This window comes from Colius striatus, chromosome 23 (assembly GCF_028858725.1).
Source record: "Colius striatus isolate bColStr4 chromosome 23, bColStr4.1.hap1, whole genome shotgun sequence".
NCBI lineage: Eukaryota > Metazoa > Chordata > Aves > Coliiformes > Coliidae > Colius > Colius striatus.
The window spans coordinates 3628073-3749968 of record NC_084781.1 but is presented as its reverse complement, the minus strand read 5'-3'; the positions used below and the strand labels follow the sequence as shown (position 1 = coordinate 3749968).

Genomic DNA, 121896 nt, shown 5'->3' with positions numbered 1-121896 from the left:
TCTGACTTTCAGGGATCTTAGGCAGGCAAACAGAACATCATATAAACAGGCAAGACAAAATGTGCACACTCAAATTTCCTCTACTCTATTGTACATTGCCACAACAGCTGGAAATCCTAAGGGGAGTCCAGTGCTGGAAAGACTCTGAAGGAAACTCTTTGCTTCTAGCAAGATGAATAATACACCTGTTCCTTAGCTGTGAGCAAACACTACAAAGGAATAATTAGAAACTATCTGACCTGAAACCCACATGCCCATTACTGTGGTATTTTTCCACCTACTACGGGTGAAACAGAAGATGGGCTGGACCTGGAAGGGGAGGGGTGAAGTGGCAGCACAAGATGCTGATTTATAAAGCACTAGCAAACAGTGCTCCTTCTCCACAGGCTTGGGACAACGAACTTGTCCTGCCTGAAGGATGCTGAGGTGCAAGCAGGATTCCAGCTAACATCTGCTTGCCAGCTGAGGGGGAACTAACAACCTCCTATTGGCACTCCAATAGCCAAAACTGCTGTGAGCAACTTCATTCTGCACTTGGGCTTTTGTTTTTCATCCAGAGACTTTAGCTTGGCTGTTTCACTCCATCAGGAAAGGAATAAACTCAGCAAGATGGTAAAGGTGAGTACACTGTTCACAGAACTGCTGCTACTGCATATGTTTTGCTCCTTAATCCAAGTTTCAATCTGCATGTGTATGTTATGAGCTAAGTGAAAAGTAGAACTAAGACTAGATGCTGCTGGGCATCAGTGTAATGATGAACATTTTCCCTGTAGATGGATATACACCTCTAATGCTAAAAGACAAAGAGATCAGATTGGATGGGAAGAGTTTATAAACACTCTCATGACCACTGTCCCTGTTGCAAATGCCAAAAGATGAGATTTTAATGGAAGTCTGAAGGTTAATTGTTAAACAGAGCATGCACAGAAGAGATAATAGATTTGACTAACTTGTTACTTGATGATTCGCCTCTATCTGCCAAGCTCTCACAGTAAATAGCTGTTTTCTTTCTCTCCTGGTCTCTCTACTTTATAGGGATTTGAAAAGTTGAACAGAGTTTTGGGTGGGATAGTTAAAAAGAGGAGGAGGAGAAGGAGGAAGGGAAAATCCCAGTAGATAAATCAGATTGTGAATCTCCAGGAAGGTACAAAAAAGCAAACTTCTTGTCACAGACTCATTATTACCTGGGATTTGTATCACCAAGCAAACTCAAGTGCTTTAGGAAAAGGATTTCAGACTTTTAACTCATGGGCTCTGAAGTTCTCCCTTTGTCAAGACACAACATTAGACTTCAACATCCCTCTAATGAAAAGGCATCTGATGACAAGATGTCACTTCTGAGTTCAGAAGAGTACTAAGGTGTCCAAATCCTCTTTTTAAACTTCTTGCTTGCATTACTCAAGCTCTCTGGCTTAGTCCACATGAGATTAAGATGTCTACTCTCGACTCATTTGAAATATTACCTCTGCTGGAGCCCAAGCACTGATGCATGCCCTGCAGAGTACGTATGTCCTCATTAGGCAGACAGCAGCGGCAGCCTACGCGCTCAGCTGTCCCACTAGCAAAGCACACCAGCAGATAAGATCCAGGATGACTCTCATGAAGCTCTGACGGTTAATCTGTAAGGAAATGGGGTCAGCCAATAGTTCTTCCAAAGCATGGCATGTAGTTTACAAGACAAGGAGGATCTGGAACGTTATGATTATAGATGCTGGCAAATTAGCAAGACAGGAAGTTTGCCCTTCAGACTCCAGTATTAACTTCAAGTTAGGAAACAGCTCTGTCCCCAAATTATTAATGGAAGCAAAACACTGTCTGAGGTTTAGCAGCTTCCCCAGGTTAACAGTTTTCTGTACCTGATACTAGATTGGCAAAAATGAGTGAAGAGTTTGCTAACTCCCTGTCACTTCTGAGCTCTATGTGAAAAGAACCAGCCTTGCTTCTCCTTGGCTACCAGCATGGTGTCTGCCTCCATTTCTCACCATGTGATCGAGTGTAAACGTGTAAATATAAATGTTTTAGTGTTCATTTTAATTATAAAAAGCAAACCTTGAAATCATGTCTCTAAAAAGCTCCAGGAACAGCCAAATTCTCTATTAATATTTTTTCCTTCCTCTTTCCTTTTAAAAATCTTTTGCTTTTACACTGATGTCTCCTTGGGAGCTGATGAATGACTTCATGGTTTTCAGTAGCCATGGTGAGATCCTGGGCTGTATTTCTACACTTTGTGCTAGACCATAAACTACAAAAAGTGTTGCACATCCCTAAAGTAATCCCTGTAATTTACTGTAACACAGGCTGGAGACATCTCAGCATAAAACAAGAACTAGCCAGGTGAAAGAGTCAGTAGCAAAGTGTAGCTTGTCTAAAAGAAATAGAATGATCAGAGTTTTACTTGTTTGTGGTAGTTTTCACCAGTTCCTCAAGTCCCAGCAGATGTTCACAACAATGCCAAAACCTATTTCTTTTACAGAAAAGGTCTGATGTTTACTCAATTGAGATCTATGGGACAAAAGATCTAGAAAAAACAGAGCCTGGAGATGAAGAGAAGTATAAAGACTTAAAAGGCAACATGAAAAAAAAGAAGAGAGAAGAACTTAAGAAAGAACTGGACTTGGTGAGTGTTGCTAAGCTCCCCTTACACCTTGCAGGACAGCCTCTACTCACCATCTGAACGAAGTCTGGTGAAGGGGAGGGAAGTGCTGACACAGTGCTGCTTTAACAGAAGACATGCTGCACTGAAAATCCTGACACAGGGAAGGATTTGCTTCCTCATGCTCCTGAAGTGTGCCAGAAAAAAAGTTGTGCAGGATGAATACCTCCACTGAAAGAATGATTCTGGCTTAATCAAGCCACCAATGATTCAGAACGTTATCTCCCAAAGAGGAGTTATTCCTCAGATGGAATAACTGTAATCAGTGTTTCCTGTGAACTGACCCTTGGACAAGTTGCTTCCTCTGTGCCTTTCAGTTTCCCAATCTGAAAAATGGAGTTAATTATCCTGACCCCTTTTCTGAAGTGCTTTGAGAGCAACTCAAAGGAGAGGCTATTTATGGGCTAGATGGTATTTAAAGGTAAGGAAACACCAAAACAGGCCATCAGTTTACCCATCAGGTCTCCAAGATCTACCCAGCTAAATAAATCTCAGTCTACCTTTTCTTTGCCAGCAGGGGATGTAACATCCCTCTCAGGTTTCTAAAGAGGAACCAATGCAGACATGCATCCAAGTACCAGTGAATCATTCTGGGAGAACAATTGTGAGATCTCTCAAGTTCTTGGCTTCTAAATCTTATCTCAGCACAAGATATAATTAGGTTAATGATACCACAGAGGTGTCACTGCAGGGAAAGGAGAACTTTGAGATCTCATTCTCCCACACCCTTTTTAATTCTGGTTAGAACCTGCTGCTTCTTTCTACAACACTACAGTGAATAACCTCACATACCCTACCATGTCAATCAGGTCACATATATCCTGACACTACACCCTTTCCTTCTATCAGTACATTGCCTTGAGTCCTGTAGCATGTAAAGAGAAACTATTTCTTCGCAGTCATTTGTGGCAGGCAACATGAACATGAAATCACCGTGCTGTTCCTGTGACAGATTTGCTGGAGGAGGAAGCTATTTACAAAAGTACTCTCAAACTCCAAAGCAAATGCCATCTTCCAGTGGAAGACATTTTGCTTATCAATATGCAAACTGCACATTGTCTATTCATGTGGGATGTTGTAAGTGGCAAGTGGATCTGTGGTCCCAGATCCAGGCAGTCTGAACCTTCTCTAGATCCTGAAATAACAATTTCAACACTCTGACATTCCACTCACTATCGTTTTATCTTTCTTTTGGCATCCAGGATGACCACAAACTCAGCACTTCAGAACTGGAGGAAAAGTATGGCACATGCATCAACAAAGTAAGTCCATAGGGCATCATTATGAAACTGTTTGTATCACTCAGTTGCTTTGCTTTGCCTCTGGCTTACCCCAAAGCTCCCTAGAAGCAGTGGGAAAGCATTTAAATCAACAGTACGTGTGGATGCATGCACAAGTAGGATGTATTAACTCCCAGTAAAGCCTAAACCAGTAAGTCAACGTGCCACACTGACCTGGATTTAAACCTCTCTCAAGTCTGAAGAAGTCTGATCTACTGCTTTGAAATGAAAACCCCTGCACAAAAGGTGACCTCAAAGGTTGTACCAGGACCTCAGCTTTTCTACAGGTTTTATGTGGTATTTCCATTTCCCTGTGATTCCCTGTCAGTGTCTGTAACAATTCCTAGCATGAGAATGTACTAGAGATGATTTTATCTTGAAGGAAAAAACAGATCTGAGAAACAACCCACCTGAGTCCCTTAGACATCTAACATTCCAGTATCAAAGTACTGCAGCGTGGCCAGAGTACAGACAAGAATTTCCAGAAACCCATGAACTACAAACACCCTGGTGGGAATGCAGAAACAGCAGCAAAAGGACAAAGTTTCCCTCAGCTTTCTGAATGCTTAGTACAAGTGTACTTGAGAGATAACCAATGGGATGAAAGCTCCTAATGGGCACAGCCCCAAAGTCAATGCTCCAGTAAAAAAACATCTGTTTCTTCAGCCACTCTGAAATCAGAAGGTTTGGAAATCAAAAAGGCAGGTTACTGCAGCTGACCTGTGACACAAACAGCACTTCAGGAGTAAAAACAGCACATGAATTTTGTTCTGAGTTAAGAGTCTGTTTTCCTGTGACTTCATTTTAAACATGTCAATTCCCTTTTGCAGGGTCTCTCTAGAGAAAGAGCAGCAGAGATTTTGGCTCGGGATGGTCCCAACTCCCTCACTCCTCCCAAAGCCACTCCTGAAATTGTTAAGTTCCTCAAGCAGATGGTGGGAGGTTTTTCCATCCTCTTATGGATAGGAGCTGTGTTCTCCTGGATTTCATTTGGCATTCAGTTTGCCCAAGGAGCTGAATCACCCTTTGACAATGTAAGTAGCTGAACAGCCACAAAGTATTTGACCCTTTGACAATCTAAGCAATTTAAATACTACTTCACAGTTATTCAGTAACTACAAGGAGGCCTTTTATTTTTGCAGGACTCTCCCTCTACTACTGAACATTTCTGATAAATGCACAAATACCTGAAATAACCCTTCTGAGAGAGCCTATCCAAAGCTTTTATAACCACTACCCATAATCATAACACCTAGGTACTCAGAAGAGCAATGCTAAAGTCCACAAAGGATTCTAGAGTCTCTGACTGATTTCCTTATGAGTTACACTCTGTCAGGAATATAATTTGGTCAGGTTTGTGTCAGGTATCATTTGGATGAGGCTTTTAGACAGATGGGAAACTTGTTATTAAAGTCCCTTTCACATGCAAAAAACTTTATTGCTCATTAACAGGGCAAAACCTGAATGTTCTTTTCTTAAGATGTCTTTTAGCCATACCTATATCTCATTTTAAGAGTCTCCTGAAACAATACAGAATTATGATTTATTCTAGCAAAGGAATCACCTCGAATTAACCACATTATGTCTTTTATGAAATAGCTCTACCTTGGAGTAGTCCTGGCCCTGGTTGTCATTTTCACTGGTATCTTCGCTTACTACCAAGAAGCTAAAAGCACAAACATCATGGCCAGCTTCAGTAAAATGATCCCACAGGTGAGAATAAGCAATGCCTTTCATTTGAGATAAGAGTTCATTCTAACAATGCAGCTTGAAATCACAGAAGTGTAATAAGCTCAACTTGAATGTATCTCCTGGTAGGGGTTTCATGCTAATGGAATCATGCTAATTTTTGGCACATTTATGTCTTTCAGCAAGCTCTTGTCATTAGAGATGCAGAAAAGAAGGAACTGCCAGCAGACCAGCTGGTGGTTGGAGACATTGTGGAAATAAAGGGTGGAGATAGGATCCCAGCGGACATTCGTCTGATCTTTACTCAGGGTTGTAAGGTAAACAGTACTTTAAAGAGCATAGGGAAAGAGCAGAAACCAGGCTTAGAGACTTTTATTACATGTAAAGAATTTCTGCACACCCAGTGAGTTATTAGAGCTTTAATTAGACATAATCTAATTAAATCATAGAGTGCAGAAGCTGTACTACGATGCTCAGCTCATCTAGTGCTAACATCTCTGCTCCCTGAACATCAAAAGAAGCCATGAGATCCATACCATGTTTTAGCAATGCTCCTTGCCAGGACAGAGGTAGAAATACCAACTCAGATTAAGAGTTTCCACAGACCTGGAGGCAGGTCTTCAATCCATGTTTTCTTTCAGCCTGCTACTGAAAATCCCACCAACAAACACACAACATATACTGAAGCAAAATCCCACCGAAACAGGTTCTCTCAGGGACAACAGCAACTCTTTCACAGAGAAAAAACACTGGGAGATGATGGTCCTGTCACTGATGATTGTGTGTGCTGCTGCCTTGCCTTCTGGGCTAGACAAATTGCACATTATGAACTCTAATATGGCCATATCTCATTTTCATTACAGGTGGACAATTCTTCACTCACAGGGGAATCAGAACCACAGTCTCGTTCCTGTGACTTCACCCACGAGAACCCCTTGGAGACCAGGAACATTGCGTTCTACTCCACCACCTGTGTGGAAGGTGTGTATGGGCAGAGAGAAAGGCCTCCAGAAGTGGCACTTGTGCTGGGTGCTGCATCACACTGCTAACAATTCTGCTTCAAAGCTTTCCAGAAAAAGTTTAGTTGCTCACAAGAAACTATTGCCCCAAGCATAGCAAAGTCAGCATTAAGCCCTCGACCCCTTCTCAGTATCAACCAGTGAGACATCAGTTTAAGATTTCTAATGGGAAGAATACAATTCTGAGATGAAGTCTCAGTCACATTCAGCTCAGAAGGCTCTTTGTCAGCCAGTATGGGATATAACAGATGGGATTAGTCTCTCCTGGAGCTGACAGTCTTGTATTTCTTTGCAGGCACTGCTACTGGCATTGTGATCAACACTGGGGACCGCACTGTCATCGGGCGGATTGCCTCCCTCGCATCAGGAGTAGGCAACGAGAAAACACCCATTGCTATTGAGATAGAACATTTTGTCTACCTGGTGGCAGGAGTGGCCATTTCCGTCGGTGTTCTCTTCTTCATCATATCCGTTTCTATGAGATACAAGATTCTGGACTCCATCATCTTTCTCATTGGCATCATCGTGGCGAATGTGCCAGAGGGACTGCTCGCCACAGTGACGGTAAGGCTGTGGTTGAATCCGCTGCTTGTCACTGTAGTTCTTCAGCCATTACCCATAAGTTCATTAGTGAGAGTAAAGAACAGATTATCTAGTAAATGACTTGTCTGGGTTGAGTTTGAAAAAGGGATATTGTACCTTAAAAGTGGCATGACAGTTCCACTTGCTAACACATATCAGGCATCACTAAAAGCCCTGGCTGAGAAGCAGCACACCTGCTAAGCACCATTAGCTCTAAAGTGCACCAACAGCCAGCAGCACTGCAATAACAAAAAGAATCGTTTCAGGATTCATTAAGTTGGTGATTAGAGTAGGTTCTTCCCTCTAAAGCTGCCTCCTAACTGATATGACATTCTTATTTCTATCAGCATGCAAGCAGGTGCCTCTCAGAAGCAAAGGCACTTGTGCTAGTTCCAGCCAAACCTCTGCTTTGAATAATGCTACTAAAAGAGATTAAAAAAGGGGGACAAAAGCACTGCAGTCAACCAAAAGATGGCTTTTTAGAAATCTTCTCTTCCTAAAAAAACATAACCACAAAAAACCTAGCAGAAGTGTGTAACCTCATGGATTATTCTGTAACTGTACCTAACAGTGAGCTGAACCTCTTTACTTCTGCCAGGTGAGTCTGTCTCTGACGGCCAAGCGGATGGCGAAGAAGAACTGTTTGGTAAAGAACTTGGAAGCTGTAGAAACACTTGGTTCTACCTCCATCATCTGTTCTGACAAGACAGGGACCCTCACACAAAACAGGATGACTGTTGCTCACCTTTGGTTTGACAATCAGATCTACTCAGCTGACACCAGTGAAGATCAAACAAGTAAATATGGCAATGAGGGATCTGGGAAGGGGCAGCTACTTGGATCAAACCAGCTCATGTCAATGGGAATGTCTGCTGATAGCTAAACTAAACACCTCTTCCTTCCACATAGCAGTGTGCAATAGCAAAGTCCCTTCTTAGCCATCTAGAGATGTGAAAAATAGGATTAATATTTGAACTCCACTCACAGAGAGTAAGAGTGGAGAAGATTCTGATCCACATCCTTATGCCAACAGTAAATTTAGTAGAGAAATAAGCAACTTTGCCAGAATTGCCAACTGTGAAGGTTTGCATCAAATTGTTTTTCCTTAACAGTACCTCTCAAAAGAACAAATAATTCAGTCCTGTTGTTTGAAAGTTAAGCTTCTGTCACCCAACATGCTAAAGGATATGATGTGTATTTTGCTTCCTCTCAGCCCAGCCTTTTGATCAAAGTTCTCCATCGTGGACAGCGTTATCAAAGATTGTAACTCTCTGCAACCGGGCGGAATTCAGACCAGGACAGGAGAATCTCCCAATAATGAAGGTGCTGTCTACTTCACATCAGCTTATTTCTCTTCCTCTCAGAACAGTAGACATGACTTGTTCTATTTGGCTTCACTGATCTCTGTTTTACCATGCCAATCTTCTAAGTTACTCTTGACAGTCGTATTACTGCTAGACACTTGCGAAACGTTGAAGACAGGGCAAAACCTCCCCATAGCCAAGAACATCTGCCTTTAAGTAGCAAGAATTTTGACACTAGTAATTACTACAGTACTAATTGAATATAGCAAAAGAGCTAACAGCCAATTTAATACAGCAAAACACCACACAAACCTGACAGGGATCACAAGTCCTGTGCTTCCACGGAATTGAACTCTTGTTTCACCTCTTGGCTGCAGCTTAGTTCCAGCAGCAAGCACAAAACAGGTATCCCAGATCTTTGTCGTGATGATTTTCCATGCCAACTTGAACAGAGCAAGGCAGGTTCATTCCTGCTTAAGCACACAATTATATATAGAAGCATGCAAGCTCCCCTGATGGAAGGGCACCAGTTGTATGTGCTGTAAATGGTTCTTCTTTTGTGCACACAGAGAGTGGTGGTGGGTGATGCCTCCGAAACGGCTCTGCTGAAATTTGCAGAAGTCATTTTGGGTGATGTCATGAATATCAGAGCACGGAACAAGAAAGTGGCTGAAATTCCTTTCAACTCTACCAACAAGTTTCAGGTGTGTTTCATTTTTGGAAGTTATGTCAGATTGTTTCCAAATTAAACTGTTTCTGTCACGGGGTCTAACGCAACTATCTGTGACCTGCAAGTCTTAACAGGGTAATCTGATGACAGAGGCAACTTAAGCTACAACAGATACAGTTCATTCCACTTGATGGAATGCATGATATCCTCATGGAAAAAGAGAAACATTACTTCTCTGCAAAGTGACCAAAGCTAGAAACAAATGAAGATAACACATGCTCTTTCAAACCACTTCTTATTTGTGGCACACAGCTTTCCATCCACGAGACCGACGATCCCAACGACAAACGCTTTCTGCTGGTGATGAAAGGTGCCCCAGAGAGGATTTTAGAGAGATGTAGCACCATTATGATCAATGGCAAAGAAGAGCCCTTGGACAGTGAAAAGGCAGAAGCTTTCCAAACAGCATACATGGAGCTGGGTGGCATGGGAGAGAGAGTGCTGGGTGAGTCCAACCAGAGGGACTATCAGAGAACTGTGCTGTAAAATGGGGTTTTAAACCTTGGTACAAACTCCTAAGCTGTGTTAAAACCACACTGATATGCTATAAGGTCTCTGTGGCAGGGATGCCCTTCCTGCTCTATACTGCTGTTGATCTGTCACACTGAGCAGCCAAAATAAGCAACACACAATGCAAAACACTCTTTGCTGCTGGCACTAACACTAGTTTTGAAATGTGAAACATTGACTCTCTAGGAACTGTGATGTGAGGGTTACAATGACAGGTTAAAAACCCCTCCATCTAAAGCTCAAGGCTAAATATACTGGAGTTCCACAGCAAAGGCAAAATCTGATGCTATATTGCAAGCCCTCCTCTTTCTCCCACTATTTCATGTACATCCCATCAACCTAAGTTTCTTTTCAGGTTTCTGTCATTTGTACCTGCCTGAAAATGAGTTTCCAGACACCTACCCATTTGACACCGACTCCATGAACTTCCCAACCTCCAACCTGTGCTTTGTTGGGCTCTTGTCTATGATTGACCCACCTCGCTCCACAGTGCCAGATGCTGTCTCCAAGTGTCGCAGTGCTGGGATCAAGGTAGGGGTTTCACAGTGAAAAATACTCTGATTCTATAGAAACACTCATGATAATGTAACGTCCCAGATCTTCTGCCACATTAAGTGTCTTTCTAGCAATGACTACCAAAAATCTAAATGTTTGTTGATACTATTCCAAAATTTTAACTTAAAGAAACTACTTGAGGGTCCAGAGAGGCCAAACACTTTAGCTTAAGTGGGAGTCAGACTATGGGAAGCAGACAGAACCCCAAAACTAGAAATCCAAACTTGGAAAAGCTCAGATGCTGTCTCACCAAATTGGTTTCTAGAATATACAAACACCACCATCTGGAATTACTTGCTTGCAGACAGAGGAAGATAACAGAAGCTAATGAGGTTACACCTGTTATGAAGTTTTACACACAGGAATCACTGATCTCAAACCCATTCAAGTTGAACTTGAGTCAGTAACCTTCCTAATTTCACTCCCAGGGGACCACAAGTAAACTTTCAGCTCTAGGCAGAGGCAATCTAGCTAAGGAAAGGAAAAAGCAGTATTTGGGATTACTGATCTCAGATGAGATGAATCCCAAGTCCCAGCCCTGATGAAATTTTCTGTAGAAAGACAGATCTGGCAACTTTTCTTCAAGAAAACCAAGAAGAGATTGTCTTATCTGTCAGGACACCCCAGCCACAAGGATCTATTTTAAGATGTAGTATTCTAACGAAGTATCACCTTTGAGTAGACCTAATGTAAAGGCTTCTTTATTCTGTATCACTCTAACCTTGCTGCCTGTGGCAAGTTCTTCCTTTACAGTCCTGATAAAACAGGCAACAACAAAAGGTAGAGAGCACATATCAATACAGAGACAAGTAATTACCAGTAATAATCTGTTATATACATAGCACAGCTTTCCAAGTTCATGTTCTAAACTGCTTCAGGATCTACAACAATACTTCCTCTTATCTCCCCTGAGCCACTGCAGAGATATTTATCACTGACTTTATCCCTTTCCCCAGGTTATCATGGTCACTGGAGATCACCCAATCACAGCCAAGGCCATTGCCAAGAGTGTAGGCATCATTTCAGCCACCAGCGAGACGGTGGAAGACATTGCCAAGCGCCTCAACATTCCTGTTGAACAAGTCAACAGACGGTAAGAGCAAACAACAGCAGAGGGGATATCTGCTCTGTGGGTTCCTTTTCTGAAAGCTATACCTTCTCCCTCCACAATGCTTTTGGAGGCTGTTTCTACATCACTGCTTTTTGCTTTTCTGGTTCTCGACATATTCCCAGCCACTGTGTCATCCCCACCTAAATAACATGTCGAGGTCAGTGGCTCTTCTCTTTACTGGCCCTTGAAAAACACCTAGTGAATTACACTTTGCAGATCATGTTGGACCTTGCTGTCACTGCTTGTTAGACAAAACACACACATACAAAAAGCAAAAATGAGAAGCACACAACCAACAGTCCAAGTTCCTCTTTCAGTCATAAAAGGTGGGGGGGAAAATAACATTGTAAGAGAAAGGTGAAAGCTCTTTAGAGGAAAGATGTCTTCCTCCTCCACTGTTCCACCCTTTCACTGAGAGTCCTCTTTAAAATGTGTTTTCTGCTGTTAGGGCTGCTCTGGAGGAAGCTTCAATAGGTCCCCTCTGTATCCAGGTTACTGAATTCACTCTGCATTTCCAGAGTGGCTTTCATTCAGCACTTGCTGATTAAGGACTAAAGCTTCTGAAATTAACTCAGTTTGCTGCTTTCCTTACTACCAAGCCAGGTACACTCAGTGAGGACACTATTTTTATCTAAGCCTTTTGATTTGGAAATTTACCCAGCTCTCCTATGGCTCTTTCAGAGAAGCTACAGCAGCAGTAGTTAATGGGATGGAGTTGAAGGACATGAGCTTGGAGCAGCTGGATGAAATCCTGTGTAACCACTCAGAGATAGTCTTTGCTCGGACATCGCCCCAACAGAAACTGATCATAGTTGAAGGCTGCCAGAGGCAGGTAAGAGATGTAAAGGCTTATAAACAGATACAGCTATAGAGTATTCATGAGGCAGTAGCTTTCCACAGGTATCATCCCTGAGGTGAGAGGATGGAAGCTCATTTCCAATGCTCTCTAAAGCTCTGTTTATACTCTTTTCACCATGCAAGAACGTTATCTAACAGATTGCCACAAACACCATCTGGACAGAATCCAAGCTATTCAAATCCCTGTCTCAGACTCTGAACTCCTATTGACAAAATGAGCTCTTCTAAGTTTGAGCACTTTGGAGCTGTACTGAGGGTCTATTCTTTTGCATATAATTCTGAGAAGCTGCCATAAAGCCTCCTAAGCACAGACTGTACACGGTTTGGGAAGGAACCTTCCCTCAGGAATTCTTTAAACTCAGATAAAAACAACATGTTACCACATCCTCTCATCTAATCTCTTGTGGCAACTTAGACCTATGCATTTCCTGCCCACAGGAATGCTTAGAAGCAAAATAAGGTATGAATCCTGCAAAATGTCATAGCATGATTTATGTAAGACCAAGCCTTATCTATTTTACTTTCAAAGACTGTAAAACAACCCACAGAAAGCAGGATTTATAGAGAGCTTGTCCCATCCAAGGGCAGTATTATGTAAAGGAGCATGGAGTGCAGCCAACACAAGAGGCAGAAGGGGGTAAAAAATGACATGCACAGAGCTTTGAAAGAGATGTAAACTGTCATCCAAAGACTCTCCTCTCACACATGACATCTTCCAAGTAGATGCTGCAAACTGAAAGCCACACTGCTGCTGAGCCTGAACTTTGCAGAGAAGGAGATGTGGCACAAGACATGATTTTGTTTTTGTAATCACACCAGGGCCAAGCTTTCCCATCAGCACTGTCAGGTCTTTGGGTTTAAGCTTGAACTGCTTTCAGGAGAGGGGAAAAAAACCCCAAAACATAAAAGCATTTCTATTTCACTTCTTTTTTATGGTCTTTTTGAGTGGCCTTATGGCAGACACAGAGCAAATGTGTTCTGCACTGCTTAGACATCCACACTCCTAGTAGATCTGGCTCTTTAAAGGATGAAAAGGAACACCCTCCCTGCCTCAACTCAAGCCAGCCAGTCTACATGCTATGTTTAGTACTTAGAGCTTATAAGCCCTTCTGTACATGGCATTATTTATAGGGAGCGACACTGTGCTAAATCCCCACAGGGACAGGACATTCAGTATTTGTATTAATCACTTTGTCAGGCTTTTTCCCCCTACCCTGGCACACTCTGTATTGCTATTGAGCCATCAACTTGTGCATCGACTACAACAGGAGCTTTAGCTGCAGTAGATGCTTTCATTGGAAGATAATAAAGCAGCTGATTTGAAGAAGCACAGTTTTCCTTCTTTTGGCCTACTACTGCAGTTCTGCATCGAGTGACAATGGCCAGTTGTTGGGACAGGATGAGAGTGGTCTCTAGCTGAATACTTACATAATTTATAATTAAGATGAAAACTGATTGATTCTATAAGTCAAAACAAAAAACCCAGCCAAGGATAGAACATGTTGTGTCAACCAAAGCTCCTGCAGACGCCAGAGACGAGCCAGGGCCTGCTCAGACACAGACAGACCATAAGTATATATAGCTATGTATACATTTTTAAGCCCCTTTTTAAGCACAGAAAGAAACAATCAGATTAGTTGCCTTTTAAGTGTATCTATTTTAGATGACTGCTCTTTAGGATGTAGTAAATCACTTCCCTGAATGTCCCATTTCTCTCTACCACAAAGGCAGTCTAGATGGCAAACTCAGGTACAGACATCTAACACACAAACATCTGAGGTTGCTGTATTAATCCAGCTTAGTGTCTTTCTGATCACTGGCTATGTTTCATGTGACTATGAAGAGGATTCAGAACTCCATATCAGTATCATTTCTTCTAGAGATTTAAAGACTGTCCTTAGGCACCATCTCCTCAAAAACCCCACATCTGGATCCTTTTGTGTGTTGCAGGGAGCAGTTGTTGCCGTGACTGGAGATGGAGTCAATGACTCCCCTGCTCTTAAAAAAGCAGACATTGGAATTGCTATGGGTATTGCTGGCTCTGATGCAGCTAAAAATGCAGCTGATATGGTACTGCTGGATGATAACTTTGCTTCTATCGTCACAGGAGTGGAGGAAGGTAAAAACAATCTTACTGTCCACTTCACTAGCAGGTCCTCCTGATCCTTGCCTCCTGCACTCACCTACCAAAATGCACGAGGAAATGTGTAAGGAAAATAAACATGCACACAGGGAGTGTTTTCACTTCATTTAGTTACAAATGGAACTTTTTCATGCAAAACACCATAACAACTAGTTTTTACACAAGTGTTTCCTCTTCCTCCAGGCCGCCTGATCTTTGACAACCTAAAGAAAACAATTGCCTACACCCTGACTAAGAATATTGCTGAGCTCTGTCCCTTCCTCATCTACATTATTGCCAGCATTCCAATGCCCATTGGCACCATCACCATCCTATTCATTGACCTGGGCACAGACATTGTAAGTTGAGTCTTTCATTTTCTGCTGAAATATCCCGACAAGCGAGAGGGGCTGGGTGCAGAGGGACATGCAGAACACTGGAAGATTGCAGCTGAATAACAAGCTAGTGAAAGAGTGGAGGAGTAGATTAAAAGCAGCCAGGCATCCAGCAAGAAGAAAAAAATCTGCCCAGGGAGAGCAGAAAGAGAAGAGTTCTGATCTGTGCTGACAAGCAAAAGGGCAGCGTGCAAAATAAGTGTGAGATCACGCAAATGGCTGCAGTTACTCCAGAATGTGGAGTAATTACTGCAATTACTCCAGAAAACTCTGAATATCTGACATTTCATCAGAGCCCAGTCCAAAGGAGCTGAAAGAACCTTTAAGGTTTTCAGTATCCTCCAGCCCTTTGTATTCTCATATCAGACCTATGAAACGGTTTCAGGCTTCCCTCAAATCCTTTATACGCATCAAGAGAATGTACACACAGATCCTTTCATCTGCTCTGTGTGTACTCAAAAGGCAGGGTATGTCAACAGAACCACTGGAGAAATCAGACTTTTCTGAGGAGCATCTGAGAAGCAGATAGCTGTTGCCACCAAGACTCTGATGGTCTATTTCTGTTGCAGATCCCCTCAGTTGCATTAGCCTATGAAAAAGCTGAAAGCGATATTATGAACAGGAGACCTCGCAACAAAAAGAAAGACAGGCTGGTGAATGAGCAGCTGGCTGTCTACTCCTACCTGCAGATTGGTAGGTTGGCCTGTTCTCTGAAACACTTCTGTCTTCTACCAGCAAATCAAAACAGAGTCAAGTTGATTCAGAGGGGGAGAGAGGGGCTGAAACTCAACTCCTTCCTTGTCAAACTTACCGACTCCTTTCTATTTCTGTATTCAACAACACAACAGGTTTTTATCAACAGAGGTCAAGACCCTTAGAGCATCCAGAGCTCTAACACTACTTTTAGACCCCTGGCAAGTTTCATGCCATAGGAGACAAACCAACACTGATATCCAGCTCTCAAATGTTGCCTCTCCCTCATTTTTACCTCTTTAATTTTGCAGGTATCATGCAGTCAGTGGGAGCCTTTGTAACCTATTTTACTGTGTATGCTGAACAAGGTTTCCTCCCTTCCACGCTGCTTGGTGTGAGAGTCGACTGGGAAAACAATGCCATTAATGACTTTGAGGACTCATATGGACAGCAATGGGTAAAGGAGGGCTAAAACATCCTTGCACTGTCTCTTGCTAAACAGTTTTATTAAGGATTCTATACTCACCTCCAAAATAAAGGATTAGGGAAAGAGAGAGAGAGACTTAAATGTAAAAATGATTAGTTTTCACTTTAAATGGTCCCTGAGGATAAACTCTTTAAAGCTTCCAGTCACTTGGCTCTGTCATTTGACTCCATTCTTTCATTCATTCTTCTACAACTTGCCACCTTCTGACTCAGAGCCTCTGGAGATGCACTTTCTCTGGATTTTATGTTCAGACCCACTGTAATACCTGAGCCCTGCTTCTGAACAGCACTACTGTACTTTGCAGACTCTCCTTCCCCCTTTCCCTCTTCACTCCCCCTCACTCATTCTGCAGAAATCACAAGGCACAGACACCATTAATAAATCAATATGAATCCCTCCTTATACCAAGCTCGTGCCTGAGCCTCATGACTCAGCCACAGTAACTAGTGGACTAGAACAACTGGCCAAAATCTGATCACTGTGTATCTAAATCTGGAATAAGTCTGCATTTACACCACTGAAATCCTACTATCAAGGTTTGCAGCCACAAGATATGAGCCTCTGCTATAATGCTATTTGATGTTTCCTTTGCTTTGCAGACTAAATACCAGAGGATGTACCTACAGTGGACTGGCTATACTGCCTTTTTTGTCAGCATCACAATTCAGCAAGTTGCTGATTTGATCATCAGGAAAACACGAAGAAATTCCATTTTCCAGCAGGGTCTTTTCAGGTAAGTTCTGCAGATTCTTTATCCAACACAGGAGAGGACAAGTTTGCTGACCACTGATTATAGCAGAAGGTTAGCTCAGTGATAGAGCCCACTTCACATTCAGGCTTTGAACAAAGCCTATATCTGTCCTCAAGCAATTGCAAATCTCAGGCAAACATTTTATTACACCTCCTCCCATCTCCTTTCTTACTTCATGATAGGGGTTTTCCTTCAAGAATTTGCACTGGTTAATCTGACAATGAATCAGCTTGAAATTAACTCTCCTTCATTAAAATGTTCACTACAAAAAAGGGAGTTCCCTCTCCAGATTAGTTTCTTAAATTCTTTATGTAGTTATCAACAGACAACTGATTTGGACTGCTCTGAGATAACTTCAGCCTCTGAGGAGATACCAGCTAGTCAAACTCTCTAAGATAGTGCTGGCTGCCCAGGAGTTAGAATTATCTACTGGGACAAAGGCCACATGTAAAAAGCTGGCATTTAGTCAGAGTATTTCTGATAGGAAAGCAAATTGTTTTCCTTTCTTTATCTGCAGGTACAGAGCCTACACCTATGTGCATTTCCTTCTTAGGTTTACATTTGAGCCACAATAAGCACATTCCCAGTGCAATTAGAAGACATGACTAATGCAGGCTGCATGTCTACCTAAAGCTTGCTTTAACCTAGGTATGTCAGGAATGCTACCAGGAAAGCCAGGGGCATATGCAATGTCAGATACTGGTACAGAGTCTACCACTTGTCTCACACTACGGTGCTTGCAGTGCTCATCATCAGAGCACAACCCCAGCTTTGACAGTGGCACAGCCTTTGCTGTGCAAGCAGGTTTTTTATGCAGGGACAGAGGTGTGTAACCCCTCCTCTCTGGTTTTCTTGTAGGAACAAAGTCATCTGGGTGGGTATATTTTCCCAGATTGGAATTGCTCTGATTCTCACCTATGGTCTTGGACACGTTACAGCCCTGAACTTCACACCACTGAGGTAAGTTTTGATGATTACTTCCCTTGCCCTCCTGTATCAACAACCACGGAGCTGCCATTCTGCCAGAAACATATTCCAGTAGGATGCCCATGCAGCACAACCCATGCACAAATACTGAAGCATTTTCATAGTGAAGTATAGAGTAGAGAATTTCTTGATCAGAAAGGCATTATCATAGTTTCCACAAAAACCCAAAAGCATTACTTGTTCTATTAGATCTGCTGAGGATCCGAAACGCTCCTGGTGTAGAACAAACACTTTAACATTTTTGTCCAGGACTGTCAATATTTTGGTGATAAGGTATCATATCACTTAATTCTATGTGAGAGACTTTTATTTTAAATACATCACTGTCAGAAACATTCCATTTCTCTACTGTCTCTAGAGACCATCAGGTCTGAATAGCATCTGGAGTACTATTTCAGCAGCTAAAGATGGGGAGGTTTACCTGCACATCAGCTTATTTCTAACTGTTTGGCTGCTTCAAGTAAGGAAACAAAAAAAACCCCTAAAAGCTCAGATTCTGTTTTAGTGACATCAAATAGCACAGAGACCCCAGAAATTCAGCTGAGTGGTTAGATGCTTCTGAATGAGCACCTCTTCTCCCACTGCCAGGTTTCAGTATTGGTTTGTGGCTGTACCGTTTGCCATCTTGATATGGGTTTACGATGAGGTCCGCAAGCTGCTTATCAGGAGGTACCCAGCAAGTAAGTAGTTATTTTTAGTTTAGTACCTTAATACATGATGCCCTTTCCTACCCTTTCACTCATGCCTCAGCTGCTGCTGACAGGCAGACTGCTTATAAACACACCATTTGGGCCCAACGATTACTTCTCCTTTCTGAGGAATAAATAACTGATTGTTTCCTCCTCTTCCTTCTCCTGCTGCAGGCTGGTGGGACAAGAACATGTATTATTGACACAACCCTTACCACTGGTTGTCTTCCTGCTGGTGGAGAGCTTCTTGCCCACCTGACACAGCCTCTGCTGCTCTAATGTCCTGTCTGTGCAATACCAAGCATGGGTTCGCCCTGTGAAGGGGTGAAGGAATTTCATAAATTTCATGAAGAAATAAGGACTTTGGAGGTTGTTAAATTACCTCCAACTGTACTGTAAAGCTGACAGTTGTCTAGAAATTGAAATGCTACCTTATTTTTATAACAAGCACAAGTTTCCCTCATTCAAACGTGAACTTGGAGAGCACTCGGAGAGGAAAACACATAAAGGAGATCCAAAAGAAAAGAAAAAAAGACAGAAAATCCATATAATCTAAGGCATTAATTTGCACTAAAGGTGGGGTTTGCTGATTTTCTTCTTTTGGTGGAACTGAATGGGAAGGGAGTGCATACCTAGATCTGTGTTACCTTACCAGGGATAAAAATGCTGTATAGGAAAAATTTGATAATAAAACTTTTTCCAGAAAACATTTCTCCATCTTATTTTCTTATAAAGACTTAAGAAAAATTGAGTGTGACAGGAAAGGATCACATCATGTTCAGACAGAGGCTTTACCAATTTTGAAGCAAACAATAAACAATGGATGTTCACACAAGCCTGGGTGGGACTTAGAGAAGAAATGGGGGCAGAGAACTCCTGTTGCAGCAAATGGCAGGAGGGATTACCAATGAGAAGGAAACACACAGAAGAACTGAGGGAGGGGAACAAGAAGAATGTTTTCCATCCTAAGCCAGCCTGTTCCCAAAAGTACACACCCTTAATACCAGAAGCTACTCTGCATTCTGTGACCCTCCCTCCTCAAAACTTCTCTCCTTAATACCTGAGGATTATACTGTGTATCACTATACTGGAGTTTGTCACATCCAGACGTGGAGAAGAGGAATTACAAAGAAGGAAGGAAGAGCAACAAAAAATAGGCATGTAAACAAGGGGTGAGTTTGAATTCCAGCTATTTGTGCTGCTTATCACTTGGCAATGCAATCCTGTAACACAACAAGAAGTCTGTGGGGCGCCAAGCTGACTCTTTTCAGCACTTCATCATTTGTCAGCAGTCAGGACTCATTTGTTTCCTCTTCTGCTTAAAAGACAGGAAAAAATATGAGAAGCTATATGGGTGAGCAACATAACCTGCTTTCCAGCATCTACAGACTTGCAGTCCTTAGCCAAAAAGGCATGTTCCAATATAGACAGGAAGAGGGAAGAGGGAGGAGTGGAGGTGGTGCAGTTTCTGTACAGAGCCAGGAGAGAATGTAGCTGTGCTTGTTTTACTTCAAAAATGAAACACATTTTCTTGAAAAAGAAACTTGTGGGAAAGGCAACTGGACAGGTTGCCCACTCAAAGAACAGGGAAGGCTCTAAAAGCACTGAGAAATACAGTGGTTACTCTCCAAAACCATCTAAAGAGTGAAGAGTCTGTTTTCTCTTACTGGTTGAAGACCTAACCTACAACAAACTCTTACAAAGAGACCTTTGTGCTCTGACTCCTGACAGTTACCACCTCATAAACCCATCACTCCAGAAGAAAGCAGTACTATCTCTAAACACTGCCACAGCCTGGCTGCAGCTATGTTTCTGGCCTCTCTTAGTTACTTGGACTAATTCAGTACCTCTGACTACATTCACAGTCAACATATCATTTTGCTGCTAAGGCAAAACAAAAACATCCTCATGAAACTGTATACACAGAATCTCATAATCTTGCACTGAGCAAAGGAGAATAACAAAATCACAGAGCTACAGAAGAGGAATTTTCAAGCATTTCATGGCCAAGTGACAGTGTTACAACTTTCAAATTGGAAGCTAATCTGGCTTCTTCCTGATTTTTATAGGAACGTTCTTTTGCAGTAGCACAAACCATTCAGTACTGCAGCATCACATTTCCCCCACATAGAATCATTTTAGGGAAAAAAAAGCCACCTAGAAGAGTGGCAACAGGGGAAAAAACCTCAAAACCAGTAATGATCCAGAAATAATCTGCTTTACTGCCCTAACCCACTGTAGGGTCAGTTTTGCTTTTAACAAGATTTGCCAACAAATGCTCCTTTGCATTTCAGATGTTGCTTTAGTTCAAAGCCCTCTTCAGAGGCTAAGAGTAGTATGCAACCTAACAGCTCTGTAGTTTGGCTGCCTGTGACTCCATCACAACAACATTTTCTTTGAGAGGACAGGATGTACTCTGCAATATGTTTTATTATATCAGTGCCTGAGCAGAACGTGCAAAGCAGAGGTTTGCAAAGCAACTGAAAAGGCAAGTTAAGAAATCAGAAGATGAACATAATTTTCAAGAAGAGCAAAGCCCATGAACACCCAAAGACAGGCTCCCTTTTTCTAAATCTAAGAGTCTTTCCAGTATTACAAAAGATCTCCAAACCATTAAGGCAAAATGGACAAAGAGGCCATAAGCATGGGAAGAATGAATCCTACATTCACTCACTGGCCTACACAATGTTTACTGCCTGGGAATTACTGCAAGGGACAAGACAGGCCATTGCATAACAGCACATGAAGGAAAGGGCAGGTAGGACCTCCAGATCCAGTATAACCATCCTCTCTTCCCATCTAACTAAAGCATGAGGTTGTGCTATCTGATGCAAAGCGAATGTGGAACTAAACACAGCCCTCTGTGAAGAACATTGCTGTACCCCTCAAAGTTAAGGCTGTTGACAAGGAAGGTGCTACAATCCAATTGAAAACTGAAGCAACTCAAATACACACAGAGGCATCCTCCCTTATGCTCAGAATGGGTTTTAAGCAGCAGTAACACACATCAGTTCTTACACTTACTTCATATACTCTTGCCTTCTAAATCAAAACCATTACAGACATTCAGTTTAATTTCACATCTGGGCAGAATACACACATACTGTAAGCCAGAAGCTGACAAACTGAGCTGGCAGGCTGGGAAGAAGATTTACTTTCCTATGTACTGCTTTTTCATTTAGTCTTGCATGGCCTTAAACTTAAGGAGATTTCAACCTTGTCTCAGTTTTCTTAATAATAATGGCATGCATGTAGTAGTATCATCATTTGAAAAGAGAGGAAACATGTGGGAACCAAGCCATGGGGCATGAGAAACACTCCTGTGCTAAATACTAAAACAAGAAAAGGCAATGCCTGCACTCAGTTCTTGCTTGAAAATTCCCTCAGTCGTTTCTGCAGCCTCAACAGGAATAAGCATTGCTCTCCCTCAGTCAGGTAAGCAGCAATAACACCAAGGAGAGTTTGAACTGGGAGTTAATGTAACTTCCACCAGGCTGTTCCTTTTCTGCCTCCAACTATGTTGCAAGCATGACACGAGTTCATTCACTAGCTCGTAAAATGAGAAACCTGTCCTTAACACAACTCTACTTTCTTGCTCCAGCCTCAGCCAGACTAGACAGGCCAGATGCCCCTACTGATTACACCAAACTTCACAGCTTTCCTTTACCCCCTTTTGCTTCTTTGAACAACAGTTAAAAGCAGCACAGTTTTCTCTAGTTTAAACTAGCTCTCACCATCTCCCCCTCCCACCTCCAAAAAACCCAAACACCTTTCCCCTTTCACCTGCAATGTCGCCAGCTAATTCCTGCATTCTGGTTTAAGGCAAGCAAGATGAAAAGAGAGAGCAGCCTTAAGGCAAAGCACAGCAGAGGAGAAAGGCAGAATGTAAGGGTGGCAAAAAAACTGCTGTGCAATGCAGCACGTGCAAAGCTGTGCAGGCAGGCAAACGGTGCCAGTTTCTCTCTCGTGAGGTCTGTCTCTTGGCCCTGTTAGGATGTCGACCAAAAATTGATTCACAGTAAAATGTCATGCTAAAGTTAGCCAGTGGGATTTTATATTGCACTTCCTAACACACAGATTTTAAACAAGGCAGAGTTATGAGCAATTGGCAGTAGCAGAAGAGACAATGTGCAGTATCTAAGTGCAGTTAAGTAGCCTTTGCAGTGATGACTATATGTAGAGCACATTCCCTTCCCTGTAAACCAGTTTTGCAGACCTCAGGTGGGATACTCATCCCTTCTCAAAATGACTAACAACCAGGCATTCTCTGTGTTTCATTTTTAACCACACCATGCAAGGCAGGAGCTGAGGAATTATTTGAGAGAGTTGGTGATGAGATATCAGTCATACAATGAAGACTTGTCTTCCTGAGAGGTGAAGAGTGCTGTCATGGCTGTGGCCTGGGAGTTAATACTTACAGGCAGGGTTCACATTATGAAATAGAAACTTTAGACAAATTATACTGTAAAAATTATTCTCATTACCCTTTTCTGGTGGCATTTTCTCTAGAGTAAGGACAGACATTGTTAGCCCATGTGGAACTCCAACTAGAAGAAGGAAAAGACAGAAATCCATCTCCTGCACACATCTGCAGGTAACTGCTGCCAGCACTTGCTGAAGATAGAAATAACTGTAACAATGCTAGAAAGACACATCCAACCCCTAGTCTGTTTATTCTTGTAATTACAGAGATTACTGCTGATGCATCACCACACAAAGAACTTTGGGTTGCATACTCAAGAGGGTAACAAAGTCTCAAGGGCCTTACTGCAGACCACTGATGCAGCAAAGCAAGTTCATGTAAAGAGGTATGGAAGCTGTAAGGAGAGAGATGACATTACATTCACAGAGTATCATTATGGGGCCACTCTTGGGTCTTGACACGGTCTCAGACATTTCTTTAGCATGACACAATCTAGGGCACTCTGATTTAGAGGCTCCAATGTATTGGGGTCCAGCCCCATCCTCTGACAAAGTCTCTCACACATTGTGAAGCTGGCTGCATGAATTCCTTCTGGTACCAGAGATTTTCACAGAGGAAAACCACCCAAGTCATGGCTTATTACACCTGCTTATCGGGACAGTTCATGAACTTTTTCCAAAACATTATTTTGTAATGAGTGGAAAACTAGTCCAAACCCACCACTGTGAAAGGCTCCCCAGGAGCAGATATTTTCTGGCAGCATTGCACACCCCATAATCATGCAATCCATCTAATTTCAGGTAACTGCACCAGTAACTGCATTCGTAATGAAACTCCCCTTCTTGCTCAAACTGTAATTGAGTTTCCTTCAACTCCACATTGTGAAGTTTATTTTTAAGCTGGAAGAAGAGTTTTAATTTGAGGCCATAAATGAAAAACAAACACTAGAAATACTAGATGCACAGGTATTTACCCCCAGCACTTGTCTATCTAGCAGATTCTCAGGACTAACCGTAATCAGCTGTGAGATGCTATCTTCAAAGCTCATTTAACATCATTTATATGCTCACATTACTACCAGTGCTATTTAGGAAACAAAGCTCAACTGGAAACAACTTCAGCTGGTTTGCTGCTGCTAAACCCTTGTGCTTTGCTCAGATTTTCAAGCAGAATGCCCAGTCAGAGCAACACAGTATGCTTCTAAAAAACCCAGGCTGAGACAGAACTTTCTGGAAGGAGGGAGCAGTACACTGAAGCCCAATCAGCAGTAAGAAGGCAGCAAGATGTGCAAATGCCACAGAGATGGGTAATAAGCAAATGCAGCCTGTAATTCTGCAGAGGCTGTGTTGAACTCTCAGCTCTGCTGAAGCTGCCTGCAAGCACAAACCCAGAGAACGTGCACCTGCAAGACTCAGAGCCATAAAGCAGAAGCTTTTCTGTGTTCCCAAGAGCTTCTAAGATAAATGTGATAAATATTCTTCAGGAGAAGATACATGTACTTAGGTGTGAAATAGAAAAGATCCAAACCAGTAAAAATGGTAACAGATTTCTCTGCTGAATGAAGTGAGTTTGACAACTATGAAATCTCTCCCCTGCAAGTCAACAAACCCGTGTGCTGTCACAATACCTGAGGTCTGCTCAACTTCACCAATCCCTTTTTAAACTCCAAGGAAAATGGTGATTTTGTAACAACTGTGACAGAAATACCACTGTCTTGAAGCTTCACACACAACTCAGCTATCACCAAACCTCTGTTCCTCCAAATCTTATCCAAAGAAAGAGTCTGTAACTGGCCCTTGTGTACACTGTAGTGGAACCCCACTGTTAGATTAACAACCCCACCATGGGCCCAATCTCATTCCAATCTCAATGGGAAAAGCAAAGGGTACTTTATTTATTGCCACCAGGCAAGAAATGCCCCAACCTGAAACTATCTCATCAATAAAAACATTGAAAGCCATTGCATTATTGATTCTTCCAACCTATGGATTCTTCAGTCATTCAGCACTTAGGTTCTGTCTCACTGTTCCAACCCTACATAGTCTCCATTCTTCTCCAGCCACCACTCTCATAAAACTGGAAAACAGACAACTGAGAAACAACAAGAAAAACCACATTGTTCTGTACAAGCCCAGCCTCTTAAGCAGGAATTCCTATGCTGTCAGTTTGACAGGTCTGAAGCCCTGGAAGACTGCTTCACCATCCTAGACCAGGCTTTCCAATGGAGCAACTGCTTCCCATACTGCTGTAATAATCTCAGCTCCTGGCCTTATTTAGACCAGCACATCAGACTGATTTACACACTCAGAAACTACTGCAATTCTCTTTCAAAGGTAGCAGCAATGCTTTCAGGGTCACAGACCTCTGGAATCTGTGCTCAGCCTTGCATGAAGCATTGCTGTATGCTATTCTGTGAATTCAAGAAGATGCCTGAAGATACCTGAAATCTGTCAAGATCTGCCATGGATCTGCAGTTGGGTGGCAGAAAACCTGCACAGCAGAGTTCTGAAAATCTTGCCTGAGCACATACAATACCTACTTGTCTGTATTGAACAAAGGACTAACAGGAACAGGCTGCTTGAATTGAGGTGATTGAAGAGGAAGAAAAATACACCTCATCTATCTTTGTGAAAAGATCTGAACATCTAATATAGTCCCTGGCTGAAAGGCAAATAGACCTCCAAACAAGAATTAATTTTCTAGATAAGAACCTTGTCTCTTTTCCTCAATAATCTCTCACTTAGCTCCACTTTTCCCCAGATACATTGGCCTTCTCTTAAGTCTGCATTATGTGAGGCAGGCTGGTTTCAATAATACGCTGCTGAACTTCATACTGAAAGACCTGGCTGTAACTGTCACTTCTGGTCATCCTACATCAAGGACAGAAAGGAGACAGAGCTCAGAGCCATGCCTTTGAAAAGGCTCCCACTAATAGGTGTCCCTTGGTTCTAAGAGTTGCTGTGACCTGTATTTTAACTATGTAGAAAACCAGATTATCCTGTGTGAACAAAAAATATGCTGAGAGCAGCCTTGAGTTAAGGAGAAGCTACTGGTACCAGCAGGGGAGGAGGAGAGGCTGCCTGCACAGATAATCACTCAGTTTCTTTTTGGTACACAAGTAAGGTGCCTGTGATCTGAAAGGGCTCAAAACCAAGAAATATTAACTGGATGTGCTGGTGGGGAGACTGATAACTTACAGCACTCTCTGCACTAAGCCTTCCATCTAAAGAGATTCATCTGCTTTTTAGAATAGGAGGCCTGAATTCTTCCAAGATCTGGAGAAGCAACCTGATGTCATGCTGTCACCTAGCTCCACCTACCTAAAAACCAGCTGTGGGGAACGGAGAGCATAAGCCTATGCCAACAACCTCAGCTCCAGTTTTCCCCCAAGGTTCAAAACACTCCTAAAGCACAAACATTAACAGATTCACCCCAAATCATCTACCAGCTGTTGGAAAATAAGGGAAGATGGGTGAGGAGAACTGCAAACACATTCAAGTGATTTGCTGCTGGGGTGTAGCAAAACCTAGATCATACTACCAGTTGTTTAGTCTGGGTGCTTGACAAGTAGATCATCTACACTGAGATAACATAGGCCTGTGATAGAGGTCAGAGGCACCCTATCAAACATGATTGAGATTCATGGCCTGCTGAGGGAAAGATCAAAGCAAAATGCTAAACTACATTTGTGTGAATCCCTGAAATACAGGTAAAAAGCAGCAGGTTTGGTGATTGTCTAGCAAAGACCACGCTGTATGGTGCCTGCATCCTCCCCTGCCTCTGCCCTGCTGCTCTGGGGATCCCTATTTGGTGAGGTAACAAAAATAAATGAACTATTTGCATTTCATTTGTGGTTTTGTGGTTGTTCCTGCATCCTGCCTGTGTCAACTCACACACCAGCACAACTGGAGAGAGCAGCTATTTGTAATAACTTCCCTATTTACACATGTAAGTCCTGATGTGAGCTCAGAAGCATGATGCTGTTGTATGGCCATTTTATTCCAGGCATCCAGGTCGGTCATTCTGGGAAAGGTGTGGGGATTTCTCTGCCTTAACTCTCTCCACTCCTTTGCCATGCTGGGAGTAGCATAACCCTGGCTAGAACCAGTCACTTCTCCTCATGGTGGCTGAAACTCATTTCCTTTAAATTGCCAGAGGGCTCAAGTTAGCTCTGTTAGATGAGGCTTGAATTACCCTGTATTTCTGTCTGGAACAGGCAAGTATGAGCTACTTTGGAGGCAAGTCCATTATACCCTCAGGAAGCAGAATGTTTCCCAGACCAATCTCCTCCCAGTTCCCAGCTGGCCAGCTGTGACTGAGCTTTCTTTACAAGGGGCACACCAGGGCAGGTCAACTGAGGTGCAGAAGAACTATCCCTCACTCCCCCAGAGCACCACCCATTTCAGTAGGAATAGTACTGAAGGGGAAGTAGCTGCTTGGCTTTGCAGTCTCCTGTTAGATGGCAGCTGGATCCAGCTTGCTTGTGGCTGAGTAAACTCTTCCACGGGGTGAGCTTCTCCTTGGGTCCAGGATTTACACAACCCAGTCTCAAATCTCCTCCCAGTCCAAGTGAACGTGGTGGAAGAAATAAAAACCCACAAAAGAATAAGTCCCAAGGGGAGTGATTCTGCTGTGTGAAAACTCCCTTCCTGAGCCTAGCTAAGAGTTTTGGAACTGCTGTTTGCTAGAGAGAGTGGAGACTCCAAGCTAAGTAAAGGATTTATAACGCTACAAAGTCTTCATCGTTCTTAGTTACTGCAGATCTACAAAGCACAGGAAATACATTGCAGGAAAAGTCTTTAAGGGTGGTAAGTCACTGATGGGAGACATTTGCTGGTGGATCTTTGACTTACTATGGATCAAATAATGTTTATATCTTAAATTGAAAATTAGTTCTCCTGAAGAGAGTTTAAGGACTGATCACCTGGGGTACAAAGTTTTCCTACAGAGAAAAAACGAACTATGGCTTCTCTGACAAGACCAAAACCACCCTGCAGGTCTTGACCTCATTTATAGCAAAATATATCAAAACTTCATGTAAGTGGAGTACATCCAACTTCACAGCAGCACGTAATAAGAGAGGGCCATGTCTTTTTATAGTTCCAATTTCTAACTTCTGCAGCAGCATTGTAATGTAAATCCCAACCATGAATACGCACTTTTTCATCTGATCTCTCCCCTGGTATCTGTTGTCAGCATGTTCATTATCTGGCCCTTCTCCAAAAAGCTGATAGCCCAGCATCTACACTAGCACTGTACATCTTTCCTGCCTTCTAAGGTTGCAGTATGGCTCAGGCTGTGGAGCCTGAAACAGTTTTAGGCAAGCTGCTCTTGAAAACACTGTTTCTTACGTCTGCCAAAGAGCGAATGACCTCAACAATCAGTCTGACAAGAGGCCTTTGACCTATACAACATGTTGACTTCCTTGGTGATCACAATCCAGTTATCAGCTGGTACCTCCCCTGGCACCATTTACAAAGGCCAACCTGTCAGACCTAAGCACACTGGCTCTCCAGTAGAATTCAGTAAGAGCTGGGCAGCTGGAAACCCCCAGCTTCTTTATGTCATGTTCCTCACTTTATCTATGTTTGACTTGGCAAATTTACCTAAGAAACAGGGTTATTAGCCTCTCTGCTGCCAGTAAGAATACCACAGGTGAACACTTAGTATGGCTTTGGAACCACAAAATACAGAGCTGTTTGCTTCATCGCTCGAAGGTGTGGGAGTGATGGGCTGCAGCACAATTCTCATGGGGAATGGTGCATATTTTGTGCTATTTTGGGCTTTGGTTTGTCAGAACTTAGACTGGCTGACAGATGGGCGAGGGGGAGATTGGGAATCAATGCCTGTTGCTTGTGGTAGATAGAAGTGGATTTTCCAGGTCTCTCTATTTCAGCAAAAGGTAACAAGGAAAACCAAGGCTAACCAACTTTAGAATTCTCTGTTGATTCATTCGAGATCAATGTACCACTGGGTGTTGTAGAGAGAAAAGTTATCTTCTCACTGATTAGGTTTTACAGCCTTTTTTCTTTTTGTTTAATAGGAGCCTTGGGAAAGAAAGGCTCATCTATAGCTTTTGCAAGACAATGGAAATCTTTATCAACAGTTTTAATACGTTTCTCATACAAGCACCTCGCATGGCAAATCAGCAGGACTGCTGATGCAGCAGGTATGTGAAAGATGGACCCTTTCCACAGAGATATGATCCATCTGAGGACTTATAAAGTTTTTTATAGAAGCTGGCCAGGTAAAAGTTGAGATAAAAGTACCATGGACTTGTTAATGGAATACTTCAATAATTCCAGAAGAAAAACTACGGAGTTAAAGATGAACCAACCTGGGGCTGCAGCTTGTCCTGCCAGTTTCTGTAATTCCTGCTTAGGGTCTGCAAGTATCAAGGCTTCATTTGACAAAGTTATGAAGCATGTACCCGGCCTCAAACTCATTCACTGATGAACCAGCTCAGTGAGATTATTCTTTCCTCACAGAAATGAGGCATTTACTATTTCAGGCCTCTGAGAGCAACCAAATGAATTCTTTCATCAAGGAATAAACCAACAAGCATAAAGATGACCTTCAAAAACCAGTACCAAGCAATTCCTTTGATTTGCTATTGTTAGTTTCCCATTCTCATTAGAAGGGGAATGCAGTTTTACTCTTGTTGCCCTTTGTGACTCCTTTTACCTGCTGTACAAACATGACACGTTCATGGATAGGTGCTGGGGACCCAAAGAAAGCTTTAGGGGCTCACCTTGTGTGGATGAAACTTCCAAAAGCAAGATTGCTTGTTTGCCATACTGTCTGGATTTCACTCTGGTAGGTGACACGAATCTTCCCATGTCCCCAGTTTGGCTGCAGAGAAAAAGAAACCAGTAAGAGAAGACTCAGATGTAACTCTTGTACTTCCACGGTACACGCCACGTTCCGTACTGCTCCAGCACCCACACACAATGGAAAGATACTAACAAGCAATTTTAATTCAGTTAGTTTTAGTTTTTTTAGGCTTTTATGCCTCCCCTAAGAGCACAACTAATACAATACTCCCTCCTCTCATGCTTGAGAAGATTACAGAAACATCAACTTCAGGCTACCTACCCAGATACTTTGGCATGACAATGCTGTGGTCTTCCAGCAGTGGTGCCAAAACAGCTTCTTGGAAACCTTCATGACCTGTGTGGAATAAAAGCATGGTATTAAAACCAAAATCTTTCAAAATACCATTTCCAGAAGGTATAACTTGGTCTACCAGGAAATCTGCTCACACAGAGGCAATCTCAACTTCCACTCATCCCTTTCCAAAAGCAGCCTTCGTTTCAGTGTCAGATTTCTGCTGGTTTAGCCCTGTCTTCAGTAAGTGTTCAATATCATTAGGTCTCACTGTCTCAGTAAGTCCTGAGCTCAGAATCCAGAATAAAAACCCTCTTTAACGCCACCTTTCACCTCTGTGTGTGTATTTCTTTAGCGACAACGGAAAACCAAAAGCATCTCCTATACAGAGAGCTGCAAGTTTACACACATGTGACTGAGTAGTAGACAAAACTTTCTCACTCAGGAGCTGCTATACAAAGGTAATTCACATCTCAAAAACAGCCCTAAGTCTGGGTGCACTTTAGTTGAGTCCTACCAGTCAGGAATATCTCAAAATAATGATCTGCCTCTCATTCTCTTGGTCAGTCAGTCAGCCCAGTTACACCAACATGTATGAGTGTACATCAATGCTGTAAAGCCAAGGCAAAGCCTAAGCTTCACAACTGTGCAAATCCCTTTTGCTGTGGGATAAGCTGGATCATTATACACTGCACTTGCCATGCTCTAAGAGAACTCAATGGACAGCCACTAAGGTTATCTGCATCAGTGGCACCTCGATAGGCTTAGTTAACATGACCACATTCAAGGTCTGAGTGTGAAAACCACAAAGACCTGACCAGTAGGTCTGAGCTCTTTGTGTTAACATAGCAATGAAATCCTCATTACTATTTTCTTCAGGTGAACATTTCCATTGGTATCTTTCTTCTAATAGTATTTAAAAGCACTCTATCTAGCTGTGTATGTATAAGAGGCAAGGATTTACCAGATACTAAGGGCAGGCAGGGGCAGCCTCAGTTACTGCAACACAGTCAGGAAGGTTATCTGGCTTTGTTAACACACTGGGAGGCCTGACAGCAGTTTCACACTGGGAAATAGAATCAGCAGAAACCACCCAGTTCATTTCAGAGCTCAGAGTCACGCACAGCCATAAACCAAGAGTTTCCTCAGCCATATCTTCCTTCTCACATCCACAGCAGCGTTTGAGCCTCTCCAAGAGAAGGTAAACTTCACACTGAATGTTGAAAACAGCCTTTTCATTTTCTGTTAAAAGACAGGCACAGGTCAAAGTGACCCAAGAGAAAAACAACAGCCCTGAGACCCCTCTCCAAATTCCCAGTGAAGTGACCCTGTACTTGATCACTCTTACCAGCAATGTGGGGGAAATGGCACCCTTCCAAAGGTGAGGGGAGTTCACAGCCACTCCAGACAGCACCAGACTTCCACATGATTTCACAGACCACTAGAAAAAGAGCTATCAACAGTAAACACTTCAGAAGTAGAACAAAAACAACAGTTGAACCACTCCTCTTCTTATTTGTTCTTCCTTTTCCAAGGAACAGGGCATGAAAGGAAACACTGTGTGAAAGTCTGGTCTTTTCATTGATCTTCTTTGGGTTTGTGGAGAAAAATAAAAGACCCAAAACGTTTGGAAACTCATAAATGTTTACTTATAACTGAAGTGTACTTCTAAAGAAAACCATAGCTGGGGAAGAAGAAAACTTGTAGCGACATTTCATACACATATCTTGGGTTCCATCTAAAACAAAAAGAATATTTCCATTGGACAACTGTTACAATGAAAAATCTGACCAACTTTCTTTGCCACTGCCTTCCACCCTGCCTTTTACAAACATAACCTGGAGCTACAAGTCAGAGATAACATTATCACCTGCCTGGGTACCTTTCACTGTGGATATCACAGAGATAGCAATCACTGAAGCGTTTATCTCCATGTAGTGCTGTTATAAATGTATCTGCTGATAACCTAAAGAAGAAAGCAATGAGGAAACCCAGCTTTTTTCACTATTGTGTTCTAGGAACAGGCAATCACAGACTGTGACCTACAGGTAGTGTTTGACTGTAGGTATGTTTTGCTTTGTCAAAAAGTACCTAAATTCTCCAAACTGACACTGCAAAGGGACCAAACCAAACCTTTTGGTTTTAGAAGCAAGCTCTGAAATCACAGAACCACCCAAATGAGCAGATGGCAAAAGATCTTATAGTTTCTAGCAAAACTGAGGGCTTCTGTCTTGGCTCCTGGGCACTGACTTCTCACCCTCTTGATACTCACTATGGTTATGCAAAGGCAGGAATAAACAGTTTTGTGCCTAAGAACCAGGAAGGAGTGGGTTCACAAACCTCTTCACATTGCAATGAGAAGTAAATACTGCAATGAGAAGAGAATAGGCTTTGCTGTTGCAAACTGAGGGTTACAGAAGTACTGTGCTGGCTCACAGTCAAGAACTTTCTCATGGCTGCACTTCACCTGGAGCTAAAGAATATGACATAGAAAAAGATGGAGTGGGTGTTCTGTTCCACAGAAGCAAAGCCCCTTACACACCTCAGCTCTCTTGGCCTCGAGTCAATGCCAAAAGAACAGGAATGGTAGGAGGGGTGTTTTCAGTTTCAAGATGAGGCTCCCAGAGTACTGGATGCTGGCAGCTACACTGATGGCTGCAGTCACAGCTACAGGGAATAGTTTGAAGTGTACTTTTTGCTCAAAAAATAAAAAAATCACATCTCCAGAGACTGTGAAGGTCTGTGCTGGCAGATCTTAATGAGATCAACATGAGTTACTGCAAACATGCACAGGCAAAATGGAGATGCTGGGCAAGGCTTAGACATATTGCTCTGAACTACACTTGAAAAACCCTCATAAATATTCTTTGTACCAGAGAGCACAGAGGCCATGCAGAATGCATCATAAACAGGGGCTCTTAAGGCCACCCCTGGCCTCACCTTTTCTTCTTTACCGACTTCACAATGAAAACTATATCATTAGTAAACAATGTCAAGAATCTCATCTTCCTTCTCAAGCCTACAAATTACTGATAATCCAAGGCAAGTGTGAAAGTAGTTTGACCAAGTTAAGCAAGAGGAACACGTGTTATTAATAACATATCAAGTACATCTCTAACTACATATATATCTATTCTGATGCTTCAGGTACTGCAGCTCTGTCCACAGACATACAGTCACCCATAATGCACCTTTAGCCATTGCCAAGGATAAGCCAGATTCCTCAAGGAAACGAGGTGGTGGCTATTTTACTTTGCAGAAGATAGAATCCTTCTGCTTCTGTCTTCCTCCCTTCCTTCCTTCTTCCTTTTTATATCCAGCAGCAGAGCTTCATCCCTCTTTGTGGCCCAAGAATGCAACAGCTCAGAAGGCGTCTGAGCTCCCCACACTTGTTGGATGTTTGCTATCTGTAGCAGAAATTCAAAACAAAAGCAGAGTGCAAAATCAGTGACCAGCATCAAGGGACTGCTGTGTCACCACTTCAGCAGCCTAAGTCCAGTGCAGGATCTACTGCCAGCACTATACACTGATTCTAGAGTCTGTGGCAAGCTCTGTGGTGTGCATGGATAGGATATACTCAGGGCTCTGTAAAGCTCATTGAATCTGAACTCAGAGGGCCCTTGCCAGGTTGGAGCAATGGGCTGAGGCCAGTTGTATGAGGTTTAACAAGGCCAAGTGCTGGGTCCTGCACTTGGGCCACAACAAGTTCTTCTGGAGCTGAACAGTAGACAATTGAGTGTTTTACCGAGGCATCAACTTCTCTTCCCCTCATTTTGTAATCCTATATTCTATTTACTGTAGGGAAACAGGGAAGTGCAATACAAACTAAGATTTGTTACCTGGATTAACAAGGTCTGAAGGTTGCTGCAGGTTCACCAAAGCTTGCTTGATCTCACACAGAGTCTTGGCAAGGGGGGAAGCTGCTCTCACACCCTCCACCTCCAGTTCAGTCAGATAATCCAACTGGAGACCTAAACATGAAGAAAACAGGGCACTTTCAGGTCTAAAGGAAGATGAGGCTCTTCATGGCTGGATGACTGCAACATACACATTGCCACAAGGAAATATTTACTGTATTTAGCAGAAAGAATGTCTACCCAGAGGCTGTATCACAGAACTGATGCTCAAGAATTTTCCTGACCTCCTATTGTTAGTTGAATGACACCTAATCTCTTCTCTACAGACAGTTGCTTAATAGCACAAATAGGGAAAAGCAAATATATGTTTGGTCTGTTAGCAAACACCCTCTCACTCAATCAGCCTTCTGCTGGGATCTCTGGAAAGCACCCATTGCCTCCACAACTAAGTCACTGCCTTTACCATGTTCTTCATGTCCAGGGAAGCTGAATAAAGTATCTTTCCCACTGAAGAGCTCACATTGCTGAAGCAGGTCCTGATCCTGTGGGATAAAAAGGGCCCAAGAGCTTAAGAAATGGGCAAGATGAAAAACTATCTGAAAGGTAAGAGAAAGCACAACAACATACATATGCAACTCACCTGCCCTCCCACTAATTTGGGTTTACTTTCACTGGCCAGGCTGTCCAGGGAGGCTACAACTGGTACTGCATCCTGTCCTTGGGCCTTCTGCTCCATCTCTTGTTTCACAGCTATGTTCTTGTACAGAGCATTCCCAAGGAGCATTTCCAGAGATTTCATTAACTCTGCTGCCTCTTGCCATGGGGAACCTAATGAACACAACAAGCAACTTCAACAGACTCCTCCAGAACCACAGGAAGAACTGCAGTCATCTGCAAAAACCAAGGGCAGGAACCTTTCTTTGCAAGTTCCCCCAACATGGCTCCCAGATGCCTCATGTTATATCATTCCCAAAGAACTCTGTGTTTATCCATTCCTAAGGTGACAGACCAAGCTTCCCACTGAAGACAGGCTGTCAGCTCTCACAGAACTACAAGACCAGAAGACACGATCTCGTGGGATCTCTTCTCATGGGTATGAGCCATGCCTTTCTTGAACTGCTTAACTGACACTGGTTCTCTCACCTGCTTGGAAGTTGCTGCCATAGTACTCATCACCCACTGCTGCCCAGCTACTGTCTGCATGTTTATGTCCACAATTCCTTTTGCTGGCAAAGATATTCAGATCTTTGGAGTCCAGTGCTTGCAACATGTCCTGTTTACAGAAAGAAGCAGTATTATACTCTACATTCTGCCTCTCATATCAAAACAGAGATGAGAGTAACTATTTTATGCCAAAATAAGGTACTGAAATGAGTAACAACCATGCCTTGGTAAACTGCTACATCAGGGGAACCGTTTATGTCACAAATTTCACAGTTCCCAGGCTCCTTTCCCTCAGCTGTTTCTTGACACTGACCATGAGACTCTGAATCTGCTGTCTGACTCCATTGTAAAACACCAACACATCTGCTCTGTGCTTGGCCAGCTGAGATGCCAGGTGCAAATTCTGATCTTCCAGCTTATCGTACAGCGTGCGAACACTGAAATCCTCCAGAACTCTCGGTGCTAAGCACTCCCCTAAAACACAAGGTGAGGCTCACAATTAACCACTGGCCACAAGCCTGTTCTCATTTATTTCTGGACTTGCTGTACCCTGTGAAAATCCTGAAATGCCCAAGATGAGGCCATCCTCAGAAGGCAAACAAAGCCCAAGAATCTTGTGCCTTCAGAGAACAGAATGGAAGTGTGTGTGTGATGTGTGTGTGTGTTTATGTGTGAGTGTGTAAAAGAGTCAAACTTGACAGTCAAGTTCATAGCAGCCTGTGTGACCTCACTGGATGCAGATTTCTGGGTGAGTAGGTATCAAAATATCATACTGAAGAGTTAACAGCAGACAATGGAATGGGGACTAAGTGGGAAAAAGCCAACAGGAGAACATCTGGGGTTGGCACAGCACCTCACCTGCATTATGCACAGCACCTTTCTCTCCAAAGCCAGCATCTTCTCCAGAACCATGAGGACCAACTGTCTGATAGAACTGAAGGCTACAGGGAATGACAGAAGAGGGTGAAGTGTATCTCATTCTTCTCAGTAAAATCCAATACTGAAGCATCACCAGTTCAAGTAGAAGGATAAGCTTCTTATCTAGATTTTGAAGTCAAAACACGCCAAGGAAGCCTAAGGCAGGTAATTTGGGCAAGAATGCTCTGTGCAGAACATGTAACAGAGCTGTGCACTGGAAGAGAGCTGGAATATTGCTGGGCAAGTCCTGGGTGTCACCAAGAAACATCCTGTGCAGCTAGAAACTCAGTGTACTGAAAGCTGGCAAGAAGTCCAGCATCAGAGAGTCATTGCAACAGGACATGCTTTTGTATTATCAAGGGCTGAACTATTGATGCCTAATATGCAAAGGCAGTTTACCTGTCTTTAAGGAGGATGTACTCTGGAGGGATGTGTGGCTCACCCAGGCTCCTCCATCGTGGCTTCCAGCTCTTCATGGGGCTAATGATGGGGACAGTAGGCTGGAGCACTATAGCCAGGGTTGTCAGCAGCACAGTGAGGAAGCCCAGAACGAAGAGGGCCACTGGGGAAGCCAAGAGGAGAGGCAAGAGGTGAGGAAAAATAGGAAGCAGTGTACATCAGCAGCACAACCTCCATTTTACATTTTACTAGATGATCTCCCTCCCACACAAACCCAACATTCAGCAACTTTCATATTCATTATATGGGCTTGTGCTGCTCCTCTTGCTGATCTGGCACAGGCAGAGAAGGAGGCAAAGCGTTTTCAGCACTGGCAGCTTGAAGGTGGCAGAACCAAGGATCGTGCCTGCAAGCTATGAATCTATTACTTTACTGCCCTCTCACAGATGGATGAAGTGCAATGTCCATAGCACTTGGAGTATGGCTGTGAGGAAAGACCTTAACTGCCCTGGTGTTTAGCCTTCGGTGAACTTTTTAATTATGCATTTAATTTCAGGTTAGCTTATCACAGAACACACTGGCACTTCCTGCTTTTGAGACAAGGAAAACAAAGCCCTCAATTACTTGAATTCTTCAAGCAGGGTGTGGGGGAGAAACACAACTGCTCCTCCCATCTTTCCCCTCTTCAGCTCCTACACAGGCATGTTCTTGGCTAGAGAGCAGTGAACTTCGGGAAGAGAAGCTCCATCGGACAAAAGGATTAAAAGATGACAAAGCCACTGGTTTGATGGTATTTAAGAAAACCAAACAAGCCAGCTTGTTTAAACACACCTGAAGAGGTACAAGAAAGGTCATGGCTAAGTGTCAAGGCTCAAGGTAACTATCCCAGTGTTTTGGCTGTACCTGTGATTGCAGCCCAGTTAGGGGCCAAGTTGAGATCCTGTTGCTTCGAAACTCCATATCTGGCCAGTTGGAACACAGAAGAGGGCTGGAAGGACACATCTCTGGGGTCACAGCCCACATTTGCATCATTCACAGTCACAATCAGGAAATGTTCTTGAATGGTTCTGTCTCTGAAGACATATGTCCCAGACTCAAGGAAAACATGGGCAAACCTGAAAGGAAAAAGTAAGGAAGGCACTAGTTCATCCAAGTTCCCTCTAGGCTCCAGCTGTGATGATGGTTAAATACATGGACTTGAACACACTAGACTTGAGCATTTTCACACAGGGCTCCTTGCCAAGAACCTACTGATTCTGTGAGGGACTCACTCTCAAGGTCTGCCCAATACACATGCACTATGAATCCCACCAGATATTACCAGGAGATGTTGAGGTGAGTCTCCTGGATGAGGTGGTCTAGCCTTCGGAAGGGTCCAAAATCCCAGCTTGGGTTGCTGTTATATAGATGCTGCTTCTGATAAACAGGGTAATGGCTGGATGCACGATCTGGGAACAGTTCAGCACAGTGTCAGTAACTCTGACCCATTTCAGATGGGATAGCTGACACTGGTCTGGCAAAGAGCTATGTCACTGCATTTCTTTTATAGAGCCAAGCAGTGTCAACTCATTTAATTGAGGTATGCATTACTGCCCAACAAAGACTAATGCATTCTCTGTTCTATAGAAACAGTTAGAAAGTGAAAAATGCTGAGTAGGTCACTGGCAGAGCATAGGCTACAGTTCTGGGATCCCCTGAAGGCAAGAGACACAGTGAAGTGAAGGAATGTGCTCATACGTGCAGGACTACCAAATGTGGAGTCACTGCTCTAAAGGAGGCTGGACACATACACCTCCAAAGAGCACACAGACCCAACAACACTCACTGTGGGAATCGATGCTAAGCTGGAAAAGGATCGTGTCTCCTGCTTCCAAACACACCAGTGGGTTAGGAACGAGGGGTAAGGCGTGGCTGTCTTTGAAGGAAGTCCTCTGGTCTCGATGACCTTTCTGCAGCAACTGATCTGATGCAAAACCTCCTGCCACAGTGCATAGAACAAACCAGAATGAATTCTGTAAAATGAGCAGCATGTGAAAACACTTAAACCCTTGGCAATAAAGAACTATTTACTTTGTGTCTGTGGGCAATTACAGCTCACAAGGACAAGTTCTGCTCTCAGTCACACTGCCACTAATGAGGAGCAGCAGGAATCAGGAACCAGCACACACTTGTCAATAGATATGCCTCCAAATGGAGTTTCCTTCTAGTTCCTTGGAAGGACAAAAGTCATCCTACAATCTGTATTTAGCCAACCTTGCAGTCAGTGCAGGATAGAACAAGATCTCTCCCTACTTTGTAAACAGTTTGGAGAATAGATTCCCTCTGTGACAACTTACTACTTGCTGTACCAACTTGAAATGAATGGCTTAGTCTGGCTACAACTTAGGTTCAACTTCAGAGGTCCTCAAGCCTTACCTGTGAGAAATGCATCCAGAACATCTGTGCTGGAGACAATGAAACCCAACACTCCACTGGGACTAAATAGAACCAAATGCACCCGTTGGCTTTTCTGCACATGTTCATCTGGGCCCAAAACATTTGTCACTTCCTATTAAAAGCAGAGGGGAACACTGATCAGACACAACCAATCCTGGACTCAGACCCTGTTTTTACCTTCAGCTGTACAAGATTACTCTAGTGAGGTTTTCTTCCCACTACTCAGGAAGCGTCATGTCTCAGTAATGGACCAACACAGTGCCTGATCAGTACTCTAGGTAATGAGACATACAGGGTTTCTCCTCTTTACTTACAGCTTTGTACCCTTCTGTGACCTCACCCCTCAGGAGGCTCTTGACATAACTGTAATCTATAAGGGCTCTTTCCAGACTTGCATACTCAGAAATCATTCCTCCACTCTTGTCTTACCCTCACTTCTCCTTCATTCACCCTCAGAAGCAGCTCTCTACTGATACTGAATCCCAAAGATATCCGTGGGGCTCTCAGCAAACACAGCTGGTCACAGAGCTCCTCAGCAGAAACATACTGCTTGCAGTGACATCTAGAAAGAGGACACAAGGTTGTGATCACTTGTGATCCCTGAGCAAACAGCTACAACACACTGATGGTCAGGCCAGCCCCAGTATCTTACAATCAACACGATGATTGAGACGATGTGTATGAAAACCAGAACAGAGCAAACACAGTGAGCTCTGTCTGCTCTCACTTTGTCACTCAGAGTTCATTCTGATGCTTCCACCCAAGCACACAATCTCACTGGGTAATGTCAAAAACACAGACATATTCTCCAGGTCGAGGAATGAGGCTCATGAATGTGGAAGTCCTGCAGTGGGAAGCTTCTCAAAAGCACCTCCCACAGCCCTGTTCTGGAATGATCTCGTGGGATCACTAACTCAGCCAGTCAGAACTGTGAAGTGCTTTTTACTGAGAGGCTGGGTTGAGACTTACATGCCCAGCTCTGCATTAATCTCTCCACCTGCAGGCCCACAAGAAGGAGAGCAGTCGTATCGCTCGGGAAAAACACATTGGCGCGTGGCTGCTAAACGGACCTCTCCGGGAGCACAGAGCTCATCCACCTGGAAGAACAACACCCACCCGGTGTGTGTGAAACCAGACAAGCCCCAGGAACTTCAACCAACATACAGCATCCCTGAAATTCCCCTCCTTGACCACCCACACCGCTGCCATTCAACACAAAGGTCATCCAACAAGGGCGGTTAAAAGACAACTTGGAAAGCGCTGCAGAAAGATCACAATTTCCCTTCCCATCCAGATGCCTCAGAAGGGCTGATGGAGAACTCCATGGCAAACATATGGAGGCTTAAACTCCTGCATCTATGACCTGAGCCACTGTGCTGCTCCCCATTGCCCTAGCATGGAAGTACCCTTGGACTCCATTTGCTATGAGTTTAGCCTCATAAGATTCTGGTAAAGAAGACAAATGCCATTAGCCTACAGAGAAGGCTCAAAAGTCTCAAACTAAACAGCTAAAGCACTCACTTGTGTTTGCAGCAGCCCAGAAAACTGAACTCAGCTTGCACCCAACACACACTCCCTAAGTCAGAGCCTGAAGCACTGAATGAATCTCCCTCTCCTGCAGGTCACACCACAGCTTGGTTTTGAAGGTGAATTTTACCTGAGGTCGACAGTCCTGATCGCTGTTGCCGTCGGGGTCTTTCTTGCCTCTCTCATCATAGTAAATGTAACCTGCCTGGCAGATACAGGAGGCATCTGACTGCTGGAAAGCCCGGTTCAGCCCATGGCAGGTACAGCTGGTGGCACCTTAGAGAAGTGCTTGCATTTAGAGTGGTAAGCAGAGTGGGAAATACACTTCCTAAAAAGAGTAAGAAGCAGTTCCTGTGTTGACTACTCCTTGACCAAATCACTGAGGCTGACAGGAATGCCAGCTGGAGCCAACCTGCCTTTTGCTCCACCAGCACAACCACTAGACCATTTCCTGAAGAGTCCATTCAACAGGAGATGCAGAAAGGCCCAGCTGGTCAGCTGCAGCAGCAGTATTTTGGCAAGTGCTCTGTTAATTTACACATGAAGCCACTGGACAGGGCTCCTCTCTTTTGCCTCAGCAGTCTCAAATCCATTGGATTTGGTACAGTACTGCACAGACAGTAACACATACACACACTCTACTGTGCTTAGCCACCTGCCTTCCAGTTTTCCAACCTTTTCCCACTTGACCATGGCCCAAGATGGACATGGGTCAGGGCCCAATTTTGGCTCAAAAGCACACTTACACTTAATGCAAGCTCCCCAATCCAGGGCAAAAGTACTCTTGGTGAAACTCCACTGCTTTCAAAGCAATGACAGAGCAAGAATTAGTAGGGCTGCTCATCTCTTCCTTCCTTTGAAGGAGATCAAATCCCCTTTGCTAAGAAAGTGTAAGTGACAGCTTTGAAAATGGAATCCATCTGTGTGGGAGAGAGGATGAGCAGTCAGGCATCAGTAGCACACAGCATCATGAGGATCCAGGGCCTGTGGTCCACCATGAAATCACATGGGGGAATCACATTTCTAAGTCATTTCCTTTTTTGTCTTTCTCTTAACAGAGGTGAAAGTTTCACTCACACACAACAACCCACCAGGCTGAGAGGAAGAAGAGCTGCCACAGGGGAAACAGGCAGGCTGAGCAGGAAGGTGATTGAAGGAACCAGCAGGACAGGCCTGGCAATCTTCTACATGCTTTGCAAAGCTGCTGCTGCCATAGGTTCCTGGTGGACAGGGCAGAGGGGCAGATGCCAGGGGAGGGCAGTAGTAGCCACTGGGGCAAGGCTTCTTGTGGTAACTCTCACTACCTAGAGAACAACAAATGCAGTGACAAGAGTGGGTAGGCATGATCTCCTCCACGTTATACCTCAGGAGCTAACATGTCCATGGGCTTAGCACTCAGCCAACAGAGACTTTCAAATGCTTGTAAACCTCTTCCTCCTGCATCCTAGTCCAAGCAGCACTGGGCTGTCACACACCAAACTTTGAACCTCTAGGTTCACTCTTCTACTTCTAGTAACACATTAACTCCAGATCTCTCAGCTAAGCCACAAAATTAGAGACAACAGGGCTTACAGAGGCCTGAGAGGTCATCCCCTGAGAGACAGCACAGCAATATCCAAACCACACTTGCCCCATTTCTCTAAACTCTCATAAAAACCTACACAACAAATGCTCCACACGCTCATGTGACAGCCCACGCCAAGGATTTGTGACTGGGGAGGATTCAGAACTTTGCCCACACACAACTTAAAATTTTCTGGTTACAATTTAAGGTGCATTTCTTGCCCCACTCCTCCACAGCAGCTCCCTTTACCTTGTGGGCAGATGAAGCCTGCTGGGCAGGGCTGACAGGGTGCTGTGATCAGAGAGTCACCACGATAGGTGCCTGCATCACAGATCCTGCAGAACTTCTCAAATGAATCCCTTGGACCAGGCAAGCTGAGGGCCATGTACCCTCCTTCACATGGCAGAGGATGGGCACTGCCTAGGGGACAGTAGTAGGGAAATGCACACCTGCAAGGCAAAACAAAGCAGGAAGAGAGAAGAAAGTGTCTTGATTTCTGGATTCAATGACCAGTGCAAGCTGAGGGCAAAATTTAAGAGTTCTCAGTTGGTTCCAGGCTCAAGATAACAGAAGAAATCATAAATCCCTTTCTTCAGTCTTGGTAGCCACCAAATCCTTAACTGTAATTGCAAAGATTCCTTTGCTTTTGCACAGTGCATAAAGGCTGTGGCTGAAGCACTAACTCAGGTTTGTCACAGGCACATTTCACAATATTCAGAGTTTTTAGAAACTAAAAGCTGGCTGCACCAATACTCACAGCTGCTCAGGGCTGGTGTATGTTGAGGATCCTTCAGGACAGTAATACCCAGCAGGGCACACGGAAGGCACAGCTGTGTGAGCATCACAGTAGAAGCCAGGCCTGCAAGGCTTTGGGTTTACTGACCCTGATGGAGAGAAGTGAAAACAGTGATGAATTATGTGATATTCCCAGAACAGGAGGGTATGTGTTAGGGAGACAGACAGTGTGCCATAAACATTGCCCTTTTCCAAAAGCTCACAGATCTGTTGGGAATCAGTTTGCTATTTAGAATGAAATGTTAACACCTGAATGCCTATCCCTGGATGATGAAAGATATCTATGCCCCTTTTCTAGACCCAGACCAGGTCCTTTGGGAACCTCAGCTCAATGAGAACAGGAAGGCAGGACTGAGAAACAGGAGATGGGAATTCAAAGGCTGACAGCTAGGAAAAGGCTTCAGGGTTAATAAATATACCTCTAAAGACATTTAATCAGTGGCTACATTCACATTCAAGCAACAGTGCCTCCAAGTCAATGCTAAATGCTATGGCTCTGCCTACTGTACACTCTTCAGCCATCTGGACTCAGAAATGGCTGGACAAATAAAAGACAAAGAACTCTGGTCAAGTCATACCTGCTGGGCATTCATAGCCAGGTTCACAAGGCACTCCTTGGGTGTTAGGCAGCCCTGTCTGTGCTGGATCTGGGCAATAGTATCCAGGTGAGCAGGGATTACATTCTTCCAATGATTTTGCACCAGGTTGGATCCTGGAAGTGCCAGGTGGACAAAGGAAAATGTCCCCTTTACCAGGGCACCAGTATCCAGGGGGACATGGATAATCCTCAAACTTGGTCAGACCTGTCAGGAAAAGAACAAAGAAAGGGAGGCTGAATGGCCAGCAGTGGTTTTAGAGAAGGGCTCTTAGCTCACTGTGAACATGAATGACCTCTCCCTTCCCCTATCTCATCTTTGGGAGTTTTGTAATCAGCTCTAGAGGTGAGAAAGGGCTGGCTTTCACCTGGCACTTACCTGATAAAGGGCAGAGATAGCCTGGAGGACAGGGCTGGCAATCTGTCAGGCTCTGAGCTCCTGGGCGCTTGCGGTAAGTTTGGGGAGGACACTTCTGAGGTGCCAGGAGACTGGTGTGGTCACTGCCATTGCTTCCGAAGCAGTAGTGTCCTGATGGACATGGATAGGCCTCTGAATCCCCTGACAAGCAGAAAGCAAGGCTTTAAGGAGTCATCTTTACACTGCAATTAGAACACTTTTCTTCTGTGTCCTCCTTGGGTCCTTCCTAAGCTACTGCACATATATGTCTACAATCCACCTCTCCAGTCCAAGCCTCTCCTCTGACAGATGGATAATTTGGAGACTGGTTGTGACCTCAGGCTCTCCTACATTCCCAATGTCTGCTGGAACAGCACATTATATTGTTAAATGTCTGTGTTTCTCTGCAGACACTACAACTCATCACTAGAAACAGTGTGTCCTACTGCAAGGGCTGTCCCCCAGTGCAGCATCTGGCATCAAAGCAAACCTCACCAGATTCAGGGGTACATACAACTCTCCTCAAAAGCAACTCCAATTCTCTCCCCTCACTGTTTACCCCTGAGTTCCAACCTGCTTTGCACCAGTGGCCTGGTGGACAGGGCAGGCAGTCTTCTCTCTTCACAGCCCCTGGAACATCTCTGATGGTATTGGCAGGACACGGTACAGGCACCTCAGTTCCCTCCAGGCAGTAGAAACCTAGAGAAAGGGATGGAAAAAGAGAGGTAAGTAAAATATGAAAGTCCTCCAATGGTAAAAATAACTCAACAAGAGCCTCCTACTGCTGTAGAATGAACATCTACACAGCTGTTGGGATGTTGCTGTGCATATAGAGAGCCAAACCAACAGCCTTTAAACTAGGCAAGCAGTCTAGCACCATAAAGTCATGGTGGCCTTTTTGGTCAGGCACAGCTCTTTGTTCAAACACAAGACACTATTGAGCAATGCCAACTTTAAAGAAGGAATCACGGTATATTATGCAAGGTAACAGATACTCTTTAGTTTATTGGAAGGAAGCTTATATTCTACACCTCAAATGCTGTTGAGATTCTCACTCACCTGCAGGACACAGCCCTGCACACACCTGACCCCAGCGGCACCCAGGTAGGAAACGCCAGGAGAAGCTGGGGCCCTGGGGAGCAGGCTGAGAGCTCCCAGCGAGGCAGAAATAGCCAGCAGCACACTTCCCCTCCAGACGTCCATGCCTGCAGCACAGAGGACAGTAAGCATTGATATACAACCTACTGCTAATGATTTGGTGCAGAAGCAGAGCAAGAACTGATGCAACAAACTCTGCAATAAAACACAACTCCTTAGACTGGTGACTGCTTTGAGATGCCTCCTGAAATTCAGAGATACAACACCTCTGTACTCAAGAGCTGTACCTAAGCCTGTGTTTCTTCTCTTAGAGAAACAGAAGCTGGGAGGAATTCAGCATTGACTTAACAGCACAAAACAAGAAGGTCAAACTGCTTGAGACTGAGTAATAAAAACAGCAGAATGAAATGAAGCATAACCTGCAGTAGTGACCAGGTAAGCAAGGCAAGCATTCTGTCTCATCCCAGAGGCCAGACATATTTGCAGGAGTGAAGGTGCCTTCAGGACATGTGAGGGGATCCCGTGTGCCTGAAAGGGAGACCACAGGGACAAAAAAATCCCTGAGAAGATTGCTTTGATGGGCATGATGTCCTGTGGTATGGAGCAGCCTCTTGGCTACCTGGAGTCAGCTGTCCTGGCCACATTCTCTTCCAGCTCCGTGTGCACACGCTGGTCCCTCTCCCACCTCCAGCCCACTCACTGATGGGGCAGGGTGAAAAGCAGAAACATCTCTGATACTGTGCAAGCACTGCTCTGCAATAACCAACACATCCCTGTGCTATCGATATTCCCTTCACTGTAAACCCAAAATACAGCCCTGTAGCAGCTACTAGGAAGAAAATTAACTCTATCCCAGCCAAAACCAAGACACACTTCCCACCACCTTGACTACAGGAAGACACCCATTAGGTTTGTCCAACCCTAGGATCAAAACGAGGCACACAACATAGCTGGTATCCAAGTTTCAGTGACCTGTAGGACAGTAAGAATGTGGTGGGCAGCGCTTGGGGTCTCCAGTCACCAGCTCCTGGCAGTAGAATCCTCTCTGGCATGGCAGGCAGGATGCAGAGCCCCTGGCTGGCTGGTATTCCCCAGCAGGACACGGCATTGGGTGGGTTGCCCCTGACTGGCAGAAGTGGCCCTGGCAATGACAGAGAAGGAAGAGGATGGTGGCAAACTTAGGGTCTGTGTGAAGAGTAAATCCCAAAATTACCAAATCCCAGGGCAACATTCCACATGGAAGTAATTAACAAATCCCTCCTGGCCAGAGCTGAGACCCATCTCTTTCACTGCCCCACTGTCACTAGGCAGTACCTTAGGGCAGAGGAATGCTGTGGGGCTGATGGAGCTGAAGTTTGCTGGGCAGTAAAACCCCTCTGTGCAAGGTCCTGTTGGAGAACTTAAACCAGTGCTAGCACAGAAAGACCCAGGATAGCATGGCACACAGCTCTCTGGGGAGGCACCACCTGAGGAGGACACCAAAGTCAAGGCCAAGGGTAGAGGGAGATGAAAGTACATCCAATGCAGTCACAGGTCTGAACTGATAACATAGTGCCACTATCAGTCCTGGCTGAATGTACCAGTACCCTGCAGTGACCAAGGGCCACCTCCTCACCATAGCTGCCAGCAATCAAGTCCCACATCACCTTAGACTCCAGGAGAAGCCTGTGGGTGAAGTCACACTCACCTGTGGCATTGTTCAGGGTCCCAACTGGGCAGGCAACAGGGAAATGAGTACCCTCTGGACAATAGTGCCCAAAAGGACAGGGCCCACTGAGTGGGAACACGGGTGTCCCGTGGGGAACAGCATCAGTGGCTCCTCCTTCACAGTAATACCCAGCTGAGCAGAGACCTGCCATGAGGGAGCAGAGAGGGTGGCAATCATCAGCCCATGGCACCATGGCTAGTGAACAGGCACCTCCTCAAACCTCAGAAGTAGCAGGTAACTCAGAGAAGAGAAACTGAAGAGCACCCTTGTCCTACCATTGCTGATATCACGAGCCATTCACCTTTTGTTTGTCTTCCCTCCTTCCCATCAATCTTTGGCCTCTATCTCCTCTCCTTGCTTGCACTGATCTCATCTAGCATTTGCTTACCTCACCACTTTTCTAACTGTTTCCCTATATTTTGTTTTCTGTGGAAAGAGTTCTCTGCCTGTCTCATTTGCATAGATCCAACTTCTGGCCCAGTGGCAATTACTCTGTGCATAAATGGGAGGGGAAGGGATTTAGGCAGACAGAAAGAAAGGCAATAAAAGAGTTAAAAGTAGAGAAAGAGAAAGCAGGAAAAAAACAAGACAAGTAATGCGGTAACACAAAAGTAACATCCAAAACCAAATGCTCAGTTAAAAGAATGAACCAGAGAAAAGAAATTACTGATACAGGGTTGAAGGGTGCCCTCAACTACTGCTGTTCACCCAGATGTTTTCTACTTCCCTGAATCCTCCAGCCCTGAACCCCTCTGCTCTGAGTGATCTGTTGTTAACCAAACTCACCATCAGGTTCCCAGTTAGCATCTCCTCTGCAGTACCTTCCCACTGGGCACAGCTTGCAGGCACTGGGGGCCAGTGCCCCCTCCAAGGTGTTCAGTGTGCCCTCAGGGCACGGCAGGGGGACAGCAGTCTGAAATGGACAGTAGTAACCTGGGCATGGAGAGAGATGAATAAGACACTGATCAAAAACAGAAAGGAGAAAGAGGTGGGAATGCTGAGCTTGTTCTAATGGCAAATACCCCACCTCCTGGAGTGAACCACAGCCAGAACAAGTTATGCAAGTATCCCTCATACCTCCTCCCATTTTTTGCTGCACATGTACTGCTCACCTCTGGGGCAGCTGAGTGGTTCCACAGTGGCAGCACTGCTGCAGGCCATACCCGCTGGGCAAGGGAGGCAGACACTTGCTCCAGGCACAGGGCTGAATGTGCCAGGCTCACAGGGCAGCTCTAGCCCAGTGCCTGCAGGACAGTAGAAGCCCCTGGGACATCTGTATCCATGAATCCCATCAGAAGGGCAGGGAGCAGAGTTTCCTTCCAGGCATACATACCTGTAGAGAAAGAATCTAGACCTGAAACAAGCAGCCCTGTTCACAGGCAACAGATGGGGGAGGCACTAATCAAGATCCAAGGGTCGACAGCTAAGAAACAACCCTTGCAAATGCAGTTTATTATAGCTTTGCTGACATTTTCTCCTCCTCATCTCTAAATCAGTGCCCACCTAAAAATCCTGGTTAAAAAACCCAAAGGTTTTTGCACTAAGTTGACTGGAGAGCATTCTCATTTTTGTAAGGAAAAGCCTTTGAAAACTAAAGGTTTTTTACTTCAAAGCATAGGGCCCAACCATGCAGTTCATCCTGGTTCAACCAGCTCATCCTGGTTTTGCTTAGCCTCCTTTTATCCCCAGTCTCCTCACAGGCTTCTGCTTTAATGCCATCTAGTTCCACGCTGATGCTTCCCTTTATCACTTCCCTCCCAAGATGAGGAAATACAAAAACTATTCAGGTAAAGCAAGCAACAATGAAATGAGAGCCAGGATCCCATCATACTGCAGACAAGGATTCAGAGGATATTGCTCCTGAAGAAGAAACAATTCATTGTCCTTAGGGCAAACAGTGTTGAACAACAAGTCAGCAATGCCTGGAAGCAAAACCTCTTTAGACTGAACAGCACCTATGAGAAGTGATGGATGTTACATGGCAGAGGTTGAAAAGCAGCCCAGGAAAAGCACAAATTGTACCCTGTTGGAGGGCAAGAACTGCACAGATTCTAGATCTTTGGGTCATTTGTAATCATGTAATACTCATTATCACTTTGCCCAGAAAACCTTGGCCAACACTGGTGGAGGCAGGCTGTAACATCTTTCTACAGTTAAAGACATTTTTGGAGAGGTTTAAAATCTAACTGAGATACAGCAAATCCTTCTTATTCCCAGGAAGTCTGTTTCCATGGCTGCTTATTTTTAGGCATTCCAAAAGCAGCCTGTACTTGTATTCTGAGCTTAACTTCCATTTGTGCCCAAATCTCATTGTGATTTTCCCCACAAGACTTAAGAGCTGTCTGCTATCAGAAACCTTTCCCCTAAAAATCGTGTTATGCTTAAATGTCACTTCTAAGGCTCCCTTTTCACATACTCATGAGATAGATAATTATTGCTGACAGCACTTTCTGCTTGCACCATCCTACCTTGTCCCTGCTTATTGCACCATCGTGTGGGAGAAGAAATAAATCACAGAAGGCAAAAAGGATGGCCGGGTCAAATTCTCAGCAAGTGTGATTGTGAGGCTAAATAAGGGATTTGTCATATACTAAAGCAAACTGAAAAAACATGTATAGGGCTCAGGCAGAATGTTAGGCAAATGTAAAGTGGAAAGAAATGCCTCTGAAACATCTACTGAGATCATCAGTCACATAATAATGGGGGTTGGAAGGGACCTCTAGACATCACCCAGTCTAACCCACTGCTGGAGAGTTCTTTCCAACAGTCCTTACTCAGACACACAACACCAGGCTCACTGTCTCACTCACCCTTGAGGACAGGGCAGGCAGCTGCTTTGCCTTTGTGAAGGGTTATAGGACCCTGCTGGACAAGCAATTGGAAGAGCTGTGCCCTTGGGGCAGAAATACCCTGGAAAAGAAAGAACACATCACAGTCAGTAGTCTTTGAAAACTGAAAGCAACCTAGGCATTTCAATGGGACCTAACTCACCCTGGGGACATGGCTGTGGCTCCTCACCAGGGACACAGTAGTCACCCTCTGGGCAAGTATGGCACCTCTCACCACTGACATGTGGCATGTAGGAGCCAGGGGGGCATGGCCCTGGACTGCTGGATCCAAGAGGACAAAAGTGACCAACTGGACACGGAGCTCCTGAAAGGCCATCGGTGGGGGTTGGAGTCTGGGCCCCTGTGATGCAGTAGTACCTGTGAACACAGCAACACACTCTTATTTCAAAGGGGAAAGAACACCTCTCCTTACACAGAGCACATCAATGCACTTGCTTTTCCACTTACCCTGCGCTGCAGTGTCCAGATGGGGCCCTCAGCCCAGAGCTGTTGCAATAAAACCCTCCAGGACAAGGCTGGCATTCCTGCAAACTCCCACTGCCTTCATTGCCAGACCACGTGCCAGGAGGGCACTGTAGTGGACGTGGTGCACCTGGCAAAATCCATTGCACCAGAGTGAGAAAAAGGCACTTTGTGCTTGCTACAACTGAAGAAAAGTTTGGCAAAGCATCCTACCTTCAGGACAGTAATGACCAGGAGGACAAGGAACTCCCGATTCTCCATCTTGGGGGTTTCTTACTCGGGCACCACTTTTACACCAAAATCCCTCAGCACAGTCTCCTAGAAAACAGAATGACATATAAAAACCCATCAATGCATTCAAACAATAGGCACATAAAAGCCCATTTCAGGATGCAGACAGAAATACAGCCATTTGCTCTGTCATTGTGCAGAGTCACTGTCAGTCTACAAATTAGTGGGGTAATTGTCAACAAGCAGAGGAGTTGCTTGTAGCTGCAAGGAGTGCACAGTTGGTGGCAGATGCCAGACTAAAGTGCTTCTGTCACTTAGCTCAGACTAAGCAAGACCTCCATATCTGGGCAAACACACTTTTTTCTTTAGGTGCATATTCAAGCACATTCCTAGTGAAGCTGGAAACATTAAAGACTTGAATATAAAAGTGCTTTGCTGAATGAGGGTTTTTATGTACAGAGGGTAAAGAGCAATGAAAACTCACCAGTGCCACTGTGAAAAAACAGTCTTGGGGAAGAAATGCAGAGATCTCACCCTCTCCTTCTCTGCTAAGCCTAATCACATGTGCATCAGCCACATGAAAGGATCAGTTCTTTGGGAATGAGGCTGAAAAAAAGAATTCTCAAAAGAATGCCAGGCAGGTCTGACAGTGGAAAACTCCACACTGGATTTTTTTGTGAGGTGTAATCCATAGGATTCTGGTTTCTTGCAGCTCCCCTCTCTCTTCTGGCTTAGAAACAAGAATCTTCCTCAGAAAGTTTGTGACAAGTAAAATGGGAGAGTTCACCTTAGCTGAGGTCAGAACCCTGGAGCCCTAACTCCAAGCCCTGGCACCAGCCACCAGCCATTGCCAGGATTCTCCCACAGCAGTGACTATGCTCAGAAGAACTGCAACATACCTGTTGGGGCAGCAAGCCCAGAGACTTCACAGTATTTTCCTGGTGGGCATCTTTGACATTCCTTGATAGTTTTCAGTTTTTGCCTTGGTCCAAAGGTTCCTGCAGGGCAGCTGTACTGAGTGCTCCTGTTTGTCCCTGGTAGGCAATAAAAACCTTGTGGGCACGGGTAAAGGGTAAAATCAATAACTGGCCCGTGCTGGCTGTCACAGTAATAGCCTGCAGCAAAGACAGAGGAAAGAAAGCTAAATTAGTCACTGAGAGATACTAGCCATTGAAGCACTGCTCATTAGAAGAGAACAGGTTCTCCTGTGCATACAAAACAACTCACTGGCCACACAAAAACATAAATTTGCTGCTGACCTTAAATTACTATTGATTTGAATCACACTGGGACAAATACACAGCAAAGCTTTCCACTTGCTGCACTCCTTAGAAGGAAATTTACCCCCCAGTGGTCCCCAGAACACAGGTAAAAACTTGCAAAGCACATGAAAACACTTAGACAGCATTGATCTCTCTGTTCCCTTTCAGTAACTGAGACCCTTCAAATGAAGTTTTCCCACTGAACATTAGTTTTCCTTGCCAATATTTTGTTCAGAGTACACAGACATTACCATATTTGCATTCACATCTGAATTGCTTTAACCTCTAATGGTCTCTTCATATACAGCCAGAAATTGTTCTTCCTCAGTCAGGAGAATGAAATGACCAAGGCAGACAGGAAGACTCAGGAGTCAGTAAGGAGGAGGCATTTCTTCCCTAAGGGATGCACTGAATAATATTTGATACTGTGAAAAACATAACTCCTATTTTCTGGATGCCTGTACAGACTACAGCACCTCTCTGAATCCTGACACATCTCCCAGAAGGGGAATGGCTTTTCCACTCTAAACACAGAGACTTTGCCAAGCTGCTGTGCAGTTTACTCTCAACTCACCTTCCCAGCACTCTCCAGTTGGGGCACTGAGGCCAGGGACCTCACAATAGAAGCCAGAGGGGCAAGGCTGGCACTCAGAAAGCATTCTCCTCCCTAAGAGGCTGGAAAAGCTACCAGCTGGGCAGAGCTTGGGTGCTGCTGATGCTGCAGCTGTGAGAACAGAAAGGACAGACATCATTAGCCTCATTATACCAAAGGAAGCCAAGGTGAAGCTAATTACATTCTAAAGACAGGCTAGTTTAGGCATTGAGACAAATACATCACCACTTTTAAAGAACAGGCCAAGGGAAGAACTAGGGGCAGAATGTGGGACTTTAAGCACCATGGTCAGACCCTAGCCAGTTGGCCACCAAGCTTCCAAAATCAGTCATCAGTGTTTGAGATACTCTGTGACAAGAAACTGTCAGTATTTCAGATATTGTGTGAAATTCTCAGTGCAGCTCGATGCTGGACACTCACGGCAGTAAGTCCCCTCTGGGCAGATGTTCCCAGTCACACCATCTGTTGGTTCAGGGACAGCTGCTCCACCTTTACAGTAAAACCCAGCAGCACATTCCCCACTGGGGACAGGGAGACCTGGAAGACAGAGAGTATAATGAAACTCAAAGCACTAAGATGAAGGGAGAAAAAGAAGCAAACCAACCACTCACAGCCTCCCTCTGGGAGATAAAGGCACCTTGCAGGTACCAGTATACCTCTACTGAAATATTGGGCTAAAACTAGCTCCTGTTCCCAACACTGAAAGAACACTGAAAGGACAAAAGAGAGTAGGAGAAAATGAAGCAGCACTCATTATCCCAGCATCTGCAGGCTCTGCACATGCAGAGAATGGAGGGAGGTCTGAGAGGAGATTCTGGTCTTCTGTGTCTATGAATCTGTAAAGATGTGTGTTCATACTGGTCCTCTCAAGAGAGGAACATGGCCATAGAGGCAAAATGACTCCCTCAAGGTCACACAGCACATTCTGGACAAAGTCAGGTTTGGCATCCAGAAGAGGAATTTAGCTTTAGGGTCCTCTGTCAAGTTCTTAAAGAGCAAATATTTCCATGTCCACACAGTGCCTTTAAGTCCTCTCAAAACAGATTACTCAAGTTCTCCAAAGACACTAACCTGAGGCATTGCAGTAAAACCCTGGAGGGCAAGGAAGAGGCTCTGGGCTTCCTTCAGGGCAATAGAAACCAGCTACACACTTCCCTCCAGTGGCAGTGGCTGGGCACAGGCAGTTGGCATTGGTATAGTTATCCAGATCAAAAGGCTTTGAGGTCCAAGCAGCTGAGATGCAAAACCAACCTGAGAACAGAAATCTTGACTGAGAAGCTCTAGCAATGACAGAGCCCTGGAAATCTTCATCAATAAACCAGTTAGGATGGCTTTTCATGTGGAGTCTGCATGGCACAACCATGAGCACACAGAATATAGGAGAGACTACTACCAAAGCTTAACACCATGGCATAATTTTCCCTGCAACAGTATATGCAGTGATGCCTTGTTTGTAACACCACACCAGCAAAAAATGGTAAGACATCCAACCACCTGAAGTTCAGTACTTTGCTGTATAGTCACAGGGTTCATTTCAGCTGCCTAAGCAGGTTCGGAATGGCAGATGCACAGACAACTGCTTGTGGCTACCAGATACATCTTAGTCTGTGCCCATCTGAACCAGCAGATGGAACTCAGGTGGATGCCCAGGGTGTCTTCAATCATACTAGAAGCCTACAGCCAGGCAACTGAATCAAGCAGACAGACTGGAAAGGCTGTGGGAAAGGCTGCAGGATATAAGCACCAGCCTCCCGAATACACTGATCCCAAGAGCTGTGCCAAACCAATCCAGACTCACCTGCATCACACTTGCCTGAGGCAGCTGTCAAGTTCTCCTTCCCACAGTAATGCCCAGGTGGACAGGGCAAGCAGCTATCCAAGCTCTGTGTCATGGGATCTGGGTTATAGTAGCCCCGGGGACAGGGAAATTCAGTAGCAAACTTGGTTCCTTTGGAATAAAGAGAGTGAGTGTCTTTCATGGACTTCAAATACTATCTCAGCTATTAATCCTGACTATCACTTCATGACATCTTTGCCAGTTTATCTCACTGCTGATCCCCACAGTGCACAGCTTGCCCTTTGTGGCCAAGACAGTCTCTGGATGCTGTTTAGCTTGCCTGTGAAGGGAGGGTTAAACAACAGTCATATCTACAGTTTAAGGGATTTTGTGGGGTTTTTTCTGTGAAGAATCAGACTGACACAAACATTTTGCTCACTGAGATCATCTCTTGACTTTAAGAAGAATTCTAGCCAATGAATTGCTTTGCCCCTGGGCTCACCTCACCTTTGGGGCAGTAAAAGCCAGCTGGGCAAGGATTGACACTGTAGGTGGTGGTATTTTCTGGGCAGTAGTAGCCTGCAGCACAAGGGAAGCATGAAGCCTGTCTGGTGAGGTTGTTGTAAGTCCCTGCAAGGCAGGGTAAGGGAAAGCTGGCTCCTTCTGGGCAGAAGTGGCTCACAGGACAAGGGCCTCCTTTCTCCCACATACCTAAGACAAAGAAAGGAGAAGAGAAAAGGCCAATAGAGGGAGGGACAATGTTAGAAAAGGGAGCTAACACTTCACTGATGGGAATCTTGTCTTCTCTGTGATCCCAGAAGACAAGTAAGTGGATTTACAACACAGTAAGCGTTGCAAAAGATGACATTTTTTAAAGCTACTTGTTGCCAAAACCCCTAATTATTGGATATAAGCAGATGAAGACACCAATGGTGACAACAACATCACTAACAAACAGCTGAAGACCCTCAGTGCAGCTCACCAGGTGGTGATGGTGAAGAAGCTCCAGACAGGCAGTAGTAGCCAGCTGAGCAGGGTCCTGAGGGTGCTGTGAGGCCAGTGGAGCTGCAGTAGTAGCCAGATGGACATGCTGTGCAGCTCGAGTCCTGCCAGTTGTAGAGCCTGGTGAGGAACATAAGCAGGCTTTCTGTTGGCATGTGTGCAAGTTCAGCAGGTAGAATATTGATGCCTAGACCTCTGGCCAAGTGAAAACAACCATGAAGAGTTAATGATCAATGCAAAGATACATCTAATGAGCTTTACTGAGCTGCACTTTGTTGGTTGAGGGGCTAAGCAAGAAAACAAAAAGGAAAAACCAGCATCAGCAGAAGTTTACCTGTCTGAGTAAGTGCCCACAGGGCATTGCTGTGGGATACTTGTGCCAGCTGGGCAGAAGTGTCCAGGTGGGCATGGGCCACCAGTGCTCGTGTTTGTGGCTCCATTAGGGTTTGGGACACTTGCTCCTACATGAGGAAGACAAACCAAAGGTATCCTGAACAAAAAGGGTTGCTGTTCATGGGACAGGACACAGTATTTTCCTTAAAAGTAGAGTAAATGTCAGAATCCTTATTTAAATCACCTGAACTGAGGTCCTGTGGTTCTATGAAATGCATTGAACACAAACCCTGAACAGCACAGTTACAGTATCCAAGACAGAAAATCCAGTGCTACAGAATACTGTGCACAAGGAATGGAAGATGAAAGTTGCCACTACACTATAAAAATAGTTGCCACTACTGTCCCTACAAATACAGAACCTTGTTTCAAACACCATCTGGAAGCTGCCAGGAAACTTGCTGACAACAGCCAGATTCCTGTGATGACAACTTGCTTGAGTCTATTTCTTGCAGTTTTCTCTAAGTCCTTCTACAAGTCTGAGAAAGCAGGTATTTGAGTAGAGAAACACCTGATGTGACTGAGCATAACCTTATCACATGGCTTCATTCCTAAGGATTATCCTGGCACTGTCTGCCAGGGAGAGATTACACAGAGAATGTACAAAAACCAGCTCCTAAAGGGCCACAACTTCCTACTTTGCACTTATCTTTTTGCCTTGTGAATACTAAATTCAATACCTGCTGTGCAGAAGAATCCTGGCCAGCAGGGACCACTTGGAGAGGATAATCCCCATTCTCCACAGAACATTCCTGGAAGACCACAGAGGGAAAAGAGTATCAATAAACTGGGAGGAAAAACAGGAGAGCTGCTGTGCTGCACGGTCTGAAAAAAGCCCCTGTGGCTCATTAGGGGATGCTACTAGTGGGACAAGGAACCTCTTTGGACTGGGTATTTTTTTGCTTCCATTTCCCAGAGGTGAAACACACATCAGGAGATCAGGAAAAGAGATTTGCAGAAAGATAACCCTCTCTCACTGCCCTTCATGGACAAGCAGAGTTTGGGGTTGTTTCCTCACCTGCGGGGCACTGCAGACACCTCTCCCCCTGGCTGAGTCCATAAGAGGGGTTGTAAGTCCCAGGAGGACAAGGATAAAAACTGATTCCAGTTTTCTGAGGGCAGTAGAAACCAGGAGGACAGTGATGCCTTAGTCCTTTTGAACAGTGAAATCCAGCAGGACAAGGAAAGCATTTGTCTTGACCTGTGAAGGAAGTACAGGAATTAAAAGGAACCATGTAACAAAGGGGAAGAAAAATACCATGTGCACAACTTCCCTCTGCCTAGTTGGGCACTTAAAGAAGCAGAAATCAAACTGAACTTATTCTGTAAGCACTCCTGCAACAACTGGCCCTCCAACATGCACCTTCTCCCAGAAGTGTTTAATTCAGCAGGCTTCTCAGCTCCACTGTACCAGTGACCTTCACATCCCACCATCAGGTGGCAGACAGTACAGCAAGGAAATCTAGTTAACTGCTCAGGAGCTTTCTGTGCACTGTGTCACTGCTACAATCCTAATGCCCAAGCTGTTGCAGGGGTGAAATATATTACACATGTGACACCAGGAGAAAAAAACTCAACAACATCCCCCTTGACCCCTTTCTCTACCCTGTCTCCTCTAAACACTGAATGCTCATGATGGCCAGCAGCTATCAAAGCCATTCTTGGACACAGACAAAAAAAATCCACCGAAAAAACCCATAAAAAGAGAAAGAAACAAACAAAAAACTCTGTGTGTTTGCCTCTCCCAAGTCATAGTGACCTTGCAAAGTCCCAGCTCCTGACCTGTGGCATTGTTGTATTCTCCACTGGGGCAGGGTGAAGGTGCTGCTGAGCCTGCAGGGCAGAAATGTCCTGGAGGACAGATATCTCCAGTGATGCCATCCTCTGGCTTTGCAGTCTTTGTCCTTCCTGTGCAGTAATAGCCTTAAGGCAGAAAGCATTTGAGTTTTGTCTCCCATTCAAAACCAACTGCATTTCTAAGTAGCTAAAGAAGTTCTGCTCTCATCTCACCTTGTGCACAAAGTCCTGCAGGAGCATCTTGGCCAGACATATTGCAGAAAAACCCAGGGACACAAGGCAGACACCAAGTGGCATCTGGGGCTCCTCTCTGTTCATTCCAGGTGCCAGGAGGGCATGGCATCTCTTTTGGGAGTGTTGTGCCAGTGAGACAATAATGCCCTTGTGGGCACAGATCTCCAAATGGAAGCCCCATCTGAAGCAAGGAAAATAAAATGAATATGGTTTGTGAAAGCTTTTCTAGTGCCAAAAGGTGTGAGGCAATGCAAGATATTCAGTACTCACAGGTGAGGAGCTGCTGGAACCTTGAATGCAGTAATATCCTGGCTGGCAATATCCCTCTGGCTCAGTCAGACCAGCCATGCTGCAGTACATGCCTGCTGGGCAGGGCTTGCATGAACCTGCCCTGGCTACACCTGAGTAAGTTCCCTGCACAAAGAGAGAACCAGTGAATGGCTCCTGCCAAGGGACTGGAAACCTGCTGAAAATGACTACTTGAAAAACAAGTCCATATTTGATTCTTACTGCTGGACATGGGAGAGGCAAAGAACTTCCAGTCAAGCAAAAATGCCCTTTGGGACAATCTTGGGGTGCAGCCAGGCCTGGCTCACTGCAGAATGTACCCTCTGGACAGTCCCTACAAACAGACTGACCACGGTCCTAGAGAGGGAACACAGAGAGAACTTGGCAGATGTGGGGTATTACTGAATAAATAAAGAAACTTTGCACTTTCTACCAGCTCCCAGAGATTCCTTACTACAAAATAAAAACCCTGAAGCAAATGAACTGCAGCCCCAATGCAACAGATCTGTGCTCTCTGAATAGTACTTTGCACCACCAAAGCAGTGGCAGGCACAGCCCTGAACTGATACAGCAGTAAGGCACATGCACATGTTAATTCACCTATGCTTGGCTAAAGTCTCCTCAGGCCACTTCTAAATTTGCACTATTCAAGAAGTCAAATAAGCAAGAAATAAACTCAAGTCAAACAAGCTACAGATAATAGCTGGACTGATGGATCTCATGCCCTCATCCAACTCTTTCTAGTTCTGCACAGAGCTGTTTTGTCACAGGGTAAAAGGCTAAGCAGGTGGTGATTAGCCAATGTAGGAGAAAACCCAAGTCCCTCTTTTTCCAAGCTGATGACTTACAAGCACCTCATGAATTTCTATTCACACACTTTTCCAAGGGCTCTGTTGACCCCACAGGTAGATTACACAGGGTATACTAACATACTTACAGGCTGGAAGCTGCCAAGAGGACACGGTTCTGGCTTGAAAGCCCCTGTTAAGGAATAATGTCCCTCCATCACCACTTGCTGAAGAGGACTTTTGGCACCTCCTGTACAGAAGTAGCCAGGTTCACACAGTCCTGTGGGAGCCTGGTTATTTGTTCCATCACAATACAACCTATATGGGGCAAACCAAAAACCTTGAGTAGCAACAGTTGCTTTTTAGCACAGTCTCAAAACAAAAAACTCCCTAAAAGAGATGTTAAGGATTTACAAAGACTACACAATTAGTATTAATGAGAATGTTTAAGCAAGAGCTGCTAGGTCCTACACTAGAGACATAACGAGTATTGACAGAAGTCAGTGAACAGGAAAAAAACAGAGCACAACTCAGCCAATTCAAGTTCCTTGTTGTATATCTACTGATACAGGTAAGTAGTCACAGAGAATGCAGGTATAGTGCATTTGCAGCAGAGCTCTAGGAACAGAGTGGGCTCCTCTTACAGAGGGCTGAAGGTAAGGACGGGCTGCTGTGACAACAAATGAGGGCTGAGCAAACCCTCTGCAGTAGGATAGAACTGAGATATACTCTCTGAAGATGATCCTCACCCAGGTGGGCAGTCCAAGCACTCATAGAGGCTCCTCAAACCACTCACATTGCTGTAAGTTCCTGGAGGACAGGGGATAGGGAGGGGAGAGTCAGGTGGACAATATGCCCCAGCAGGACACACATCTCCCGTCACACCATCTGTGGGCATCTGGAATTGGAAAAAGCAGCACTCAAAAAAGGGAGCAAATGGGCTTAAAATATTTAAGGCATCATACTGATTTTAACCCAAGGCAATGTAGAAAAGAAAAAGACACATACTCTGTGGTACAGAGAACAGACAATAACTACCTAAGGGAAATGTAGCAAATGAAGAAAGACTAAACCCAGATGACCTTTCTACACTCACAATCCCACTGTGATTCACATCCACTGAACTTTTCACCTGTAGCCTTTTCACCTGCCTACATTTTTAGTTAAGGGGTGTTAGTATTGTAGAGGGACAAATATGCCATGGTTATGCTTCCTTTGAGGGCAGCATGAGTGCTCCTCACACCCTGAACTTGAGCATGAGCACTACAAAAGTGTGATTCTTGGAGTCACTGGGTTAATAAACAAACTGCACTAGTGAAAAAACCCAACACAGTGGAGCACAATTAGATAAGGAAGATAAAAAGTGCCATGTGACTTACTGGAGTCAGGGCTCTGCCCTGGCAGTAGAATCCAGCTTTACAGGGACCACTTGGCCCAGTCTGTCCTGGAGCAGCACAGTAGAAACCAAGGCCACATGGGCTGCATTCCGTGGCCCCAGATAGTCCCTTCTTGTTGCTGTATGTACCCTCTGGGCAGGGTTCAGGTGTAGAGCTGCCTTTGAGGCAGTAAAAACCCTGTAAAACAAAGCCAGGTTAATATGGCACTTTAGGCTCCTCTGTTAAATGGACCCCCAGATACCAGCTTCTTCCATTAGATAACCAAGAACAAATAACTCACTGCTGGGCAAAGTTCAGGCACTGACATGGCAGGAGAGTCACAGTAGTACCCAAGTGGACATGGTTTGCAAGCGTCTTCACCCTCTGTGCTGGAATTATCCCAGAAGAAGCCTGGCATACAGGGGAAGGAGAAAGGGTATCCTGTCCCCAGAGGGCAAATATAGCCAGGTGGGCAATCCCCAGTCTGAAAAGCAAAACACACAGTCAGGCATGGCTTTGTTGTCATTTTCCTAGTAGGGAAGAGGAATCTGTTAAGATTCAACACAGAAAGATCCAAGCTTCATCCAGAATTTGAATAACCTGGCATTGTTTTTTCTGCAAGAAAATGAGGCAGGAAAGAAGGAAGGGATTTCACAGTCTTAGCACGAAAATCCTGATCACACAGGACAATTATTTTAGGCAAGATATTTTTAAGGTGAAAAAGAGCTGTAACTGGGGAAAAGTTATCACCTTGCTCTTAAACAAAAGCACAGATTCATCCATCAAAACAGAATCCAAGTGCCTTTTTTACTCTTAATAAAGGTTTCCTTTTTCTTTTTAACAGCTATTAGGATTCAAGAGTTCACTCTTTCCAGAGACAAGACAATCACAATGGAAGACACCAAAACTCATTAGAGACCGCAGCAAGCAGAGCAGCAGCTTTCTTTCATAGCCTGCATTGACAGGTAGAAGGCAAATTAGAGATGGAAAAGAGGTATTAAGCTCCAGTCACAGTTGCAGCCTTTGGAAAAAAAGGCCATGAGAACCTGGGCTATACTTACAGGGTGGGGAATTCCTGAGGGCTGGATCCCATCTCTGTAGCAGTACTTCCCTGCAGGGCATGGTAAGCACTCATCAGCACTGCTTAGACCCCTCTGCTCACCATAGGTCCCGTTGGGGCAGGACTTAGGAGATAAGCCCTTGAAATGAGATAGGAGAACGGGTCTTTAACATACAGCCAACTCCATGAGAGAACAGTGACTCCCAAAGACCAAACTAGATTCACTTACACTATCTCCCTGGGGACAGAAGTATCCTCTTGGGCAGGCATCTGTGCTGGCATCTGGAGCAAGTGCTTGTCCTTCTGGGCACAGGAGACCCGCTGGGCAAATCATGGCAAGGAGCATCACATCCCGGCTGGTGTGCTCACTAGCACAGTAATGCCCAGTGAGACACAGCAAGCAGGAGGCTGAACCTTGGTCCTACAAGTGAAAGGCACATGGTTCCACCTCTAGAGCACAAAACCCCCCCTGCACGTTTGCAAGCTGTGCTGAGGCACAAAACAAAGGAAATGAATGCAACCAACTCTATCATCCACAAAACCATCCACAAAAACATGGCCATTGATCAAAGACATTGCCTTTGGGAAGTGATGACAGGACTCTGCTCTTAAAAAAACATTCCCTGTTATGCTTAGTAATACCACTGGAAACACAAAGATTTCTCTTTAAATATGCCACCTAACCTAATCTAGGAATAACAAACAGCATCCCATTCAGTGTATTCACCCTGCAGGCAAGAAAGCCTGTGCTTCACAAACAAACAGCAGGCCTCAGCACTGCCTGTGGATTATGTATGCAAAATGTTCTGATCCTCACAATAGTCAATCCAACACCCTTTGCCAGCAAAAGCAGAGAAAAACACACATCTCTCCTCATCTTTCTTTGTTACACTGAACTCCAAACTGCAAACAAGAGATAGTCTAGGTCTACTTGTCATACATAAATCTCCGTCATCTTTCTCCTCTCCAACCTTAATAATGGGTTCCAGAGACAGAAATAGTGGGGTCATTTGACAGGAGTGATAAGTCCTTTTTCCATTAACAGGAAATGGCAATTATCACTAGATAACCCTTACAAGTTTTGGGGCAGATAAATAAGAAAAACAGGCTTTAGGCATCTGCTTGTGAGAACAGTTGGGCTGCCACTGAGGCTCAACAGATGTTTTCCCTCCCAAATCCAATTGACAGTTTAATTCCATTGCAATCAAATACTTCCCTTAGAGCAGGAACTAAATACAGGTGTCTCCTCCCTGCCAGGGTGAAATACATCACAAAGACTCAAAGTATTCACCCAGCTACCCACTGCCAGATGTGTGACAGAATGCCAGTTCAAGCCTCTGGAGTAGGAATAACAGCAAGAGCACTATGATACATATGATATGTACTTTTAGCACCATGTCTGGAACAGCTTCAAACCTGATTGCCTTCTCTAGACTAGCATTTTCACTCCCTCCTTGCAGGGTCAGCATAGGAGGCCAGTATTGTTTAAAGCACTGTGTACAATCACCTCAAATACTCAGAGTCATCATGCAAGTGGATGGGCTCATTCCAATGCCTCCCTCTGAGACACTCTAAGCCTCAAGCTCACCTTGAAGTTCCCCTTGCTGCCAAAATTCAGTCCCTATGTCAAACAGATCCAGGATAAAATTATTGATACTTACTGAGAAGTTGCCAGCACCACATGCATGAGGAGTAACAGTGCCAAGTTCAGGGCAATAATACCCTCCAGGACAAGGCAGGCAGTCTGCAGCCACTTTTGCACCATGTTCCATGCGATAAGTTCCTCTGTAGGAGAACATACAGTGGAAAGTCACCAACAGCAGTGACCCAGAAAATATTTCAAGAGCAGAAAGATATTAATGAAAACCTGCAGTGTTCTGAAATGTCATATAGAAATATTGCCTCTTGTACCTACACAACTACTGCAGCATGTGTAGTGTACTTACACTGGGCACAGAATTGGCTTGGAGGTCCCACTGCTGCAGAAAGCTCCTGCAGGGCAGACAGCACAGTCTTCCACTCTGCCATTTCCCAGCCTGGTACTGTAAGTTCCCTCAGGGCAGGGGAACTGTGTGCCCTTCCATGCACCTTGCAAAAAGGGAAAAATACAGAGAAGAGTCATCCTGATTCTTAATACAGCCTTGAAGACAGAAGGCAATAAGAGCCCCCAGTTCTACACTGCTATCAAGTATTTACATGAGTTACATGTAAATACATATTTATATATAGAAAAATCACTGCTCACTGCTTGGAAAACAACAACAACAACATATTACCATTTAGCAAAGGCTGCAGAATCTTTGCAAGAGGCTTCAGATTTAGAACTGTGCTTGTACCAGACACTCGATTGGGCATTTCAATTCTTTGCAAATTAATGGAAAGAAAATACTGACACAGATGTGCTCAGTTCAGACAGCACAGATTCAAAGCATGGACTACACAGAAGCAACAGCTGTCCAACTCCACAGTGAAAGCCTTTGGTGCAAAAAACACACTGAGAAAGTCAGCTGTGACTTTATCAGAGTTCACAACATTTCACAGAAATGAACTACATTTCCTTTGTTCCTGCAGAAAGCTGCTTACCTTGAGGGCAGTAGTGCCCTGAGCTGCACATCCCAGTGGGGGTACGGGCTCCTCCTACACAAAACCAGCCTGCAGGGCACAGAAAACATTCCTGTTCCGAGGTCAGGCTTGTTCTATTGCTCCAGGTGCCTGGTGCACACTTGTGCTGCGTTGGGTGCTTTGTGCCTGCTGGGCAGTAGTGACCAACTGGGCATGGAGTGGGAGGCTTCTGTTTGCCCCCTGTCCCTGTGAGCACAAACATGGGTAAGCATGCTGGCTTCACACAATCCAGTTCCCTCATTCTGTTTTCAACTCTGAGGGATGATCCTGAGTTAAGCCTTCTCCTCATTTTACAGCTTTTCTCTACTTAAAATGGGTTAACAATAATTACTTCTTCTGTTGATGAAAGACTCTATCACAGCGACTGGCTACTAAAGCAATTACTCATCAACTCAAGACTCCTACAAGGTGCCCCTGCCCAAAGATGTTAAAGAGACTGTCAATAAGCTAAAAACTTTGAAGACAGTACAAACATGCTGCTTGGTGAGAAAAGTTGAGTAAAATGAAAATGACCTTGCTCAGCAGGCACAGCAGTCTCTGCAGCAACACTAAAGGGCAGTTTTTTCCCCATTTACCGTCTCACTGACCTGCTCTAGGGCTGGTGGGCTCTGTGGTACTTGCTACCAAAGAACACAGTTCACTTTGTCATAAAGCCACACACCTCTCACACAGACAAATCCAGCAGGGCACATTTCACACTGGGATTTATCAAAGAGATTGAAGTCATTGCCAACTGTTCCTGGAGGACAGGCATTGCTGGGCAAACGAGGGCTGGATGACCCCGCTGGGCACACGTACCTAAAACACAGCAGGTTAGCTGGGACAAATGTTTTGATGCAAGGAGGAGACAAACCCTGTGACCTGTCAAAGTATTAGGATGAATGCTGCAGCTGGGAAGAAGCTGAAGCAGTTGATACTGTTTGTGACAGCAATGTAACTGACAACCAATGATGCAGAAATGGAGTGGCTGTGTCACTCGTTTTTCAGCAAAAGTGGGCTATTAGCCAGGTTGTGTTGCTCATAAGTAGGACATGTGGCCTGGCTTCAGGTCTATTTTTGACACCTAACAGCAGACAACCACGCCTTCCACTAGAACAGTCTATGCCACATTGATTCACCAGAAACTGCAATCAAATCTTGACATAGCAGATGATGCCACCTGCACCTCCCTATGCACAAAGCAAAACCAAGGGAGGCAAAACATACACACAACTGTGAACAGGACAGAAGCCAACCAGGGCTTACCCAGGTAAGCAGTCAGCATCAGGCTGGGCTAAGCCAGCTCGAGTACAAGCTCTCCCCGCTGGGCAGGCTCTGCAGTCCACAGCTTCATCCTGCCCTTGGAGAGGATTGTGTGTGCCAGGCTGGCACGGGACTGGGTAACTCGCTCCAGCAGGGCAGAAGTACCCAGCAGGGCACTCCAAACACGATCCAATACCTAAACAGAGAGACAAGACATTTTAAGGTCCCAAAAGGAGTGTGACTTGCTGACAAAACATGATTTCTTACAAAATATGATTCCTTTGCTTTCACCTACAGCAAGAAAGTACAATGGAGCTTCATTCATACCAACAGTGCCCCTGTACTGGGCACTGGTGAGGTCACACCTCTAATGCTGTGTTCAGTTTTGGGTCCTTCACTACAAGAAGGACACTGAGGTGATGAAGCGTGGTTTAGTGGTGGGCTTGGCAGTGTTAGGTTAGTGGCTGGACTCAAAGATCTTTAAGATCTTTTCCAACAAAAAGGTTTCTATGATTCTATGAGTAAAGTTACTGCAAAGCCAGAAGGTGGTGGTGTTGGATTAGCTGAATGTTACTGTGGTCGAGTGGCTGAGTGGAAAAACAACCTGGACGCTGTTCTGAGCAGATAACAAGTGAAACGAGACACATGAAAAACAAAACATCAGCCTTAAAACACACTCTGATACAGGTACATTTAATAATCATGATGCTTAGGCCTCAGTTGGAAGAGAGCCTGGAAGAAAGCTGAGCTGTGTCTGTTTGCATTCTGAGCAGAGATGAATGGGTTCTGCACACTGGAGATGCACATCAGGAAGCTTTCGCCAGCTTATGGCAATACCTCCAGCAAACTCAGTGTGCCTGTGTTGCACACAACCACATGCCTAAGTGTTCCTTCAGGGAGCTGACAACATCATTACATAAAGTAGTACAGGCATAGCCTAACAGCTTACATTATTAAACCCAGTTTTAAAACTCTGATTTCCTTTACAGCTTCTATGGAGTTTGTTCGGGTGCCGCTGGCCCTTTCTCTTGAATTTTGCTGCCTTGATGAGCTGTGAGGTTTGCTCTTTGCTGCACCACATACACACACTTCTGGTTTTTATTTCAGAAGTGGACAGAAAGCAGCAATTGCTTTGACTTAGCTGGTGAGTGGGGAAAAAAAACCCATCCACCAGTCAAGTTGCTTGGGCAGCTGAGTCATTTGCTAGAAAAGAAATGGTCAAATAGAAAAATGTGTGATGTGACTTGAAGGAGATAATTCCTTTCTTAGCACATGTACCTCTCTGAGGGGAGGAGCCCAGGAGATGTAAAGGGAGCCTGAGCAACCAGCCTCTAGGTTCCTGCTCCCAGCAGTGCACTTGGTGATTTGTGCTCCTGGATGAAACATTCAGGACTTGGGCCAAAGATTTTTTTGAATGAACTGAGCCCATTCCCTAAATCTCCCTCTGACTCTGTTTTCCCATTTGTACAGCACTGTTAACAAGAGAGGGGCATTTTTTTATACCACTGGGAGAGATGCTGAGGTACTACAAAATGATTAAAACCAGGCAGAGCTGGCCTCAGCTGTGTGTGAGCACTGTAGCAGAAAGCCAGGTCTCCCTTTCCATGTCTAAGCAAAGATTTCAGTAGCAGAGAAGACTTCAGCGAATCTATTTTGTTATGTCCTCTTAAATTAATTCACTCATTACAAAAATCACAAAATCTAGTCATTTCCAACATGTTTCCCACTCATTAGTGTGGCTCAGTCCTACTGTATGCCAAACAAAGTTCTATTGATTCAGGAAACTAAACCAGAAATATTTAGAAGGCAATATCACAGAAAATAGAGCTGAAAATCTGTGGAAGCCTCATGCCTACTTCCTTGCATGCATTTTAGAACGTTACACATTGCTTCATCTACTTGGCACCTTAAAAATTCCTAAGGACAGAACTGCTACATCTTCTGAAGGCTTCTGTGGTGCTTTTTTACTGTTGTAACTTAAAAAGTTTTGCCTAATCTGTAACCTAACTTCCCCTTGCTGCAAGAGAAGGCCAGGGACTGTTGTGATTGATTCAAACACACACAAAGAAAGAACCCATTCTCTAAAGGGAAAGTGTATGGTCAAATTACTTCAATTATGTTGCTCCTCTGTTCCACTTATAAAAGAGCTTGAAAATGAATCCGTATTACAGCATGGCACATCTCCTCAAAGCTGGCTAATGGTGCTAAAAAGGTGTCTCACTTGCAAAGCTGGCACATTGAGTAAGAACTGTGGAATTGTTTGGGTTGGAAGGGACCTGTAAAAGTCATCTAGTGCAACTCCTCTGCAGTTCCAATGAAATAAATGGACACTAAACACCTCTGGATGTCATCTTTCTAACTCCTGAATGCTTCATCAGGAATCTGGTGACCCACAGAAGACTCCAAGACTGTTCCTTTCATCCAGCTTTAGGATTGTCTGAGCCAGAGACTAGAAAATAAGTACTGGAACTGTCAGCCCCTTTGTAAGAATGAACTAAATAGTGTCATTTGTGGTGACAATTATTATCCCCCACTGTCCAAAATGAAGATCTTTTATGGCACAGACCTGGCAAGCACAAGGAGCTGCTGCTGGCTGTGGGAAGTCCCTCTTTGGGCTTGAAACTCCCAGCTGGGCACGGAGAGACCGCAAGGCCATCGGAACAGAAGTGACCTATAGAGAAGAAGAAAACATCATGCAGTTCAGAAACATGCTGGAAAATTCAGACTCAGAGCGGAGAGGTGACAGGTCCCTTAATGCCGACAGGAGCTCAAGAGGCCCATGGCAGAAATCCAGAAGCATTGTTTCTTACTACAGTTAACCAACAAAAAAAAGAGAAAGCTTTGAAGCTCATTAATGTTTTCAAACTTCAAATATTCAAGCTTGCACATCATTTTAAGCATTAATGGCAAGCTGTAAAAACAAGGAAAGAAAACAGGGAGTTCTGGAAAGTTTTGGGTTGTTTTTTCTGGGTTTGCTTCATTTTGAATGAACATTTTCCTTCAGGTCCAGAATGTCAGCAGCATTTTAATAGCTCTTGTTTGTTGAAGGCTGCTATTTAAATGATTGGCTGGGGTTTTTTTCCTCCAAGAACATGTTCATTTAAGGAATACAAACAAAGCTGCCATGAAGACTATAAATTGCTTGGTTCTGCCATACAAGCAGAGATGCAGGGAAATAATCAATGGAAGAAAACAGCAGGTCAATCGCTATTTGAAAGCAGCATGTTACAGACAGCCCAAATCTCTTACATTCTGCAAATTTTGACAAGGCTTTAAAAATAATTTCTCTTAATGGCAGTGAAAGAAACACCTAAAAATGTTTCTTCCTTCGTACAACTGAGTTGGCAAAAAACCCTCAAATGCTTCATGTGTCATGACATTTTAAGATTTCAAACATACAATGAATTTTCAAGCTAAATATCCAACTGAGTTTTATTAGTTAGCATCATTAGAGGTAATTGTTCTTGTTTTCTACTCCAGTTCTTCTGCTCTCTCCAAGCTCATGAGGATTAAAGATCAGCTGAGATGTTCCTGCTACTGCTCTAAGGACTATCCAGTTCAATACACCATCTCTCACTTAAAATCCTTCTGCCAGTTGTACATTTAGCAATTAAATGCTCACATCCAGTTGGAATTAATTCTTCTTTCCCAGTAAGATTTCGTAGAACTGGATCATCACATGGTTTACTGAACTCCAGATGGATATTTGAAGAGTAGGAAAAAAACCAAACTCAAAAAGAAAAAGGGATTTAACTGTGGCATAGAAGTACCACTATGAGGAAATATATTGCCAGGTATCACTGTAGCAATGCCACTTCATTCACACACATGCAATAATACTAAATACACAGATTAGTTGTAATTAAAGTCAGTCCAACCATGAAAAACAACACTGGGAATCCTCAGGCCTCTCCTGCTTGTGATGGTATTCAAACTCCTTACCATCTAAGGGCTTTGCAATTGGACTGGATGACTTACTCAGATTTAAGAGCACAAGAGGGACTAATTTAAACACTGAAGCACTGAATCTCAGCATGAGATACTCTGCACATATTTAACCTGTTGATCATCTGCTCCAAGATTCTCACTTGCTGTCTCCAGGTTTTGTGGGTGATACCCTGAAGATGAAACCTGACTGCAGCCTTTGGCTGGTCTCACACTATAAACAATAGTAATCCACTCACAAATCTGTCACTAAAATCCATGCTCTAACATGTCTGTGGCTGTTCAGCATTGCTGATTTTTTTAAGGGAGCTAGAATGAGTTCCCTAGTCCTCTCCAGAGCACAGTAAATAGTGTTACATACATACATCCACAAAACCACTTCCCATGTATGACTGACCCTGTCAGAGAGCAATTACTTGTTACTCATATCTAACAGGCACTGGAGATAAATCCTCTATTCTGTTCTCTCACCTATCCATTATAACTAAATTACTAAGAATGTGGTCTAGCACAATCTCTTTACCTACTCCTTTTTTCTTCTACTAGATGACACATAAGGTACCCAGGATACAGTAACTCTTCATTATTTAATAAGAGAGACTGTAATTACAGACGTAAGGATCAAGTTACTAACTCTGCAGGAGGCACCTAGAGCTGTTCATTAAGTAGTTCATCTTCACAGGCAGTGTAGGACTTATAGAAGAGACAAAAAGCTTGGTAGGACTACAGACCACAAACTATATTTCTGTAGTGACATAACACATCCTTTTGCAAATTGATAGCTACACCATGTTTTCTCTACAAGGCCTTTTTATTAGGGTTCAGGTGGGCTGGGAAACATGAAGTCTGAGGGCACATGCTACCTGCAGCACCGAACTTCTCCTGTTACCAAGTACTGTATTGAAAAATGGCACAGAATTTACATGGAGGGCCTGAGAGGGATACCAAACCACCACACTTTATCACAGGAAACAAGCACAACAGAAAGCTAAACCTTGGGCTACCAAATCCTCACTGGGCTTGTACTCTACAGTTTGCCCTAATTTGATTTCCAGTGCCTACAGTATCCACTGTAAATGGCTATTTCTGATGGCCAGTGAATCAAGGTCCTGAAGTGAGGAAAGCTGTAACTGTGAATCAATTTTACAGATGATCAGACAAAAAATACAGAGTGAGAGTGCTACCTTATGTGGAAAGAGAAAGCCAAAGCTTCCCTTGTTGCTCAGCAACACTCGTACATTCAGTAGTTTATGTCCCAAGGCTACATCAGCTGGACCTCTCCCATAAGCACCAGCAAGAGCAAAGACTATCAAAACCAGCTGTGATTCCTGGTTTTCTTTCTTTTCATTCTCTTTCTCATGAACTCTTCTGAACAGCATCTGCTTTATCTCAGGATCATTTTTTACCTTCCATTTTTACTGTAATACAAAGAGCCTGCCTCTGTTCCAGCACCACCAGGCACGTTTTACCAGAGCATCACATCACCTTGGTCTCCCGAAGTTCTATGGTTTAATGACTACAGAAGAAGCTTGTGAGATGTACTTACCTCCTGGGCAGGGCTGGCACAGCAGAGTGTCTTCAGTTGAGAAAGAATCGGGAGTGCAGGTTACACAATGAGTGCGGCTTGGATTTGGCTGCTGACCAGTCGAACAACGCTAAAGGGGAAGAAACACAGATTCATATTACCAGAAGGTCGAATGGCTGCTGCAGCACAACACTGTGTCCCAGAGAGGAAAAGTCAGGAAAAAGCCCAGTACTTCATTCTGACTCATGCTTCTTCCTCCTCTGCCCTCTGCTCCCTTCCCAGCACTGCATCAGCTCCATTCTCCAGGGACAGTTTCTAGAGGCAAAAGCTTCCTTGAGTCCTCAGCTGAGGATTTTAACAGTGGCAGATAATCTGATCACTAATGCTCCCAGAATTTAAATGAGAAATATTTATTATACAGGCCACATGTGGAAGGTATTAGATTCACTGTACCACTGAAATGTTTTGAATGCTTTTCTCTCATGAAGAAAGGTCCATAACCTCCTGTTAAACCAGGAAAGCCTGTCTTCTTCAGACAACAAACTCATGTTTGAGCCTGCCTGTCGAGAATAATGACATTTTACCCTTGGAGAACAATGTGTTCATTCTGTACCTGTCTGCTTCTTCCATCTGGGCAGACATATGTCTCTGGACACTCCTGACACTCCAGCTCTCCCTCTGGTGAATACTGGCCAGGCCCACAGCTCCTCTGCACACCACTGCGTGGATCACATGAGTAGCCATCCGGACAGGCACGGCACCCAGCTCCACTCTCTAGGCTGAGATAGCCACTGGGACAAACCTGCAGTGAGATCACAAAAAGCATCCAATTCACAGAAACATATTCTTTACATGAATAATGTAAACCAACCCTTCCAGACGTCCTCAGCTCAAGTACCAGAAAGAAAGGATCTTGGATTGTTTCCAAAATCTGGCCTATGTACACTTGAGAGCTCCCAACATATGCTCTTTATCGTCAGTGGTGTAAACAACGCATGGAGGGAATGTCGCTTGCTGGCTAACTGAAGGGACAATTTGCTCTCCCTGAGACAAATCAGGGCCAAACATAGTGCAGAAGCTTCCTGAAAAATCTCAAAGCAGACTGATTTCAAAAGCATCTGTTTTCAAACCAGATGATTCACAGAAGTACAATAAATGGAAAGGTGTCTGGTAAAAGAAACGCGTAGAACAAAAGTCAGCTTCTCTCCCACTCATGTTCCTTCAATTCATAGAATCATTTTGGCTGGAAAAGACCTTTGAGGTCATTGAGTCCAACTCCTCACACTGCCAAGCCCCCCACTAACCCATGGCCCTCAGCTGACAGCCCTGTCTGGGAAAAAGTTCTTCCTCAGCTCCAATCTAAACCTCCCCTGGGGCAACTTGTGGCTATTTCTTGTCCCATCACTCCTTACTTGGGAGAAGAGATCGACCCTCACTTCACTACAACCTTTCAGGAAGCTGTAGAGCTTTACAACTAGAGAGTGGAAAGAGTGAGTTGCAGAGGGTTGCAGAGTAATTCAAAATAGACAGATGTAGAGGCAAAAGGCACTACTTTACCTGCTTGCTCTCTTCCCCTGTCCTTCAGCTTACCTGGCAGGCTGTGATGTTTGCTTGAGCGGTAAGTTCATTGGCTGTTCCCAGAGGGCATTTCCTTGGAGCTGCTTGGCCTCCAGGGCAACTGCATCAAAAATAATGATGTTATCAAATTACATTTTCTCACTTCTTTGGAATCTCATCCTGTACCAATCAGTGTGAATGTTGTATAGACACAGGAATGTCCCCCTCACCAACTGCTCAAACAAATGTTGTTTTAGCCACAGAAGCATGGATTCAATTCAGATCCCTCCAGAACCTCAGAGGATTCCAGCACATAAACAGGAGCTCCAGGTGCATCACTGGGATTGCACAAGCAGGGACAGAATTTGCAGTAGATGTGGCAACCCAAACGAAGAGTTCAAGACAGTTTGTACAAAACCTGTCATCTGTAATCTGGTTTGAGATTGCATCTGAAAACTCCACAGTGACCATTTCTACTTTCATTTAAAGTGAGGCATGTGTGGCAGAGAAAGCAGTCTTAATAATTTTGTTCTGAGGAAGACAGAGCATGCTGGCAATGACACACCAGAGTTTAAGACAGCTTTCCAACTGAAAATGGTTCATTAAGGGCTTGCTTGCCACACAACCCAGGCTGGCTGATAGTCTGGGTGCTTGGTTCAGCATTTGTCCCAAATGTTTTCCTTTCTTATTGCAGGAGTTTAAGTGCTGAGGAAAGAGGGAAGGGAGGAGACTTACTAGAAGCCTGTTGGACATTCCAAGCAGTTGCCAGCTGCGTAGTAATGCCCCTGTCTGCAGTCTATGAGGCAGCGGGTCTGGCAGTCTATGCTGCAACCTGGTGAGAAGGAAGAGGTCTCTAAAAGAAAGCAAAAGAAGTAAATTTAAGGTTTAATGAGCAAATATTTTAGACTTCAAGTTAAACGTCCAGTTACTATCACACCATAATGTAATATCTGCACAATTCTGTCACTGGTGTACTACTAATACAGGAATTCTTACTATTAAGAGCAATGCTTTGCCTTTACAGAGAAGCAGTGTTTATGATTGAAAAACAAACAAGAAATATTCTAAGTCTATCTTGTTAAGGAGGAAATCCAATCAGAAAATCCAGGCTTTTCTCTTAATCTGTTCCACACTCAAATAATCACCTTAAGGTCATTATTATCATCACCTGAAAACACTGACACGTTCATTTTCTTTTTCTCTCTAGAAAATGAAACCTCTTGGTGAACACATTCCCTCCACCCTTTCTGCCTGTCTTCTCTCCCTAAAAAACATTGTGCTTCTACAAGAACAGCAGCCACACTCATCGGTTTATGACCAGAATGAGCTAAACAACTGCCAACTCTAATGCCTTACAGCTTTCAGAAGGTAACGGTAACAGCACCAATTAAAAAGACAAGACCAAAACAAAAGAAAGCAAAACAGAAGTCTGTCTGTAGGAGAAAGTTACCCACTCACCTCTCAGGAAGATCCTAAGGCTCCAGAACAAAATCAGCCAACCCAAAGCATTAGCCATAGGGTTAATGTAAACAGTTCTATGGAAAAAAAAGCACCCTAAGAGCTAATGTTTAAAATTTTCCTTGAGCATATGCCTTTGTTGAAGCTCAGTGTAACCCAATCCCTTCCAGGTAATCACTTTCCAATACAGCCTGAAGTGAAACGAACACCGAGCTGCAGGTAGAAAAGACAGCCTAAGAGATTATCCCACAGAAACTCCCCTGCAGCACTACTGATGCTAAAAAGTGAGAATACTCATTAAACCGTGAGACAACAAATACTTTTGAAGCATCTCCTAGGTAAGGAGCTTGAAAGTACACTTGTCATCTTGCAGACCTGTCTACAAGGTGACCCCGTGGGGTCACACATTGCTTACACACCAAGGTGATATCATCCCAGCTTTTGGCTCTTCCTGGAATCTGAAAAGTTGGATGAAGTCCTAAAACTCTAAAAATTACAATGTCCCTCTCTTTGTTCCACTTCCCTGAAAGCCAGAGACCAACCCAAGGTTGGTTGTTGGCTCACACAAAATTATTGCAGAGCACTGCTGTCTGAAAACCAAACAGATTCTCCTTCCTCCACACCACTGCAACATCTATCAAGAAACCTGTATGGCTCCTCACCTGCCTTCTCACTTCAGCAAGCCTTTCAGAAGGAAGCTGAGGACAACTGTGGAGATCAATGAGAGCACAGCTCCTGTTAGGAAGGATGGTTCTATATAGACACACATGTAGAATTTCACTCTGTAGCTGCCTAAGTTCACTTTCCGAAAAAAATATCATCGTGGTTTGGACCACAACATAAAGAGCATGCTATCTTTGAAATGCTCAAGTCCCCTAAAGGAAAACTATGTCAGAACATCTCTAGCCAGGAGGGAGCAGAAGCTCTAACCATCATGGCTGAATATCTGCAACGAGGCCTCATGCCCGACTTCCTAACAGGAGAAGCACCATCTGTTGCACTGTATAAACTCTTTAATTAAAATCCTCAAGTACAATTCAGATGTGTCTGTTTCTTCCTATTCTACAAACAATTCCTGGAAATCTCTGCAATTATCTTATATCACAGACAAGAATTGCCAATTAAAACCTAATCAACACAGTGTAAAGGCAGGCACCAGGCCAAGTGCTTCTAATTTTCTTCCCATTTTCGACCTGCTTGTCCCTTGTACTTCAGAAAGTTCAGAAAAGATGGAAGATGCAATAGAAGGCAGAAAAGGTAAGACAAATGGTTAGATTCACTTTGTCTGATTTCCAGTTCGCTAATTAACTACTGAACTCTCAGATTTATGCAGAGATAACTCATATGTCAAATTTACTCCTGTGGTATGTGTTGCAGGAAGGCAAAAATGGATCTGCTCTTTAACTACAGTCACATTTCAGGGATGAAATACGAGGGCTCAAAGATGGTCCTTCCTCTGCTCAGCCAAAGCAGAGCCCTGAACACGTCGCTGACTCACTGTGTGTTCTGCACACTGCTACTACAGCATGAAGCCTTTGAAGCTTCCCAACTCTGCACTCTGAACCTCTCGAAACAGGTTCTGATACCCAGCGGATCTGCATCAATTTTGAATAAACCCACTTCCACTGTCTCTGCCACAGTGACTCCTGGTGTCAGCAAGAAGATGAATCTGGCTTGAGGTACTTCTCTTTGCACTGCTACAGCAATGAACTGCTGTGAGAAGAGCAGAATAACCTGGGACTCACTCCAGGACATTGCGATTTACTTTCATACAGCAGTAGCATCATTCATCTGAAACACTGCAAAACCCTGTACAGTTTACACTGATGGTAAGCCATAGCTATCTATTCCTGGCTATAAAGAAAACAGAACCTTACTATTATTTCATGCCCTTCTGTCAAGAAACAAATAGACACAGAATGAATTATAAATCTAGGCTGTTGGACGTGATGCACGAAAACATGAAAACGACTCCAGCAAGGAAAATAAACAGACACATCCTTTTCTCAGTTGCAGGCACTGGAGGCCTACCAAGTATCAGCATATTCATTCCTCTGGGATACAAAATAGCTCAGCTTCCAGAACTGAAAAACTCATCTTCTCTCCATCAATGACTTGACTATCACCTCGGCAGGTCTGATGGTATTTGAAAAAGCTCCTGTTTTTCTTGAATGGTTCAGTCAGCCCCAAAGAAATCAGCCAGCCCTATAATATTAGTAGTCCCTCACAGAAGAGGAAGGCATTGCTTTTCCTGACATGAACACCAAAAAATTGTTCTGCTTGGCTTACTGACAAAGGAACTGAACTCCTGTGTGTGTAAACACCACTGATAAAATGTCTGCTTTCTAAATGAAAAATATGCAAATACCCCAAATTGTTGCTGTGGTTAAAACCCAGCAGACAACAACCAAACCAGCACAGCTGCTCACTTACTCCTCCCCACCACGGCAGTATGGGGAGGAGGATCACGAGGGAAAGCTAAAACTGATTGGGTTGAAACAAGGACAATTTAATAGAATGGCACAAGAAGAGAACAAACAACAGCCATTACAACAGTGAAGGTGTATACAAAGTGAGCAATGCCCAAGGCAACCGCTCACTGCAAAAGCCATCCCCTCTATCCTAAGCATGACATCAATGTGGTACACAGTAGCCCAGCCACAGCCCTCATGGCACCTGATGAACAGTGTCCCGTTATCTGACTCCATCCTTTCTGGGCGTCATGTTGCCATTGGACTTGCTTTTGAAGGCCCAGGAGAGTTTTGTGGGTGGTAGCACGAAGCATAGGATACATTTCCAGCCATCCAGTGGTTGCTTCCACCATTGTGAGTACACGGTATTTGCCTGGTGACTTTGTGGGAGTGACATAATCAATCTGCCAGGCCTTCCCTTACTTATTGCTTTTATTTGTTTATGACAAATAACAAAGTCTCTGTATCAACAAAACCTTACAGCATTCAAACACAGCGTGTCAGAGGCAGCAAACAGACAAAGGCACTCATCCAAAGAGGCTTGGCTGGGAAAAGCAGTCTCAACCACAGCTGCTCACATCTTAAATGAAAAAAGTTGATAAAAATGTAATCAATTAATGTCTCTCAAACAGGTAAGACAGGCTGAGCCTGCTCTATAGCTATATCCCTGGATATTGTCAGAGGGCATACAATGCTTCCCAAAAAACTCACTTGATCACAGAATATGTTTCTGTTAGTGCTCTTCTTAGACAGCTGCCCCTGAGAGCATTCAGGCAGCATTTGTTAAAGTGATTACATAATTATACTGCAATTAATGAAAATTATACTCTGGTGAGACACTGCTGAAAACCTTGATTTCTTTGTATTGTCCTCAGTGAGAGTGGGGTAGGAAAGGCCAAGTCCCTTTTGATGGCTGCTGCCCATAACCCTTCACTTCTGGTTGCACCCAGCGGCAATGATAAGAGTCAGTGTCTTCCAGCTCCAGAGCCTGAGTAACGTCACACAGAGATGTGCCACCAAAAAGGACATCTCAGCTCATACCTGACAGCTAATGCTGCCTTCTGCAGTTTCCACTGCTACAGTGTTGAAGGGGGAAGGTGGCTTAACAAAGGCGGTTCTGACAATGGTAAAAAGTAAATAGAGAAAAACGTAATCACTGCTGTTGACTTAGCAGGGCTGCCTCTGCTTCAGGAGAATGACTGGATTGTAAACTCTGAATCAAAGCTGACTCTTCAGAAAATGAACTCAGGGAAGTGGGGCCAGTGCTTAGCAACCAAACCAAGCTAACACTGAAATGAGCTAGAGGAAGCAGGACAAACGTGCAGAGGGTTTGCCAAAGAGAACAAGGGCAACAGGGTTGGCTACAGCTCGGTTGTAAACCAGGGCAATCCCAGGCTGGAATGAGACTAGCAATGTGGAAAACATTTTGGAAAAGGATTGCATGGCCTCACCATAAAGCATCTAAATTACTCTGTTGAGAGTTGGTGGTCAAATGTGGTTGTTCAGCTTCTCCCTGTGCAAAGTGCAAGAGCCCCAATCCTTTGCTGTCTCTTGTCCAAGCTAAGAAAGACAGCCTAGGCAGTCCTTGCTCATAAGCACTGTAGTTTTGACACAGTGTACAACAGTGCCCAGAGGCTGACACAGGAGCGCAGCCATCAAAGCAAAATGAACAGTGCTGATGTGTTAGAAGCTGGGAGAGGTCAGGAACAGCAAAGGGTTGAACTGACTCCAAGAGCATAAACACAAGGTGCGAATCCCAGGCAACAGGATTAATTCCATCTCCACTGTTACCAGACTGAGATCATGAAACAGGTGATGGCACTCAAGTGTTGTCTACATCTTTAGCCCAGGAGACTATTCTCATTTTGTGTTTACAGCAGAACCATGGATCTTTGTTTATTTTTATTACTAACAGCAACAAATGAGAACCCCAACACTGGATCTTCTTTTGAAACACCCTGTCATGCATTTTATTGGACAAAAAAGACTGCTGCTTCAGAAAAGCAGCACTACTTGGTGATTCAAATGTGCAGTTTTATTTCAAAGTTGCTCCTACCATGCTCAGTATTGTTTTGCCTGTCCATACAATCATACCTCATCCTGCAGTAGGTGCCAAAAGAGGCAACAGCATCATCAACATGGATTTAAATATTGAAAAAAGTACACTGCACCTGCCTCTGAAAATGCAAGTCTCTTCCTCCAGGAGACAGAACAGTTAAAAGCCTGATGGATTCTCTTGAAATTTGGATCAATTCTGTCACTCAAGCAGCAGAAGTAACTCTTTTTAAGCTCTGCCAAGACCTCGCAAAAGGTCTTCACTAGGGAAATTGGACAGTGTTGGAAGTCTCCAAGGCCAAAGCAGCAGCTCAAGTGCCAAAGCCTGGAAAGAAAAAGAGATTGAAGCGAGTGCCAGCAACAAAATATGGAGTGACTGAAAGGCAATTTGGACAAAGCCTTTCAAAACATCAGTCTAGTAATTCATCAAAAGCTGCAAGTGTTAAATTAAGAGACCTCACATCACCCATCAGAGGCACTCAGTGATTTCTCAGGCTCTTCATCCTAAAGTGCTGAAAAATTAGATTCTTCTAATGGAATCCTCAGATTCAGATTAAAGCCATGAAAGGCTTTCAGAGAAGACAAATGAAACATGGCAATCCAGAAGGAGAAACTTCAGGCCTGACATATCCCATCAAGGACTTAATTGAAAATCAAAAATATTAAATCTACACAGTGTCCAACAGGCTGAAGGCAGAGATATAAATATGCTACAACTCTTCAGGTGGCACAGAATGTGTCACAGATGGTCATAGTACCACCATCATTTACCTCCAAGGTATGCCTGAGAAGGTTTCCTTGCCATACATAAATTGCAACAATTCCAAAGAGTCAGGAGCAGAGTCTGGCTGCCTGGGACAGGCAGATTAACAGCTGAGGACACAGTTCAACATGTAGCTCCATGCAGCTCAGCTGGTCACCTGTCTCCTGTAACAAGCTCTTAAAGCAGAGCCATACACAGAGCCTTTACCCAAGGAAACACGATGACCTTGGGCAACTGCTGTTACCCCATTAGTTTCCTTTCACATTCATGTCCTCTTCTACTGATTCCCTGAGGCTGCAACAAAAACCTAAATCCCTGTCAGGAAAAATTACCTTTAGCCTCCTTAAGCTAATATGAACCACCACAGGATCCTGATTTCAGAGTCTTCTCACAGTCTGTGGTTTGCACTCATTTTGCAGCTCTGGACAAAGACACTTAGATGCTTTTTTTATTCCTGGAACTTTTACACAGGCTGTATTGTACGAGTACATTTTGTATTAGAAGTGCCTTGCATCCACTAGAACTCTTTAAGAGCAGTAAAAGAACAGTGATGGATATATACTACTGATTTATCCTCCACAATTATGTGCCCAAAAATCATTATTTCCCATTTCCAAGCTTAAACACCTGGACAGCTACTTCGTTTTATCTTACTTTTACTTTCTGTAAGTGTCAGATAGCTTTAGCAACTACAAAAAAAGTACTTGAAAACCTTAAGTTTGGGTAGTTTTGCAGACTCCCCTCTCAAGTGTTTGACTTCAGACCTCTCTTCCATTGCAAAATAGCTTCTGTTACCTTTTGCTGCTGACTTTGCTGACTTTTGCTGCTGCTCTGTCCCACAGATCTTTTAGTTCAGACCATAACCTGTCTTATTCATTGAAAAGATTTGTGCTCACAGCTTAAAGTAACGTTCCTTTATTTCCTTTTCCCCTCCTTTTCTTTCTAAAACCAAAGCTTGAGTTGTGAACCAAACCATGCAATTTTTTTATTCCTGTTTAGCCTAGCATGAAATTGTTTTCTAGGTAGCAATTAATTCTGCTGCAACTTTTCCCCCTTGTTAGGTAATTTGCTATATTTGAGAAGACTACACTAAAACACAGCTTTCCTATTATCAGCAGCATTGCAACAATTTTGCCAAACAAGCTCTTTAGCATCTCCTGTTGCAGGTTCTCTCCCCAGTTCCTGTGTATTTGAGACAGCAGGTTACTTTCTCTGAAGCAGACAGCCTAGCACATAACACAAAGGTATAGTTGTCAGCTCACTAGGAACTTCTAAAAAGTTTACTTTCTAAATGTTTTATTACAAAAGCTTTCATTTCACTTTTCATCATTTCACGTTAACTGTAAAAGGCAAAGAACCTGCCTCTCCCTGGTTTGCATTGTTTCCTGACCTGTGTACAAAAGCACAACCAACATACCCTTTCAGAACAATTCATCTTGCCTGAAGTGAACCAAAAGTGGGGATTTTCTTGAACAGTGGGAATTGTGTTTAGTTGTGCACTTTTCAGTGTTAAGACAGTGTTTATGAGATGAGTTGCCTTGTTATTGCAGTCTGATTCAAATTCCTAAGTTGCCTTTACTCTCTGTGAGAAATAAGAAAGATCAGTCTCTCCAACAGATGAACCTAATACAAGACATCCAGCCCACCTAGAAAGACTGTTTGACCCATTCCCAAGAATAACCACATGCTAGATTCTCTTACAGGAACTTCAAGAAAGAAAAAGATTACTTAGTGGAATTTCAACAAGTGAAAACATATTTGGTAGAGAGAAAAACAAATGAAAGCAACGTCCTTCTTTTCTCTAGATTTATCCATCCTGTTAACATTTGAGAAGTGAGTGGCAATTCCACCTAAAAAAAACCCACCAAAGCATTTTGTATTTAGGTTTTTTGTGTTCAGTTTTCCTTTAAAAGCCAACAAGTTATTCACAAAGCTTTTTCTGTTGAAAGATGGTTTTCATTTTCATTGTTCTCCCTTCCCTATCGCCTTTTCAGCAGAAATCATTTTAAAGCCAGTTCTAAACAGAATGTGCATTCAGAACATTTATTGCTTTAATTATTGTTTGCATATATAATTTCCAAAAGCATCCCTCCCTCTTAGGGGACGTTTGCAGCTTGCCAGCTGAGCAGCTGGCTGAGAGATAAGGCTCATGGGTTCTTTACTCAGCTTGCTCCATCAGAGTTCCCACCCAAGACCCAAGCAAGCAAAACCTGAAATCCAAGTCTCGATCTGACCTTGCTGTCACTGAAGATCCAGTCAACATGTCTATCCTGCACAATGGAGAGTTCAGATACTCCCTCCAAATGCAAAGTTCACAGGGAAGCATAACATCATACAGATACAAGCCAAGTCTCAGAAGAGACTGGTGATACAACCTGGCTAGATCACAGTGTGGCATCCTGCAGGAGTATCACATAATCAGAGCCAGCTTGTTTAGCAGCAGACCTTTGCAGCACATTGTTCTGCACAGAGGCAGTAAGGCCAGTTAAAATCTGCCACTTCACATCTCAGCTTCAGGTTCCAGTCTCATTTAACAGAGCAGCAATATGCACATGCAATTTATCAAGTAGACTAGGTGATACTGTTATAAAAGCATGTACCATTTCTATCTTAAAGTCTTTCAACTGATTAAGCCTTCACAAAGAGTCTGGCATAGATTTTGAAAACCTCTATGAAGCCAAACCACAGCCAAACTGCTCTGTAATACCACTAACTGCTGTGGCCTTTGTTATGAAAACCAGTTTGGCTTTGAACATAGTTTCCCCTTTGTGATTCGTTTAAATGAACAGCAGACTACAGCTGGTACTTCACAGCACTATCACAACTCCAAACTGCCATTGCTTTCCAACATTTTCCAAGCCAGAAAAAGAACAGAATGTCTGCACCTTTCATCCTCAAGTCTCCACACCTGGATGCATCACACTTGGCCATCTACACTGACATAGAATTATAGAATCATTTTAGTTGAAAATGATCTTTAACATAACGGATTCAACCACTAACCTGACACTGCCAAGACAACATGGCCTCAGCACCTCAGCTCCATGGCTTTGCAATAGCTCCAGGGATGGGACTCCCCCACCTCCCTGGGCAGCCTGGCACTCTTGGATTTCCAGGCTATTGTCACACAAAAGCACTCTCTTCCCTTAAAGAAAAGTTATCAATATTTGAGGAAAAAGCTGCCAAAAAAAGTCAAGGCAGTATAAGATGCAGAAAAATAAGATGATTTTTGCAGGTACTTTACAGGTACTTGTTACTTTCTCAAAAGCTGTATCAGCTATGCCATAAATCCCTATAAAATCTTAAGCACATTGAGTGTTAGGTGTGATGCTTGAACAAATGGGAAGTGTTTTTTCTCCTAGCTCCAGCTTGCATCAAAGCCTTAACGCTGGATGGCTCAGCTGCCACGATGATTCATGTTTTCAATCACTTGTTTCCATATTCTGATTTGCTTTTGACATTGCAATCATTGGAAGGTCAAGAATTGAGACCCTTCATGAAATTGAGCTGCAGCCTAATTGACAGCTCAGAAAGTTTCCTATTGAGACAAAAGCAGAAAAACATAGGTTTGCGAGCTGGGTCCACCAGAACTTAGCAAGGAAAGAACCCTGAGAAAATGAATTGTATTCTGTGAGAAGTACAAGAGAATAATTTTCTAAGCAGGAGGGGTTATTTTCTTCTTCAGTCTCTACTTTTGAATACCAAGATGCCAGCCCAAAAGCCATTTCAGCATCAAACACATTCAAACAAGAAAATTACAGTTCAAACTCCCACCTAAACTGGAGCAATACAAGTTCAGAAGAAAGATGCAGTATTTTCTGAATCACAGCAGGTGTGGAAACTCATCTTTAAGGCAACAAGAACAATTCTTAATCATCAAAAGAACACAGTGGCTGGGGAAAGAATAGCAGCAAGGGGCCTAGAGAGTTAGGAAGTTTCTCCTACTTTGGGAGAGTGCTCTGCATTCTAGCCAATGCAGAACAAGCTACACTTAGAATAAAATACATGATATCATCATGTAGCAGTGAAACCTAGGGAAATCTAACCTTCAGAGTCATAGAATTGTTTTGGTTGGACAAGACCTTTAACATTATCCCAAATTCTCCTAATGAGCTTCAGCATCTCCAGGGTCACACCTAAAACATGGAATAAATCTGTGCTGAGAATGAGTAGTTTAAACATGTCTGGATGACTTCAGAAAAGGCTCCAGATATGAATTTCCTGACAGTTCCCAGAAGCCAAAGGAAACAGCATTGAAGTACCTGTGCTGAAGGAGGCTCTGCCTTCTCACCACTGTCGTAACAGCAGAGCCGGCTGCTGCTGAATAACAGGTTTTGTATAACAATACAGGAACTGATAAATGAGAAAATACAAGCACCCAGAGTAAAATTTAAATTAAAAGAACTGCCAGAATCAACTACAAATGAATTGGTAACCAGTGAAGAGAGACTAAAGGAAGTAGAATGCTCTCATATTTCCTCGCTGCAGTCAGATACGCTGCTGCGTTTGGAGCAGCATTAGCAAATTACTGAGCAATCCCGAGAACAAAACATTACAATAATCGATTCCTTTAGTACTAAAGGCCTGAGCTAAGCATTGTGCTTTGGTAGCATTTACTCACTCCATTATTTCAGAGACAGTGTGTCAGCAAAGGAAAGGAAACCTCAGTTCTGTTATTTATCTACAATTACTTCCTCTGTGGAGATGCATATTTGTAAATTGTGGGTTTTCTCTAAACAAACATTGGGATAAAAGCAGCTACAGAAAAAGAAGTAGTTAAATAAAATATAGGCTCACACAAGCAATGTATTCTCAGATCAAGTTGAAAGGGAAACAAAACAGCCTGTTTACCTATATTGCTACAAATCCTGCCCCTCTAAGCCTTCCCTACAAGAGCTTTCACAAATGAAGTGTTTCTCTGCAACCAGAAACTCCTGTGTTGTTGCCACAACTGCCTAGTGAAAGATATTCCAGAAATTGTCATGTTTTGTACTGGTTTCAGACACAAGAACATGGTAGCATTTAGGGAACGTGTTCATTTAACACCCATGTAGAGGCATAGTAAGAAACCATGCATACTGTGCACCAAGATTTACACAGAGCACCTAGAAAAGGTGGAAGTATATCATTACCATGCACATTTTGTTTTACACAGCACGGAATTGAGTCCAATCAAACTGAAAAAAAAGTAAGTCAAGCAGCTTCTCTTCCCTTCCTCACTGTCAAACACTCCCTCTGAACTATTAGCCCAACTGAAAAACAAAGCCACCCAGTATCTAAACCAAATGGCCTCAGAGAAATACATTTATGTCTTATTAGTACAGCCTGCTGCATTTGTTAACAGCTTTGCCGCAAGATAACTGGATACAACCTGGGCAGAAAAATGGCTGGTATGAAGAGGTTGCATTAGCTGACAATGAAGGACAATTAGCTGTTGTTCTTGCTTCTGTGGCTGCTTGCTATAGATGAACACAGTACAATGCCAGCTGCCTACAAGATCAATACAACATCAGAAAGGCTCAACCAGGGGATTTTCATCACTGGAAAAATGCTCAGTTGATTCCTGTCTGCTAACTTGATTTCAACATCAATGGATAGTATTTTTGTTATCCTAGCTAAGCTGAGCTCACAAGCTAAATACTTGCATCAATGACTCAGTTTTCATGAGGCAAACACTGCTGTATTTTGATTTAAGTGTATCTTCTACATCCAGCTCAAAAAACAAGCAAAAAACTTCCCATGATCGAGCTTGCTTTCTTTTAAGTGATGATAACCTCAAGTCCAGTTAACAACTAAAGCCTTACAACTAAATGTGAAGTCCTGCCATTTCTACAAGCCACTATTTCCCCTCTTGTCCATTTCATGTAGTGCAAACCACCAGCAACGCCAGGCTGCTACAAATGGTCCCTGATGATGGCTCTTTTTGTTGCTATCTGTAATTTAATAACCACCAACAAAATGTGTCTGGCTGCTTCAGGAGCAGAGCTTCTTTTAATGCTTTAATTGGTACTTATTTTAACAGGTCATTAGAAAGGCAGCACTTTCTGCCCAATTTTACAGCCTATCCGACCTGACAAGCAGAAGGCCAGCTACTCAGATCAAGCAGGGCCACTAATTAACAAGCCCTACTTCTGCTGTCTCTTTATAAACACATTAGGTGCTACAGCAGGGTCACAGGGGAACCAAGAAAGCATGATAAACAGCTGAAAAGCTTTTTGTTTCCTTGTTCCATCTCTAGCAAGACAGTCCACAGATGGATTACACAGCATTTCAAAGCGACTTAGAGAACATGGGGAAGAGGCTCTGAACCAGTCTTGCAGGACTTGTTTTGGGGTTTTTTTGCCTTTCTTTACTGGATCCTTAAGAGTGCTCTAAGTATCTGAAAAAGACTTCTGAAATTTCAGCAGGAATAACATTTAATGCATGTCCTGAAGAAGCTGTTTTCAGCATGCATAAAAGCAAGCCAGAAGGTGAATTGCTTGCTGGCTTCTATGCTGAAATTCCTTAGGAGCAACCTTGGGTTGTAGGAGGTAAAATACAATAGCTGTTTTAGAGGTTTCTGATAAAAAGCTGCCTGCTCTTGCTTAGTATATACTTAAAATATTACACACAGGTGTATTGTCAACCACCACAAAGAGCTGCAATCCTTTGAAGGATGCCTGCTATGATTCCTCCCATATACCGTACCATTCTCCCCCCATGCATCACCTTCATTTCAGTTTTGTGTTTATTATGCTTAATATTCATTCCATATGATAATTTCAGGAACTCTCTTCAAATTAATAACATGTAGATTTATGCAGTTCTCTAGTTTGCATGCCTAATTTTCCCCACAGTTTGTCTGCTTTCCTGTAATTCCTCTGATGTTTACTTTGTCTTAATATTCTTGCAAAGTTAAAAAGGAACTATCACTTGAACATTCATTATTAATTTCTCCTAAGTATCTCCAATTAATGCTCTGAATAGATGGGTACTTTATGACATTTGTTATTGATTGTTTGGAAGCAAACTTCCAATTACTAAAGCAGCACAGTTTTCCTAGCTCAAAACTCAAGTTTCAATATTTTTCTGCTAAGCAAAGCAGTCTTAAAGAGGCAGCACTCCTTTTAACAGTAACACAATCTCAGCCCAAATAAATATAACAGCCCATAAACTCCCTATTTTTACTACTACATTTAATTGACAGATACAAATATAAACCAAGAGAGACTGCTTTTGGCAAAGAACACCAAACCCTACATTTTTAGCTTCATTAACATAGCTAGATGATCCCAATTATTGCACTTAACTGGGAAGTCTGAAAAAGAATTCACTCTCAGAATTAACTCTCAGAACCACTACTGACCAATTCTAAACTGTCAATCACAACAGCATCACCACACAAAGGATCTCTCATCCTTATCCTTCAGCCTCTGCTTGGAAACACTCTAAACTAGATTGTGAAGTTTAAGGTCTCTTACAAGAAACTCTGGAAGTCCAATCTGGCTTTTGTGAAGCCTTCTTAAAGTTTGCTTTTCTTTTTGCACAAGTTTTCCTTTTTGGAGGCCAGAGATCAGCACAGAACACTTTACAAGATCTTAGGTCCATACAATGCTTCAGTAGAAATGCATTGCTAAGCAACACTCAAGTTGTGTTTAGGAGGAAAGATGTTCTGACCAAGAACACAAAACAAGGTTCATCGGAATTATAATCTTTAAAAGTATGCCTCATCCACTGCTAGACAATATCAACCACAAAGAGGACAGTGGGTCAGTTTTTGTGTCAGCCAGCTTTCATTCTAAGTCTTATGGATATTATCTTTCTGCCTCTCAGAGTGGTTCACCACTATCTCAAGATGTTTGAGCCTGATAATCACTTCAAGTGTCTTAGTGAGTCAGAAAGAGTTGAAACCAAGAAAGGACAGGACACTTGTGAAAACCTGTGCAGGAGGTTATTGTAGAAAACAAGGCAATAAAGGCTTCAACAGCACATGCCTCATTCACACCCCAAGCTAAAAGACCATGCTCCATTGAAAGCTACCCAGCATTTGGAAATAATTGCTGTGTTGACAGAAGAAATCAATTCACTAGCCAAGTCTCTCATATCCCACTGAGGATTCAAGTTGTTTTCATTTCATTTCTAACAAATATGACTAAGTGTACATTTTTGCCTGAGCTAAGTAACACAACTCTTATTGGATTAAAGATCAGAAGAACTCAGGAAACTATCTTACAATAGCAGAAAGGTTAGCATGACAATTAAGTCCTCACAGCACACAATGCAACAGCTTTTCCTCAAAAAAGAAATCATATACTGAGAGATAGATCAAGCTTTAAGCAAACCCATCTCTTCAGGTCTTTTGCTGCAATTTGCATGTCCAACAGAAAGCTCAGATTCAAAGGACACAGGGCTACAGCAGCTACTACACAGAGAAGAAACCGTGCCAAGCCAGCAGCTCACTGATGAGTTTCCTTAACCATGAAATGCTGGAACAGCTCCAATGTCGCTCTGCAAGAACCCTGTCCCTATTTTCAGTTTGTATCTAAGGCAGGAGGATCTCAAGACAAAATAGCAGGAGACAAGAGAATCATTACTAAAGTACTTCCATCTCTCCAAGTCCACTAAGTTCTACAGAACTCTGCAGGCACACCACACCAGAACACACAAGGTGTCAGAATCTCAAAGGGAAGGTACCACATACTATTAGTTCCTCAGATGAAGTCTAAGCAACTGTGACTCAATTTTTTTTCATGGAAATTGTTCATGTGCAGTAAGGATTTCAAGTACATAAGAGTCCACTGCATTAGAGCTGTTAATCATGGCAACTTAAAGCCTCTTTCTAGAAACACCATTATTTGGACCCATGGCTATCTCTTCTGCTTCATCAATACATTCTCTCATGAGAAAACAGAAAAGAGGAAAATAAAACAATTGTTCTTCTCATTCAGTTGCCTTTGACAGTTAATAGCTATAGAGCTGCTGTGTTCTCCTCAGCCTGCTTTAGTTTTCTGCCCCTTCTATCAGTGTCAAGCAACATTTGACTTCCAAAAAAACATTCCTTACCTAGGGAGCTGCATGATTGACAACAACAGAAAGCAAAGTACATGCAAATGGAAAAGAAGATACAAGTGTGGGAATCTGTTCAATCTAACTGAAAAAAATAACTCATTTAGCAGAAATTGTTTAGAGAAATAAATGCTGTCAGAGCCAGAAGTCAAACAGTAAATAAGCCTTACCCAATTTAAGCATGTAGCTGCTTAAAAACATTCTTCACAGTAATGTGCAGTTTAAGCACTTAGGAAAATTGCCAAGAGGTGTCAAAACAGTAAAAGGAAGTCTGAAAATAAAATGGCATGTAAATAAATCCCCCTCAGCTCTTCCAAACATCATGGGCTCACTGACTACAACAAAGTTATGCTATACTCCAGACAAAGCTACTCTCCAGCCATACATGGCCAGAGTATTATTTTTCTCCCACAACATAACAAGCCACCATCATAGACCAGCTCATTCTGCGTCCCCAGCCCCAAAATTCTATCCTCAATTTCATGTTATTTGGTATCTTAGTACCTTTGCACTCAATCCTTCAAATACTCAGAAGGGATTAAAATGGATGTGTGTGGGTGGTCTGCTTTTTTGTTGCTGTTTACAGTTAAATAACACTTTTAGGGATATATCCCCATCAAATACTCTCATTTCTGGTCCCTTCCTTGGAACTGTAGGTGCTAAAGAGGAAAGCTAGAGACTGGAGATGCAGGCAGGCAGAGGACTCATTGGTTTCTAGTTCCTTGTTCCTTCCTGACAGGACACACGTAGCCTGGGATATGAACAGAAAAGCTCATCCAAACTTCAACAGTCAAACTTGGCCTCACAAGTTGTCGACACATCTGCTGGTATTTCTGCTTTTTAAGAGTTCCACAGCACACATTGATTCTGCAGCCCTTAGCATGGACCTTTACTTTGCTAAGCAAGAGTCATGTTCCCAGCAGTCACAACTGAGCAAATACCAGGTATTTCAGAATCTAGGGGGTTGACTTCATGGCAGACTATTACAGAGAACTTTCTGCTGAACTGCACTGAGGCAGTCTCTACCCCAAATTGTGGCTGCTTTAGTAGACTGACAGCACCCAGACTCTCTGAAATTTCTCTTTGCAATTGTCCCATGTGTTCCCCTCCAAAACCTGAGTTTTGCACTCGGCTTTCTACTAGCCAAAGCTATTTCTCTATTATTATTCAGTCCATAAATACTGCTAAAGTACAACTGTACTACAACATAACAAGCTCCACACATTGTAAACAAGTTTTACACCCTCAAAATACTGAGCACAAGATACTCTACATCTCCTTTCATAAGGAAATCAGCCAAAATAACGATCATTCCCTCTCTTGATTGCTAAGAGCTATTCCTATTAAAAAAACCCCCTTGAAAAATACTTCAAGCCCTACTCATTAATCAGTTTCACAGCACTACCACAGAAATTTGACTTTCAAAAGAGCAGGGAGGCAAGTTCCATACACAGGAGCCACAACATTCAGACAAAATAAGATATATCAGCTCCAAGGCTAGAGAGGGACTAGAAAAACATCCCTGAACAGCAAAGTAAACAGTAGAGAAGTTAAATAGCCTCTGTAATAACCAAGTCATACAATACCACGTACTCTCACCAGTCAAAGAACTAGTCAGAGGCACTAAATTGGCTATTAATACTGTTTACAACTGAGCCTACCAACACCTAGCAGCGTATTTGCATACAGGCTGCTGGGCAATCTGATACACACACACACCTCTGGGAACAACATTTATGATTTGATGGCTCTTCCAGACAGGCTTTATGGGTTTGCCAACCTACTCAGCATCCTGAGAAGGCAGCAGAGGAGATGAAAAGAACTACAGTTCTCAATTTCTACATTTCTCCTCCAGCATCAGCTCCTAAACACCTATATATACACACACTGAGGAGTGAAACAGAGAGTAAACTATCCCCTCAACTAAGAATTTCAACTCTTTTCACAACTAATTAACAGTGGCAATATGACTCATTAACAGAGATGCACTAGCTAAACTCAGAATGATTTTGTCAGCTATTTTCAAATCAAAAGTAGGTATCTACTTGGAGCTGCAGTTCAAACAATACTTCAGAAAACTTCCATGTCAAAATGTGATTAACATATCAGAACACTGCCTGCCAGTTTTTTCTATGACTGCAAGAATCAGTGTTTGCAGTAAGATTTACTGGGTACCAAATTGTTCTGCTAGCTTTCCTCATCCGCGAGCACTCACTGTACACATTCCAGCTACCTCTCTCCACCAAGAGACAAGTTACAATAATTGAGAAGCCCATAAGTGTAAAAATAAGCACAAGTAGTAGCTCTCACTGAAAAGTCAAATAGGAGAGCTACAGGTAGTGTCAGAGGTACCCATTTCACTCCTCACAGCTGTATGCAGCATTATTTCGTGACAGGTAATGGACATGATCTAAATCACTGTTCCCCTCACCTCCTCAGATAAAATCAGTTATCATTTCTCAAGGTAATGAATCTGCCAAACTGGAAAAACCCCAGATGTTGATAGAATCAACTTCTTGACTTCCATTTAACCTCTTCTCATCCCTCAGAGACTTAGAACTTCACCAGTACTCCATCACAGACATCCTCAAATGCAAATATCAAGGTAGAAACAGTCTTATAAGAGAAAAGCATGTCTGCCAATTAACACTGATGTGTTGTAACCTGTGCAACTACAAGCCAAGGAGTGCACCTCCCTTACAGTTACAAGAGATACACCCTCTTGCACCTCTTTCACCTTCTATCCTTTGGTATTCACTCCACTCACAAGTACACATGCAAGTTGCCAAAATAAGGTCTTCCACAGGTACTCTCCCACATTCTAGCCTCACTTAAGCAGTTTTGGTAGCACTGGTGTATATCCAACTATTCCAAGCATTTCTTCCAAAAAAGAGCAATCTAGAGGCACAGTTCTCTGAATCAGCATGAAAGGCTGAGGCTCTATAGAAACAGTTCATTCTACCAAAATTGGGCTACACATCTGGTCTGGTGACGCAGACCAGGGCAGTCACCTTAATCAGATAATTGAACCGAACAGAAAAAATTGTAGAGGTGAATCACTACCAATGTCTCCTTTGAAGCAACTGATGCAAGCTACCAGCATGACTGAAAGGAGCTCTTTAAGTGAAGAGACATCCAAGAGAGTAAGATACATGGAGCAATCACATGCTTTAAGTGAGTCAAATCCTCACTGATGCACTCACTTTCCATCAACCTGAGTGACACCTTAGGGTGAGCTATCCACAATCTTACAAGCTTCACATCTCACCTCACACTGGCTGCTTTCACTTATGAAACATTTTCCTCTGCAGATCACCAGCATAATTACTATATTTACAGCACATAAAACATGTCAGTTGAAAGACAGCTGTTATACCAGCCTGTAGATTTGTTTGCTGTAACATCCCACAGCCAAATCTTCACTATAACGCAAAATCCAGACCCTTGTACCATTAGGTTACACAAAGTGGAAACTCCATTAACTCTCACCAGCACCATGCCTGAAACACAGTAGAGCTCTCCTAAACCTGTTCAGCAGGACACAATCCTATGCTAGCTACTGTGAAATACTGATGCACACGTGAGGAAAGCTCACAGGAAAAGTCAGGACATCTACACAAAGCCAGCTAAATGCCATAGCCCGTAGCATTTCTATCTGATTCTGCTGCTTCTGAGATAGCCCAGTAGCTTGTCAGACGTACAAGATTAATATCTACAAAGATGCCAAGTGATCCCAATGAATCAATAGAAGTTCTGACAGAGACCTGCATGCTGAATTAAGCAGAGCTGACAAACGGGTTGCAAGCACACTGTGTTTAATGATCAGATGAGATTTCACTTCTAACAAGATTACTCCCTTTTTACCAGGTGTCTACGTGCTGCAAAAAGATAATCCTGCACAATCACCCATCACACACTTGTAAAGTCATGCAGCAGCTGCTTATTAATAGAAATTCCAGAGACACTCAGGCAGCTGAAGCAAAGGTGTTTGACTTCCCAAATTTAATCAACAGTGGGGACTTGCTCAAAGCCTTCAGCAAAGTATAGGCCTCCATCACCTGAGCGGTTGCTCCACTAGCTCTACAAGCCCCTGCTTCCCATGTGGTTGAGCCACTACAGACAGAAAACCAGAACTTGGTGCATCATCCAGAAAACCAAAATTTGCAGATTACCATTCAGGTTACACTGGCTCTGAGCACAGGACACTTGTTCCTGCAGTCTGTAACCATTCAAGATCATGCCTGGATCAAAAAGTAAGCTTATAGGAAAGTCGACAATATTCCTCCCCTGCACTGCAGCCTGCTAAAGAGGGGTGTCTGCTTCAGAGATTTAGGCACAGCAACTAATTTCCCAATGTGTCTTTAGGATCTACCACATTTTCAGCTTGCCAGTTCAACACAGCAAGTAATCAGGCATTGGAGACAGCTCAAAGAGGACCATTTCTCAACCTGTCAATGCAAGGTCACGTGTTTAACCAAGAAAATCTATACAAAACAGAGGACAAAAAACCTGCTTGGCCAATCCTCAGTCACTTAATCACCACCACTCGTGCTATCAGTATCTGAAGCAATATTGCCATGGCAACCACAATACCTTTCGCTCAGGCGACAGGATGATATGAAAGGAGACACTTGTCTCCACTTTGTTAGCTGGGTAATTGGTCCTGCTGTGCAGGGTCAGTTTTAAGAAAGATGACAGCAGGTAGCAGGTCTAGTTAGATACCAGGGCCACCTTATCCTTGGAATGGATCTCTTGGATTTATTAAACAGTTAAGAGGTTAGTGAGCTGTGAAAATCCGATTCACTACCACTGCAGTCTGCTGACTAGAAACTTCCTCCTGTGCTTCATCAACTTTTCATTATCTTTTTGTGTTTTTTTGAAGGAGGGAAGCTTCAGGGATTTAAGATGCTGCAATTTACAGGCTTCAAGAGCCTTCCAAATCAGTCACCCTCTCTGGCAGCAGCCTTTTCAAGAACAACTGCAAATTACCTGAGCTCTTCGGTTAGTGCACAGGACAGACAGACCAAGTCTTGCCACAACTTACATTATTTGTTGTTCAACCTGCCTACAAACATGTAAGCCAGTTCTGAAGCATTGTTTCCAATGGTCCTTATTTCCACACTCAGCTATTTTGTTATGTTAAGGAAGATACAAACTGAAGATCTTCAGATGAACAGAATGGATTAGCTCAATAGTACATTTCGGTATGAGCTGTTCCTCAGCTTGCACATTTTGCATTCCCTTAAACCTGAGTTACCCTATTACAATGCAAATCCCATGAAGTTGAGTTAAAACAGCAGCACTATTAACTAAAGCATTCCTGTTCAGCAGGTTCTTCATTTTATGCAGATCTGGAAGTCCTGACTTTGATCAAGTTCACAGCTTTCCACGGTAGGAGTACTGAACGATATCCTTCATCACAAGAACACATAAAGCCATATCAATAATGTGATACAAGAAACTATCTTAAACACAAACCCAGCAATGGAAGTTACATTTTAACATTTCATATTAGTTAAATGTCAAGGAATTTGTGGCTTCCTTCCTATCTTACTTTTCAGTTGACCTGTAAGGATGACATCACAATAAAAATAACAATATTAGCTGTACTATGAATACCCACTCATTTCTGCTTCAGCACGCATATTATCTACCACAACTGTGCCTTTTTCAAACTTTAAAACCCTGTTTTTTACAGGACTTCATTTCAGCATAATGTCCTCATAAACCACAATAGCAGTGCAGCACAGAGATGACTAAATTAAAAATTAATGGGCCCTGCCAGTACTAAGCTGTCTCAGAGACAGTAAGAGGCAAAAGGACAGTCCTCCCTGCATGTGAGAGTACTACTCAAGGCTAAACCAAACATATCCTTCCCTGTCCCAGGTTTCACAGCCAACTCCTTGCTGCAGCATACACATTTATACCCGTGCAAAGGATGAGTATTTACTGCACACTGAAGTCAAGGGATACAAGGAGCAAGCCTGGTTGGGTTAATGCGAGTCTTGTAGAACTCTACAAGAATAAACTCAGCATCTGATTTTCCCCATTTGTCTGTAAGAGTCATCAATAATAACTGCATCCTGCTGACAAAAATCTTTCAGTGCAAAATGCGAGCCCTGCAGTATCTCCTAGGGTTCATAATGAACATCAGAAAGCCAGCTACCTTAAATCACCTTTTTGAGAGTTGGCCCCCACTGAGGTTTTGAAGAAAAGCCCATAGTGAACACAGTGCTCTCAGAAACATTGCTGGACTGTATTGTTTTAGCAATTATTGGTTACGGGTGGAATACCACAAGGAGAAAGTCATTCAAAAACAATCTTTCAACTTCAAAGGACGACGGCTTTTAAAAAGCTTAGGCTTCTACCCCTGCAGAAGGGCACCCTGAGCAGACTCTGCTTAACTTTGGGAACTTGTTATTCTCAGCCAGTGCCCAAACATATTCCTCTGCCTGGCCCCCAGCAGGGGAGAACAAGAGGGGAATTTCACCACAGGGAAGAACTTGATGAAGCAATTCCTACAGTCTGCCACTATGCATAAGGTACAGAAGCTGACTCTCAGCTCCCATAGATAACAGCTTCTCTCTTCACAGGGAGTGAAAAAAAAAAGCTAAAAAAAAGGCTGTTTGGAATTCAGGTGACCTCTGGGGGAAATAAAATCAAATCACAGGAATTACAAACCCATTCTCCCATCCAATCCACAGCAGCTGTAAAACTACTTTCAGATCTCAACTGAGAAGTATGCACCCTTATTTACTAACATTGGTAATATCAAGTGTGTGAATTGTACAAGATGTATTTATAGATAGCAAGGGACGAGGCCAAACACTCAACATTTTCTACTAGCTGCTGAAGAGCCTCAGCTTGCAGCATTTAAGTACTTGTGCAAAAGCTCTCTTCACTGCAATTCCATGCAGAAACTACCAGAAACATTTCATGGTCATCTTAAGCTTTTTATAGAAAGCTCCCCACAGATCCTTAGAAAAGAAGCCAATATGGATTCAAAAGGTCTGCACATCAACTACTAAAAGCATCTTCCTTTAAGTTGTGATATATTGTAAAGCTCACACTCTGTATTTCAGAAACTTATTCCTGCCTAAATGTCTTTTCTCCTATTTTTAATAACTGAACCCAAGTCTGTTAATATATACAGTTTCCAAATAACCACCTTTCTAAAAGCATTTCCCCCTCTTACAACTCCCACTCCAAAGCCCCATCACCTCAGTATAACTCCAGATCACTCCACCAAAAATCCAGTTTGTTCAATTTTAAAGAAAAAACAGCAGAAATGCCTATGAGGAGCTGGTATACACCACTTTCTGTAAAGCAACGTGGTCTCCACAGCCTTCATCAACAGGAAAAGTGTTTCAGTGTACACCGTTTATGCAGACAGCTCAGACAGCAACACAGTCCTGGCAGTCCTGCAACACATATTGTAGCCATTTCTTATTTCTGCTGTCAGATTCATCTCCCATCAGGAAGGCCTGTTCCTGGTCAGCACAAGACCATGCACAGGTAGTGTTTCAGTGTGCCCTTGCAGACTGAAGTGACAGCCTGGAACCCTCTGGTGCTCTTAAGAGGGAAGGAAACATTATCCTGATCAAACCTGTGCCCTCAGGCACCTCAAGCAGACAAAAGGAACAGGCTTGCACAAATTAGACAGACCTCTTGGGGTTGCCTGGACAAATGCCATAGTCTCTCATGAAGTAACAAGATACACTGCTTTCATTTTCTCATTGCATTTTCTCATTCTCTTCATCTCCCCCATCACAAAATGCTCAGTAGCCTCTCAGGGAAGCCACGGGAACTCTTTCGTGTGAGGATATCTACAAATACAACGTTCAGCTGTGTATGTTGTTGGCAAGCCTCTAAAGACAATCTGTGTTTTCCAGTTCAGTAGCTGACTTGCTTTGTTCCATGGACATTACAGATTTCCATTAGGAAGAAAATACCCCAAGACAGGAACCCATGGCTCCCAGATTTCAGCAGAAACTCTATCAATAGCAGCAAGAGGTAGAGAAAGCACTGCTTAGCACTGCTAACGTGCCCATTACTGTCCACACTATGGAAAATACTGTCACCTAGGAAACCATTTTGAAGATCTGCTGGTGTCCAGGCATAAGGTTCAGAAGCATGTGAACATTGCAATTACTCAGAAGCATCCACAGCTTGCATCCTTTGGAGAACCTGCTGGAGACCTGACAGTTGCCATGGAAACACTGTGGAAAAGCTTAGAGTGAGTTCCTCCCAGCTGTTTCACTTCCGAGTGCAAACAACAAAGCCCAGCAATAACACAAGTTGTCTTTATCATTTGTTAAGTGCATCAGCTGGACAATAAGCAATGAGGCCAGAAGAGAAAAAAACTTTCACATTAGGTTCATCTGAAGGGCAAGCAGAGTCATTCTCCTACAGTGACCTAACTTGGCTACTCGCTGCTTGCTTACTGACAGCTACTCCCTTTCAAGACATTATTACTTTACCAGCTCAAGAAGAAATGGATGAAGAACAGCACAATTAAGTGCTCAGGTTAATTCCTTCTCATGCTTCTGCATTGTCATCAACACTGAACAATTCCTCCTCCTCCACAGAAAAAGATAAACCACCACAGCAACTGCTACAGATGATTTTTAGTCTTTTTACCTCCCCAACAGTGCTTTACCATTTCTGTTGGTCTGATCTCTAACAGCTGGCCTTTCCCTTACCACTAAAACTGAAAGAATGAAGAGGGGATCATCCATTCCACCTGAAAAATTCTGACAACTGCTTCATCCTAGCAAAAGCACCATAAGAAGTGCCATCCCTCTGGTATGCAAGGCAGGGATACCAACATATCTTTAGCTGTTTCTCACCATCATCCCTGTGAGAATTCTTCTGTAAGTTTAAGGCATATCTTGCATTTATACACCCATCTTGCATCTGACATGGAACAAATCCTTCAAGGTCCAATGGGCACATCAGCTAGCTCTGCTGAAAACTCAAAGCATGCTAATGAGAGAGCAAGAGACTGGGACAGCAGCCCTCGTCCTGACTATTAATAGAAACACTTCAACAGAGCGTAAAGAATGGAGGGCTGGGATGACTCTGCCTTCTTTTTAGGATGCTGCTGTCCTGCTTATTGGACCATGAAATGTTGAGCAGAAGGAAAGACAGGTTCATGTGAATAATGATGAAGGTATAGCATCTGCAGTTTTCATTTATGCCTAGAAACTACTTGTGATCTCTTGACCTACCTAACAAGGAGACTGGCTTTTTTGTTCTTGTTAACATTTAGAGAGAATATGTTTCAGTACATAGTAATACTGGCTACTTCCTGCAAGAGCACTCCCTACTCCCATCAATAGATGAGCATTTGCTTTTGTAAGGCACCTAGCATCTCCCTTTCTGCCTCATCTGAAAATCTGCCTCCAAATTCCAGTAACACGAAGGTCATGTGGAAACAGCACTGTTTCTTTACACATGGCAACCCAAATGAAGACAAAGTGACTCCTGCATAACATTACCTGGGTTGTTTACTCATCTCTGCAGTCAATTCAGAGCTGTCAGCAGTGTATTCTTTTGGACAGATCTTCCACATTCCCATCCCCTTTTCCCAAGGAGCCTACACTGCTCTTTGTAAGCTACAGGCATTAGCATGTGTCATAGCATGAACCAGGACAAGTAATGCAAGTTGTCTGGCAGGGTGTCACAGTTGGCAAGCAGCCATTATTGCTGTTCTTGCAGAGTGCAAACTACAGAAGTACAAGTACAGAAGTACTGTGCAATCCTGTTAGCTTTTGACCTCTGTTGACTGCAGCACTATTGACAACTCTAGCTAAGACAACTCTTCTTCTTAAAAGATAGAACTACCTAATTCAACCCAGAAGCTTTTCTGCTTCAAACAGCACACCACTCTTGTAGACACAAAAACAAGGTGAAGAGTCCAAGTCTCAGCTACACACAGTTCTGTGTCATTTTGGCAATATTATAGCACATGAAAATGGGAACCTCCCAAACAAGCTTAGAGTCACTGCAAGGCATCTTCACTGTTTCTTCTTCCACCACATGTCAAGGTAGGATCCCATCAGCATTCAGCTACTAGGGATTAGGGGACTTCTGCTAGTAGCCACTAGTAGCAGAATAGTTATAGAATCATCTTGGTTGGAGAAGACCTTTAAGATCAAGTCCAACCACTAACCTAACACTGCCAGCTTACACCAAGCATCAGAACTAGACAGGATGATAAAGATGCCTTCCCCCCCAGCTGCTTTCTGAAAAATGTGAGGAATTTGCCCTCACTTATCACCAGCTATTTATTTTCCCATTACTAAAATGAAAAGGATGGCAGTGATACAAATTTATTTGGAGTGACATAGATGGCCATGAAGAGTGATAAATGCTTAAAGTGTCTCTAGGCTGTTAGAGCATTTGCACCTGTGACTGCATCACTGCACCACTGGCTACCTGCTGAATTACAGCCTCTGAAGAGCTAAACCCTTTGGCAAGCTGTGAAGCTAAACCTGCTTTTTCTCTCCCTTTCAATCAAGGGGAGAGCAACAGCACAAAATGGGTGACAGCAGACATTAGAAAGCGACCTCTCGCTAAGCATCTGATCACTGCGACACGAAATAACAACCTCTTGGTTCAAACGTGGGCTACAAAGAACCACAGGCAGAATCCTTCAGCTATCTTTTCCTGAAGAGTGAGGCTGTAACTGACCTCGACAGTTTTCTCAAATGATCTAAGGCTCCAAGATGCCAGCTACCACAGACAAATCTCAGGACTCTGACCTCACAACTGCAATAAAGCCATCAATCGGGCTGCATAGCATCTAGATGCCAGTAGATAGTTCTGACTATTCAGGCAATAGGTGAGAGATGACAAATGAATACTGCTAAGGGCCTAGTTGTATCCTCCCTTCCAATAACAGCTGCTGAACCTGATGGTATAAAATTATCTTTACAGTTGAAATGAATACTTGCACAGAGAAACAGGCCTCAAATCAGATCATGACATGCTGTTCTCAGGGAGGTTAGAAGCCATCTTGAGATTACTAGAGCACCTCAAAGCTGGAATGTGACACATTGCATACAATTCAGAGTTGTATTTTATTGGCTTCTTTTTACTGAAAGACACAAATGAACTCCAAATGTAAAGGTTTTCTGTCTCACTGAAATCAAGACGAGACTTGTCAACATTACAGGAGTGTCTCTGAGATCAGTGCTTCCCAACCATAAAAAGGCATCTACAGCAACATGGCACAACAGATACAATTGATTTTTAATGGATTCTGCTGGAAACAATTGTTAACTTTCCATCACTACACATACTATCTCAAACAGAAACTGGAACTTTCTTGAGGGGCAGAGGGAAGTCAGGAAGTAAATGGACGATGATAATAAGACCCCATCTGACCAAACAAGCACTCATTGTGGAAGTACAGCATGAAACAAAACACAAAAAACCTCAGCAATAGTCTGCTGTTCTGATTTTAGCCCAGGCAAGAACAAAAAACCACAAGTAGCCCCTCGTTCCATCCTCCCACTCCCACCGGGACAGAGAAAAGTAACCGAGGGCCTCATGGGAATCCTCAAGGACACGGAGGGCTCACCCACCACGTACAGATAAGACTACTCAACTTAGGGGAGAAAACAATTTCATCCCTCACCCATCAAAAATATAATAAACAGAAAAGAAAGTGAGATGCTGACAAAAAGCTCAACCAGCCCTTTCAGACCGCCTTCCCCCCCCCTCCTCCCCTCTTCCCGCCCTCACACGCCCCATGCCGTGTCTTTACCGCCTTCCCCTCAACAGAACGGTGGACAGGAGTGCAGTCAGTCCATCAGCAATGGCTCCTGCTGCCTGTCTCACCTCAGGGCAGGACACCTCACCATTCCCCTGCTCCTGAGGGTGCCTCACTTGCTGCATCCCCGCAGGATCTGCTCCAACGTGCTCCTGTCCTGAGGCTGCTGCTCCTGTGGGAGCGCAACGCAACATGGCCACAGCCTCACACAGTCACCTTTCCAGGGCAATCACCTCAGCAATCACCCTCACCCAGAACATAGTCCTCAGCAATCGCCCCCTCAGGTGTGAAACCTTCAGTGATCACCCTCTCAGGCGTGGGGTGAGGGGCACAACATGGCTGCCTTCCCACACACTTTCCTGCCCATCTGGGCACAACCACACCCTGTCCTGGGGTCTTCATCGTGCTCAGCTGCTCCCTCTCAGGCACAGGGTCCTCATGGAGCTGTGGGTGACTATCAGTCCCACCAGAGCTTCCCTGGGTGCAGACGGGCAGCTGCCTTCTCCCTATTGCACGCAGCAGGGGTATCTGGACTGGCACTTCTCCTCCCTTTCTCCTTCCCTGACTGTGGGGTCCATGTGCCCACCGTCATCTTGTCCCACTCTTTCCACTTCACCCTCCTGCTGCAGATTTCCCTTCTTAAATAGTGACAGTGGAAGTGCCAGATTGGCCCAGCCAACACTGCAGCCCCCTCCCCTGTTACCAAGCGAAAGCTGCTCACACAAACCCATCACATCTTCAATGACCTAAACTACCTTCCTGTCGTTCCTCACAGTTACTGCTTTGCCCCACAGCTTGTCAACTGAAGTACCTTTTTTTCCCCTAATGGTCTTTCACTTACAAGATGTTTCACATAGCAGCTCTTCTCCCTTCCAAAAATCGCTACCCTTCAGTAGCAAACCCAAACCAATAATGAAAGATCTGGAGGTTCCTGCACGTAAAACATGCTCAGCATGCACGAGAGTTTAAATGCATATGGGCAAGCAGCCCTGATTAAGGCACATGGTATTCTGTCATCATGATGCAGCCACATAAACCTTCGAAACAGCCACTTGCCAGGCCAGATGGCAATTCCTACCTCTGCCTGTACTCAGTGCTAATTTACTGGATTGCTACAGCAACTTCCAGTTGCCAGCTAATGAGACAAGTCATATCTCAAGATTATGATGCTGCTGGATCAATATATTTTATAAACAAGGATAGTGCAGCTGTAAAAGCTGCAATCTTTCAAGGGTGGGAAAACCACCAAGTCACTTTATGCTCACCTTTATGCATTCCCCTAGGACACAGATATGCTAACATCAACTTTATGATAATAGTAATACTTAGCTTTCCAGTAGCATCTTTTACACAGAATCTCACTATGCTTTATGAATAAGATGAACCAGAAGCTCAGAGCTGCTCAGTGCACCTCTGGGAGCATTCTCAGAGGCTAACTTCAGCTAAGGAAGCCAATTGTTGCAAATCCTCCAGTCAGAGACTGAAACTAAGTCAGGACTACTGCAAATCATTTTCTATCGCAGTTTGTGTCTCAACTATATAGGGAGCCTTAGAAAATTGGCATTTGTAAATACCCACCCTTTGATTCCTCAGAGTACTTCCTTGGGAGTACTTGGAAAAACCAGCTCTTGCCCTCTGCACTTGCATCAACATTTTAAGTAACAAGTGGCTATAAATTTACAGTATCTCAATGGTAGCATGGAGCATATCACGGATTGGTCAGTAAGATAATGTCCCCAGAGTCATTCAATTCACTTTTTTTCAATACACCCATTAAATAACAAGGAAAAACCTTAATTTTAAGAGAAACCAATATAAGGATTTTGACTCTCTACCCCTTGTTGTACAAGGTGTCATTCCTCCTCAGGAGCACAGAGGACAGTAGGTTTTGTAGGAAAAGACCCAGACACCTATTGCCCAATAGCCTCTGTTCTGAAAGGGAGAGGAATTGCAACTTTGCAGCTGTGGCAGAAAAAAATGAACTTATTGTGTCGTTCTCAAATTAGCCCAAGAAGCAACAGCTCAGATTTATCATCACATTTTTAGACTTAAGTTGAATGAAGAGGCTCAGCACATGCATACCCCAACAGCTGTGCTCAGTCTTCTACAAAGGAGCACTGTTCATGCAAGATACAGTAGCAGGACACTCTTTTCAGAGCAAATCAATACACGATGTGGCTTAGTCTACAGAGTGCTTCATCAGATGCACTGAGCATTTGCTCTTCACTGGCATCTGACATGTGCCATCTGACAGGCAACTCAGTCCCCTAGCACTCCACAATAATCTACTCAAATGATGCAACTAAATCAACCAAGTTACTTTCTCTGAAAATGCCTAGGACAGGTATAAAAATAAACGTGTAAGTACCCAGAAAACATGAAAGCTCAAATTATACCATTGTCAAGTTAAGACTTTGTGCTTTTTTTTATGCTGTATTTCATGCCTATCACTGAATGTCTGTGCATCTTATTCCTCCCATCTGCCTTTCTGCTATAACCTACCTGGCACCAAGTAAGACACTTTGATCAACATCCCTGCAAAGTATCAATGAGCCTGTGAAGACTGCCAAATCCTTTACCACAAAATCTGAACTAAAACAAGACTGAAACTCTGAGATTATCAAAACGGTGCAAAGCTGGTAAACAAGTACAAATTGTGCCTAGACAATGCAAACCCATTACACAAAACTTCCCCCTCCCCAGTTGATCACATTAAGAGTCTTAGAAACAGCCTGTATTTCCCCCTGGAGTCATGCACCTGGGTTTCCCTTGGATAAACTACACAGTCAGGATCTTCAGTAACAGAACAAGCACCCAGGTCTCTACAGGCTAACTTAATGCCTCCTCCAAGTAACCAGAGGAGGAGAACTCCCTTACTCCAAGACAGTCAGAGGAGAAATAAACAACTGAACCATTATTTTAAATACACCCCTTTTCCCATAACTTCAGTTCACTCAGGCTTTCCCCACCTCAAAACCATTTTGTAGTTCACACAATACCAGCCTCTTAATTCTTATTCCTGGCAAAACCATTTCCCCACACTATCATGTAAATGAGCCTTCCTGGAGCTCTTAAGCATTATTATACATCATAGTAGTTCTATTACTCTCTCAGCACTATAAATGCAGACCAGGACTCCATTATATTCACAGATGAACAAAATGCACAGTGCATTTACTGAAAATATGTCTGCTTAAGGTATAGAGCCTCTATAGTTATGTGCATTTACTTACTAAATGCCTCAGAGGAGAAATGTAGGTCTCCACCTATAATTCTGTCCTTCAAAAGCCAAGTAAAATTAGTCAATGAATACTACATTTGCACACAACATTCATCTCAGCCAATTAATTAAAGATAGAAGAGCAACTCCTTCCAACTCCCAAGTGTTAAGAAAAGGAGTTCTGTTTCACTACTAGCCCTGAAGCAGGCTTAAGCCACAGCAGCTGTGTGAAAGCAGAGTTGCATAGATGGCAGGTTCATTTAAGTAAACAAAAAAAGGCCAAAGACACAAACAAGAAGCCTGCCGCATCCTTAGCCACTGCTACCACCTCATCAATTTCTGACAAAGCTGGTTAATTTCATTCTACTTCCAGGGATCAAAAGTGTCATTCCACAGCAGCTTCTAGTTTCATTTTTCTCTCAATAGCACAACCTTAAATGATGCTATCCTAACTGTGACCCCTAGTGCAATTTAATCAGCCTGCTTCTTGACTAACAATAGTTATGCTATTAACTGCAACAGTAACTAAGCTCTTCAACTACCACCTTCCTGAAGGGCTAACACTCTCCCTGTTTTCTCTATGCTTTGAGTAATTAATTGCTTGGTAGGAACACTTCTCACTGAGCTCCAATTGCCAGTGCTATTAGGAGCTAAAGACTTTCAGCTGACGTGTTTCATTTAACAAAAAGACTTTCCTCTGTGCTTCCTTCATCTCCATCAACTCTCTTCATGTGAGCAACAAGATAAATCTTCTGAAGAAACGGGAAGGTTTCTCCTATGTATTTATGTATATAATAGCATGCCCTTTGCACTCAGTTGGTAAATACAAATTCACTCCTCTTGAAAGTAAAAAACTGCAACAAAGCACTCTGTGCCTCACTTCTTGCCCATGTAAACACACATCCTTAGCCACCTCCAGGATTTATCATATCTTTCAATAGGGAGTGTTCTGGAGACCAAAGTCATCTCCCTTTCACAGCTCTAAAAGCAGCATCTCAGGAGAGAGGTAAAACTTATCAAGAAGCTGTAAAATATCATTTTCAAATGGCCAAAAAAGCTTCACTCCCTGCACTGACAGCTGTAAAAAAGGGGGGGATAAATCAGCACAGGCTTCATCTATTTTGCAGAAAGCAATCTCTCAATTGCACAAGAGCTTTATCTGTTCAAGCCTGTTATTTTAGTGCACTTCTCAGTTCCTTACAGCTCAAAGTGCACCTTCCAATTAAAGCAGTTTGTGCCTCATAAAAGTAGGCAGTATTTTGCAGATTTATATGCATTAACCTAATTATGTGCAATCAGAAACTGTTCTTTAAGATGAAACTTGCCTTTCTTTGCTGGCTAAAACTGCACGATGGTGGTAGCTTTTTGTCCTACAAGCTGTATTGATTTTGCAGCTTGATGTATGGCTTGACCAGCACATGTTAATTAAATGCAAAGTCCATTTTTGAGATGTCAGTTGCCTCTTCTCCAACAGAGCAAGTGCTTACACTGCATAATGCTCTGTTAGTCTGCACACAGGCTAGTAGCATAGCAAGAATACCTGAGGCTTATGGAATGATTAAGTTTCTGACAGATATACATTCTTTCAGCTATGACCTCATGCCTGCGCTCAAAATGATTGTCTTCTAAACAACATCTAAACACGACAGTAAACCACTTACCTTCCCTAATCTGAGTAGTTTTCAAGTTACCAAACTTTTGCTTTTCTCCAACCCCCTTTGCTGGGTTCTGATATTAAATTCTATCTCCAGCAAGTCCAGAAGTCAGGGGAAATCAGAATTCTTTTTCCCCTCCAAGGCTCTCTGAATTTATGCTGAGTTATTTTTTTCCTTCAGTTGCAGTGAAAGGGAGGAAAACAACCTACAAGGGTGAGAAACATACCCTGACTTTTGTCCAATGAAGTTAAAACAGCAATAGAACACTTGTTTTATTTCTGGGACAATAACAGCCTCAGATATTTCACTCTTTTCCCTAACTTGGCTTTATTAATTCTCAGTATCACCACACAGTCCCACTACTTAGCTGTTATGAACACTAGCACCTCTGCTTTCCTCTTTCATATTGGGTTCAGCTCACCTTATGACATGTGCTTTTTTCTTCCATCAGAACTACTCCACCCATTAAACCTCCTGCTGTGTGAGAGAGACATCTCCAACTGAAGAAAAAAACTCAATTACTTTTAGTGGCAAAGTGAGCATACACTGCCAGCTTTGTAAATCCATGCATGAGCCATTTGCTTCTCCAGTCATTTCAAAGCTATGTCTGAGTGTGTTTTCACTTAGCAGCCAGTACAGCTGCCCCTGTCACCTGTAGCAGGAGACTTCAGTCATTCATTTAGCAATGCTTCAGTCAAGTCCATATTTGAGCAGTGCTGTGTACCAAAGTGAATGCCCTGTGCTGCACATAAGCAGTTGTAAGCCAAGCCCTACAGGGACTGCCTTTCTTTTTGGCAGAACCCTTCCTGAACCAAGCATGGATTTTGTAATGATCTAACAGATGTGATGTTGAAGGCTTGAAGATTACAACTAACGGATAAGCAGGTTTTTTCTCACAAAGGGACACAATTCTTGGTTAGTTAGGTTTATAAGCTCTGTGGCTGCATTCTCCCTTTGCTTCTGTACGATTCTAGGTGCTCTTATTGACCTAAAGGTCTTTTTCTCTGTTCATTTCATTTCTACCAACCTTTATTTCCAAAATTACCTGGCAGTTCTGCCATTCTTTCTTCTAAGCTGTCATTATTTCTTCTATGCCAGCTTTCATTTGGCTTGCTGGAAAAGGTGGTGTGGTCTAGACTTCTTTGTGGCTTTCTATTTGCAATCATTCTTGTGTTTGGTTAATTGGGAGGCTTTGTGTTTCTATGTTCTTTCTATGTGATTCTTTCTGTGTCCCTGTTAGCCCCATGAAATGGCACCGATTCATTCTCCACTCAAGTTTCAATCTCTCTCTTCAATTTCAATGACCCAGGTAGTTCCAGATGAGGCGGGTAAAGCCTCAGAAAAATGTCAAACAACTGAAAGTACAAAGTAGCTGTGCTGCCCTCAGGAGGCCATTCACTGTGCAGTTACCACCTCTTTAATATCTGCTCACTAGTTGTGCCTACCTCCCTTTGTACTTCACTTACCTTTAATTTTATCTAGCATAGAGTCTCTTGGCTGTTTCCCATCTTCCTTCCCCATTGATGCTGCATCCTTCCAATCCCTCAACTGCTGGTTGTTGTTACTCTGTTTTATCAGCAAGTCCTCATTGGTGTCTCCTTTTTGCCCTTCTCACCTCTGTCACCTTTATGTGGTGACCTTGCTTTTAACAGAGATTCTGTTTTAGTCTTCCACCTCTCTTCCATATGAAAATGTGCAGCTGAACTGTTGGGTTTGCATCTGTTTTTAAAAGCAAGGTTGATGGTTTCACGGTACTAAATATACTGGTGGAATTCTGGCCTGGTTTTAGAAGACAGCAAACTTACATTTGATTGAAAACTGTCACCTTATTTTCTTAATTACATCTGGTTTTGATTCTGTGAAAGTACAGCACAAGCTTAACACCCTTCTTGTCATAAATGCACTTTCTATTAATAGCAAAAGCTTTAGTATCTTGCATTTTCCCCCTATTCTACAGCACTTTTTTGTGTAGAGTGACTTGAAAAAGACAGAACGAACTTATTCCATCATCCTATGACAGCACTGATGGAAACTGCCAATTTCTCAGCCCTTTTCCCTGAAGCTGTCCCTTCCTGTATGCTGAATCCACAGCTCTGTGCACATTAGGGTGCATAGTCACAGTCCTGTTTCATGGCTTTAATACTTCTTGATGTCCCCTGCTGTTCTTCAAGCCAAGAACCTGTTGCTGCAGTACCCATTTAGTTCTAGATGCTGCTTATGAATAAGATTCATCATCTCAGGGCACGACACAGGAGAAATCTTTAGCACATTGTTATAGGGGTGTGTGTATTTAACAATTCCTGGGTTGTGTTAACACCTGTGATTCTTCATGCTGTCGTGTGGAACATCCCTGAAATCATTTTCAATGCTTAAGTGATTCAGAGAGATCACAGTCTTTGTAGGATTTTCGTTTACAATCAGCAGCATAACTCAGTTTGCTGTGTTGCTCTAAAGCTTACTGTAGCCATCAATCATTTATGAATTGCTGTGCATTTTGTACAGCAACTCGATGGTAACAGCTGTAGTCAGGGAAAAGCAAAACAAAGCAAATCATCAGCAGTTGAAGTTCATGTAATCCCCTATCAGATTAGGGGCTACCTGAGAAGATGTTTATACTGCTGCAAGTGTTATTTGCCCATATAAAGCTAATCTTTGTTGGATATGCAGTTGTTCTCCAGAGAACTTATTGCAGCTTCTGTAAGGCAAATGCTACCCTGATTTCTGTGTAATCTCTTGTACCTTAGCAACTTCTGACACTTGGGTACAAGTGAGAAAGTACTGATAGGCTCTGACCTGATATAAATGGCAAGGCCTCAAACTTTGTAATGGATTCAAGCAGTGCAATTGGTCCTAAATTCAGTTACACTCTAAAATCTAATAGTAAGATGCTGTGGGTTCCATGTTAGATGTGTTACTGGTGCTGGAGCACAGGGTACCTTTATGTGACAATCTTAAATGACATTTAAGGTGAAGATGCTTCCCTAATCATTCTAAGGTGAGGAAAAAGGGGCTTTCTGAATTAGAAGTAATGATCACAGCAGAAAGAATGCACAGAATGTTTCATTGGCAACACGGAAAGTTTGAGGCTTGTCATTCTAAACTGACCTGTCTTTCTATGAAGTACTTAAGCTGCCACCTGATGGCTAAAACTGATGGTGGTCTTGGCCTTTCTGACTGTGTGTACCAGTGACACTTGACAGCTGCTAAGAGGACAGGAGTCTAAAATTTGGGGTAAGGCTATTATCTAACATAATACTGTTGCCAGTTTCTGACTCTGTGCCCTTTTAACAGAGCATTACCTCAGAAGTCTCTTTGTCCCTGTGGAAGTACCTCTTAATTAAATTTAGGTCACAGCACAGCAACCACACTGGTAGTGGAGCTGCTTAGTTGTAGCTGTATCTATGCAGGTGGTTTAACCTCTTCTCAACCCCCCAGATGGCTTTAATGTGTTTTTAATCTGACATTTTGCCTCACTGCAAGTTTGAGCTTTGCCCCTCCAGGAGCGCCAGGGCCAGAGTTTAAACTGGAGTGCTGGTACCTGTAAGCATGTGGATGTAAAGGAGCTGAAGAGAAGTCTTGGTCAGGACAGATCATTTATCCCTCATGCACATGGAAGTTGGCCTGGGATGTTGAACTGTACAAACAGCTTTCCTAAACTAACAGCCTGCTGCAATCTACTGCATGATTACAGATGCAGTTTTAGTGGGCTGGGAACCTAAGAGCAAGCTGGAGAGCTGTAAGATAAATTCATCCATATAACCATTCACCCTCTATGCTGGAAATCATATCCAAATCGAGCTCTGTAACACATAGGAGGCTATTTTTAAGCCTGACTTGGCATCATGAAATACTCTAGTGAATGAACAAATGCTGATGGACTGCCATCAGCGCTGTATAGAAATAAGTGTAATTAGGGAGAAACAAATAAATAAAGCCTAACTGCATTTAGCAGTTCCTTTATTGTCAGCAGTAGGATGTATGCTCCCCTAACAGATTTAGCAACTGCACTGGTAGGTGGTGATTTGTATGGCTGCCAACATCATTCACTCACATTAGGATGATCTTGATAGGTGTTTGCAATTGTTCTCCAGAGACAGTTTCTCTAACAATTATGAGACTATCCCAGTTGTATTAAATGAGTCAGTTATGTGCAATATAATTATTAACATGTAACCAGAGCTCAGACATCAGGCTTTTGGTGCCCACTGTGCCCCATCGTATTACATGTCCATGATGTTGTGTATGTTTCCCCACGGTGTCTTCTATTCAACATGCAGTGGAAGGTAATAGCTTCTTTACCACAGTGAGGCCTCTTCTTTGTGGGTTTGGGCTTGTTAACAAAAGGCATCTTCTGGCAGTGGTGCTTTGTACAAGTGCCACTGACTTCTGAACAGTCTTGGAGAAAGGAGGGGGCATAGCACAGATAACTTTCCTTAGAGAAATCTGAGTAAAACAGGCAGATCTGACTTTTCTGTAGAGCTGTGTATCCTGCTGGCCTGAGACACACAGGCTGTACTTCTGTGCTCTATTTCTATTGCAGTGGGGAAAGCTGGAGCTTACTCTGCTCCACATGACTGTGTCGTCTGACAGTCTACCTCACTTGCCACACCTGCTCAATATATTAAGTCTCTTATTTTTGGGAGACCAGTTTCACAGCAAGTGTGTAATCTTTTCTGACTGCAGGCTGGGTTTTCCTCTCAGCAATGCATTGTCCTTCTATACCTGACATAACGTGGTACCTGTGGACAAACAAGTACCAAACAAACGCAGCATAAGGAAGATTTTTGCTGTTCCCTGAGCAGTCAAATGTTTGTACAACTGCTGTATTGGTCACTGTCCTAAGCAGTCTCCTGCCTGAACCTGAGACTAAATTCAAAAGCTGTGAGTGTGGATGCTGTTGAGGAGACTCTGGAACTCTGGGATGCTGCATGGAGGCACCAAGAAATGTGGAAATGGGTGACAGGAGCGTTGGCAAAGTCCCCCTGTGTGAGCAAGAGTGATCAAGGTGTGCTGCGAGACTAAAGACAGCACTTGGAAGTAGTCTGGTGTGATCAGAGAGCCCTGAACTTTAGCCTTGATGTAGGAGCACAAAACTTGGCAGAATGTCATTCAATAATGTGTCCCATGTGCTAGAGAAATAAGTGTTTGGAGTACATGTGTATATGGAAAGTGCTATGGCTTTCAGCAGTCAGGAAGGAAACCAAATAGCTGTAATAAAACTGTAACTGTACCTACCTTGATTCTCCCCTAGGACATCATTGTATCTTTGCTTGCATGTGCAGTTGTAAGACATTATTTGAAAGCTATGAAACACATCACAATAGTTTGTATATAAACACACCTGAGTGGTTTTCTATCACATACAACGTGTATGTCCTGTGGATGCTTCTGTTTGCATCCTCCATTTGCCCTCTGTTCCACGGGGTTTATCACTTTTGTGCCCTCCTGTTGCCATTACAGAGATGAGGCTTCATTTTCTTTTACTGTAAAGCATTATTTTAACTTTTCCCATCTCCCCAGTGTGCCTCCAATGGCCTCATCCTTGTCTCTTTTAGATAAGTCTAAGCTGTACTTTCTTCTTGAAAGCAAGGAAGTTTGTTTGTGTATCAATGCAAATGCACTCTCTCCCAAAGGACAGGGGAAAAGCTTTCTCATGCTGGTTTTTAATTTACAGAACATAATGGTATCACCATTCAATTTTAACCACAACTCTCATATTAAATTGTATCACTATTCAATTTTAACTGCAACTCTCATATTAAAACAAGACTATGTGTGTTTTCTGTCCATTTTCTATTCACTTAGACAAGGAAACTGTAGCTAGATCAAATATGCAGCTTGCACCAGCTGATGTGTGTCAGCTAGGGCAAGAGGCAGGTTACCACTGACATGCTGTGATCAGCAGTTTGATATGTAAAGAGGTTGATGTCACCCCACTAAACAGTCAGAAGGTGGCCAAAGAAAATGTGGAGAGAGCTCATAGAGGGGAACAGGCTTAAAACAGGAAACTGTTTGCTCTTGCTGGGTTTAATATGGTCTTTTGCTGTTCATCCCACTCTGACCAAATGCCTTTTATCCTTAAAGGAAAGGCAAGTTTCACTGAATTTGACCCAAATTAGTCACACTTACAGGTGGTAAAAGCTGTGAGAAAATATTGAAATATCTTGCCTCATATTTACCTTCCACATCTCTCCTCTATTAATCAAGACTGAGGGGCAACCTTTTATGCAACCTTTTTAAGCCACCTTTTATGTCTATTAGTGTTAATGGACCGTATCTGTTCAGTTTGAGCATTAATGTACTCAAACTATACTGACCCTGAGAGATAAGTGGGGGAAAAGATCAATCCAGTACTTTGCAGAGCCTGGTCAGGTTCACTCTTGGAGTGTTTATGTTCTGTGTTAAGCATAAAGACTATGAAAATGCATAAAAGTATGTGAGGAAGTTATACAAGGACCTTGAGAGTGCCCTCTCCTCAGTAAGGCCATGGCTAACACAGAAGACACAGATTTGATCTTCTCTTGTCAGGCAATAGATGTTACAGAGGAACAATTCCACATGGACTGAAGATGCAGCCTGATTTGAAACTTTCTGAGCATGGAGTTGAAGAGAAGCCCTCAAAGGATTTACACTCATCTGCAGTCACAACTAGGGGAATCACAAAAGCAGTTCAGAAAAGGTTTCAACTGCAGATGAGGAAGAACTTTTTCCCTGAGAGGGTTGTCAGACACTGGCCCAGGCTGCTCAGGGAGCTGGGGGAGTCCCCATTCACTGACATAACTGCAAAGCCATGGAGCTGAGGTGCTGGGGGCCATGGGTTAGTTGTGGGCTTGGCAGTGTGAGGGAAGGGGTTGGACCTCATGATCTTAAAGGTCTTTTCCAATCAAGATGATTCTATGATTCTATGCTTGCATCATCCTTGTTCTAATACATAAGAGCTGCTGGGTGTCACAGGCATTAGCAGACCAGCTTAGAGGATGCTCAACCCCATTTCCCCCTACAGCAAAGCCAGCAACACTTTGGAATTCACTCCCTCTGCAGATGGCAGTCAGAGCTGAGGGAAATCCCCAACTGCCCAACAGAGCCTGCTCCTGAGAACCCACCCTGCATATGCCTCTGCCTCCCTTGCTTTATGACACTGTCCTCTTAAAGGCTATCACTAGTGATCACTCCTTTGCAATAAACAGAAGCTGAGTTTTATTTTTACGCTCCCCTCTGATAAAAAGCAACATGAAATGGCCAATAAAACACCTTCAGCTGTAAAAGAAAGGCTATAACCATAACAGCTGTTCCCAGAAGGGAAGGAGAATGGGAGGGAACTGAAGGCTCAGGGAATTGGTGTTCAAGGAGCTGGGGGAAGAGTTTTCCAGTGACCCCTTAGTACTATTTAAGTTGAGCTTGAGGGCCAAGAGGTACTTGGGAGGTTTTTGTTGTGCTTTGGGGGTTTTGTTTGTTGGAGGCTGGTAAGTAACCACTTTTGTTCTATGAGCTTAACTCTAGTTCTCTAGTTTTCAATAAGTTAATTATGGTGTCTGCTCTTAGAACAAAAGTGCTGAGAAACTGTGTAAATTTGAAGAGGTTGGGGTTATCCTCTGGAGGTTTTTAGCTCACTTTGAGTCCTGAAGTGCTAATATGTGGGTTGTTGCTTTTTTTGCTGTTTTCCTCTCTTTAAATGCTGGAAGTGTTATTCAAAACTGAGGTTCCTTCTCATTAAGTTACACTTGTTGGTTTAATTTCCCATCAGGTATTTAGGGGTTGTACTTTAGATGTTAAGAGGGCTCCATACTCTGCTTTCTCTTCTTTAAAAAAACCTTTCCTTTTTTTAAAGAATGTGCAAACACAGAAATAGAAACTTGGAAGAAGCCACGTGAGTATTTGTGATTCAATAGGAAGGTGGAAAATAAGCTCTAACTTCAGAAATATTTTGATGCTTAAGGGTACTTCACTTACTGCCTTGAGCTTTTTACATTGCTAACATGTCTGGTAAATGTGATGTTTGCTTTTAAGCTGGTAAATGTGCTGCTCTGAAATACCTGGGTCTGGGTGTGTGACAATTAATGGATTATGTTGTCTTGATTAGCCCATTGTCTCTGACTCTTTCTGTAGCAGCCCTGGAAAGAAAACAAACCTGTGTTGCTTAACCTAGAAGAAAATATTTTTCTGTGTGGAGGAAAAGTCTGAGCAGTTCCTTTTCTCCTAATTAACAAAGACTGTTTACTTGCTTGTTCCTTCTTGCAGGTTCTGTTGAGTGACAGCATGGGGAGCAATTTCAGCAGGCAGATCTGCTGTGTGGTGTGTGGGAGATGTAAGGAAGAGGAGGTGGAGGATGCACATGAAGAGACCAGTGAGAGCAAGCCTATCTTGCAGACCTCAGGGAAAACATCAATGTACATTGCCACGCAGCCTTCCCTGCCAGCCCGGGAAGTCTCTAAACAAGGCTCTGAAGAGGTGCAGTCACTGAGGCAGGACCAATGGCCATCAGCTGATGCTGCAGAGGAAAACAGAGACACCTGCTCTGCTGCAGATTTCTTTGGAGTGGTAGAGGGATGGGTGATGGCTTGGGACTCCTTGGACTTCTTGGTGGATCCTGCAGATGGGGAGACAAAAGGAGAAGTTGAAGTCTTAAACCAAGCAGACAACCAGCAAGAAAGAGCTCAAGTGGGTAAGGCAAGAGAGAAAAGAAAAGCTGTTCCATGTGGTCCTAAGGCCCAGCCTGTTACACACACAGCTGAGGATGCAAAGCTTGTTGCAGTTGGAGAGCAGTGTGATGAACAGTCAGAGGCTGGCAGTGAGGGGAGCCTGTGTGCCACACTAACTCTCCAAGAGACTTATGTTCTCAACTTCATAGACATCACAAGTGAAACTGCAGCTGGCCAAGACCCTGAGATCAAGCCTCATGGAGAGAGTCTCATCAGAAGGAACTTACCACTGTGTTCTGTGGAGAGAGGAGAGGAGACTGCAACTTCTGCTGAGCATGGGGAGGAGACAGACAAGGCTATGCTTGCTGAAATAAGTCCTCCATCTGCTAATCCCCTGTATCCAGAAGGGGAATCTCTCAAGCCAGTAAGCCAGCTGCTTGACCTCTTAGAGCAAGAGACTCAGTCTAGGGCACCAACTGCCCAGGAGGTGGAGAACCTACACTGTGCACATCCTGTGGAATGGAGTGAGGCTTTAAGCCAGTCAAGTTATGGAGTCCTTGTTGAGCTGGAAGATGAGGAGAGCAGGGAATGTGATGCAGAAACTGAAGGGAGTGCAGCTCAGCCACAGCCCAGGACCATGCAACAAACAACAGAGCTTCCAGAAGAACCAATAACTTGTGGTCAGCTAAATGTAAAGCAAGAAGCTGACTTCCTAGATGTGATGCCCTTACTGTCTGAAGTGCTTGAGAGCAGTGGAGAAATAGAAGCTGAAAATGTTCATGCTTGAGAGACCCGAGGATCCAATGGCTCAATGGCAAGGATCATGTCCCTGCCTTTACTTTTTCAGCTACAGGAAGCAATTAACTCCTGCTGTTGATTTTGTGAACTATGTCCTGGACTTTAGAGAGGAGTCTTGCTAAACAGATATGGGAAGTATGCTGAAGACTGTCTGGATATTCTCCTGAATTGTAGTTGAGTTATAGTTTTGTTTCTTACTGTTTTCAGTAGCTGTCTCTTTTTCTTCAGGAGATCATGCCTTACTGGGGGAGAATGGATTCACTGATTTCACTGAAGTAATGTTGCACACTGCATCCCTCAGTGGGGTATGCTGGTGTGAGGTTTCATCTCTTAGAGTCTGGGAACAAGGTAGACAAATGCTGCTCTAATCTAGCTCAGTCAGGCACTATCTGTGAGGCTAACAGCCACTTCCCTGCCAACCTCAAAATAATCAAGTACTTGAACTACCTCCCTGCATACGTCTCTTGTACAAGTGATAACCCCTGATTTATTGTCAATATTGAACCAATACTTTCCCAGGAAAGTGATGAAGTGCTAATTTTGACTTGTTCTTTGTATCTCTTGTAATAGTGGAAGTGTTTGTGTAATCTGTACTGTTTATGCAGAGGCTTAAAAAAAAATGTAGTCTGGATCAGAATGCATAAGTCAGTGTATTTCAGCTTAAATCTACTGACTTTTAATGTTCCAAACTTTCTACTACCAATAAAATATTTTAAGATCATGGCAAAACCCCTACTGAATGTTTTAATTGAGTATGCATGAGGGCAGAGAAGGGAGCTACTCTGTGCTTTTTTTCCTATATGATTAAAGGAGAAATGGTGACATTTTTAAAAACACCTTGTAACAAACTGTGACTAAAAGTACGTGGATGTCTAAACCATATCTGTTGGTGAGGTTGGCTGTGCCTATGGTGATATTAAACAATGGCCTTCTTGGGCCTAAAATGATGGAACCTATTAAATAAAAGTACTTATGCAAAGCTTAGTGGAGAGTTGTTTTTCAAGTGTCCTTTGTTCTGCCAAATGTTGTGTGGTCTGTGCTGTTAATGCTTCTGTCTCAGGGTGCCTACCTGCAAACTGGGCAAGTTAACTGCTCCTCTTCTCCCCTACCTGCCCCAGCCATGAGGCTTCACTTGAGGCAGGAAACAGGCTTGAGTAAGTAACCTTAAAAGAAGTCAGACTTAATCACATTTATGCCTGCTTATGGCTTATATTCTTTTAAGTAGAGTTGTAAGAAGCAATTATCTCAAAGAAGCATTTCTTAACCAGGGAGCTCCTTAACCTGGAACCAAGCAGAAGGCAGAAACTCTACAGGAATGTTAGGCACCATCTGGAGATCTAAGTGGTGGCAGCCCAACCACACTGTACAGCTCTGTGTCACAAAGTCCTTCCCATCCTTTCAAGAGGAAATTTTTCAAATGTAGCCTGTCCTTGTCTTGTAATGTCAGCTCTGTGATGGATGAGAGAAGCCCCTGGGCAGACTATGCAGTGGAGATAGATGCCACACTAAATGTACTGAGAGGGCCTGCCATGTGAGTTGGAGGGAAGAGACAGTTCTCCCAAGAGAAAGCAGCTTGAACTCAGAGCAATAAAAAACCCCAAACCATAAAGACTGATGTCCTGCACTGACTGGAGCCTGCTCCTTACAAGCAACGCTGCCCTCCAAAAGGCTTTGCAATGGTCCTGTTGCACACCATTCAATCACACAGCACAATTCTGAGCTGACATCTGAGCCAAGCTCTTTGCAAGGTCTATTATTTGTATTTTTTCATTTGTCAGAAAATGAAGTGAGGTTTTTTGATTGGGTTTTTTTTCAGAAAGAATCCTTTTAGATATATCCAAGTAGCAGAGATCAGAAAAGGCTTTTGGAACAAATACTAAATTCAGTTGGGGGAGAAGATGTGATTGCTCTGACAGTAAGGCTTTCCTGCCTCTACTTCTGTGTTACAGTGTTATCTTCTGTAGCATCTCATGCCCAACAGATTTTACAGATTGTTTCAAAGGAGTGTAAGATGGACTTTGGCATTAGAATGTCTCCCTTTTTCACAATGACACGAGGATAAAAAAGCTGATACTTTGAATCTCAGAAGTATTCCAACCACCTAATGATGAGCTGATGACTAAGCATCACCCCGTTGCATAGAACACTGAAATAAATATCTATAACATTTGCAGTACTGTTTTTTTCCCTCACAATGAACAAATTAACTCAAAAGCTCTTGTAATATTTCTTCAAAGCAAAGGGTTTTGCTTTTAATATAAGTAGGGTCCCAAAAATGGCTCCTCAATTTTTAAGCAGTTTACTGTTTTCCTAACAAACAGCATATTGACTTCTCATTTAGAAACACTCTTGCAAAACTTTGTGCCATGCAATGAATAACATCCACCCATGCAGAAGCAAGTGTCTAGATGTGGATGCATCATTTCCTTCCAGTGACATTGCTTTGCAAAGCACCAATGTCCCTAAAGGCACCAGTTTTCAGCCACTTATCTGTGACAGTCTCTACATATTATCACCTGTGTATCTCATGGATTGTCTTCAGAGAAGTTGCCAATTGTCAAAGAAATCATGAACTGCCTATGTGTTTTGAAAAGCTGTTGGTAAAACTCCCAGACATGAAGTGAAACCCTCACAGCCAGCATAAACACCGAGATACAGAGCCTTTATTATCGTGCAGAACAGATGTTGGACCACATGAAAAGGTGAAACGTGGATGTTGTGATGTTATGGGCCTAGAACTGGCCACACACACAGAATTATCTCACCAAAAGCTCCTTCTGTGTCTTCTGCATTAAGGGAATCATAGTGGTTAGGCAAAGCATAGGACACTGAATCACATTTAGTATAAAACAATGTAGGTTCAGGGTTTGTTTATTTAAAACAAGCCCAGAATCCAGCTGTTTCAGGCTTTTTGGGTTTTGTTCAGATCCATTGCTGCTGTCAGTGGATATTTAGCATCTGCCTTTAAGCTCATGTCTCTGGGAGTAGTTTGGTTTTTAATGGGTATCTGCTTTTATGTTTTGCCCAGGTGACCTATTTAACATTGCAGCTCCCTTCCAGCCAGCAAACATAACCAGGGTGATACAGCAATGTCAGTGCCAACAGAGGGTTATCAGCTGTGGCTGCAAACATTCAGATAATCTGTAAAATAGCTAATTGCATGACTCAACCAGTTGAAGACAGCACAAAAGCAGAAAGGGGGATAATTTTTCACCCCTAACTGCTCAATATAAATTAATACAGGAGACTACAATGTCAGTAACAGCATTTGTGAATTGAAGGACTGTTCACACATAGCCTGCTGTATGGCTGTTATTCAGCTGCTTGGCATCCCTAGTTATAAATAGCAGTCATTTCTATTTGTCCATGACTACACTGTATTAAATCTTTAGCTTTATTTTAATTATCAAGTGACCACAAGGAAGCCCACTATATATCAACTGCACTTAAGAAGTACAGTCATATGCTGCTTCCAATGGCTGGGAAAAACAGCAAATATAGTCTAAGTGACTGTCAGAACCTGCTGGAACTAACATTGTGAGCCCAAGGGGGGAGAGATTGGGTGTGACCACATCCTCCTATTTAACACCAGAGTGGGGGCTTTGCCTTTCAGGTGTTGGGTGTTCAGTGGGGATTTTAGAGCTCTGTTGGTAAGATGGGGATGTGGATCTTTGCATGAGGGGTGATAGTGGTGTGGTTTTGAGCTGCCTAGGAGCCCATCAGCCAGTTTGCTGTTTGATTTTGATGGTGTGGGTTCTTTCTTCTATTTTTTGCATGTTTTCAGGGTCTGGGTCTCTTGGATTATAAGTAATTTTGTTGTTAGGTTGTGTGTTTAAGACAGATACCACTGCTCAGCTCTCAAGAGTTAAGTTTTATGCAGGGAAGTGTTCTTTCTACTTTTTGGTTTGCTTTGTGTCTCTTGTTTTTTCTTAATAGTCTTATTAAGGAATAAACCATGCTGAGTCTTGTGAATTTAAAATTCATGTCTAATTCATGCCTGCCCTGCTTCTCTTCCCTCCTACCTCTTTCTATTACTAGAAGTCTAAACGCTTCCTTGACTGAAGTGACTAGAGTCTACCAAACTTGGCAGCTTTGCTATATGAGCTTGTAGTACAATAGAATTCTCTTGGCACTGCAGCCATCCTGCTGAAAGATAGCAAATGGCAGTGTCTGCTTGGCTCCTAAAAGCTGTAATTGTTTTCCAGAGTGGTCTGGTTTGATTGACAGGGAGTCTCTTTTTTTTCCTCTTCCTCAGACTGTTCTCTCTTAAAAGGTCTCTGTGCCCTCTCCTTCTGTGTGCATTCCCACCCGTGTTTAGCTCATTTCTGTGACCTCTGACAATGCTCTACAGGTACTGCTCTGTGAGAACTGGGCAGCTAACTCCCTCAAAGGTGTATGGGCTAATAAATATCCATGTCTTGTAGGTGTGAAGCCACCTCTTTGGTAAGAGACAGAGCTCTCTGCACGCTGCCCGAAGAGGAGTAACTAGAAGCAGGGTGGCAGGCTCTACAGAAGAAAACAGTTAATTGAGCTGCTCCTTTCATCTCTAGCAATGGGAGGTATTTTTGGCAAGAACAAGAGGCTCTGTGTGTTTCCCAAGAGAGCTGTCTTTTACAAGGCTAAAGGGAAAAAGACATCAGGGACTGTACGTATGTTCTGTGATGCATCAACTTGGACCGGGGAGAACCACTTTCATTCAGCACGTATAGGAAGGACTCCAAAAGACTCTGAACTTTCTGTTGTAGAACTGGCTTTGGATACTCCTGAAAGTGATTCTGCTGCCCAGGCTAAATGGAAGACAGAAGACCAGGCTGCAACTCTACATGCACACCCTGAAGGCCACCTCCCTGTGACTGCTGGAGACTCACAAGATGTTGAGGCATCACAGGACCCTGAAACCAAACCTAGCATAGAGGTGATGCAGCACCAGGAGCTTGCTGAACAGACAAAACGAGAAGCCCAGTCTGCTGGAAGAATTTCACAAAAGAGTAGGAAGAGTGAAGCTGTTCTGCATCCTGCTGGCAGCTGTATACCCAACAAGCAACTCAGCTATGAGGATCATCAAGCGATTCCTCTTACACAGACTATGGTAAAGGCTGAAGTTCATGTATCTGCAGATGTGGACAGTGGACCTGACAAGGTTCAGTCTGCTACAGTGGAGCCTGAGCTGCTGACTGGTGCAGAACAAGAGGCTGCAGTTGTGTGTGCTTCACAGGCAACTTGTATTGGAAAGGCTCATGAGGAGGTGCCTGTGCAGAAGGCAGTTGACTCCCCAGCTGCTTCGTGTGCTGAGGAGGAGTCGGAGCTGCCTTTAAAGACAACAGAGACAAGAGGGGGCATCACAAATGTCCAGAGATCTGCAGAAGAGCAGGCAGTGGAAGAGAAAGCATGCTGTGCTGCTAAAGCCCCAGGTGATCTCCAGCTGGAACAAGATACAGAGGCCACAATTAGTGAAGATCAGGAAGAAAACCCTTTTCCACCAGAGCAAGCCAAAGAAATGGCCGAGGCCTGTGATATGCAGACATCAAAAGAGCTCCCATGCTGTCTGGCAGAAACCCAGGTTGCACTGCAGGATAGGGAGAAGATCAATGCTAGCAGAGCAGGAAAGCCAGAGGAGCACTGAAAAAGCACATAAAATCTGGTAAAGCAGCCATTGAGCAGACTGAGGGTTTGTCTGAAGCCAGGTGATGAATCTGCTGCCTTGATCCTGTGAGCAACTAAGAGGCCAATAGGTACTTGCTCTCTAAATGACCCAGAAAGCAGAGTGTTGGTAAAGCCTCTTTTCAAAAGTGTTACTAAACTTAAAACTGGTACATTGTCTTCTGCAAGTGGCACTAACCTTCTTCTCTCCTGGAGGAGCAAGTGTGGATGTGAGCCAAGTATCTCTCAGTACCAAAAGTATATTTATGTAGATTACTTTCTTTTTTTCTTCATGTGCACATATACCCCAGTTGGGCTGTGGAATTGATAATTATCTCCCTCTAAAGTTATGACCTTTGTGAAAGATATATTAATTATACTTGTCTGCACACCCTACTCTGTCACTACTGTTTCAAACCAACTGTATTGAAATGCTATGTGGACTGGGGACTCTGTTTTGCAATTGAAATCAATAAATGATTGCATTTTAACACTTGTTACTATGAAATGTTGTTATTAGTGGCCACCTGCTTAATGATTTGTGCTTGTTGAACAGAGGTGAACTAGGTAAGACATGAGGCTGATGGCAGTAGCCATCTCCAGGCTGTAAGCAAGAAGAGAAACTTCTGGTGGTCATTTTGCTGCAAGTAATAAATCAACTTAAGGCCACAACATCACAAGGCTGGTCTCTAATTATACAGTTTCTAAATAGAGGGGAGTGTTCTTGTCAAATCTGACAAGCTGAGGAACTGTCACTGAATTTCCAAAGGATATGGTGCTGAAGGGAGCCATGTAATATAGCCTAATTCCTTTACCTCTCTTTCAACCAAAGAAGGGGTTTACACCAAATTATATTGCTAGAGCTCATGGGGATTTAAAGTAAAATAATGACTTGTACTAGACAGCTGGAAAACTACAATGCAAAGGAGAGCAAGAGCCTCCCTAGAGAAACTATTTTCAGCTCTTGCATCCTTCCTATACTAACAGTGTTCATAGAAGGGGAAAAAACAACAGTTAAAGGCAAGGCAGGATATGAGGCTTTTGATAGCTCTGCATTTATTTAAATGGTTGGGTTTAGTATTTTTCTGTGCTTAATCACATCAGGAAGATGGTGTACTGTTAGAAGGTTTTGTCTGAATCAAAGCAGCAGGCTGTCATGCTGCAAGACCATGAACTTCAGCCAGACTTCCTTAGTATATTTTCTCTTATGATCAAATCTGAACAGAGACCTTGCTCACTGAAACGTCTCTTCCCCATCACTTAAATAACACAGAGCATGTTCCTTCCCCTTGGCTGTTACTCAAAATTCCCAAGGTGCCTACATCACTTGATTATGTTGACAAGCTGCCCTGGGTTTGGTTGCCTGTAAGGAAGCTGCTGCTGTTAATCTAGAAGAATATCTATGCCTTACTTCCATAGAATTTAGATTTAACAATTAGTGGTTGGGCAGGCTCCTCCCTGGCAGTGCCAGGAGAGCTCGGAGGCATAAGGCAAACATGGAAAAAGAAACAACGCTAGCAAAGAGCAACAAAAGCTTCTGTGCATCATTTCTGCCTTTTAGACATTCAGATCAGCAACTCTCATTAATTGTCAAGTATTTCCAAAAGGTTGGTATTAATCATCTGCTCTCTGTTTAGCAGATGCTGGGAAAAGCAATGGATGTTTGACGAGGTGGTAGAAAGCAGAGAAATACACACAGCTTGGGCAGAGAGTGACATGTATTCTTGTGCTGTGAAAGTGATAAGTGCCAGAAATTATCAGGGACAGATCTTTCCTCCGAGAAATCCTGACAGAAAGGAATCATTTTCCATCAGATGTAATACTGAGTGAAGTTGGGGGAAGAAGTTTTTGCTATGCCCTGTTTTCCTCTACAACTAGCTGACTGTTTGCAATGTCAGATGTTCCTCAGTGAATGAGAACAATAGCTGCCATTCCTCTTAAAACCTGTCCATTCTATTTCTGATGCTTTCCTTGATCATAATCTATGGGGTTTTTCAGATGTGCCCCAAGTAACATAAAGCCCATCTTTACTCTCAAGACGTCCTGGTTTGCATTGTCCTGATTTAACCCACCTAAATTTGCACTTTAATTGCATATGTCAGAAGAGGCTCTACCTCATTTTTATATTTGCATAGACTCTAATGTCAAAACTAATGTTTTTGGCCTTTTCATCTTGTAAAGCATTTGTGTAAAATGCTGAATATTGATATGACTGGCCTCAGAATGAAAGCTACTTGTCTCCTGATGATTTCTTTGTAAATCCTTCAACACTAAGTGGGTTCACTGTACTCAAACTCTGCTGAGAATAAAGATGCGAGGCTAAGCTTTCCAATGTGACTCCTGTAAGAATAAGACTTAAGTTATAAAAGCACTTTAATGCTTTTAAACTCCTGTTCCTACCCTTAGAACAGGGAAAGACCATTCTGTAACAGCAGAACAATTGTACTATAGAGCACAGCACGTCCACAAGCCAACCACGACTCTGTGAGCACTAAATTCTTTGTCACTGATGAATGAACACAAGTTATACCTTTTACTGCTGTTTGTCTCATCTTTTTAGACAAGTTCTAATTGGAGAATTTATTAATAAAGCAGCACTGTGAATATCTCAGCTCTGTTCCCAGGCTCTAGGCTGCCCTCTTAAGATGACAAGCAGCAAATTCTTTGGCTAGTCAGTCGACTGAGTCATTGCCAGTTCCAGTTCATGTAACTGTCTTGTGGACAGTGTGGACTGCAATGTCACTCTTGGCTTTCTGAAAATCTCAGCTCCTGGTGCTAAGAATCTTTGCTTTTTAACTTTCATAATGAAGGCTTTCTGTCATTCATCAGGAAACCTTGAAAATACAACCTGCACACACCTGAGAATGGAAAAACTGAGGCGTTTTTAGGGGCTTAACATCTGCTACCTGCTTGTGCTGTAAGGAACTCCAGTATATGCTTCTCTTCC

General features: G+C 43.4%; 2 protein-coding genes across 2 annotated transcripts; one reads left to right on the top strand and one right to left on the bottom strand.

Annotated features, from left to right (window-relative positions):
* The first annotated feature begins 362 nt into the window (after positions 1–362).
* Positions 363–19124, top strand: ATP12A (ATPase H+/K+ transporting non-gastric alpha2 subunit). Its single transcript, XM_010208076.2, has 23 exons — positions 363–618; positions 2474–2617; positions 3856–3915; positions 4764–4967; positions 5533–5646; positions 5805–5939; positions 6486–6603; positions 6937–7205; positions 7822–8020; positions 8437–8546; positions 9097–9231; positions 9510–9702; positions 10123–10298; positions 11279–11415; positions 12115–12265; positions 14242–14410; positions 14618–14772; positions 15378–15501; positions 15813–15958; positions 16588–16721; positions 17598–17699; positions 18315–18406; positions 18590–19124. Exons 1-23 carry the CDS (start codon positions 610–612, stop codon positions 18616–18618), a joined length of 3105 nt encoding a protein of 1034 aa, XP_010206378.2. The 5' UTR covers positions 363–609; the 3' UTR covers positions 18619–19124.
* Positions 19125–33089: 13965 nt separating this feature from the next.
* Positions 33090–47321, bottom strand: LOC133627605 (uncharacterized). Its single transcript, XM_062013909.1, has 26 exons — positions 47190–47321; positions 46383–46547; positions 45668–45836; positions 45115–45223; positions 44657–44802; positions 44171–44296; positions 43580–43759; positions 43184–43408; positions 42568–42694; positions 42060–42259; positions 41338–41550; positions 40377–40522; positions 39689–39816; positions 39149–39281; positions 38699–38831; positions 38109–38261; positions 37605–37731; positions 37187–37398; positions 36284–36446; positions 35825–35907; positions 35280–35440; positions 34946–35075; positions 34443–34630; positions 34266–34344; positions 33785–33916; positions 33090–33352 (listed from the first exon to the last, which is right to left on the bottom strand). Exons 2-26 carry the CDS (start codon positions 46389–46391, stop codon positions 33309–33311), a joined length of 3516 nt encoding a protein of 1171 aa, XP_061869893.1. The 5' UTR covers positions 46392–46547; positions 47190–47321; the 3' UTR covers positions 33090–33308.
* Positions 47322–121896: the final 74575 nt, after the last annotated feature.

Coding starts and splice junctions, on each gene's coding strand:
- ATP12A (XM_010208076.2), top strand. Junction 9,232..9,509: donor ACTCTACCAACAAGTTTCAG/GTGTGTTTCATT, acceptor TGTGGCACACAG/CTTTCCATCCACGAGACCGA. Junction 12,266..14,241: donor TTGAAGGCTGCCAGAGGCAG/GTAAGAGATGTA, acceptor TGTGTGTTGCAG/GGAGCAGTTGTTGCCGTGAC.
- LOC133627605 (XM_062013909.1), bottom strand. Junction 42,695..43,183: donor TGGCTATGAATGCCCAGCAG/GTATGACTTGAC, acceptor TCTCTCCATCAG/GGTCAGTAAACCCAAAGCCT. Junction 33,353..33,784: donor TTCAGACCTTGTTAATCCAG/GTAACAAATCTT, acceptor TTTCTGCTACAG/ATAGCAAACATCCAACAAGT.